This window comes from Macaca mulatta, chromosome 2 (assembly GCF_049350105.2).
Source record: "Macaca mulatta isolate MMU2019108-1 chromosome 2, T2T-MMU8v2.0, whole genome shotgun sequence".
Classification (NCBI taxonomy): domain Eukaryota; kingdom Metazoa; phylum Chordata; class Mammalia; order Primates; family Cercopithecidae; genus Macaca; species Macaca mulatta.
The window spans coordinates 7990249-8134427 of NC_133407.1; the positions used below are offsets into that span (position 1 = coordinate 7990249).

The 144179-nt window shown below is 37.9% G+C and overlaps 1 protein-coding gene across 1 annotated transcript; it reads right to left on the reverse strand.

The window, feature by feature from the left end:
- Nucleotides 1–8604: 8604 nt before the first annotated feature.
- Nucleotides 8605–94634, reverse strand: IL1RAP (interleukin 1 receptor accessory protein; the record flags this gene model as incomplete). The annotated part of the gene is given in 10 exon segments (NM_001032960.1): nucleotides 8605–9068; nucleotides 11530–11673; nucleotides 13306–13455; nucleotides 28232–28380; nucleotides 30271–30397; nucleotides 34297–34368; nucleotides 37268–37433; nucleotides 48541–48727; nucleotides 53286–53571; nucleotides 94570–94634. Coding segments are annotated over 10 exon segments (1713 nt in total). The 3' UTR covers nucleotides 8605–8700.
- Between the last annotated feature and the right edge of the window lie 49545 nt (nucleotides 94635–144179).

Here is a 144179-nt window from a genome sequence, read left to right on the forward strand (position 1 = left end):
GTTTAGAGAACACTAGTTTACAGTGAGACAGAGAACACCACGTATCCCTGGGTGGGTATGTTTGGTTCTTTGAGGAAAAATGTGCTGTAGGTTTTCTGTTGAGCTTCGTCCTACAGCTTCCACCAGAACCAGCTCCTCTCCATGCTGCTCCCTGGGAAGCATGCGCCCTGTAAGTATCATAGCCCAAGTACACCTGACTGACTTATAACGTGAGGTCGATCAACACACTGAAAAGAAACATATTTAAATTCTTAGCTCAGTTTTAAACCCTTGGACAAGATAGAGGATCAGACTTTAGGCAACTTTCACATACTGACCTTCTAGGGCCCAAGAAGAGTGTGCTCTTCTGAGGCCATTAGAGGCAATAATTCTGGATTCAGGTCCTTCAGGTCTTTTGTCTCCTAGAAATAAACAGTTTTTAAAAATCAATAAAGGGGACAGAAATCTCATAGTCCGTTAGATGATAAAAATGCCAGGTTTTCCCACAGGTTCATGACATACAGAGGGTTGGTAGACATGGTAGCCACCACCCACCACACACAGTAATTATAGGATATAAAAGTCATTGTTATTGGATAAGTCCGTGAAATGGTGAAGAGCAAGGGCTGAGATCTGGGGAGCAGGGGGTTCCAATCTGGTGCCATTTTGTATCCATTGAGTCTCTGACTCTTGGGAAACAGGCTTACAGAGGTGCGTCTCCCACTGGGGCTGGTTATGAATCTCTGCCCGGCTCTTGTTCCTAAGGTGATTCTCTCCTTCACAGTAGGTGACACAACAGCGGCAGGTGGCAGAGGACTTCCCTCGGTGCTTGGACATTGTGCCTGGGGCCGGAGGGCTACCTGCAACCCTCTCTGAGCTCTGAAGTTCTGGGGGCTCTTTCAAACGGCTTCTCCTCCTTTGAACGTGGTCCAGACTGATGTCAGACTGGGAAGAGCAGCTCTCATTCCAGCCGGAACTGGCACTCAGACTTCTCAGTGGAAGAGCCAACCGCAAAGCTTTCCAGAATTTAGAGCCAGAATGTTTGGACTTTTCTCCCTTCCAGCTCACAAAAGACACAGACTCCTTGAGCTGAAGAATGCCTGGGTGCGGGTGCTCAAGGGGACGGTACTCAACCACAATGAGCTTGGTGGCAATGGAGTTCTGGCACATGACACCCAGTTTAAACTCCAGCATGCTGATGCTCTTTTCTGTCACATAGTCAGGACTCAGGACAACAATCATCCTTCTGCTTCTCTGAATGAAATCAAAAACTGCTTCCACTGTATCTATAGAAAAACGGAAATACAGGATAATGTATAGTGAAAACTTACATATATTTCAGTTCGTTATTGTCCATCTTCTGGAGGACAGGCAGTGAACAAACACCTGAGACGACAGAATCTCAGTGCTGAATAATTTACCCAGTCAAAAAATTCTACACCACTCTTACCAATGGTTGCTAAGAATTTACTACCTTCAAGGATGGTATGGTAGTTGAGCTCAGTCTCTCTCTCCACCTGCAAAACCCTCATTGCAGTACTCTCCTTCTTGAATGTCTTTCTTAAAAGACATACACACACATACACACATGCGCGCGCATGCACACACACACACACACGGTGGGCAATTAAGTAACTACCGTCAAAATATTAACCACCCTCAAAAGCAAGTCATTTCAGCTCTGTTTACAAATTATTTCTTGTTTTGATATCTTCTTTCTTGCAAATTTTATCTGGTGGTCAGATCTTGAATCTTTAAATGTTTAAAATATTTGACAACTATTTTTATACCATTGTAGTATTTTCTTCTTATATCTAGATTAAATATTTTCAGAATATTTCTCTTATTCCATAAATGGCATGGTCTTACATTTCCTCTGCATGTTTACCATTTCCCTCTGGATAATGTTCAATTTATAGATGTGTCTCCTAAGAGTAGTATTATGAACAGGAGTGAACATAATGCTCCTGACATAGTCTGATCAGCAAAGAGCAACAGGAATTATCACCTCCTAAGATTCTCAGTTACACCCTTTGATACTTAACATTTTTGGACACAACATCAGACAGTTCATAGTGGTTCATAGTATTTATCTTGTTATCAATTAAATTCTTTGTGTGTGTGTGTGTGTGTGTGTGTGAAGAATTGGAAATAAAGGGGCAAAAACAATGACAATGGGTAAGAATTTGTCAAGCAGCTAAGACTTCTGGCAAACCATTCAATTCTAATGTTATCAAGGTGGATTTGGACAGATTCCAAGGGAAAGTTCTTCAAATAAATGTAATGCTTAACTCACTATGAGATTCAGGAGCTTAGAACATGCCATATCCTGAAAGAAAAAAATTCACAATTGAATTGTAAATCCTAGCCATTTATAACTTTGAAAACATGTGCCAGAGTCACACTGTGAAGGTGAACACCTCTGCTTTTGGTCCAGGGATGAAAGAGTAATGGAGAGACTTTCAGCCTTTGAAGACAGACTGAAAGTTTGCATTGGTCATTGTGAACTTGACAGGGAATAAGGGAGCTGTGCTTCTTACAGATTATTGGTTTTTTGTTTGTTTGTTTTTCAATCAGTGGATTTAACATGAATTTGAAGGGAAATTGGAGAGACATGTGCTCAAGTTTTGAGAACTTTTGATTGGTTTAACCAAGAGTGCAAAAATGTTTTTAGAGACATTTTGTTTCATTCATTCTTAAGAGATAAATAAAAATTCTCACTTATCATTAAAATCCTTCTGTGTGTATGAGTGTGTGCACCTGTGCATGTGTTTTAGTAACTCTTCAGACCCCTCTAGTCCTACTGAGAATCTTATGAGGCTGCCTCTCATAAATCAGAGAATACGAAAGTGGGACGTCTACTGCTTCTCCCGGCTCCTGAGAAATGTGAAATAACCTTAAGGCAACATGGTTAGCTTGTCAACAAAGAGAATTCATGCAAATGTGTGTGTGCGTGTGATGTGATGTTTCACTTCAAAATAGTCACCTTAGGAAAATGTATGTTTTTGCCAATATTGTTGTTTAAAATACAACACTGTTCCAGATCTTCTTAAAACATGTCTTTTGAGTCTGTTGCTCTTTTTTCTTTCATTGGTACTCCATCCAGAAAGTAAGAAAATTTAGATTTGAAAAAGGACAATGCTAAATGCAGATAAGAGTGGTGGAATTTTAGACAATGAGGAACAAATGTAGAAGATGCTTCTCAGAAAGGTCTTGGGCTATACTGAAGGATCTTCACTTGATACTGTAAGGGAAGTTGCATACTTTATGGCGTATTTTAAAAATACCTTCCATATTGTCAAAACTTCATATTTGAAGATAGGAGCTATTATTTTTTAATGCTAAAGTTTACTTGGAGAAGGAGTAGTAATTTAGCCCGTTTATTCTATTTGGCTCAAAAAATGAGGTATGGCCATATAATAATGAGATCAGTTTTCTTTTGTGGTACCAAATTGGCTTTGAAGTCATGTTGTATGACTGAGAACTCTTCAATACTCAAGAATGCTCTTGCCTGTAAAAGTCATAATTTCCATGGAGTTCACTTAGAAGAAAACTAGGACTGTAATTTTTTTTTCTCCTCTGGATGAGTTATTAGTAGATAAAAGAACAGCAAACTTCTGTCTTTTCATTTTCTCTCTTAAAACTTGAAGTCTAGAAAAAAGGAAATATTTAACTTGGAAACTGGATGTGGTTTCAAATATTGCTTTCTCCATTTATCTCTATTTTTATCTTAATATCTTTTGAGTCCTAGTTCATCCATCTATAAAATGCATATGATAAACTTGTAGGACTGATAAACAAATTAGATGCCTACATGTAAATTTCTAGCACACAGTACACATTGCATAAATCACAGAGAAATAACATAGACTAGTTGCTAAATGCATCTCTCATACCATTTTGTGCATTTACTTGCCTTAAAGAGCTAGTGACGTCAGTATATAATGGAAAAAATATCTTGAGAGTTTAAGGAAGGTTAATCACAGCCAGGTAGATCATATGCAAAATGCTGAAGTTGAATCTTCCAAAGAGTCACCAGTATGTTCTAATAGGTCACTTAATATGTTCAGGGTTGGAAACAATTTCAGACTCAAAACCACTTATCCAATGCAAAAAACTCATATACAAAATCTCAATGAAAATCTATCAAATCACTGCTTGTATACCTCTGGTAATGGCAGACCTGTATTTCCAAAGATAGTGAATTCCATCAGTGTCGAATTCTGCTTTATAGCTGTTTTCTAACTGAGAAGAAATCTGTTTCCTTGGAACTTTGATCTGTTGATCCTAAGCCTACACTTTCGGGACTGGTTTGCAAGAGGAAAATTAATTCTTCAGTAGAAAAATTTTTACTAAGCTAACCAATTCTGAGTATGTTATGGGGCTCAGTAAAATGAACAAATAGGATTTTTTTTTTTTTTTCCTGAAGTCTCGCTTTGTCACCAGACTGCAGTACAGTGGTGCAATCTCAGCTCACTGCAATCTCCGCCTCCCAGGTTCAAGTGATTCCCCTGCCTTAGCCTCCCGAGTAGCTGGGACTACAGGCACACACCATAATGCCTGGTTAATTTTTTGTATTTTAGTACAGACAGGGTTTCACCATGTTGACCAGGATGGTCTCGATCTCCTGACCTCTTGATCCGTCCACCTCTGCCTCCCAAAGTGCTGAGATTACAGCATGAGCCAATGCATCCAGCCAGGGATTTTTTTAAAAGCAAAAAGGCATTCCTATCACTATGGACTTGTATTATTAACTGAAAATAAAATATGTTTCCAAATATTCATCACTGATTTATTCAAAATTTGTGACAGAAATGCATCTTTGATTCAAATGATCATCAATTAATTGAAGTCATGACATTATTTTTATTTTATCTATTTCCAAAGCAACTACCATGGGATTGCATTAAAGGCTATTAGACGAAAAAGATTCCTGTAAGCTACCTAAGTTCCAAGTTGAGTAAAAAGGAAGAAGCTTGTTTTCCTTTGTTTTAAAATAATCTTTCTCTCCTTTTTCTCTGTCTCTCCATATCTCTCCGTCTTTCTGACGGTCTTTCTGTCTCTCTGCACATGCACATACACATGCACATACACATGCATATACACATACACATACACATGCACATACACATGCACATACACATGCACATACACATACATATACACATGCATATACACATACACATACACATGCACATACACATGCACATACACATGCACATACACATGCACATACACATGCACATACACATGCACATACACATGCACATACACATGCACATACACATGCACATACACATGCACATACACATGCACATACACATACACATACACATACACATGCACATACACATGCACATACACATGCACATACACATGCACATACACATGCATATACACATGCACATACAGATGCACATACACATACACATACACATGCACATGCACATGCACATACACATACACATACACATGCACATACACATGCACATACACATGCACATGCACATACACATGCACATACACATGCACATGCACATGCACATACACATGCACATGCACATGCACATGCACATGCACATACACATGCACATGCACATGCACATACACATGCACATACACATGCATATACACACATAAACACGTATACACCCACAAAATATGTCCTAGTGTTCTGGAGCAATTCTTTTTACTTAAGTAACTTTTACCTACATGTAAAGAAAATGTTCTTGATATGAAGTTCCCATTTTGCTCAGATTTATCTCAGAATGAAACTTAACTAATGTGACTCATATTTCTTTGTGAGTATAATAATCAATTCTTTCTGTTTTCATTTATGACCAAATGTGAAAATAAAGACATAAAACACATGCACAAAATAAAATTCAAAGCTGAAAATAAATGGTTTATTTTTAACATAAGTAAATTTACAAATCAAATGAAAAATGAAAAATACAAAAGTTCATGAATGAAATAAAAAAGACACTCTCAAAATATTAAAACCTATGGAAAGAAAATAAGTAATTAACGAATGATGTTTTTGTTTCCCAATACAATGGAGTGATTTTTTTATTAGAATCCTTGGGAATCATCTAAGTTACAATACAGAAGAGAATTAAACAAATGTTGTATGATTTTGTAATTAGATACTCTACATATCACAGTTCTTTGTTAACCTGGGCATGGAAGGTCCTTATAGCATCTATTGAAAACTATTAAGTTTTTTTTAAAAAATGTGAGACATGGTTTGTTCTTGTTCTCTAAATTACAAGTATGTTTCCCCATTTCCCTCAAATGTTCTCTATTGGCCATCTTCTGGAACATTAAAAAAAATCTTGAAACAAATTCTCTTGCAATGATACATATCACTTAAACTTGATATGCTTTATATTACAGCATTTGTAAAATTAAGTACCAAAGGCAGGAATATAAATAGAAAACACATCAAGGCATTTCTAGAGGTGCCCAACAGCATTTGGGATAAATATGGAAACCAAAAGTGCAAAAGGAATGCAGCATTGGCAAGAGAATCGTCCTTTGGTGACTAGACTATTCCCTGTTTGCCTAAAGCTTATGTAAGAATTGATATTCAAAGCTGATCTGGAATAAGCTCTTTTCTGGTCTAGTAAGTGAAGGGTTAATAGAGGGAGTAATTATGGTTTCTAATAAGGAAAAATATTAATAAGGCTAAAAAAAGTAGATCCAAGAATGACCTACTTTTCTACTTTTTTCATCCAAGTGAAACTTTTTTCAATTTAAAATAATCAATAACACTTATATAGGGAAATGATTTATTATGAACTTCAATAGTGATGAAGGGCACTTAAATATAGGATATAATTTTACATTCGTTCATCAACATTCATGCTACTGGGATAAGGGCTTTCTTAAATTATGAATTATTGTGTTTCACAGGATACCAAGACTCATTTACAGTTATATTTGTTTCCTTTATCACTCAACAGTTCAAATAGTTGAGCACTGAGATGAACATAGCTTAGTTTCTAAATGTGTCTGCTGGGAATAGAGTAGGAAATCAATTAATGCCCGATGGCCGGCTACTGCTTAGCAGTGACCATGGAGGCTCCGTGCACAGCAAATTCCACTGCAACCCAGAAAAACTGTAGCAATAGTTAAGTTATTCATATAAACTTAGGGAAGGCAAGAACTATGACAACTACCACTCTGTGAGCTATGAATTAACAAATAATATGTACAGAAAACACTGACACAAAAACATTGTAGTGAAAACATAATTTAAAAACTGGACAAGAGTTCCAGTGGCTTTTAATATTGTACCCATAGCTATTTAAAGTCATATACATACACATACACACACACAAATTATATATATGTGTATATATATTTCATGTGCATGTGGATTTATATACACAGATATATGTAATGTATGTGTGTGGATATGCATATATATATAATTTGTGTTTGTAGAGATATAAGATATATATCTCATATACACATGTGTGTATATATATGTATAATCTACATGTAACATAGATATTTACCACTCTGTAAACGCTGTACTTAGTTTTCCAAGTCTTAAAAACAGCAAAATATGACTGAAAACAAACAAAACAACTTTCATTGACAGTGGCTTTTCATACTGACTTATTTGGACCAAGCATATTTCCTGCACTAGTGAGTAGATGACAGGAAATACAGTTAATTCTCTTAGAATATTAATGCCAAAAGCGACTCTCAAGGTCACTAAGTCTGACCTCCACACTTCACAATGGAGCAACAAAAACAAATGAGAAAAAACTGCTTTCCCAGTATTCACATTAGCAAGATTAAGACTTAAAAGACAAATTGCCAAACATCCTTTTCTGTGTTCTTTCCATGAGTCAGAAAAATGCCCTAAAAGAGTTTTTCTGTTACCTCCCTCTCTATAGCACCATTAAGGGGTTTTCTTTCAGACTCAACCAAGTGTGAAGCCACCTGCAAACTCTAAAGGACCAATGCGATATAAGCAGATAGGGAGAAGGAATGAAAAATGTGGGTTGACCTGCAGATAATCAGGAATTGACTGGAGCAAAAACAAGAATTAAGAAATATTTTTCAAGTTTACATATATTACACAAATTACCTGAGATGAGGGCAAGGGTGGTATAGAAGACAAGTCCTTTAAATCAATTAAAAGAAACATTTTCAGTTACACTGCTTTGTATCATCCTAAGTGGATGTCAGTCTTGCTGTGGTTATGTATTACACAGCCGAATGAGGAAAAAAGTTCATTATCCTCAGCTCAAATGCAGGCCTTGATTATCTTTTCAACGGACGAGTAAAAATAAGATAAAAAGGAAACTATACTCGGAAACGCATGACCCTGTCAACAGTGACTTATTTTAAAGGCATATTTAAATTCATAGGAAAGGCTGCTCCATATGTTAAGATTTTAAAAAGAATAGAGACATAAAAACAGGGATAGACAATGTAGAAGGGGAAAGTCGCATTGAACAAGTCTTTGCCTGCAAAGAACACAGTGGCATCACAGACTGGTGACAGAACGTTGATAATATCATTCTAAACTTTAGTATTGCCTGAGGAAGTGGAATAGTCAGCCACAGTCACCCTAAATTTATCCCTAGTGGGAGGCTTAGACCATCATTTTTGCCTAAGAAACCATAAACTGCGAAGGAAGAATGGGGGGACTCTTTCTTCCTGGAGTACCCCTTGTTGCTTTTACCCTTTTCATTATTCCTTTCATACATTTTTCAGAGATGAATACGAGAGGCCCTGCTCATCACTGCTAGACCGCCTGGGACTTTTCTTCACTGGCATGGCCACCTGCAGCTGCTTCCAGAACCTGCCCTGTGGATACTTGGATTTTTCCCCTTTCCATTTAATGACCGTGAGCACCGTCTTAGCCCTCTTCAGCTCTTTCACCTTCGTTTCCTTCACAGCTTTGTACTGCACTAAAATGACGTTGATGTTGCCCTGAGAGGCCATATTTTCTAGGCCAGCCTTGAGCTCCAGCAGGGCTTGGGTTCCCTGGAGCACGTAGTTGGGGCTTAGAACAACCAGGAGGCGTCTGCTTTTCTGAATGAAGCTCAAGGTCTCATCTGTGACAACTGGGAAAGAAAACAACCATGGGGATTAGTGTTGGCCAAAAACTCCCCAAAAGCATTGGGGTGTGAGGAACAAATGTAGGGAACTTAGGGTACCAGCCTAAGAACTGAGGTGAAACTTTTTACCAGCAAAAATTTGAACAACTTAATCCTTATACCTGCAAACTCTGTCCATTAAATACCACTGTCTTCAGGGAAACCAGAAACCATATACACATATTTCTAAAAAGAATTCTAAACAGGCATGAAGCCAAAAGGTAGTGTATTGTTGTGACCTTGATCTTCAAAAGCAATACTTGAGACACAAGAAGGAGACACATTATACTGAAATCAGTTTCTTCAATGTGTGTGGCACCTTATGGTCTAGCCACATCAGCTCATGAGCCCTGTCTTCCCCAAAGAAACCCATGCATAAACTCTCTAGAACCAAATGGACATTCAAAAAGATATATGTTATATAATCAAAACAATAGAATTTTATTTTTTGCTAGGACAAGACAACAAAGGGAAGGACCTTCATCTTCTGAAAGTCCCTCTCTATTGTTGGATACCTCTCTGACTCTAATATCACTGTCTTTGGAATAGAAGCTTAAAAAAATCTAGCCAACTGAATGACATTTTGGCTGGTAACACATCTTCAGGTTGGCTTTCTACTTTTTTCTGCTCTGGAGCTTAAATTAATCGCTGGATCTTTCTCCTCAAACTCCTATGATTACTATAAAGCCTTGTGTTTCGGCAGCTGCTAGATGATGTGTCTACTTGCACTAACAGGCAAATGCTTTCTTCAAGGAAAAAATAAGAAAAAGCAGAAAAATGGAAATGCAATGTAATTTTATTCTGCTGTCAAGGGCCCTGATTAGTTCCTGTCACTAAATTCTCGGAACCAATCCATCTCCTCACAGTTGCTTATCCAGGATTGCATAGTCCTTTACCTGCGTTTCAGATGGTTGCCAACTCTAGGTAACTTACTAGTATTGTGGAAACTTATGTATATGTCTTGCTATATTCCTTCATGAAGTCATTTTGCCCCTTAATCTTCTCAGGCTCAGAAACAGTAGGGAAAGTCTTGCAATTAAAATCTAGCATGCACTGCCCGGAGGAGAATCCAGGAATGACTGTGTGTTCCAAGCAGTGGCACTGGAGGCTGAGCATGTGTAAGCATGGGAAGAGACCCAGAGTCAAAGAAGATTGGGTAAGAGCAGCAGGGAGAATAAAAAAGGGTGCAAAAGCTAATTAACAAAAGCAAGATTTAGAGTAATTATGTAGAATGTGAATTCTTTAAAGAATTATCAACCCCTATTGGACGGTCTTACCCAGTTCCATGGTAGATAAGAATTTACTGAATGGCTGTATGAACAAACAAATGGGTGAATGAATGATTGCGGAAATAAAGCATTAGGATGAGTGGAATTTATCCTTTAACTGTATAATTAAGTCATAACTTCCTAGAAAAATCATACTGAAAGAAATGTCTTATGATGCATTTTTGGATGATGACTGGGAAGATAAAATAACTGATCCAACTAAATCAAAATGAGAATAAATTTCAAGTCTATCTCAATTATCCATAAAATATTTTTAAAAAACTGTTAAATGATGAATGTGAACAGGATTTTAGAGGAATAAAATAGGTTTGTCAAGCTTACGATTAGATATATTACAAGCAATTCAACAGGACAAAGTTTAACAGTGGGGTTGGGAATGTAACATATATTTATTAAAAAGACACCAACAAAAAATTACTTTGTGTGTTACTGTGTGGATCTAAAAAGGAGTTGTACTTTTATTTTAACACATTCAAGAATTTAAGCATTTCTTTGTTTCTTTTTTTAAACCTTCTAGTTACACTGGCTCTTATAAAATTTTACAGTAACCCTCAAATGTGTAAGCTGACAGGAAGAAGAAACAGACCCAAGGAAAAGGGGAATTTGAGTAGCACTATTTTGCTTGAAAAGAAAAGTGATGGGGAAAAAAAAGAGCAAATGCCATAGGAAAATACTGTAATTATTATCAGTGAATCACATATGGAAAAATTCGACACACACTCTTCTGCTACTCAGTTTTAGTAAAACCAAGTAAACCTCTGTCTTTCCAAAAACAAAACAAATCAAAACAATTCTAGACAAACCACTGCAGATTAGCCTAAACTGAAAAATCTGAATGTGAATAAACAGGCTGTTTAGAGCTATGGCCCTTTAATAGAGCTCTAATTCACTGTGCCTCCACACTTTTCTGACATGCAGCTCTGAAAGATTACAAGGGAAAATATTTTAATACCATAAACTGAGTTGAATAGTATACATCTTCCAATGTAGTTTTATTTCTAGAGGAGTCTGTTACATCAAAGAGCATCGGACATTAAATATCCAAAGATGCTGTGCCACGACTCTCACCCATAATGCAAAACTAATGATTCTCTCTGCCTTTCAAGGTAGCATCATTTGTACTCATCTGAAATACCTACTTCCCCCAGGCAGACTGTCTCGGTCAAAGATGCATAGCTTGTATCCAAATTCATTCTCCAAAACTCCACGGAGGGTCAGTAATACAAATTCTTCTTCTTCAGCATTCCTTGCATAGGATACATAAATATCATACTCTTTCCCATCTAGCAAAAGGAACACGGATACAATGCAAATTAGGAAAGTGTCTTAATACCATTACATTTTTTTCTTAAATCTAACTTCTGCACATTAGACATTTTCATTACGAGGCAGATTTCAGTGAGATTTTCTACTTGAAACAAGTCTCCAGGCAAAACGACTATTTGAAGGTATAATTTTGAATGTTATCTGATATATCCTCAACTCTCATCTTACAGGTTGCTTTATAGTGGAAAAAGAGTGAGGTTTGTCCTATTCAACTGTAAATTAACAAAGCCAGAAGGTAAATCATAGGGACTGGCAATTAATACTGTACAGAAAATTTCAACTTCCCGTCCAAGCATATTACTCATTAATACATTAAAATTACAAATTGAGCAAAACTTTGTGAAACTGCCTGAATTATTTATATCTGAAAAGAACGAAAATTAAAAATATAATTAGATTTAATGGACCGATCGTTCACAAAGTTGCTTAATTAGAAAAATCACGTCTCATTAAAAGCTATCGATTCTGTGTTTCTTCCATAAGCCTACTGAATTCAAATCTTTATGGTGTGGACCTACGAATTTGTATGTTTAAATGCTCTATTCTTTTCACTAGGCAAATTTGCACTAGAGCCGTGCTTTTTAAATGTCAACGTACACATGAATCACTTGGGAATATGGTTTAAATGTAGATTCTGAGTCAGTAGCGGCTAGGTCTAAGATTCTTCTTCTACTCAGCTACACATGATGTTGCTGCTGGTTCACAGATCGCTGTCTGAGTACAAGGAGTGTGGATCAGCACTGTCCAATACAGCAGCCGTGAGCCACGAGTCTATTGCTCACCGAAATGTGGCTGGTTTGAATTGAGATGTGCTAGGAGGATACAGTAGAATACATTTTACATTTGGAACATTTTTAGTACCAAAAAAAGACTGTAAAATATCTCATTAACTTTTTACTATTAATTGCATGCTAAAAAATAGTATTACAAACATATTTAGTCAATTCATTATTTTTACGTGTTTCTTTTTACTTTTACACATGTGGTCACTGGGAAATTTTAAGAAGATAAGTGGCTCGCATTATATTTCTATTTGGACACTGTTAATTTAGAGTAACTCACTAATTAATCCAAGAAAACAGAATAATAATCTTTGGAAAGATTTTTAATAGCAAGGGCTGAAATTAAAGTTAGCCTGCTTAAATCTTCCAGTTATTTTAGGTTTTTCAAATCAATATGTTTTCTTTTTTTTCCCCAACATATTTTCTTTTTTTTTTTCATTGAATAATTATTTTTATTTTCAAATTAATACAGTACATACTTTCAAAAGATCAAGTGTTATGACTATGGCTATCAAGCATAGAAGCAATCTCATGTCTCTTCCACACCAATGCTTTTTCATATTTTTGTTATGAATCCCTAATATTTATAAATCAGATAATACTACCATTTTTAAATTTCAGCTTTAGATATTATTCATTTATTTTTATTTTTATTTTTTAAATTTATTTATTATTATTATACTTTAAGTTGTAGGGTACATGTGCATAACGTGCAGGTTTGTTACATATGTATACTTGTGCCATGTCCCCAACATATTTTCTAAAGATGACAGTACAAGAGGTTTATGTCAAATTTCTGTTACTTACCTAAAATGGTTTCATCTGTTCCAAAATGAGCCCGGTAAAAAAGGACCATCTCTAGCCAGTAAACATGGTAAACAACAATGAGAATTACCACTAGCAGGACTGTGGCTCCAAAACCACAAGCCAGTTCCACTGTGTATCTTGGAGCCGGCACTGGAATGAACAACAAAGAAACAGAATTGATTTCTGTGTGGTGACCACAGTGACCCATCATCCCGGCAAATGGCTGGATAAGCCCAGCAGCTTAGCTATGCGCCTGCCTATGTATGAACAATCAGAGAGAACACTGTAGAGTTTAAGCACTATTTAAAAATACCAGACTGTGTTATACCTATCTTTTTGTTTCCAGAACCTGGCATAGAAAGTGTTTTGTATTTGAATAGTCTTTGATGATCTATAAATGAAAATAGAACCGTAACATCAGGAAGGGCTTAGAAGGTCATCTAATTCAAGTCACAATTTGACACCTAAATCTCCTTAAAAAGAGTTTTGAAAATTATCACTCCATCCTCTGTCCATGTCTTGGGATGGAGCTCTCATTGCTACCTGAAGAAGTCCATGGCAGTGGTAGAATTTTAATTGCTGATGCAGCTGATTTGAGTAAAAACCTTAATGTTTTTCCATTAGTTTTCGTTTCCTTCTCTTGTCTCGTGTAGTATGAAAGGAACTTAATTATCTTTCCTTTCCACTTGGAAATAGGCCTCAAAAACATTATTTTCACTGTGCAGAAGCAGAGGATATCCACCAAATGCTGGATATGCTTGGTTCTGGAAGTGATCTCCCACGCTCACAGTTCTTCAGTACATATTCTAGAGATGAACTTGCAATATCTGGTGATACACAGACTTCCGCATTTATCTACTTATTTTTTATATTATAGGCACCTCTGCAGTTTCTTTGGAAGTATCAGAAATAGAGTGAGGTAATTCTCAATTACTTAAACACCAGATCTTAACTCATTAGCCCTATAATCAAGGTCTGTCGCAACCAAATTACTAACCACCTTCCTTCCTTTCTTATTTACCATTGCTTTTTCATCAAAAACATCAGGAAGATTTAATATGATGCCTTTTTCTCATGCTGTGACTTCTGGCTGGAAGTCCTTTCTCTTTTTAGTTTCCAAGTCCATGTTCGAACATCATTATTTTACATAAGCTTTAATAGAATAAAATTTTTATTGCAACCTGGCTCTCCCTTGTAGAAATTCTTACTCTTCCCTTTGTTTATCATTTGATTACAGCATTACTTATTATATTGTAATTTGTCTACAGGCCAGCTTCTTCACTCCCTCTCATTCCCCATAAACTATACCTTTACAGTCTTTCAGGTACAGATTATGTCTTTTTCATCCATGATATCCCTAGAATGCCTACTATCTCAATGAACATTTCCAGATATAAGATTTTACACTTCTAGGGTATTTAGAAGCCTATTACTAAATTATGTTTCACAATTTTGTTTAGTTGCTTTCTTAGCTTGTGATAATGAAGTTTAAGTATTTGAAGGAGGAACAGTGTATTTACTGGATCTGAAGCAGGAGTGACTTAAATTGTGCATTAGTCAATTTGATTATTATTTATTGACATCTACCATTTGCCAGAAACTTCTGGGGATCCAACGGTAAATAAGACGGAAAGGGTCTCTGCCCTTTTGTGGCTAATATTCTAATTCAGGGCAGTAAATATGTAAAGAAGTAAATCAGCTGGTTAATTTTAAATAGCGATTAGTGCTATAAGAGAAACAAACCATGGTAATGTGATAGAGATAATTGAAGGGTGGGACTGGAGCAAGGGAGGTGTACTGTATAACACGGTGAGGGAAGGCTTCTGTAAGCACCTAGAACACTGTAGATGTTAAATGTTTGCTGAGACACAGCTTAGAAGAATCTCATTCAAAGCTGGGATTGCTATAGAGGCTCCCTGACTCCAAAGTGCAGGGATCTTTGAACACCATCACGATGAAGCTCAATTATTGATCATACAACAGTTGTAATAAAATCACGTTTATGAACCTTGACAGCTTGTTTGGAGGTTCTAGCAGGGGAGCACAGCTACCCTTACACCCTTGACAAACACCAGTACCCCTCTATTGTGGATGGTCATCCTCTTCTACTGAGGGCACAGCTTTGGGAAGGAGTCACGTGGAGCAGTGAGGGAGGAAGGGGACACCGGCCTCGCTAGCCAGATCAGCTGAATCTACCCTGGTGATTAATGAGGTGACAGATGTTACAGCCAGACCAGCCTCACATCTATGAAATCATTTTTTAAAAAGGTACCTCTTCAAAGCAGAAAATGGTAAGCAGCCTGGAGCTGAACCTGAAGTTCTCTTATTAAAGGGCAAATCACAGAGTTTTGATTTTATTACCCTAAACTGAGGATATTAATCCTGCCACAGGTATAGCATGGGACTTAGCAGTGCAAAATTATTATCAGGTACTCTTGTACTCCTTCCATGAATAATGGCACCTTAAAATACGAAAACTCCATCATAAATTCCAGAAGCTATGATAGTGCAGTTGCTGAAAATTTACTAAGATCTATTTGGATAGCTGGCATGAAAATCACTGTGTCCTTGGTATTTCTCAGTACTTTATGTTAACAGTACAATAGGGTAATTTCCACTGTTATTTTCCTTATTTGTTCAGTTATTTTGGCTCCCTCTGGATGAACATTTTGTAATGGGGGTGGAGGTTGTTGTTGGCTGCACTTACCTGAAATAGATTTTTTTTAAATGCCAGTAAGAGAGCTTGCTTAATGACCGAGAGATCAATTACCCTCATAAATTTCCCTCTGCCCCATTCGTTTTACTACTGCCCATTTTATTTCTAATGGGGCATTTTAATTCTGTTTTGTGTCATACAGTCATGTGTCATATTTACAGATTGTATTTTGTAGAGCTATCTTGATAACAAGGAGTCACTAATGCTACTTAACATATCGAACTCTTAAATAATCTACTAGCTGGATTTTCTAAATAGCTTAAGTCACATGCAAGAAGTTCTCTACAGGGCTTTCAGGTAAAGCAGTGCTGGCTTACAGGGAAAGAGTGACCCTTAGACTATATTTGCTGACTGCCTAGCTGGACCCTCAGGTGTTTTGACAAAAAGATTTCGCTCCGATGCAATCCCAGATTAAAGAATTTCCTATCAGAAAGACGTGATGCAATATGACCAAACTGGACTCCTAAGCTCCTTCTCTCATTGATTTTACTAACAATCTGATTCAGGATGTAGCCAAATTTAGCTACTTGCTTGTTGTTACTTCTTGAATTGGAATTTTTTCCATCATTTTTGGAGTTCCATGTAAATAACTGGCTTCAAAGCCCAAATTTCCAAGTAACCACCTTGGTTAGCTCTTGGTGTTTTCCCTGTTTTGAGTTCTTGCTCTATGATCATGTTTCTTCTAGGAAATCTGAATGATTTTCGTCATCTTTATTATTGCAGTTGGAGCCTTGCTGTCCACTGCATGTTCCAACTAAATGCCAGCTGCTTGCACTTCCAAGTGTCCCCTGCCACAGAACCCATGGCTAGTCCGTGCTAAATTGTTGGGACTGATGGATAATTTTTGGAACTGTGGTAATGGCCATTCCCCTGAGTTGTAAACAAAGGGAATGCTTTATTAAAATTATGATAAACCAGAGACCTATGACTAAACTGACTAGCAGATGTTACTGATTTGGCTATTATAGTGTGTTAAAACGTGCACTTTGGACTTCAGCTTCTGTTCTTAGAGGAGTAACTAGTACTGAGTACTGGACTAGTCTTCCTTCCATATCTAAAATTTACAGTTTGTAAAAAAGTTGGACAACACAGGAATGTGATCTGTGAGAGAAAAAGACAAAAAAAGGTAAAGCCCACGATCACTCTGGCTTTTTTTTTTTTTTTTTGAGACGGAGTCTTGCTCTGTCACCCAGGCTGCAGTGCAGTGGCGCAATCTCGGCTCACTGCAAGCTCCGCCTCCCGGGTTCACGCCATTCTCCTGCCTCAGCCTCCCGAGTAGCTGGGACTACAGGCGCCCACCACCAAGCCCAGCTTTTTTTTTTTTTTTTTTTTTTTGTATTTTTATAGAGACGGGGGGAGGGGTTTCACCGTGTTAGCCAGGATGGTCTCGAACTCCTGACCTCGTGATCCGCCTGTCTTGGCCTCCCAAAGTGCTGGGATTACAGGCGTGAGCCACCGCGCCCGGCTGGCTTTTTGATTCAAGGCACCTTTTAAACTGTGGCACAGAAAGGAGAAAGCCAAAATAAGAAAGTGGTCACACTGAGCTAAGGAGATAGAAATTAGAGTTCAAGGCGCTGTTGAGTTGGATTGCATTTATAGACAAGAGAACTATTTAGAGATGGGACTCTAGAAATCGGCACAGGATTACCTCGAGTCTTTGGCCAAATACAAAGCTACACATATTTAGGGGAATACTTTAAAAGGTTAGGCAAAGAACAGCTGGGAACAGATCAACCCTAGGAGCACACGAAGGGCTGTGAGACAGTTGAGTACAGGCCACTCAGAGTGAAGAGATTTTGTTTAGCTCCCCAATACTAATTAGAGACTCCAGGTATGACATGCTTTAGAAGTAGGTCCAATCTAACTCTACACAAAAGGCTATTTTAGACCTGCTTTAACAAAGATAAGACGCTTATTAAAAAGCAAGCAGTTATGCATGTAATTTAATTACCTGCTAGAACAAAATTTAACACTGTCTTCCAAAATTCAGAACTCAAAATTGTAACACCCATAATATCCAGCATATAATTTTTAAAAAGCTAGATAAAAAAGCAAGAAAGTCCATATTAGCTAATAAAAAGATAGCTAATCAAAACAGAACAAAAATGGACAAAAATGGTGGAATTATCAGATGACCACCTAAAAATGAGTATTCTATGTGTATTTGTTCAATTTTTTTAAACCATGAACATTGTGAACAGCGAATAGAAAATATCAATAGGGACCCTTCAATGAAGATATGGAAATTCAAAAGTTGAAAAATGCAATTCTGAAATAAAGAAAATGCTATAGATTAGACATCACAAAGAAAATGGCCAGCATACACTGGAAACTACACAAACACAGACAGGGGAAAAGGATGAAAAAGGAAGAAACAAAAAAACCGACAACTTCAGCGACATGTGGGCACCACTAATTGGATAGAAGTGGTCTATCCTAATTTAAACTAGAGTCCTGAAAGAAGAGAAAGAGTGAGGGGGAAAGGTGGATATATTTGAAGAGAAAATGGCTGAAAATTGTTCACATTAAAGGAAAAATATAAACATATAGAACTGAGAAGTTTAATAAACTCTAAGTAAGACACTCACACACAAAAATGACACCACAGGCTATCATAATTTGATTTTCAAAATCAATAAAGAAAAGGTGATCTTAAAATCTGCCAAAGAAAAACATATAACAAATACATAAAGGGCACAAAAATAATCAAGAACAACAACAACAAAAAATGCCCCGCTTGCATTTTTTTTTTTTTTTTTTTTTTTTTGAGACGGAGTCTCGCTCTGCCGCCCAGGCTGGAGTGCAGTGGCCGGATCTCAGCTCACTGCAAGCTCCGCCTCCCAGGTTTACGCCATTCTCCTGCCTCAGCCTCCCGAGTAGCTGGGACTACAGGCGCCCGCCACCTCGCCCGGCTAGTTTTTTGTATTTTTTTAGTAGAGACGGGGTTTCACCGTGTTAGCCAGGATGGTCTCGATCTCCTGACCTCGTGATCCGCCCGTCTCGGCCTCCCAAAGTGCTGGGATTACAGGCTTGAGCCACCGCGCCCGGCCCCCGCTTGCATTTTAAATAAGATTAGCCAGGAGACAATGGAATACCTTAAAGGGCTGAAAGAAAAGAAATAGATACACTTTCAACATATCCTGTGAAAATATTGACAAAGGCACCAGAGGAACATAATGAGCAAGTAAAAATCTTTCCAATTAATTGTGCTGGAACAACTGGATATCACTATGAAAGGAAAATTGAACTTCCATTTCTACTACACACCATTCATAAAAAAAAAGAAAAGAGATGGACTATTGGCCTAAACACAGGTGAACCTTCATGACTATGGGTAAGCAAAGCTTTCTTAGAACACAGAAATTAATAATCATTAAAGAAAAAGTTAATAAATTACATCTCATAAAAATGAGAACCTCTGCTCATTAAAATACACCACTACAAAAACAAATTGTCATGCAACAGACTGGGAAAAAGTATTTGCAAAACATGTGTCTGACGAAGGACTGGTATCCAGGACAGATGAAGAACTGCTAAGATTCAACAATAAAATACAAACTATTTATAAAATGAACAAAATGTTTGAACAGTCACATCACAAAAGACATACAGATGGCCAATAAGCACATGAAGAATAAGTGCTCAATATTTAGAGACATCAGGGAAATGAAGAATTAAACTACAATAAGATACCACCATACACTCACCTATAATTGCTAAAATGAAGAAGGCTGACAACACCAAATCCTTAAGATGTAAATATGTTGATGGAGGAATATAGAATGATATAGCCACTTGGAGCAAAAAAAAAAAAAGGTCTAACAGTTTCTAATAAAACTAAGTCAGTAATTCCACTCATAGTTATTCATCTCAGAGAAGTAAAAGCAGCAGTCCATTAAGAAACTTGGATAAGAAAGTTCACAGAAGCTTTATTCAAAAGACCCCAAAACTGATAACAACCCAAATGCTCACCACCCAGAGAATGAATAAACAAATCATTCTGCATTCTTAAACAAAACAAAAGCAAACCAAAACCACTCCATGGCAAACAAAAGGAGCAAATGCCTGATACACACAACAGCATGCGTGAATATCAAGAACATTTGCTGAGTGAAAGTACAGTTATACAATAGTGCATTCGGTATGAGTCCACATACATAAAGTTCTAGAATATAAAAAAAAATTATTCTAAAAAGGAAATAAAAACAGTTGTACTGTTGGAGGAGGTGAGAAAGGTGGGGGTAGAAGGGATTGACTGATGGGGGAAGAATGTTACTCTCTGGTAATGGTAATATTCTTTATCTTAATAGGATATTAGATAATGCATATATATGTATTTCTCAAAAATTATCAAATGGTACACTTGAATTATGTAATTTGCTATTCTATGCAAATTTTACCTAGAAAAGAAACTTACAAATAAATATTAAAATATTGATAATGATAAGGAGCTTAAATGTTTACTGATGTCTGCATCTACTTTGAAATGTATCAGAAAATAAGAAGGATTGATGTACTGGCAGAAGAATGAATAGATATGTGATAAAGCAAAGATAACAAAATGTTAATGGTAGAATCTAGGTAGGTTGAATTACTGCTCACTGTGTAATTCCTTAAAATCTTCCATATATTTGAAAACTTTCTTAGTAGAGTTTTGAAATATAAAAATTAAAATGAAATAAGACATTTTTAGATTAAAATAAAGAGAATTTGTCACCAGCAGATGTACATCACCAGAAACATTAAATAGTTCTTTAGATTAAAATGTTACCAAGAATGGATAGTGTCAGAAATAAAAAATAAGCAAATAAATTTTAAAAACGTTATCAGTTCTTAACTTCTTAGAAGACAGTTATTTAAAGCCAAACTTTCACAATACATTGTAGTACCTGTAACTCATGCAAAACCAAAATGTATTATAGCACAACACAAAGGATGACAGGGAAGAAATGGAAATATGCCATAGCAAGTTTCTCATAAAATATGTAAAGTGATTAATTCAAGACAAACCGATAAGTTTAGGGAAAATATTATAAACTCTAGAGAAAACAAAACAAAACAAGCCCCAAACAAAGAGGAAGAGCCAAAAGTCCCCAAAAAAGTGATAAAATAAAATACAATGAAAATACCAATTAATCTAAAGGAGATAAAAATAAAGACAGGTAGACAACAAATAGCAAGATGGCAAACTTAAAGGCAGTCATATTCATAATTAAAGAAAAATGGATTAAACATTCAAGTTAAAAAGTAGAAATGATCAGATTGGATCCAATACCCAATAATATGCTGTAAATAAGAGATATACATTAAGTATAAAGTATAACAGTATAAAGATGCTGATAGGTAAAATAAAAGAATGGTAAAAACATATACTAATTATAAGAAAGCTTGCAGTGAGCTGAGATCGCGCCACTGCACTCCAGCCTGGACGACAAAGCAAGACTCCGTCCCCACAACAACAACAACAACAACAACAACAAAAAAGGCTGGAATGGCTACATTCATATTAGACACAGAATATTAACAGAAAAAAATGGACATTTCACAATGTAAGAGTCAATTCATCAAAAAGACATGTCAATCCTAAATAAGCATGTATTAAATATCACAGTTCCAAAATACATGAAACAAATACTGGCAGAACTGAAGAAAGAATTGGAAAAATCCCTATTATACATAAAGATTTCAAAACCATTCTCTCTTTTAATAACTGAATAACAAAGTATATTGGAAAAATCAGTAAGGATATTGAAGACATGAACAACATTGACACCAATCATCTTAGTTGACATTCACTGGACATCACACTTCAAACTACCAAATATGCGTCTTTTTCAAATGCATAACAAACGTTTACCAAGATAGGTAGTCTGCAAATACTTCTTTTTTAAAGTACCAATAAGCTTAAAAAGAATAAAATCATGCAAGGTATGTTCTTTGGATACATCGGAACTAAATAAGAGATTAGAAATTAGAATCAAGTGTGCAGCACTGTGACAAAGCTCTCATTCCCCATTGCCTCAGTTTTCACAGATACCCTGGAAGTTGTACCTGAAGGATAAGAAAAGGAAGGCTTGTACCAGTTGATATACACAGCCAGCACTGAGTCCAGAACTTGAACCCAGGTCTATCTAGTACAAAAACCTATGTTTCTCCACTCCATAATGTAGTTCTTTCAGGTAGTTCTAAGTCGGAGACACCTGCTCCCAGACTTTTATCTTCATTTCTAATTTTTTACATTAGCTAAACTTAAATGACAACATGAAATGTTACGAATAACTTTATCAAGAGTGAACATAAAGCCAACACTAAAATTCAAATGAATTTTCATATATAATGTAGTAAAGCAATCTAGAAAATTCCAAGTGTGTTTAAATTAACACATGTCAAAATAACCTTTAGGTCAAAAAGAAATGAAGAGAGAAATTAGAAAATATTTTGAACTTAATAATAACAAAAACTCAACATTTCAACATTTGTTGGATTTAAAGTAATCCTATGAGGAAAATTCATAGCTCAGAATACTTATATTGGAAAAGAAGAATTACTTAAAAATCAATGATACAGCTTATACTTTAGGATGAATGACAAAAAAGAAAATGAAATGCAAAGTATGCAAAAAGAGGAAAATAAGTATAAAAATAAAGTAAATAAAACAAAATATATAAACAACAGAGAAAAGTCAATAAAAATATGTTCATTGAAAAAATTAGCAAAATTGAGAAACCCTTATCTTGACTGATGAAGGACAAAAACAGGCAAAACACAAATTACTAACATCAGGAGTGACAGTGGAGCATCACTAAAAATCCTGCAGACATTAAAAGGATAATAGGAAATAATCTAAAGGAAAGTATGCCAATAATGTGACAACTTAGATGAAATAGAAAAAAAATGCCTTGAAAGCCAAAACTGCCACAAGAAGAAACAGAACATCTCAATACTAAAAAGGACACTGAATTCATAATTAAAAGCTTTCCCAAAAAGAAAACAACAGCCCAGATAGATATATGAGTAATTCTTTTGAGCAAGAAATAATACCAGTTTTACTCATAGGCTTTCACATAATCACAGAAGAGGGAATATTATCCAGCTCATGTAATGAGACCAGCTAAACCCTGACATTAGTCACAGCATTACAAGAAAAGAATGCTACAAACCAGCATCCTTCATGAACAAAGATATGAGCAAAATTTGGTGAAACCCCGTCTCTACTAAAAAAAAAAAAACAAAAAACAAAAAACAAAGAAAAATTAGCCAGTGTGGTGGCAGGTGCCTGTAATCCCAGCTACTCAGGAGGCTGAGGCAGGAGAATCATTTGAACCCGGGAGGTGGAGGTTGCAGTGAACTGAGATTGCGCCACTGTACTCCAGCCTGGGCAACAAGAGGGAAACTCCATCTCAAAAAAAAAAAAAAAAAAAGAAAAGAAAAAAGAAAAAAATTCTTAACATGAACAACAATCTGCGACAAAATATTGGCAAATCAAATCCAGTAATATATACAAAGGACAATAAATCATGACAATATGAGGGCTTATTCTGGGCATGCAAAATTGGATGAACATTTCAAAATCAGTAAGTATAAATCATCACACTGAGAGATTAAAAATAAAAACATATAATCCTCTCAAAAGATCCAGTTAAGAATCAAACAAAACTCATAAAAAAAATTCTCAGCAAACTAAAAATGAAAAAAAACGCTCATGAAAATAAAGGTCATCTACGAAAAAATCCTATATATAAAAACTGAAGCTTGCCCTCTAAATTTGGAAACAACACAAAGATGGCTGCTCTCATAACTTCTACAGAACATGGTACTGGAGGTCCAAAAGAGTGAAATGGACAGTAAAAAGTGATTAAAGTTATGAAATTTAGAAAGGAAGAAGTAAAAATCTGTTTTATTATGGAGACACAATCAAGCATATGGAAAATCCTAAGAAACTAAACAAACAAACACCACTCTAAAGTTCAAAAGGTCAAGATCAATATATAAAAATCAATTAATAGCATTTTCAATGAACAACTGGAAAATGAAAATTTAAAAAGTACTATTACAGGCCGGGTGTGGTGGCTCATGACTGTAATCCCAGCACTGTGGGAGGGAGGCTGAGGCGGTTGGATCATCTGAGGTCAGGAGTTCGAGACAAGCCTGGTCAACATGGAGAAACCCCGTCTCTATTAAAACTATAAAAATTAGCCAGGTGTGGTAGTGGGGACCTGTAATCCCAGCTATTCTGGAGGCTGAGGCAGGAGAATCACTTGAACTCGGAAGGTGGAGACTGCAGTGAGTCGAGATCACTCCACTATATTGCAGCCTGAGTGACAGAGAGACTCTGTCTCAGAAAATAAATTAAAAAATAAAAAGTACTATTACAATAGCATCAAAAACAAAACATTTAGGCATACATTTAACAATATGTATGCAAGACTTGTACAATCAAATCTAAAAGAAAAAATGCTGAAAAATGTTAAGATCTAAATAAATGGAGAGATATATTATGTCCATGGATTGGAAAACTCAGTATTGTAAAGATTTCAACTTTCCCCAGACTGATTTATAAATTAAATACAATCAAAATATCAGCAGGCTTTTATGTAGAAATGGACAAGCTGATATTACAATCTATATGAAAAAGAAATATGGCTCCTAAAATAGTTGAATCAATCTTCAAAAAGAAAAAAGGGGGAAGACATACAGTATTTGATTTCATGACTTACTTTAAACTTTAAAACTATGTTAACCAGGATAAAGTGGTACTGGACTAAAGACAGATAAACAGATGAACAGAGCAGGGAATGCAGAAATAGATCTACATTCATAGAATTAATTTTTGGGCTGCTTTCAGAACAATTCAACAAAAAAAGGAAAGATTTTTCAATATGATGTGAGAACAACTGGTTATCTATATGGAAAAACAAAACACTAAACATTAACCCAATACTTCAGAGTATGGGGGAAAAAAAAAAACTGGATCATAGGCTTAACTCTAAAAGAAAAATCTACCAATCTTCCAGAAGAAAACACAGAAGGATATCTTTCTAACCTTAATACCTTTCTAACTTTAGGCAGAGATTGCTAATACTGAATTTAGAAACCACTAAGCATAGAAGAAACTGATAAAATAAATGCCATCAAAGTTTTAAAGATTCTGTTTAAAAGAAAATGAATTCACAAACTGGGTGATAATATTAACAACTCACACATCTGACACAGGAGTTTTATTTGAGATATATAGTATCTGTGTGTATATCCTAACATATATTAAATTTAAAAACAAATGACCCAATAACAAAACTGAGCTAAAAATTTTAACAGATACTTCACAAAAAGATCTATTAGTTAATGACCAATAAGGCCATGAAAAATTGTTCACATCATTGGTATCCAAGAAATGCAAATTTAAAATACAATGTAATAACACTATGCATCCATTAGTATGGCTAAAATTGGAAAGTTTGACAGTTCCAAAAGTTGGTGAGGAAATAGAGTGCCTGGAATTTGTGTACATTGCTAGAGGACAGGTAAAATGGTACAACCTCTTTCGAAATTGGTGTGGCAGTTTCTCATAAAGTTAAACAGTCACCTTGCCTTAGTCCTTATCATGCTCTTATTATAAAACAATGGGCCAGGCGTGGTGGCTCACGCCTGTAATCTCAGCACTTTGGGAAGCCAAGGCAGGAGGATCACCTGAGGTCAGGAATTCAAGACCAGCCTGGCCAACATGGTGAAATCCTGTCTCTAGCAAAAATACAAAAATTAGCCAGGCATGGTGGCACATGCCTGTAATCCCAGCTACTTGGGAGGCTGAGGCAGAAGAATCGCTTGAACCCAGAAGGCAGTGATTGCAGTGAACCGAGATATGCCACTGCACTTCAGCCTAGGTGACAAGAGCACAACTCTGTCTCAAAAATAAAAAATAAATAAAAATAAATACATTAAAAAAAAAAAAACTGCCTCCTCTGTAATACTTAGCTTTAACTGACTATAATGAAATTTTGCTGTCAATAAGACCTATACCAGTGTCTTTCTCTCATTCCAAGTGTTAGTCTTTTCTTGACGTCCTTTTCAGGAAGTACACAGAATGCTTTGTTAATAAATTTAGAGTAGGCCCATACATGTAATGTATGAATGTGAACTCAGATATAACCTCTGAATTTCAGCATTAGTTGGCCCAGAATAGAAGCCAAGTGAACAAAACCACAGCTCCTCTGCTACCAATGGACGTGCACAGGTAGGGCTAAAAGGTGACTCTGTATCAGCTTTCAGCACAGATCATCTAGTTGACAGGGTCCACCTGTCACCTCACATTCCTGACGCTGTCCTTAATACAGCATTTAGAGCAGGGGCTTCTGTAAAAGGGGAGCTACTCCAGTAGCTCTGGGAGGCAAACTTGTGCTTCACTCCTACATTACACATTGCTTTGATTGTTTTGATCCTATTCATTTGACAGTAAGTTATTAATTTATGTCACCTTCCAAAATTATTCCCCAGGATACATCCCTCAGAAGACAATCCCCACAAAAAGCTCCATACTTAAGACATCTGGAGTCAAATACATATGAAAACATCCTGCCACTATAATCCAATTTCCTGCAGATATTCCTGTCAAATGTTCACATATTAAATACTTGAATGGGTCCTAACTAAAGTAACTTGATTTTGTTTAATCCAGCCATGAATGATACTTATTTGATGATAAAAAGCCTTTGTCAAATAATACTTATGAAAATCTTATGGAAATAATGAGTTAATATTTATTGAGCATTTCATATTAGGTATATATGCCAATAACTGTGCTGAGTACTTTAAAACCACCTTATGAGGTAGTGGTATTATTGTGTCTACTTTAAATATAAAGAAATTGAGGCTCAGAGAGATTTACTTTTCACAGAATTAGGATGCGCAGAAACCAGAATTTCAACACAGGTGGTCTGACTCTAGAGTATCATAACGCATTGCAGGACAATGCTAATTCTTAGCAGTGTTCCCGAGAACTCAATTTGGGAAACTGCCTTACATCATGTACTTCAGTCTCTCCTTTTCACACTGGCTTCTGAGGAGCAGAAGCAATGAATTACCCTGAATTGATCCACTAAGACTTCATACGAGGCATATACATTTCAGGCCTTTGCTATATAGTTTTTAAATTGTAATGAAAGTTTGAGGTGAATCCTGTTTTTCATCAGCTTTAAAAAAGCATTAAGTCTCACTGTAAAATGTAACAATTATGTGCCATTTTATTCACTTTTGAATAAATATTACACCCTCTATACACCACAAGCCAGGATGATTCTGAATGACCTGATTGCATGTGTGATAACTCATCACTGCTTTTCTCAAGACCATTGAAAACATCCTTCAAGGGATTTTCTGGAATTCTATGTTAGGTGAGAGACACAAAGAAAATTTTAGACACAGTCTGTTTTAGGAACAGCACTTCTCACAAGAAGGCTTTATAATTTGCATTTATTATAGAATAATATAGTACTACCAACATACAAATCATGTTCATATCATTTAAAATCATAATTTAAATGATTTTCATTTTAGCAATTGTGGCTACTGGTATATTATAAACCTGCTTAAATGCTGATACATAGTGTTTAAAATGATATTATAATTATGTATTTTTTTCTGAAAATAAGCATTTAATACCTTCATTCACTGCATACAATTAGATGGCGGCTATTAGTAATGTTTTACAACTACAGATAATACTTCTAATCATGTTAAAAGATATATAATTCTATTATTTGTTCAGGAAAAATTCCAAAAGTATTGGGTCAGATGATGAAAACCTTTTTATGACTCTTGAACTCTACCATGAATGATTTTTAAAAGGGTCTTAATAATTCACCAACAATATGTGGCTCTACCAGTTTTTTTCTATCTTTGATAGCTTTGAATATTTTCTTTGTTTTTAATTTTTCATAATTGTACAGACACAAAATTGTGTCTCATTGTAATCATGTCGATGTTTTTAGCTACATTTGGGCATTACGGTACTAACAATATCAGAAACAATATCTTGAGTATCTTTATATAGATGAAAACTTTCATATTTTTCATTTAAGTTTGATTCATTACTGTGGGTTAGATGCCGTCGGGCTAGGCACTGGAGCTCTCTTGTTCTCAAGCTCTCCTTTTGTCCTTATTCACCACAAAGTTACATTTGGAGTTGAGAGATTCATCACTGACTGCATCTATTACCTTTCTGCTTCACCGTGGCTGCTTTGGCAACTTCGCCTTTGGCACTTCTAGCATGACAGACATAGCGGCGCTTGAGATCCTCAGAGGTAACTTTCTTGATGCTCAAAATCTGAGTTCTTGTTTCATCTTCCGTTCTACTGTGACTTATACTAGAAATAGAGGGAAGCAAATCAAAGCATTTGAGAGTGACTCAAGCACTATGGACTGTGTATGAATCAGACAAGTAAGCAACCACAGACCCCCACTACAGGTAAGGGCAAGGAAGGTTGATAAGCTGAGCTACCTACAATGCAGCAATTACAAAGTATTAATGGTAAGATTCTAATACTATACTATACCATCTACACTACACACTCTGCCATTGTCTAGACCAAATCCCAACACTGGCTTCTTTTTATAGATCTCTCTTCAAAACGAAATGTCTCTTTTGCTTAGATCTCTGAGCCAGAATGCTGTATCAGTTTAGAGAGAAGCTTCTGGGGCCAGGTGCTTTTGGGTTTTTATCCAGGATTTGTTAATTTCTGGCTATATACTTTGGGTGAGATAACTAACTTTTTCCAGGTCTTAGGTTCCTCTTTTGGAAAAGAGGGAAGTCGTAATGCCCACACAGTGCATTACATGTATTAATTTATTCAGGAATTCTGAGGACTGAATACGCTAAGGCATGAATATAAGAATAATGCTTAATAACTATTCATGTAGGTATTATTGTTATCCCATAGGAATAGTCGTTGCATTTCAGTGATTCCCAAAGCATGGATTCTGAACACAGCTAGAATATTGTGGTCAGAAATCTGAAATCTCGTGGTTAAATCCTAATATATAAAAAGAGGAAGCTGTTATGAACAAGTAAACTTTGTAAAAATAAATATATCCAACTTTCAGTGAATCGGAGATCAAGTGCTTTGGGTCCAAGATCAAAATTTAAAATCCCTTTGAACTCCTTTGCTCATCGCAGAGAAAAATCTCTCTGCTACAGCTGACTGCCATCTAGGTTCTCTTTTTAACTAGGCTTCCTGTCAGCTATGAGAATTTGGTTAAGGGCTCTGATTGGTTTAGCTTAAGCTTAACTCCAGTGCTACCTATGAACACTGAGTACGTTTCAATAGCAGCAAGGTGGAACAACACGACTTTCCTTATTATTTATTCACTATTATTATGAGGATGGGATGCAAAGTGTTAACAATTCCTAAAAAGATCAGTGATTCTCCCTGTGAGCCTCCAGCCACATTACTTTGTCATGTAGCTGACCAGCTGCAAAGTTTTAATTGGTGCAGTGAGCCAACTGCTGTTTGGTAACGGTGCACTTCATTTACAGTGGAACCTTCTGTCTTCAAGGACTCACACTTTCCACTTTGCCAATGCCTTAAAAAATCAGGTTTATTTAGGAATAAAATGTTATTTTATTTTAAAAGTGAGTTATATTACCACCCATCTACCTTTAAAATAAAATGTAAATTACACAAATATATTTAGTTAATATTAAAAATTACTAATTGAGAATATAACTATAGGTTATATGAGTTAAGAAAGAGGAGAGAGGAAATGCATGCTCACTGCAATGCAAAAAAACAAAACCTAATTACCTAAGGCACAAATACATAGGGCCAGACACTAGGATTGAGAAAAGGAAAAACACAACTACACTGATAGGTTTCCACATACCCACAACCCTCGATCGTGGCCTTTTTATGGATATAAGATATGTATTCCCTCTACTTCCATGTGGATATCATAAATGTGTGAATCTTGCTGGGCTTAAGACAATAGGGTGCATGTCCTGTGGACAATCTGATGAAGATGCTCAGCCTCAGAACATTCTAATTCAGTTCTCTACTAGTTATCAGGCAGCATCTGTTCCTCGCATTGCTAGTCCAGTAACCCAGTTTTGGGATGCAGCCACCAAAGATTTGAAAATCTTGCCGATTTTTGTGATAGGGAAAAATGAGAATTTTCATTTTCGTTGACTAGAACACACATCAGAGATCATTAAGTTGAGAAAAAAAAGTTAGTCACTCCCTTGCTGGCCCCCATGATACCTTTCATTAATGGTGACATCAATAGGGATGTCATCAGGTTTTTTTCCATCAATGGTCCACCAAACCTCATTGCGAGAATCCATCAGAAAACTAAAATAGACTGTACAGGGGATGAGTAGCTCCTCTCCTGAAAAAAAAAAAAAAAAAGAAAGAAAGAAAAGAAAAATAAAGATGAAGGTAACCCATTAGTGTTTATCCTTCACATGGCTATATTGGTTCTACTCTCTGACTAATCAGAAGCTACGAGTTATGTGTACCTGAAACCCTGCTTATGAGTAATTCTCTAGTCGACTCCCATAAGGTAATGTACCATACTTCATTCCAAAACAAACAAGCAAAACCAAATAAAGAAGCCCATTAACTTTGTATAAAATTACCAGAGTGACCGTTTTTAATATAAATATATTCTAAAATGATGATATTTGTTTAAAAAGTCTCCGACAAGGATAGGCCTAGTGGCTCACACCCGTAATTCCAGCACTTTGGGAGGTTAAGGCAGGCGGATCACCTGAGGTCAGGAATTCAAGACCGGCCTGGCCAATATGGTGAAACCCTGTCTCTACTAAAAATATAAAAATTAGCCAGGCGTGGTGGCACACACCTGTAATCCCAGCTACTCGGGAGGCTGAGGTAGGAGAATTGCTTGAACCCAGGAGGTGGAGGTTGCAGTGAGCCAAGAATGTGCCACTGCACTCTAGCCTGGGCAACAGGGTGAGACTCCATCTCCAAAAAAAAAAAAAAAAAAAAAAAAAAGTCTCTGACAATATCCTTTTTAGCCCTAGACCTCCATAGACTGCTCTTCTCCTTTGTTCTTTTCCTCAAGAAGGGTGACTAAGGATAGGTTCTCCATCTCTTCAGTCCTTGGCCAGGAAAGATGGGGAAATACCATCACAGAGAGACCTGGCTGACAAGGCCCATCTTGAAATGCTCCAGCTATCAGGGTGCATTCAATAAATTTCAAGCTAACTTAAAAATAGAAAACTCTATGCTATCCCTCTGAGATGGAACATGAGGTTAGGGAGATCCCCAGGCAGGAAACAGTAGTAACAGCAGCAGCAGCAACGTACTTACTAAGAACTTTGTACAAGTTATTGTGCTAAATATTTATATTTATTAATGGTCTTATTTAATCTTACAAAAGCACTATGAGGTATTTTTTAAAATCGATGTTTTCCAAATGTAAAAGTTGAAGCTTAAGGATGCTAAATGATATTCGTAGGTGAAATCATTAAGTGAAGGGCCAGGATTTGACCTAGACTGACCTTACATCCCAGTTTGCCTAGAACAGTTCTGTTTTACGCCTGCTTTCCTGGTTACCTATATTAATAGGTAGTGGCTATGTTTACTCCCAGAAAGTGTCCTAGTTTAGATGATGAATTGTATTGCCACCCTAATTTGAACTTAGGCTTATCTGACTGAGTGGCCATACTCTATCTACCCTCCCAATGCAATGTCCTTAAGTTTTTTTCCTCCAGTTTTCTGTATCTATATGTCACTAAGAAAGATAAAGGGAACATGGATTCAACAATCTTTCTGTCAGCATAGTTTGATAGGTAGACAAATATATTTATGTTATTAATTAGGGTATACCCTGGCAGCAGGAAGAGTATTCACATGACTATATAAGCCATAGCTAATTCTAGGAAGTTCAGCCTCTTGCCGTGTTCTCTGTGCTTCACAAAGCAAGTCATATTTTCAAACTTCTCTTGATTTTTTTTTGGCATTGTTCTCCATCTATGTTGATCATTATTATCTTTTTTTTAGAGTAAAATCGAATTTCTATGCCAACATATACAACATACAAGATCAATTGTATCTTTATTATTGTTTGTTGCTATAAATTTATTCATACCAGGAAAAATGTCATATTTAAAATTCTCAAAATAGTTTTGGCGCAGGTCAAATCTCATTTTGTTAAGTCCTGAACTCTTTTAATTGGGTTTTTTTTTTTTTTTTTTTGCATCAGCCTCTTCCCCAGCCACCCCGGCCCCCTTGCTCCAGAATGCTTTGCTGCCTGCCTTGATGCCACAGCTACTTTTACCCCTACTCATGTTAATTCTAGATAAACATAAACATTTAATGTGACAGCGTTTCTACCCAATTGTGCTCTGCAGAAACCATGCAGCTCTTCTGCATGAAGACTTAGCATCCCTACCCCAAAGAGGACTCCATACAATTTTTCTGATGCTTATTGGCAAGAGGAACCAAATAGAAATAATCAGAAGGATGCACAAAATGTACCCTAAGATTGCTTATAATGGTCAGTGTTTTAAGGTCTATAAAGCTTTATGCCTCCGTGTTCATCCAAATACTGGATGGCAAAGAGGTCCACATCCATGTTCCACATTCGTGTTAACTTACTGGCAAACAAATGGTGCTTGTGCATCATCCAGTTCAAGTCGCCAGCTGCAAAAATGCACAGTGAGCACATGAGGACCCCACTGCCGTGTGGGTAGGGAGCACCCTCAGAAACATCACCCTCAAGTTACTGCCACTTGACCAGCCTAGCAACTGCAGGCATATCAGACAGGTTGTACTTATGGCTTAAGGAAAGTGAGCTGAAGACTTCAAAGATCCTTTAGATAGGGCCCAGAGATACTCATCGGGGCTGTATGTGTCTTGCACCCACCACTCCATAAATTTTTTGATTTTTTTCATTCTCTGATACATATCCTACATACTCCCTACCAACCACAAAATAGGCACTGCCTGAAACAAGAGGTGTTTCAAGTGGAGGATGCATTTCAACAATTCCTGTGTTTGTCAGCTTTCCATTAACAACTACATACCTCTTTTTCCACTTTTTTTTTTTTTTTATTGAATGGCATCCTCTCAGTTGTTTTCACCCATTAACAACTGACTATTATCTTTAGCACATTTTAAACAGATGCTCTTTTATACCTCTGTGAAAGTTGTCAGAGTCAAAATGGAGTCACTTGTGCCACATTCTAATGAAAAACGGTTGGGAGGTTATATAAAAGGGCCCTCACACACACATGCCTATTATAAAAACTAGTACAAGTACTCTGAACACCACTATCTTGCACAAAAGCCAGCATGATTCTTACACAAATAATATTTCTGTGAGGAGGTCTGACCACCAATTGCCGGTCAAGCTTGTACTGATGTTACCCTGTTACTGATTCTTATAACCAAGGATAATTATTTCAAAACAACTTATGTAACCTTCCTCACTTTGCCTTTCAAAACTGTTACGTTCCTATGTTTTCTGGGTATGACTATGGTCCCCACATGGGATGCCATAGCACTCATATTCCTGGATTGCTATCTGCAATTCATTCCTGAATAAATCCTTTTCTTTTTGGAGAGCTATTCTCTTTGTTGTTATTTAGGTTAAAACTTCTCATTGGGTTTGGACTGAATTTATTATAAGTGATACAACAATACAACATAGAAAATGTTAAAAATTTTCTATAGCTTCCTATTCACTTAATCGTGGGAGACTTTGAGTCAAAAGAGCAACACGTTATCCCTTATTTGGTCAGTTATCAATGATTTTTGTCTATAGCGAAAAATTATGAAAACTAAAAGAAGAACCAAAGAGCCACAGTAAGCATTCAATAGTATTCTGCATCAACGTCCACTAGTTTTATCAGTTGTTACCTATTATATCCATGGTCTTGCCTTCAAGATCCACCACTGACCTTTCATAATGGAGTGGGAGCTTGAAGGATGTCTAAATCTTCTGCTCATGTTGCAGCCTTGGTAAACCAAAGCCCGTACAAGCTAAAGTTTGCATCAAACAGAAATCACTAATCAGCAGAGGAAGATGGCTAGCAGAGGGAGAAGGGAACAGATACCGAGAGTGAAGCAAAACATTCTTGAGTTGCCCATGGCATCAGTGAAGTAACTGATATCCAGAGCTGCCTTGGTTTCTGACATTTCAGTTTCAATTCATGTGTTTCTTTACAACAGTGGTCTATTTTCTTGCATTAACTTAAATGACATTTTATTCCTTGCAATTAAGAGAATCTAAGTGAAATTCAGAGACAGAGCTGTAATTACCTGGTTCTTTCTCATACACCACATGATCATTAGGTGAATGGATCACAGGGGGCACTGCATTTTTTGGAGAGCCTGTGTTAGAGGAAGTAAAAAAGGGAGATGATGTTAAATCACCTAGCCTTATTTTAAAATCTGCTCTTCTTTGAACCTTGCCTAACTTCCTGGCATAGTTTGTCGGTTGTTTTAGAGAAGGCCTACAGTCCAAGATATACTCAATTACTGCACTTCATTCATTTAAAACAAGCAAAGCATAAAATAAAGGAAATACAGATTTGATGTCTGCTCCCAGTTCTTGACATGGGCTCCTAAATCCCTTGTGATTTCCTGTGTGATAGGGGCAATAGGAGCTTCTTTTGTTTTAACATTGCTCTAGTCCCAAATTCCTAACACAAGAGCTTCTAAGACCTTTGGAATCTCTGGAGTAATGGGTGGATTTTACATGCTAATGAAATGATTGGTGGCTAGGGTTCCTATATAGCTTCTGGATGAGTGCTAGTAGCCAGAAATACCATAGATGATTAACACAATCTCCAGCCTCTCACCCATCTCTGGAAGCTTGGGAGTGTGACTGCAATTTCCAGTCCTTTTACTCAATAATGCCTGTGTGATAGAATCTCCATAAAAACCCTAAACAATCAGGTTTGGAGAGTTTCTGGGTTGGTAAGGACATCCAGAAGCCGGGAGGGTAGACCTCTGAACTCAGGACCCTTCCAGACCTCACCCTATGTATCTCTTCATCTGGATGCTCATTTGAATCCTTTATAATATATTCTATAATAACCAAGTAAGGGAAAGTAAAAGGTTTTCCTGAGTTTTGTGAGCAGTTATACCAAATCACAGAACCTGAGGAGGAAGTAGTAGGAATCTTCAGTTTGTAGCCAACGCAGGGAGAATTGTGGGTAACCTGGAACCTACTGCTTGTGATTGGAATCTAAAGTAGGGGGTGGGGCAGTCTTTTAGGAAGGAGTCCGTCACCTGTGGGGTCTGTGCTAACTCTGGACAACTGGCGTCAAACTGAGTTAAACTGTACGACATGCAGTTAATGTCCTCAGAAAAGGTAAGAATTATTTAGTGTAGAAAAGCCACACCTTTAGTGACAAAAGTGTTTTGAGCATAGAAAAAAATAGTTTTCACTTTACAAAGAAACAAATAAAACATACTAAATACCCTCCATGCTTCAGGTCAGTTTGCTTAACAAAGCTTTCCAAAGCTTACACGAGATAGATGTCTTATGTTACATAATACCTAATTGCTTTCATGCCTTAATCAGCTGTTTATTCTCTCTGTATTTCTTCACAACATTACCCAAACTGTCTAGTATGCCACCTGGTTAAATAAGTATTACATTAATGAGTAAATACATGGAGAATTCACAATCACGATGTGAAGGCCGGCACATTAGCCTACTTGATGACGAGTTATCAGTTGAATGTTTGTTTGTTAATGAGATTGCTGCTCTTTATAATAGTCAATACTCCTAAATTTTAAAAAATAATACATTGCATAGAGTTGTTAGTGTTGTCTTCAAAAGTATGAGCTCCAAAGATTTAATCACCAAGTTCTAATCCTGATTTGGCCATATATTAACCATATAAATATGCGAAAGCAAAGTTACTTGGTTTTTCCTAATTTTTGAAAAGCTAATTTTTCATAACTCTAAAATGAGGATAATTAAATTTCGTATCACAGTTTCAATATGAGAAATAAACTAAGTAATATATATTAAGGATATGCTACTAGCGTAATAAATGCTCAATACTTTGAAGCTTTAAAACAACAAACTTGTGTTGCTTGAAATTTGAGAAAGAAACCCCCAGTGCCCAGATCCAGCTGTGAATTTTTAAATCTGTTAATCAGGGTGTCCAAGTTTGCTTATTCCCAACTCCCCCAAAATGCATACTTTTAAGTACATATATTAGAAATAACTGCCAAGATGAATATACGATTGCATTATTCATTTGACTTCTAAAATTTAGTCTGGTTTTTTCTTATGAATTAATCCCCAACTCAGCATTATTTAGAAAGTAAGCAGAAAAAGAAGAGAAGTGATTACAATATTGTTTGAATACTATTTGCACTACATGAAAGCCTTTTTGTTGCTAACTTACACTAAATCATGTCAGACCAGTAGAAAAAGCTCTGAGCAGAGACCTGGGATTCAGATTTACTTCTTCAAGTAACTCACTAAGTGTCTCTAAACAGGTTACTTCCTGTCAGTGAGCCTAATGTTTCCATCTATTAAAAGATGGGGTATGACAAAATAATACCCAAATATGCTATCTTTCTTAATATAGTGGACACAGTGGTATTTAGGGGTCATCCCCAAAAGCCATATATCCTGACACTACTTCTCTATTTCTGGGTTTGCTAGGAGTTTGTCAACTCTTAAGAATTGCCCTTTCCACTTTCCTAGTTTCTCATCCCCTATTCTCTTAGTGCAATATAATGGTTGAACATTATTGCCAGCAAATACCTTCAGCAGTAGCTACAGCAGTTTCAGTATATAGAAAAATAGAGTTTACTTAATCCAAATAAAATACTCTTTTGACAAAAGTGTTGCACTGATTCTCCATTGCTTGCCTGAAACTGCATTAATACAATATGAATATTTTTTAAAATATTCTCAATCAATTTTAGTTCCAGAGTACAGATAAAGACACAGGCCTTGTTCAAAGTCATGTTTCTAATAATTGGCAGTGACAGAATTTGAACGCAGATCTGTCTGGTGCTCCTTTCCCTCCCCAAACTACCTTTACTTCATTCATTCATTCACATATTCATTCAGTTGACCAATAATTACTGAATGCTTACGATGTGCATGGAATTGTTGAAGGTTTGAGACAGTGCTGTAAACAAAAAACATGAATCTCTTTTCTTATACAATTTACATACTAGTGTGTAATAAACTATTAAAAACCATAACAACATTATCACATGCTTGTTGTGCGTACTGGATACTAATCACGCTTACCTACTACCTTTACAGTCAGAGTCCTGGTGAGATGAAACGTACGTCCATTTTCTGGATATGTAACAACACATGTGTAATTTCCATTATTTGAAATAAAGGCAATGAGGAAACTCAAGTTCATACCTTCAGGTATTACATTATTAAAATTCTGTATTTTATAACAGCCCTAGAAAAAGTAAAAAAAAAAAAAGTTTACTCTTTAGATACATACATAGAAAATACACAAACACATGCACACTCACATCTAATTTTGCACAGAACACCTAAATATTCATGCTGCAGTTTTTATAATACTATTTTGGTCAAGTATTTGACCAGATTTCTGTGAAGAATAAATGAAACATCTCATTATCTTTTCTGATCATGAGAAATTAAAATTCTAAACTAAGATGTGACTTCAAAAACACAGGCTTCCTGTCTCAGGATCAAATTCTGGGCATCCTATGTTGATAGTAAAGCAAAGTTACAGTTTTGAAATAATGACTAAGGAAACTTGAGCAACTGCAAGACCTGCTATTTAGAAAGCAATTCTTTTTCTTTTTGTAATATTTCTTCACTGATTATATTAATTTGAGAATCTAGTCATTCTGTCTGATAATCTAGGCCCCAATTTAGATGTCTGATTTTGGCATTTTTAAACGCCCTGTTGTTTCCCTGTATCAGATATTTCCAGACTGTTTTGTATTTTTCTTTTACTGTATCCCTTTTTTTTTTTTTTTTTTGGAGATGGGGTCTCATCACTCTGTCACCCAGGATGGAGTGCAGTGGCGTGATCTCAGCTGATTGCAACCTCTGCCTCCTGGGTTCAAGCAATTCTCCTGCCTCTGTCTCCTGAGTAGTTGGGACTAGAGGTGCATGCCACCATGCGTGGCTAATTTTTGTAATTTTGGTAGAGATGGGGTTTCACCATGCTGTCCAGGCCGGTCTCAGACTCCTGACCTCATGATCCGCCCGCCTTGGCCTCCCAAAGTGCTGGGATTTCAGGCATGAGCCTCCATCTTTATCCCATTTTTATAACTGAGTATCACAGATTACAGGAACTAAAAATAAAATATCTTTATGGGCCTGATCAAGATCGAGGAATGTATTTCTGCTCCTAATTCACATTTTCATATGACTGTTGACATTTAAAATTGAGAAATTGAACTATCTCATTCAACAACTATCTAATTCAATGTATCTAGAATCCTGTTTCAAATGATCAGTCTCACTATTTGGCTAAATTGTTACTTTTTGCCATTTTTGAGAAAAAGAATCAATACACTATCTGTGACAAAAATATATGTTGAATATTTACTTTCAGAAAAGCTTTTGTTTTTCTTTTAAATATCAGTAAGTCACCTATGACAAAAAGATTAGGTTATCTCTAAGGCTTTTTCCATCTTTAAATTTCTGGGAGTCTACTACTAGCTTGTAACTTCAATTTTTTTTATTCACATATTTCATCTTGAACGTTTGTATGATTAAGGTTTCTTCAATTCCCGGAGCATGTATTTTGAAATATAACAGTTACACTGAGGCACATTTTGTAATGCTTTGTCACAGGAAATGTGTATTTTAGGAACAGCATTGAACTTCCATTTCATGGAAAAGATCATCAAGAGGAAGTTACTATAAGCTCAGGTAACGTAGTTTTTCAACGCAGCTTCTCCTGTAAGATAAGCAATACTTCTAGACACTTGTCACATCAGAGAACGATATCAATATCCTTAGGTTATCACAAAGGATAAGGTCTCAAAGGTCTGTATTCTTATAAGTTTTTGTCAGATTTGGTTTGAATTGAGTTTACAGTATCAATAGAACTATTTTATTTTTGTGGTACTTTCCATTTAAAAAGTTCAAAGGTATTTCCCCCTCATTTGTTAGCTTAGCTGTTCTCAAATCCCTGGGAACTAGACAGATCAGACTAAATATACTGTAATTTTATAGACGGAAAAAATGAGACAGAGATATTCTAGATAACACAGTAGAGAGCCGAAATTCAGTTTTCCAGAGAGCTGAATAATGGTCTTTCATTAGCTTCTTAACTAAGAATGAAAACCTCTCCTCAGCAGAGAGTTGAGGCTATAAAAATTATACTGAGACATGCACTTAACATATACTGTCTCATCTGATCCTTATTCCAAACACATAAAGTTTGTAATGCTTTTACCTCCATTTTATAGATGAATGAACAAGGCCTAGAAAAGTAAAGTAACTGTCAACGTCATACCACTAGACAGTGCTAAAGCTGGAATTTGAATTAGGATCTACTTGTTTCAAAGTCCTTGCTTTATATTTCACCTGATACTGTCTCTTCATTCTATATAGTAGCCCTGAACCTGTGCCATCCCCGGAGCCAGCCCGAGTGAAAAGCGCGATGTGCCTCTATCATTTAAAACAGGCTAATTCCTGCAATCAGTGGTAAACTGAAGATGCACACTTTTGAGGATGAGAAGTCAATTATTATTACTGAACTTGTCAACAGTATTTCTTTAAGAATGTCATGAAAGAAACTTTTCGTAGCTGTTTCAAAGCTATTAGGCCTCAAACATTTTAGAAATAAAGGGAATATTTTACATTCTAATATGTGTGTGAAGGTAATTCAGGGCATTGTCACACTACAAATGTCTATTAACATTAACCTGTTGTGTGTCTGGTTAGCTCTCTCTGATCAGCAACTCTGTGTCTAGACCCTTCAACACACGTGCCTAAGACACATAGGACAATTTTAAACATAATAAACTATTGCTGAAAATAAAACCTGAATATGTTATAATGATTTCAAAACCATTTATTTGGAATCCAGAAGAAAACAAACATAAAAATAGATTTAGATTCCTGAAGAATAGGAAACATGTTTTAAAATATAAGAAATGAGTTAACAGTAAGTGGATTTCCACAATGAAACAAACACTTGTCTGACTAGAAGACAAACAATCCTAGTTGACCCGTTAGTTCCTCATTCTGAATTCAAAAGAGAGAAGTTAAATAGAAGAGCGATTTTTCAACCATGCTATGGTTGCTGTGGCAACCAACCACAACATATAGGTAAAGAACAACACAAGAAATGACTCTGGGATCTTTCAACTGAAATGAATCATGTGGGGAGGGGAAGGGTGCGGTGGAGGAATGTCATGATGAAGTAAGAACAAGTGTTTCCATTCAAGAAACCAACAATGTGTGAAGAACTGTGTGAAGGCACAAAAATGAAAATGATACAACTCTAACTTACAGTTATTCATGGTCTAATGGAGGATTGCAACGAACACAATAAAAGACACTTAGGGGCAGGGGAGTGTGAAATAAAAACAAAACAACTTAGGAAAAAGTTAATGAAGAAGAAAGATTTGGGCTGGTTCTTAAATGATAAGTAGAATATTAACATCTATTGAGGAAGAAGGTAGACATGGGAAGTAGACACTTCAGGCACAGGAGAAAGTGTGAAGAATTCACCCGTACTGTCTTTATTTTTTCCCTCGCTGTCATTACTTAAACAACAATATTATAATATTCTGTTTTCATGCAGAGTTCCTCCTTTGGAAAATTCGCTTGTATGAGGGCCAGTGGGGGGTAATAAGTTCCGTATCTGCATGTTCAGAAACTTGCTCAATACTTGGTGCTCGGTAAATGCTCGATACATTAGTGTTGCCTGATCAAAGGTATGAATGAGAGAAGCCAAGACCCAAAAGGCATGGAGTTGAGGGCTCATAGAGTGTATAAGTGCTGATGAGTATTTGGAATATAAGACACTGGGTGGTGGGTTGTAGAATGGAAAGGGAAAGTAGACGTAATGATACAAATAATTTAACTGAGATACAAGGTTTGAAGTGTTAGTAGTATCTACTGAAGTTTTTGCATTCTAGATAAAGTTGGTATAAAACATATACTTTGCTATGAAGTCTTAGAAGAGTTGATAAACTAGTCCCTTCCAATGAACAGAACTAAGTCATGCAATGATTGCACAACAAATATTTACAAAGTCCCTCCTGTGGTCCAGGCACTGGGTTAGGAGCTGGGTATACAATTGCCAGAAAAGAACACAAATGGTGCTTATTCTATGGAATTTTACAGTGCAGGCTAATTCATTCAACTATGTAATCACTTTCTAAGTACAATATAATTGTCTCAGTTTTATGCTGTGTGCTTGCTATTCAAGGGAAAGAGAAAGAGAAAGGGAAAGGAAAAGAGTGGTCACTACTTAGAACAGAAAAAAGAGAAATACAATCACTAGAATAACAAAGACAAGATACGAATGAAGTGCTATCGAAGCAGAGTAGGTGATTTTTATGGCCTGAAGTGGCTTCAAGACTTCATAGCTATTTGAATTTGGCTTTGTCTTTAAATCATGAATCTCGAGTCCTTAGAGGCCCTAAACCTTGTGTCAAATGTTATATGTATATGCATACATGTACACATACAGAATTATATGTGTATAGCTCTGAAAGAAAATATGATACATACTCTCTCACACTAGAGGTTGAAAATCCAATCACTATATAGGAAGTATAGGGAAAGAAAAGAGATAGAGAACCAATCTAAGCTGTCAAATCAAATAGGAGCAGGCATTTAAAAAATAAGGCCTACTACACAGACCTTGAACTAACTTCTCAACAATATCTCTATGCCAACAAGAAGGCCAAGCCTGGCATGTTTTCAGAAATGTTCTTTCTTGATACCACCTAGTCTGGAAAAGCAAATATTTTTCTATTTTCCAAGAGATAGCTATAAAAAATGTTTGACCAATTCTGATTAATTTCATAATAAAAATGAAAAGTGGAGGTAATATATCAATTTTAATAATCGGTATGGGTACAAAGAAAACTAGCTTTGTGGAAAGTTACATCCAGAATGGCATCTAGTCTGACAAATAGCAGGTGAGAGTATTTCAGCAGCTGTCATAAATGTAATCTATAAACCATCCAATAAAATGGTTCCTTTGATCCTCGGTGAGAAGAGAAAATTGTCTATGCTTTTATAAGCATCTCTAAGAGATAAAGTTTTAAATATCAAACTATAATGAAGAGAATTAATACAGTAATATGAAAGTTAGGATGGCTTGCCAAAGACCCTAAATTAATCTCATTAGTAACAAAAGGATTGCATTACCTGTGTCTGTATTTCTATATGTTTGGAAGTTCCTATGTGAATAAACAGGCAGTCTCCCATTTATACACATAGTATATTTCAGAATTTGTTTTACAAGCCAGCTATTTGACATTCTGTAAATCACTCACAAACTGTGGTTTGCTTTCCAGACTAGTTACAAAACCTGGCTTATTCAACAAATTATTTGCTGAACATCAGTTTAACTCACAGAAGTTAAACTAGAATACCTAATGTTGAATTAGAGAATTGTGAATTCTGGGTCCTAAATTAACTAAACTCTGCCATGCAGGGAAAAAAAAAAAAAAAAAAAAGAGGAGAAAGAGAAAGCATGTGGAGGACAATCCAATCCTACCCCATTTATTCAGCAATTCTGAAATGTAAACATTTGGTTTTCTGTTTCCGGTAACCTCAGTTTGTCTGAGATGCCTCTGATTTCTCACGGCCCTCTATCCACAGGTCTCCCTATGTCCCACAGTGCAGTCCACACCCCAGTATGTGTTCAAAAATCACCCTGCCCTTCCAAAACGTCCTAAGCTCCAAAAGTAAAGTCTGGACCACCCTCCTTACATCAGTTCTAGAGAGCACAGTTTTTGTGATCACACAGAACTGGCCTGCAATCCCAGACTCTCTCATTAGTAGCTGTGTTATTTTGAGTAAATTATATACGAAAATGTAAAAGTGTGCTTTCCTGACACATTACAGAGGGTAGAATCTTAGCTCCTAGTTCTGTGGCCTTGGAAATATTTCTCAACTACGCTATACCTCGTTCCTCAACTATAACATGGGAAAACATGACAGCCTATTTCATAAGGATGTTGACAGAATTAAGGAAGATCAAGCATTTGGAACAATACGTGTGTTCAGTAAATGTTAGGTGTTACTGTTTATCTCTCTGAATCGCCATTTTCTAATCTGTCAAAATACGGTATCTGCCTTGCAGAGCTGGCGCTACATATGAATATAAAGCACACAGCACACTGGATTGTGACCACTGAAATGTAACAAATATGAGTTTCCTCTTTCTTTAGCAGCTTTAGATGATTAGCAGCTTTCATCTTTCAGATAACCGGAAAGCAAATTTCCTGAAACTTATTAGTATGGATCCATCTTTGAATCCTCATAGACTGATTTGCGTTACTAAAACAGACCATCTTTACCACGTCTCTTTTAGGAATGCAAATCAGTCCATGAGGATTAATAGACAGATCCATAGAAGTAGGAATCAACAGATGTAGGAACCTCTGTTGATAACAGCTAAAAAAGAATTGCTGAAGAAGGGCCAAGACATCTGGGTAGATGCTTGGGGATGACTGTAAAAGGTACAAAATAGAAGGCAAAGTTAGCACTGCTGTACAGAGACAGGAGGATGCAGTGACCAAGAACCTTTGTTTTGTTTCCAAGATGGCAGAAGTGTTAGGATGAAAGGTGTCAGGTGATTACCCAAAGGTAGAGAAACAGGAAGCAATATATTAGAAATTATTAGTAATCTTTTCTTAATCAAATAAGAGAAAACATGATCAGTGGTTGTCTTTTTTTTTTTTGAAATGGAGTCTTCCTCCATTGCACAGGCTGGAGTGCGGTGGCATGATCTCAGCTCACTGCAACCTCCGCCTCCTGGGTTCAAGCTATTCTCCTGCCTCAGACTCCCAAGCAGCTGGGACTACAGGTGTGCGCCACCACGCCCGGCTAGTTTCTGTATTTTTAGTAGCGATGGGGTTTCACCATATTGGCCATGTTGTTTGTCTATTTTAGTCACCTGCACATGGTTGGATATTGGCCATGGTAATTGTTTTACAGCTGTGACTTTTTCTGTCTCCTTCTCAGAATTCATGTCTCCATTTACCCATGAATAGTATCTCCAGAGTATGGCATTAGCTCAGTTCTCTTCTCACTTTATTTAGTCTTCTCAAGTGCTTCAACTATCACATGAATGCACCCAATTCTGTCTTTAGCTCTGATTTTTCTGCTAAGCTCCAGACTCATAATCATGTAACCACTACCTGCTAGTCACTGCCACCCGCCAGCTAGATGTCTCAGAGACATCAGCAACTAACTTAACACGGCATTACCTAACCCATTACTTACTCCCGAAACCTGCTTCTCCTCTGTTACTTCATACCTTGGTTAATAGCACCATGCCATCCTTTCATGAAAACCAGAAATCTGGAAATCACTAGAGACTCAGAGTAAGACATTACATAGCTTTGCCCTCAAGAAATAGGCTGTCTTCTAGGATACATATCTCTCTCTCCTTAAAACCAACAGTAATTTCTCCTTGTCACTCTTATGAAACTTAGAAGTTTACATTTTGATAAGAATAGAAATTCTTCGTATTTACAAACTTATTTTTATTAAATTATGAGGTTATTTGGGACTACACAGCTCTGGGCATATATTTTATTCATTATGGTGTTCCCTCCTCCCCTGCCCCGGCACGTTGCATTGATCACAGCTAATCTTCAGCTAGTATACAGGTGTTCCTCAACTTATGATGAAAGTTACATACCAGTAAACCTATCATAAGTCAAAAATGTGGTTAAGTCAAAAATACATTTAATGCTAGCAACACAGCAGACGGTCTCCAACTTATGATGGTTTTATTTATGATTTTTTGACTTTATGATAATGTGAAAGTGATAAAAATTCAGTAAAACTGTAGCCCCATCACAAATCATAAGAAGCTACTTGACATACCACGAGGTTTTATCCCAATAAACCCATGATCAAGTGGAAAAATCTTAAGTCAAACCATCGTAAATTGAGGACTATCTGTAGTCATGAATGAATGACTAAAAAAAGTAAAGAAGTGAAAAATAATATTGAAACAGGTATAAATAAACAGGAATACATGAGACAGCTGTAATTTCCAGCTGGAGGGAATAAGGAACAATTAATAAAGATGGTACAATTTAGTCTGTTCTAAAGGGAGAAGGATGTTCCGGGCAGAGGAAATGCATGAGGAAAAAGGAGAGGAGAAAATGGCAGGATGTGTATGGGAATCAAACTAATAAATAAGGTTCGAGATTAAAACCTTGACTGCAGGGTAAATAAACATATGTTTTTTAACTGGAAGGTATATTACACTTATTGATGTAAAACTGTTAATATTATTTTTAAACCATCTTTTAGGTTTTTTTACTATGAAAAATTACAATCAGAGAGAGAACAATGAGTTCCTGTATCTTTACTAGCCTCAACAAGTATTAATTGAGACTATGTCTTATTTCATGTACAGCTATTCACTGCAACCCAAGATTATTTTGAAGCAAATCACAGACATCATATAATTTTATTTCTAAACAATATTTGAGTAATTTGAGTATCTCCAAAAAATAAGACTCTTTCTGCAAGCATAACTACAGTACCATTATCATGTTTAAAAAGTAATAATTTATTAGTAATGTTAGTATTGCATGTTCAAAATTCCCTGATCTTTTCATAATTTGCTTTAGTTTTTTTCAAATGAAAAAGATCCAACTAAAATTGATTCATTGCAGTTGGTTGTTAAATCTCTTAAATCAGTCTCTATATCTCTTTCTCTTCCTCACTCCTTTTCTACCTTCCTTCCCTGCCTCCCTCCATCCCTCTTAGTCATTTTATTGTAAAATAAAGCATATACCAAAAAAAATGCAAAACACATCTAAGAGTTAATGAGTTGTTATAAAGCAAAGGCCTTTGCTTCACTCAGGTCCAGGAACTTTGCCAGTCCCTCTTGAAGGCCTTCTTCATGGCCCACGTCAATCACACCTCCTTTACTACCCTCCAAAGTAGTCACTATCTATACTTTTATAGTTAAATCACTTCTTGTTTTTATTTATATACTTTTCACCTATATGTGCATGGTTAGATGCTACAGTGCTATCTACTTTTTAAATGCCTTATATGTTTCTTTTAATCTATACAGTCCCTCTTCATGACATTTCTTTTCTTACAATTTATCTTTTGAAAAACCCAGCACATCTGGCCCATAGAGTTTCACATAGTCTGGATTTTATTGATGATATATTCATGCTGCAGGTCAATGTATTTCTATGTTATTTATATATCTCCTGCAAAATGAGAGTGGGATCCAAAGGCTTAACTGGACTCAGGTTTAATTAGTTGGTAATATGAATCAATACGTAATATTTTCTTCTTTTATCAGAAGAAACATGTCTGATGGTTTTTCGTCTTGTGATGTTAGCAGTCATTGATGCTTAGATGCCTACATTTATTAATCTATTGAGAGTTGCAAGGTGATGATAATTCTAATTGTATCATTAAAATTTCATTTATTATTAGAAACACTTTACAAAACGCACCTCTCTACAATACTTCATTACCCAATGTTACATGTCCTCTAGGAAAACCAGAATGAATACTTGATTATTTGCCTTTACCAGTTTTTAAGATAATAAACTGATTTCCTTTCATCATCCAAATGTAACTCATTAAATTTTGTGAAATGTCATTATAAACTTATAAATTTAAACTGACTTCATAGGATTTAAACCATTAAAATTAGGTTCAAATTATTTTGGTTAAAATTGTTCATCTTTGGCCAACAGAAGACTCTTCAAGTTGACTCCCAAATTGTATCATTAGCAACTTAAGCAGAGACAGAATTTAAAATTTTCAGCTTTTGAAATTTATAACAAACTGTGTTTGTAGGATTTTTTATTTCTCTCCGGAGTTCTGCCAACTTTTGCTGCGTATTTTTGAAGCATTGTTATTAAGCACATGAGTTTTTGTTATTTTTATGTTTCCCTGATAAAGTGATCCTTTTATTATTATGAAATGTCATCTTTATCTCTGGTAATCCTGTCTACTTTATCTGATATTCTTACGGCCATTCTAATTTACTTACTGTATTTGTCATTTTTTTATTTTAATTTTTTCTCCCTTTCACCTTCTATTGATCTTAAGGCATTATCCATTGTCTTTTTTTTTTTTCTGTGATCTTTCTCTTAGATTAGCTTCATTTCTAAAATGATTTATTTTCTAAGTTTGTATGGAGTTACATAATATATATAATTTTTAGATGTTTCTAATTCTTATTATTCGTTCACATCTTGTATCATTTTAAAATGTCATTTAGCTCACTTAGGAAATAGTAGTTTTTTTCTAAATTTTAAAATATAAAAGGATTTTCTAACTTCAGCAAGCTATCTTTTCAAAACGATGGTGTCTTGGTCTTAAGATGTCCTGGCTTCGTTCTCCTGCTCCATTTTTAGCCAGTCCTTCTTTTTCCTTCCTATATATTGTCCTCATCCGGTTTACTTTTGATTCTACTCTCAGTAGCTTCTCCTCAACGTGGCGGGTCATATTTCAGAGTCGTGAGGAACTACAACTTCTTCCACCCCTTCAGAGCTTCTTGTTATAGGTCTCTTGCACGGTCCTCTATTAGAGAGCAAAACCTCTCCCAATTTTAGCTCCTGTTCTCAAGTTGGTTCATCACACTTTCCAGTGAGCACCTGTTGGCTCTTTTGGTGTTCTCCTGTTGTCAAGTCTGACAGACACCACATTACTTCCATCTGCTTCCTTCCGCACAAACACTGATCCCATATGGGCTCAGGCTGTTGGTGGCTTTATCAAAAGTGGTTCCTGTGGATAATCTGTCACTGAGTTATGCTGTAAATCCTGTCCATGGGGTTTTGGCTTTAGTGTATGTGGAGACTTGAAGCAATACGAAGGCTATGTTGCTGCTACAAGCGCTACCTTCCAACACTTTTATATTTTGACAAAACATTTTCCAAATCCCTCAGATGTGGAAGAGACCATAGATGGACAGTGCTCACAAATGAGGGCAAAGAAAAAAACACACAGAAATAATAAAATGCAGTACTGATTAATCAAGGAATTGAATTTCACCACATGAATTAACAGCTTATGACTTCACTAAGCAGGAACTAGAAGTGGGCGGCATTTCTTAAAATGCATTTCACATGAAGTTAACAGAAATAAGGTAGTTTTGGTATTCTAGTTAGAGTTATTTCAGAAATAGTGAGCTGAGACAAAGTACTGTGCACCACTTCCTTTAAAATGGTACAAAATGAGGACGTGGTGAAATATTTCCATAAAGTTATTATGGAATAAATCAGATAATCTGAAGAGAAATACCTTTGCTTATACATGTAACTCAGTAAATAAGTATTATCATTTTATAAGTTATTAGAGAGAATAAAGTGTAGTCTAATTTTCCTTACCATATACCAAGTGATGGTCGGTTTGACACTGGAAGGAAAATATCCATCTACATTTGGACAAGTGATCCTCTGAATGCCATATTCTATATACAATTTATGCACTGGGAGTTTCATGGGGGAATTGAAACAGCTGTCTTTTTGAACAACTTCCAAGGGAAATGCAACTTTGCTGCAATATGTGGTGTTCCTGAAAAAAGAAACATACAATGAATGGGTAGTATTTGCATTCGATTTCATAGAGCATTCAAATGAACTAAGTGAAGCCATGCTACATACTGAGACATCATTTATATATGTAAGTTCACGTAAGAGATAAAATCATAGTGGAGGCATTTCCTATACCAATTGGCATCGCAGAATTTTAAAAAAGCACAATTAATTAATTACTATTAATGTACCAAAGTATTTATACTTTCAGATGTGGTCCTAAATGTGTTTGTCAGTGTATATAAATAGTCACGTGTCACATGATGACATTTCAGTTAACGATGGATCACACATGTGATGGTGGTTTCATAAAATTATAATGGAGCTCAAGAATTTCTATTATTTATTGATGTCATTGTCATTGTAATGTCATAGGGCAACATATTATTCATGTTTTGGGTGATGCTGGTATAAACAAACCTATGCACTGTCAGACAAATAAAAGTGTATAGTAATGTCCTAGGCTTTCACACTCACTCACTACTCACTCACTCTCCCAGAGCAACTTCCAGTCCTACAAGCTGTATTCACGATAAGTGCCCTACACAGGTGTACTATTTCTTTCATCTTTTATATTATATTTTAACTGTGTCTTTTCTATATTTAGATAGCTTAAGTACACAAATCCTTATCAGTGTGTTATAATTGCCTATAGTATTCAGTACCACAACCTGCTATACAGGTTGGTAACCTAGGAGTAACAGACTATACCATATAGCCTAGGTGTGTAGTAGGCTCTCCCAACCAGGTTCATGTAACTACACTCTATGATGGTCACACAATGACTAAAGTTACCTAACAAAACATTTCTCAGAACATATCCCCTGTTCTGCTGTTTGACATAGCAAAATATAACTGTGCATATATGTAACACTAAAAACATTCTCAATAATACTCAGTGCTGGTAAGGCAGAGGCATGAATGGCATATTTATGCAGAGTCAATAATGGTATAAGCAACTTTGGGAAAAACTATGCTTCCAGGATCATAAAAAAGCCTTTGTTTTTGCCCTAGTAATCCTATGTCTGGATATTTTGTCACATGATAGAATGATAGAAAAGGGGGAATAGAGACAGCACGTAGTTAAAAATGCCCATCCAGAGCCATATTAGCAAGAAAAACATTAAAATCAATAGAAAAAAATGTGACAAATGGAATATTATAAAGAAAACTGTGGTACAACCCTTCAAAGTTGTTGTGAGAACGTATACAAAGAATCAGGCATGAAGGAAAAAAAACAAACACATAACAATTCCTTAGGACGACTGGGGAATTGCATTTGTGCTATAATGTTCATGTACATTGTTTTGTCTGCTTGGAGGGCTTACTTCTCCCACCCCCTTCATTTCACATACAGGCCTTCTCTGTTATCTTCTCCCACCTCATATCTAAATTTGGTCTGTCGTTTATTGAGCACGTTGGACATTTCCTTGGTTAAATTTGTTATAATTCAAAATTAGATGGTTATGTTATAGATATGTGTCAATATCCTCTGTAAAATATAAGTCCCACAACACTATTTATGTTTTTTTATTACATTAATTGCATCTAGTACAGTGTCTTAACTTTCAGTAACTGCTGAACAAATATTTGTTATTAAGTAAATGGAATGGATGTAAAACTTGTGTCTAAATATAGGTAAACATGAAAAATAACATAGAATAATAAATCAACTAATTTTTTAGGGTGATGGGATAAGGAGTCTATGTCTAGCCATTTTTGTGATTTTTGTATAAATAATATTTGTGAGGCATCACATCACACATATTTGGCTTATTGGGTACCAAAATGACTTATGAATAAAGACTAAATTTAGTGGAAAGGGTGGGGTATGCATTCTCAAAGATGGAGGGAGGGGTGTTAAAGATGACTTGTGACAATACTCAGAAGGGGGTAAGAGGGAGTGGTAGGCATGATCCATACCTACAAATAACAAAACATCTGCCCCTTGGAAGACAGACTCTATAGGTAGAAGTTATAGAAGGGAAATTTAAGTTTAAGGATCTATTTTCTGATTTTAAAAAATACGAAGAACAGTGATTGGACTGACATTTTAGCTTCCAAAGTTGAACAGTATTGGGGCAAGAATATAAAGAAAATACTCAAAGATGAAACTAATTTTATTGCCCTATGGTTCTACATGCTTCAGTTTAAGGTCATTCTCAGCTTATACATTTCCTCAGTAACATAGGAAACATGGTAGTGCTCCCACCAGACAACTTCAATTCTAGATTTGCTTTAAGAACATGGAAGATAGAGAAGTAAACTGAAGAGGTGACAATCTGGAAGTTGATAAATAACACTAAAGGTATATGCAGGTCTTAACCGTCATGCAGCCCTACTCCTACAATGTAAAAGAAGATTAGACAAGTTTGTGGAAGAGCTACAGGCAAGTAGTAAGTAATTAAGGAAAAAGTAAAACTGATACTGAAACACTAAGATACACAGTGGAGACCATAGTTAAACAGAAAGCTCCCGAAGACTTCCTCCCACTGGAAAATGTTAACAGATGAACAGTTATCAAAGATAAAAAGGAGCTCAACAAGCATGTATGCCAACTCTCTTCCTATGTAGATGTAGATACCACAGCTCTCAGACATGGACAGGACTTGCCTAAGGTCACCAGCTAAGTAGTGGCAGAGTGGAAGTGATGGCCTAGTTTCTCTGTCTTCTCCTAATGCTCTTTCCACTATAATCTGCTTTAACTTCTACTACATTGTATTAGAACATAAATAATGAGAACATGAGTACTTCAGGATCCTTGGAAACCCATATACCAGTCTAAAGCCCACTCCAATAAGATTCAAGTTTCCAGTGAAAACCTCAGAAGGGCCTTCAGAGGTTACAGGGATTCTCCCTTACCTCCAACTCCCAAGAACACAGTGATCTAAAGGCTTTTCTATGATAGAAAAGAGGTATTTTTTCACATAATCATAACATAGCTTACATTTACCAAAGTATAGTCCTAGTTTTCCATCAGGGAGTAGAGACTCTCTATGAGAGAAAAAACATTTGTGATTATTTATTGTTATGGACTGAACTGTGTCACCCCACCCCAATTTACATGCTAAAGTCCTACCTCACAGTACATTAGAATGTGACTGTATTTGAAAACAGAAAATTTGAAGACATAATTGAGCTAAAATGAAGTCACAAGGATGGTCTCTAATCCCATACTATTAGCATCCTTATCAGAAGAAGAGATTAAGACACAAACACACAGAGGAAAGAGCATGCAAAGACAAGGAGAGAAGATGGCCATTTACAAGACAAGGATAGAGGCACCAAGAATGAAATCAACCCTGCCGACACCTTGATCTTGGATTTCTAGCCTCCAGAACTGTGAGAAGGTAATTTTGTTTGTTAAAGTCACCCAGTCTGAGGTATTTTGTCATTGCAGTCCTAGCAAAGCAACACATCTGTTAAATAGTAGGAAGTCGTTCAAAGGAAAAAAAAAAAATTAACCTAGATGGGAGTTTAGAAAACAAGGCCATGCCTGGCACCTAAAAAGTGACCGCTGGTAAAAAGTAACCAAATAATTAACCCTGAAAAGGGCTATTCTGTGGAGAATAACCCTGAAAAGGGCTATTCTATTCTGTCGAGAAGCCTCAGTTTTTTTTTCCCCCCAAAAAACATTAATGCGGAAAAAAAAAAAAAAAAGGAATACTGTAGAGTAAAATATAAAATTTACAAAACTTTCAAAGGAAAAAAAGTGGATTGGAAAGAAATTTTACTGTAATGATAAATTGTTTGGATTAAATCCTTAGATTGCCAGAGATAATGGTATTCTCTTGCTTCTCAGGAGAAATTTGGGAGAAGTTTAAAAAGCATTGTCATACATACATGTCATGGCTCCCAAAAGAACATTTGGGAGAATATTATGACAGAGAAAATTCTAAGGAGGCAATTGTAACTGAAAAGGCAAACCTGGGGCAAATGGGAGAGAGGACTCTCAGTTCACTCTAGGTCTTCTGATTTGGGGGTTAGATCTGCAGTGTCCAATAGAAATGATACTGTGAACCACATATGTAATTGTAGACATTTCAATTGCCACACTAAAAAAGTAAAATAATATTTGGGAGGCATCGCATCACACATATTTGGGAGGCATTGTGCATCACACAATGCACCCTGAGTTTCTTTTCTGTGCCGGGTACTTTGAAAGATGCCAAGAATAACCGATACAAATGGGCTCTATTCCCTTCCCTGTTCAATGTCTGGATAAATGGATGTCTCCAGGTGAGGCATAAAGGCACGCAGGTCATGAGAAGGGATTAATAACAAGGCTCCACTTTTACACAACTTTGATATGTCTCAGGGTCTGGGAAGAAACTACCTCTGGAGAACATTCTAAGGGCCACAACCAATTTCTCTGCATACCTCCTTCAGCCCCCTTCAGCTAAGCTGCAGAGAATTACCTCACTAACCTCTATCTAAATGCTTCCGACTTCTCCCCAGCTTCCTAGCACATGGATCATCTGGACAAAAGCCCAGAAACTAAAGGGAGAAGAGAAAGTCACTGCCAAGAATCAAGCTACCTTAACATGCAGGTATAGTTGCCAGTGTCATTGAGGAGAGTGGGCCGGAACCACAGCACATCTTTCTCCTTACTAATGCGGTTCTCAGGGAGGCGGAAGTTAATCGGCTCCTCAAGGTCCCGGTCCTGCCTAGTCCAATACCAGATCAGAGTAAGGCCAGCTGAATGGGCTGTGCTGTAGTTAAATTTCAAGAAGTGTTCAAAGAGCGGACACTTGATGCGAGCTGGCTCATCTTCAAACACTTGGATTTGCCTCATGGTATCTAGTCCCCAGTCATCGCAGCGTTCTGGAATAATCAAAAAGAAAGAAAGGGCAGATGAGTCATTTTACAATAAAGGCCTCGAAAGAACACACCTTCTCCGCAGGGCACCCCGTCTTTTCCAGAACCTCTTTCTCTGGTCATCTTCCAGCCTCCCTCTAATAACTGCATACAGTAGGCACCTTTGGTGTGAAGAAATTGCTGTTCCCCATTGCTTTTTATTTTCTGAGTATCTCTTGGATAATGATTTGATCTGATAGCTTGACCCTGGTAAGCCCTGCAAGGTACGGGAGAAGGTTTCACCTAAAAAAGACATCCTGTGTTTTTTCACTTTGTGGAACAGAGAATGGTTTAAGGAGGAAATTGGAACTGAAAAGATAACCCTTGGGCAAATGGGAGAAAGGACTCCCAGTTTGTTCTAGGTCTTCTGATTTTTGGGCTAGGTCTGTACTGTCCAGTAGAAATCAGAATGCAACACACATATGTAATTTTAGACATTTCAGTTGCCACACTAGAAAAGTAAAACAAAACAGATGAAATTAATTTTACTATTTTGTTAAACCCAATATATCCAAAATATCAAAAAACGAGCTATTTTACATGTACATTCTTTTTCTGTGGTACGTCTTCAAAATTCAACGTATTTTACACTGACATCTCAATCTGGGCCAGCCACATATGTCTTACTCTACTTTACTGGACAGCAGGGCAGCAGACCTCAAGAAATCAAGAGATCTCGGTAACACCCATTGGTGGAATACTCATTCAGGACTAAAGGTGCTACAGTTCCAATGACAGAGTCAAATAAAAAAGCAGCTTAGTTCTGCAAGGTCACTCAGTTCTTTAAATTCCTTCTGAGCTGTATACCCATTTTATATTTTTACCATCAAACATTATTTTTAACGATCACTTGAAAACTCTGGAATACAGAGTCTACAAAAACAGCCCTAGTTTTCTCTTTCCCCTGTATCCACATCCTCTGCAATTTGAAACTGTGAATTTTCCAATCAAGAGTCTATCTTACCACCCCTCGAATCTGCGCTGTCCTTGTGAGTAATGGCTTGTATAATTTATCCTTTATAATGAAAAATAATCACTCATCTACTCAGGAAAAAAAAAAAAAAAAAACGATTTAAAGAATTTTTTTCTTTATTTTAAGAAAATAAGAAAATATTTATTTTCTTAAGAGTGATATCTGAATGGAGGGCTCTAGAAGTCACCAGATGAAAGGTGAATAGAGGTCAGGGTGATGGAGTCCTGTGGGCCACAAAACCATCACCTTAAAGTAGTTTTTTCCTTATGTCCCTAATATATGCACATACACACATTTATGTATATATTTTTTAACTCTGTAATCTTCCTGACATTTCCATTGACATCTAAAACTTTTCATGCTAAGTATAATTGGAAAGGATGTATGTAGTGTCATAAGTAATGCCATTTTGAAAGAAAAGAGTTACATCATTCTTTTAATTACATCCAATGGAATAGTGATTTGTCATACACCAATATCCAACCTAAAAACATGTTAAAAAGCTTTCTTTTAATCATTATAAATTCCATAGTTTCTTTTTGCTTGACCTTAACATTAATTCCACTATCTCCACGTGTAAATTTACTTTAATGGAATATATTCTTATGTTTGATAGTTTATTTTTTATTTGTCATCATTTTATTCTTTTGTGTAATATGTAAAGTGCTAAATATTAAAAGATTTTTTGAAATGTCTTATACATTTAAATAATATGTTTCATTTTATAAGTAAGTATTGATTATTAAATGTAAAGGTTGTATTGGAAATCATTTCTCAGTAATATAGAAGGGCTATTTTTGAATGGGCGTTTTTGGGTACTAGTTAAAAACTGCTTGCTTACATGTAAGAACTGGGAAAATTTGTTTATAGTAATGGACTAAAGGAGCTTAGTTCTACAAGGTCACTCAATTCTTGAAATTCTTTCTGAGCTGTATACCCATTTTATATTTTTATCATCGAACATTATTTTTAATGATCACTTGAAAACTCTGGAATACAGAGTCTGCAAAAACAGTGCTAGTTTTCCCTTCCCCCTGTATCCACATCCTCTGCAATTTGAAACTGTGAGTTTTCCAATCAAGATTCTATCTTACCACCCCTCAAATCTGCGCTGTCCTTGTGAGTTATACTGGCAAACAAAATGCAGCAAAAGTGATTGTGTGGTGTGTGACAATCTAAGTCTAAGACTTAAAAGGTTTTGCTTTTTCTCTTGGAACTTTGTTGTCACCATGAGAACAAGTCCAGGAAAGCATATTAATAAATAAGAGACCACACAGAGGACAGCTGAGACACCCTCGCTGGCAGCTGGCCCACCTCCAGAAGTATGGCTATCTGGCTTTCCACAGCTGACCAAAGGGACAAGAGCAAGCCCGGCCTAGATGAGCTGAGCCACACCAGATACAGACTCAGAAGCAAAAACACAAGTGAAATAAATAAAATGAAGTTTGGTCATTGAAATGTGTGCTCCTTTTTTGTAGCAGTGGATAACTGGCAAAACAACTCACTTGCCATTATTCTAATACTGATAAAAGCAAAGAATCCGAAGCTTTCTGACTTGCAAAAGGATTTGTCATGTAAGCAATAAAGCTCTGGGAAATTTAACAAACTAGTTTTTTCAAGACTCAACAAATGACTATTTGTTGCTATGTTTTTACTTAGAAGCCACTTTTAAAATTCAACATACAGAGAAATAATTGGAAAAATCACAGTGTTGTTCACATCAGTGCACAATTGTAATACAATGTATTTTATAAAGTATCACATTCTTTTAACATATTTGCAAAGTTGCAGAGTTTGCTTATTCAGCTTGTATAAAAGTAAAACCAAAGTTTTGGCTGGGCGTGGTGGCTCATGCCTGTAATCCCAACACTTTAGGAGGCCAAGGCGGGTGGATCACCTGAGGACAGGAGTTCGAGACCAGCCTGGCCAACATGGCGAAACTCCATCTCTACTAAAAATACAAAAATTAGCCAGGCATGGTGGCAGGTGCCTGTAATCCCAGCTACTCGGAAATATGAGGCAGGAGACTTGCTTGAACCTGGCAGGCAGAGGTTGCAGTCAGCCGAGATCATGTCACTGCACTCCAGCCTGGGCAAGAGAACAAGACTCAAAAAAAAAAGAAAAGAAAAGAAAATTAAAATAATGTTTAATACATAATCCCAAGTAACTGCAAGAGCAGGAGAAAAGACAATGGTAATGCCAACATGGACAAGTGGTAACAGGCTTAGCACACCTAAAAAGACAAATCCTAAACCAGCAGCAGAGAACTGGAGAACAAACCAATCTGTAGTTCAGGATGCTGAAAAGACCCAGGAATTATCAGCACCAAGATAAAGAGTCATTAGTGCTGTTTACCCACCATTTATGGGTTCTCCTCTCGGCATATTATAAGATTGTACATTTCTACACCTCTGAAGTAAGGAGCGGCCATATGATTTACTTTGACCAAGAAGATGTAGTCAGTGCTACTTGTGGTGGATGTTTTAAGAGGTGGGGTATATTTTACAAACTTCCCTTTTCTTCTGCCTTGGCAAACATGAAAGCCCAGAGACAGAGGCTCCCTTAGCTTGGGTCCCTTGATGGATGGCATATCACACAACTTTGTTCTTTTAAGGCAGAGATAATTTGGATTTGCTTATTACCAATATCACTAATCTATCCTGGCACATGCAGTCAGGTATCTCAAAACCGAGGATATGGGAAGAACGGTAAAATAAACAAGACAGAATGACAGCTATATAAAAAAGTTACATGCTTTGTTCCAAGCCCACTCTTCCAGTACTGAACAATCTCTTCACTCAGCTCCAAGGATGAGGGCAGTCAGACATTTACTCTCCACAGAAGAGAATGAAAGAATCTTCTGTGGAAAATCTGGCCAGTTTAAGAAGAAAGATATGACAATCTTACTATCAGAAGCTCTTTAGAAAATTGTGCAGCCACATCATCCAACAGAAAAGCACAAGTTGAATGAGCATCATGGCTTCACACTCACATTTAGAATTTCCAATCAGCTTCTTAATCACTTCTTCTTAAATCTGAGCAGATAATCTGAGAAAAACCTGTACCACAAAATGTAATGTCAGAAAAAAAAAAAAGTAAAAAGAACTTGGAGAAAATCAAATTATTCAAGGAAAAGTAAACATTTAAAAAATACTGTCAACATTCTCAGAGCAGTAAGGAATCTGTTTCATCCATGAAGCAGGAACAAATGCTATAACAAAGCAATATTCGGAGGAAAAAAGCCCACTAAAACAAACAAAAAAAAACTTTAATAGATTTTTTTAGATGTTAAATTTAAAGATTTCCTAAAAAGCAGAGTAGAAAGAAAAAGAAATAGAAAATAGATAAGAAAGTCAGAAGCACAGTCCAGGAATCTCAATCTCTCAGTAAGAGGAGCCTCTGCACCCCACCTATCAAAAAACAAAACAAACAAACAAAAAAAACCAAAATACAAAGAAAATTCTCAATTAAAGAATTCACAGGAAAAAAACACAAAATCTGAGAACTGAACTATACAACCTTCTAAGGACCTATTAATTGCCCCAGTACAATGGATAGAAATAAACTTACACCACATAAATATTTCACAATAATTGCAGAGAAAGAGAGGATTCTGCAAACTGCCAGGGAGTAAGAAAGGAAAGGAAAAAAAAAAAAAGTCACTACAAAATATTAGGAATGAGAATGGTTTGGGAACTCCCAAACACAAGACTGGAAACTAGAAGATAATGAAGCAATGCATCTGAAGGAAAATTATTTCCAATCTAGAACCTAAACATAACAAAAAAATCAAGTGTGAAGGTGACAAATGTAGACACACAACGACTCTACAATTTATTTACCATGTCCTCCTTATCAGGGAGCTACGGAGAATTTGTGCTACAAAAATGAGAGAATAAAACATTAATAGAGAAAACCTAGGATTGGGAATAGGATTCTAATTCAAGAGAGAAAAGGGATCCTCAGAATGACAGTGAACGAGACCCAAGGATAAAAGCTATGCACCAGGGCTTGGTAATGAACCAGTATAGGTAGTAGGGATTGGAAACCTCCAATAAGGGAAAAAATAATCACAACTGACAGATTATCTGAGGACATTAACAGTGTGAAAAATGTGAAAAATTATGCTGACAGGCAATTGAAAGCTATAGAAATGGTTACAAAAACATACAAATTAAAATAAGCATATGAAAAGCAATGCAGTTAATAACTTCAAAAACTAAGAAAGGTAATAGAATTATAGTCCATAAATATGTGAAAACATATTAATGAAATGATTATTGATTCGACCAAATATGAAATATAGAGATGAATGGGTAGAAGGGATAGCAGTTTCAGTGAGATTATCCTCATTTACTATAATGAAAAAAGTGAAAAGATAATGCCTAGGGTTGACTACACAAAAGATAACAATGTATACAAATAGGTTAGCAAAATATAGTTGAGAAATATTATAAGAGATAAGTTAAGATATCCAAGTTGTTGCCTCTGAGAAGCGTAATTAGTAAAAGTGAGGATAGTTAAGGCAGAAAGAATATAATTATTTTGATATGTTTTTTAATATATGGACCTTAAAAATCTATGCATAATTTGCTTTCAAATGAATTAAAATAATAATTAGAATAAAAGGAAGAAAGGAAAGAAGGAAGAAAATATACACCATGTAATACAGTTGGCAAACCCATTCTATGTCAAACCATCCTTATCATAACTACTTTCTGTTACAGATATTTTTGATTTTATATTTTGTTTCAAAAAATTGTGTTGTTATGTATTGGCTTGACAGTCGTTTCACTTTGAATGATAAAGAATATAGAAAAAAAAAAAGATGACAACGGTTGGATAGCAAATGGAGTCTGAAATTTCATTATACTGTTTGTTGTCTAGATAAAATAAGATGTCACTGCCTTTGGTATTTCCTACAGATATTCTTTATGTGTTTTGCAAAAGCATCTCCCTCAAGACTGCACTTTTTTGACTGAAATTAGATGATGGTAGAGGAACGACTATTAAATGGGAATTAGTATCGCTCCTACAACCCCACTCTACAATGTGTATCAATTCAGATCACTCCAACTTGGGCCACAGATCACATTCTGATGTCATTATTCACTCTTAATAGAAACACTGGTAAACTGGAGAGAAAAAGGAAGGCCTGCTGGGGTGTAATAGTGCCCTTATTAAGGAGACATTCTGACACCAATAAAATAAGTGTCATGTTGGACCCTGAAAGTCTTCATAGCCCTGGGCAATAATTAATAGTAAGACAGGTGATGAGTAACATGTAGATTTTTCTTTCGTAAAGTAGGAGAATGCCGACTGGAAAAGAGGAGAAAAAAAAAAAGGAGAGCTAACATAACATTTTAACTGCAAGCATATACTCAGACCAATTTAGGAGGAATTATAAAATGGAATTTTAGTGATCACAAGAACAGACTGTGGTAGAGACTGTCTATATGCTCATTAATTCTGTTTTCCTTGACTCATGTGTAAACTACTTATTTTTGGTAATTGGGTTGGGGCCATGTGATTTTCCTCCGGCCAATGAAAGGTGGGCAGAAATGCTGTGGCCTGAAATCCCCTGCACAATCTTTGGTGCTCTCTTTCGCTGAAATGGAGGCCCTGAAATCCAGAAACTGATGAAAAGGTAGCTTCACAGGATGGGAGGGATCTGGATCCCTGCCTCTGCTCAGAGCAGAGTTGTTCAGGTATGCCACTTGAATTTCAAGGGGCTGTGACATGAGTGGAAAATAAATACTGTGTTAAGCCACTGAGATTTGTGATAGCAACTACTATTGCCTATCCTGATTAATAAAGAAAGGAAAGTAGAATCTTCCTTTCACAACATAAGTTAATAAATCAAGACCAGACATTTTTTTAAAAAGCATTTGTTCCTCACATACTAAAATTTGAATAAAAGTCAATCACCATGGCCCAATTCATAGGCTTAATACGTATTCAATTAAATTCAACACATTTTTAAAGGGAAATGAAATAATTATAACTGCCATGTATCTCCCTTATATGATGTTTTATAGATCAAATGAATATGTTTACAAAATGAGTCAGCCTCCTGTACCAAAGAGACTGAAAATATATGTGTTAGTATTCATAAACATTATTATTATTATTGAGCTTTTTCTTTGGGATATTTACCCATTTGAAATTAGTTCTGTGAGTTTTGAAGTTCTCTAGACAGCCACCTGAGCATATTTTGTCAGAGCTTTTTATATTATTCAGTGAACAAATAAAAATAAAATCTATGGCAACGGGCTGGAGTGTCATGTAATACCAAATTAATTATATGATTCACTGCAGGCACCAGCCTCAGAAAAGACAGGAAAAGGCTGTTATGCAAATACATTTGTCTCTAATAACAGCAAAGGGAATTTAGCAAATTACTGGCACAAGAATTCCTTTTTTGTTTAGAATGTCCCTTCCTATTCAGTTTACTCCACAGTGGAAGTCCTCTCTAAATTGGCCTCTCAACATGAGAGAACCACAAAGTCATCATTCCTCTCAGCCAAAAGGGTTTCTTAAGGCTGAGACTTGGTGGCACAGAGGACTAATGGAAACGTGCAAAGCTTTGCAAAACCAAGTCAGTGGAAAATCCAACCCACGCTCCTGACAGCAATTAGCATTTATATAGCAGGGTATACATTTTAACTAATTAATCTCACAACACCCTCTAGGGCTTTCATGCCCATTCCCACATTACATGCCAGGAAACGGAGACAGAGAGATTAATTGACTTACTTTTGCCTGAGTGGTAGCACAAAAAAAAAAGCTGCCTGACTATAGAGCTAGGATGTTTGTCCCAAATGTATCCTCACACATTCAAAGCAGAATATTTTCCACAGAAAAGCTCCTCATATATTTGTATTCATTAAATATTTATTGAGAACCTGTTTTGCACAAGGCACTATGCTAGGTGCTGGGGTAGACAGATGTATAAGTATAAAACATCAGGAAACTCAGGTATAGAAAAGAAAGAGCAAAGATTTGAATTTTGGAAGACCTAAGGTAGAATTACTTTCCATAGTTAATTATTTATCATGTGCCACTTGGTTTCCATATGGCCTTGGACAAAATGCTTCTCTTAAACTAGTCTTTGCATGTCCACCCTGCCTATCGTACAGTGCTGTGCGAGAGTTAAAAGTCCTAGCATGCAAAAGGAGCTCAGTACATATTAGCTGAATCTGCATCGGAAAATTCCCATCAGGAAATTAACAATGTTCACAAAGAAAGACATACAAACAGACTTAACTGAATGAAATAAACCAATTGTCATAATAGGTTTCTAAACAGAAGCATAATCATATTAAATCCTATTATATTATATTGTACTACGTTTTATATTAATTATATTATTGTAAACAGGGTGGAGGGTGGAGGTGATAGTCTTGAGATTTGGCTGAGACCAGAACCAGTCCCCCCGCTTTTTTTTTTTTTTTTTTGAGACGGAGTCTTGCTCTGTCCCCCAGGCTGGAGTGCAGTGGCCGGATCTCTGCTCACTGCAAGCTCCACCTCCCGGGTTCCCGCCATTCTCCTGCCTCAGCCTCCCGAGTAGCTGGGACTACAGGCGCCCGCCCCCATGCCCGGCTAATGTTTTGTATTTGTAGTAGAGACGGGGTTTCACCATGTTAGCCAGGATGGTCTCTATCTCCTGACCTCGTGATCCGCCCGTCTCGGCCTCCCGAAGTGCTGGGATTACAGGCGTGAGCCACCAGGCCTGGCCCATTTTATATTAATTATATTACTGTAAACAGGGTGGAGGGTGGAGGTGATAGTCTTGAGACTTGGCTGAGACCAGAAACCAGTCCCCTTTTACATTCCAAAATAGAAAGCAGCACAGATCAGGCCGCTTAGAAACTGTCCCATCAGCGTGTTCTAGTAGTCCTATCTAAGCCTGAGGCTAGAGACTAAGTGAAACAGAAAAGCTGGTTTGACATTAATTTTGGTAGTTTTGCTGAAGTTTGTTTTTCTAGTGGTATGCGTGGCTCCTCGGGAAATATTAACCTGGGACTGAGATAACGAGAGAACTGAAGGTGTGAGCAAACTGATTAGGTTGACTAGCAACATTAAATGAACGTCACGAAGGCAAGGAGTAAATCAATAAGTTTAAGTGTGAGCACATTTCTGAGGCAAACACAGGAGTTCCAGAGTCTAAAACATTAGCAGATGCCCTGATAGAGAACGCATATAGCATTAGGGTTGAAGATAACAGACATAATTCCAAGGCAGACTTTGATACCTAGTGGCATTATTCCTTCACTTAAAAAACTATGTACTGGGCATTCCATAATGTGCCAGATACTAAAGTGGGTGCTTGGGATGCACTGGCAAACAAAACAAAGGTCTCATGGAGCTCACCTTCTAACACTGGGAGACTGACAATAAGCAATTGACATGCTAAATAAGAAAAATATATAGAAAGCTGAACGGTGATGAGTCAAGGGAACAAAGAACAATACAGAACCTGGTAAGAGGAATCAGGAATGAGGGAGGGAGAGAGAAGAGAGAGACAGGAATATGCAATTTTAAAGAGAGTAGTAAGGGGAGGCTTTGTGATCAATGAAGTCCCTCAACCATTCTGAACCTCACTTTTCACAACCATAAAAGAAGCTCATAATAGTGTAAAATAATTATGACAATGAAATAAGCCTATGACATAAAACAGCACCACACATAAACTGAGAAGGTCTATACATGTATTGGTTATAATTTATGAACTGTAATTTTTCCATGTGATCTTTGGCAAGGCACTTTTTGCGTCAGACATCCGCATCTGTGGCAGAGACTAGTAGACGTGCCCCATTTCCATGCCTCACACGCCCCTTCCCAACAGGGTGTGGGATTTTCACTTGGGTACATAGCCACTCAGTTTAAAAGTAACATTTCCCAGATTGCTTCTCACCTGGATGTGGTCAGGTGAATAGGTTCTGGCTAATAGAAAAGGTTTGAAATTGTCATGTGGTAGATCCCAGAAATCTTCCTTGAGAGACACTGGCATGTTCCTATGGTTCCCATGCTCCTCCTACCATCCCATTTCTTCTGTCCTGCTGCATGGGATATAGATATGATAGCTGGAGCTACATAATGAACCGAAAGAATGAAGACTACACACTAAAGATGGTGAAATCTGAAAGTGAAAGGAGGTAGGACCTTGAATAACTTGGGGAGCTGCCTTACCAGCCCTGAGCTTTCTACCTCTACATTTTATGTGATAAATAAGCTTTTTTACATCCTTGATACTTAGAGTGTGGTCCTCAACCCACGAGCATCATCAATATTCCATGCCATCTTGTCAGAACTGCAGATTTTCAGGCCCCATCCTGACGTAGTGAATCACAATCTTCATTTTAACAATCCCCAGGTAATCCCAATGCCCACTAAACTTGGAAAGGAATTAGTTTAAACAGCTGTTATTTTATATGTCTACTTATGGCTGATCATTGTCTTCACTGATAACAATGGTTTTATTTCCTCTGTTCAAATAAGTGGATAGTTGAACAATTCCTGAGATTTTAACCACCTTATGAGTCTATGTCTCTTTGACTTATATTCTTTTTGCTCCTCAATGAAAAATTATTTTAAATATCTGGACATTTTTCTAGCACTATCCTATAATATACCACTGGTTTCCAAAAAAAATCTGCAAGCACCATTCACCTAGAGTATACTTTATAGTGGAAGATAAATTTGACTGTGTCTCTACCCAAATCTCATCTTGAATTGTAGCTCCCATAATTCCCAAATGTCATGGGAAGGACATGGTGGGAGGTAATTGAATCCTGGGGGTGGGTCTTTCCTGTGCTGTTCTCGTAATATGAATATGTCTCACGAGATCTGATGGTTTTATAAAGGGGAGTTCCCCTGCACACATTCTCTCTTGCCTGCTGACATGTAAGACGTGATTTTGCTCCTCATTTGCCTTCTGTCATGATTGTGAGGGCTCCCCGCAATGTGGAACTGTGAGTCAATTAAACCTCTTTCCTTTGTAAATTACCCAGTCTCAGGTATGTCTTTATTAGCAGTGTGAGAGCAGACTAATACAATATGAAAACTTAGATATGTTTATTCAGGGTAGAGCTACCCAAACAAAGTCTAGAGAATGTTTCTGAAAATTCACATTCACTGACTAAGTCATCAAGAGGACAGCAAGAAGTCAGAAGTGGAGGAGGGAGAGCCGGAGTGTCTGTGAGCATCTATCACACATCCTCATGTTGCTGGTACTGCGTGCAAACCCGTGTTCATCACTGGACAGACGGCTACTTTCCAGGACCAGATAATTAGACATACCTTACTCCCACCAACAAAAGGAAGTTTTCTTGATTGAATAATTTGAAAAAAATAGAAAACAGCTCTGACAGATACAAGGGATGATAACATTTGTCAGATTATGAAAGAATGCCAAATTCAAAAAAAGGGTTCAGTGGGGGAGAAACCCACAAGCCACGGTTTCAGTTTCATTAGAATTTGTTCCTAGAATAATTTTTATTCCCAAGAGTGTACTACTCCTGTTTATGGCACCAGGTATTTACAGTGCCCAAAAGACTGTCATTTCGTATCAGTTTGAAGTGGTAATCCCAGCTAGTAAAAAAATAAGAAGTATGGAGAAATTATTACAAAGTAAACCTGAAAACAAAGGAAAAAAGAAGAAAAGAAAGAGGTAAAAAAGGAAAGTGAACCCCCACAGATGAAAACGACCAAACCTACGAAGTTTAAATTCAGAATTATAATAGGCAATACTTAAAGTTATAAGATCAAATCTAAAGGAGCTGGGGTCTTTCAGAGTCACGCATTATTAAAGGACGGATATTTTAGCATCTCTGAGCAGTTTCCAGTCAGTATCTGCCATGCTGGAGTTTCACTCTTAGTTTGTAAATACAAGTGTCACTTTCCACAAAGTTTTCCTTGTGGGAGAGCACCTGAATAAAAACTCTGGGTTTTCTAGATAATTTTAAAGCTTCCTGGTCTAACGAAGCTGCTGAAGGTCTCCAGGCTCTTTCAGGTCTCAAATCATTTCATAATTGGGTTTTGGATTACCAGCAAAAAGACCGTGAATTATCGTGTATTTATGCCCCAGAAGGTTCCAGCAGCCACCCTTCCTGCTGCTGTGCAGAATAAGGGAGGTAATCCAGTAGCATGATGCAATAGCCACCTATAACAAGCTCTGCTTCTCTCATCAAAGTGGCACCAGGGGATAGAAGGCTAAATAATGAATTCTGGGCCGAGGCAGGGCAGATCATCCAAGGTCGAGTTCGAGACCAGTCTGGCCAACATGACGAAACCCCGTCTCTACTAAAAATACAAAAATTAGCTAGGTGTGGTGGTGCATGCCTGTAATTCCAGTTACTTGGGAAGCTGAGGTAGGAGAATCACTTGAACCCTGGAGGCAGAAGTTTCAGTGAGCCGAGATCACACCACTGCAGTCCAGCCTGGGCGACAGAGCGAGATTCCATCTCAAAACAAACAAAAAGAATGAATTCTGAGTATGCTTCTTCTGTACCGTGGTTCATGATTTTCTTTAAAAAAAAATTACTGTAATGAGCAATCTCATGCTGCTGAAGGGAATGATTTTCTTTGCAGGGCTGTTGTGACAATAAATAAACAGGTTTGTGTCAAGTGTGACACAGTACACTGGGGAAACACCAAGCAGTCATTAGCTAGTTTTTGGGTTTTGCTTTTTTTTTCCCTCCAAGCAATCTTTTCTAATCCATGATTAAGATGTAAAAATCCAATGATTATTTTAATATAATAATCAAACAGCCTTTGCTCTCTTTATTCGTATTATTAGATAATACTTATTCAGGATCCTGTGAGTGCTAGGGGCTCTGAACAAAATCTAGAAAAAATATCGTCTCCGTGTTGAAATTTCCATTCAAGACTGACAGCACATGAAATACAAATTATTTCACACGTTATCAATACAGTCCTAGAAAATACGGGCCTCAGGTCTAGTTGCGGCCCCGAATTCCAGTAAGATAGCTGAAAATACCCCCATTCCATACATGAAGTGAATGCAGTAGAGAAAAAGACATGTTTGAGAGATGGGTAAACAATATATGATAGTGGTGGGGAGGGGCCAACCCAGGACTCTAATGTCCCAAAACAACCACTTTCCCTGGGGAGTATGCAATGGTAAGTGTCTAACAACCCAGTTCTAAACCTCATTCTGCCACTTCCCAGCCATGTGACTATGAGCAAATAAATTAAATATTCCCATATGTAAATGAAAACTGGTTTGAAGATTAAATGAGTCAACACTGGTAAAGTGTTTAGCAGAGAGCCGGTCACGTGATCTTTGCTATTGTTATGATTATATTTCTCTCTTTTTCACTTCCAAACTGAGTATAGCCCATTTCAAACTGAATTGTGCTCAACAAATATTGTTGATGTTTAACCTCTGGAGATTCACCTGTGACAAAGTGTTTGAGATTGTCGTACTACAAGGGAGATTTTAAAACATTTTTAAAAATTCTTCTCATTCTGCAAATAAGAGGATTTTACAAACTATGCCCAGAAAGATAACTTGATGAGTAACACAAGAGTTTACTTGTGGCAAGTATAAAATCATTCCTTTCCAATCCACATTTTGTGTTCTACTACATTGTCCCAGTAAAATATATATTCCAAATAAACATCTGCACAGACATTCCCACTTGGCCCCTCGAATGTAAATAGTACAACAGTACACTCCCCTTCAAAACAGAGGATGAAACAGGCTAAGAATCAAATGCAGGAAGACTGGAACAGACAATGTTAATACTGAGCCATAAAATACAACTTTGCATGTGTTCTACGTGATCGTCATAAAATTACTATTTTCACCCTTCTCATTTTACAAGTGAAAAAGCTGATATGTGGGTTTGTCCTAGAGGCTGAAAACAAGCTAAGTGGCATCACTGCCTATAAGTGTGGCACCTGAAAAGAAGAATCCTGGCCAGGCGCGGTGGCTCACGCCTGTAATCTCAGCACTTTGGGAGGCCAAGGCGGGCGGATTGCCTGAGCTTAGCAGTTTGCGACTGGCCTGGGCAACACAGTGAAACCCCATCTCTACGAAAATACAAAAAATTAGCCGGGCATGGTGGTGGGTGCCTGTCGTCCCAGCTACTTGGGAGAGTGAGGCAGGAGAATTGCTTGAACCCGGGAGATGGAGGTTGCAGTGAGCCAAGATTGTGCCACTGTGCTCCAGCCTGGGCGACAGAGCAAGACTCTGTCTCACACACACACACAAAAAAAATAAAAAATAAAAAAAAGAAGGAGAAGGAGAAGGAGATGATGATGAGGAAGGAGAAGAAGAAGAAGAAGAAGAAGAAGAAGAAGAAGAAGAAGAAGAAGAAGAAGAAGGAGAAGGAGAAGGAGAAGGAGAAGGAGAAGGAGAAGGAGAAGGAGAAGGAGAAGGAGAAGGAGAAGGAGAAGGAGAAGGAGAAGAAGAACAAGAGGAAAAGGAAGAAGAATTCTGTCTTCAGTTCCCATACAGGTAACAATACATGTCACAAAATATGAAGTTAATCAGTGCCAAGCCCATAGAGCTGTTGTTAGGGGTAAATAAGATGATACATGAAAATGCCACATGGACTCTGACACAGTAAGAACTTAATACGTTTTAGCTACCATGATGTGGATTATTACAGATGAGAAAATTGAGATCTGGAAAGAGAATCAGCAGAGAAATGAATTATTATGTGTGTTTGATTTTGAGTTTTTATTACCTTTTACTAGCGCCAAGGGCAAGAAACTCAAAGCTGGGATTTGAGTTATAAAATGTAGAAAGCAGTCTGAGCATGAGCTCTCTTCTTGATTAGCAAAGATACATCAGTGAACACCTTTCCACTCAACAGCATGATTGGAATTTAAAGCCCACATGTATGTAATGGGTCTCTGTACCTTTCAATACCATGTCTTACACTTCCCAGTCGGGGGGTCACGGAGACTCATTCAATAAAAGTACATCGGGGCCTTCAACTTTCAATTAGGAGCTTTCTAACATCCCTGCCTCAAGATTTGCAACCAATATTCCACGCAAAATTACAAAGTCAAAGGAAAGTGCATCTAGCGAACCTTGTCAGCAACCTCCCCAGCAATTCTCAGAAACTGCCTGGAGTAAAAGAACGCTTATGATCTTCATCACCTGCCAGAGGAAGAGACGCAGGCGACAATCCTGCCACTGTGTTTAACAGAGGCATCACCTGCGAAATGCCAGTGCAGTGTCATTCTATCTTAATAATGTGTCAAGCATGTAGATTTTTTCTTGAAGGCTGGTAGTGACAAGCAGAAAACAAAAGATTCTGAGAGAAAATTGGGTGAAGCAAGCAACAAAAGCTGAGAGCATGAGAAATGGGGTTTGGAGAAATGTCTGGCAGTGAATATGATGGGGTGACAGGAAGAATTCAGGAGGTGCGGGTGCTGAGTGGCTAGATTTTTAGTGGTCACTGACCTAGAGAACAGTATTTTCCCAAGAAAAGAACCAGGGTCTTGGGAAGAGAAAATGCTAAGATAAAATCCTGGTCTAAGTTTCTGAACACTGAAGTCCCCTATAACCCACCGTGTATCTTAGAAAATCACTGCATGTTAGAGCTGGGGGCGGACTCAGAAATCATCCAGCCCCATGACACATTATACACATCAGGCTCTGACACCGGAGGGGCTAGGGAATGCCTCATGTAAAAGACTGCGTTAGTGGCAGAGTCAGGATAAAAATCTCTCTGATAACTATCACGAGCATTACTTCTGCATATAAAACCAACTGCAAAAATAGAGTGTATACTGGACTTACATCAATCTTTATTTCTCTAGTCTCCTGGTATGTCAGGGGTTAAATTTTTATACCTACTTTTATGTTGAGCTTATTGACCTACTATAATGCTAAGGTTGAGAACATTTGCCTCATATATTTATTGGCAAAGAGAAAACTACAAACCAGGTTCTCTGAAATCTAGAACAAAGGAAGCAAAACAAGAGAATGTTCTTTTCATATGTGACAAAAACAAACATTCTAGAAAAATCAAATTTAGAAAAATAGATGAAAGATCAGGAAAATAACTTGCAGTTATTTGAAGAGGGCTTTTAGGAACTGCATGGTACAACTACAACTACACATACACACACGGTGTGTGTGTGTGCACGCATGTGTGCATGCGTGTCCAGGTATATATTCCAGGACAACACTGTCAAGTCCTAGACACTCATCCCTGAGGACTTTTGGACTCCCAGTGCTGCATGTGATTCCCTGCCTAGTGGAAAAATGAATAATGAAGATGGCTGCTTAGAAAGATGTAGGCCGGGTGTGGTGGCTCACGCCTGTAATCCCAGCACTTTGGGAGGCCAAGGCCGGTGGATCACGAGGTCAAGAGATCAAGACCAACCTGGCCAACATGGTGAAACCATGTCTCTACTAAAAATACAAAAATTATCTGGGCGTGGTGGTGCATGCCTGTAGTGTCAGCTACTTAGGAGGCTAAGGGAGGAGAATTACTTGAACCCGGCAGGAAGAGGTTGTAGTGAGCTGAGATCGCACCATGCACTCCAGCCTGGCAACAGAGTGAGACTCCATCAAGAAAAGAAAGAAGGAAGGAAGGAAGGAAGGAAGGAAGGAAGGAAGGAAGGAAAGAAGGAAGGAAGGAAGGAAGGAAAGAAAAGAAAGAAAGGAAGAAAGGAAGAAAGGAAGAAAGGGAAGGAAGGAAGGAAGGAAAGAAAGAAGGAAAGAAAGAAGGAAAGAAAGAAGGAAGGAAGGAAGGAAAGGAAGGAAGGAAGGAAGGAAGGAAGGAAGAAAGGAAGGAAGGAGGGAAGGAGGGAAGGAGGGAAGGAGGGAAGGAAGAGGTGAGGAAGGGAGGAAAGGAGGAAAGGAAGAAAGAGACCTTTTTATTTCCGTATGCTTTGAGGTAGGAAAATGTTTCAAATACATCACTTAGAAATCATTGCCTTCTTTCTTCCACCACATCCCACCAAAGACTACAAATCCAACATTGTTGACATAATCCACAGTAATGTATAGTTTAGATGGATGTTTTAGACACATTATGTCCTTTGATCCCAGATGTAGAGGCTATTGCCCCATTCGGGGGTTTGAAAGACAGGTCCAGAGAGTGAGTTTGGAAGCTCACAGAGCTATTGGGCAGCAGGTTTTCTGATTCTAGGGTCAGTCCTCTGTCCACTGACCTCAGGTTCTCAGGTCTTACTCAGCCCCTTGGTTTTTATTTTGGAGATTTTATATATAATTTCTTCCCTTAAATGCTCCACCCAATTTGATTCTTCATGTTGACAAACATCTCAAACCATGTTTTCTTTTCCTTCTGTGCTATATCAAACTCGCTACTGATCCTTTCTTTGAATATAGGAATTCATCTTCGGACAGATCACTTTAAACTTCCTCACAGCTAAATATAGTTCCTGAGATACTTCTTGTAGTATACCCTACGGAGAACAAAGACATAGGGTCAGAAGACCTGATTTCTTGTCCTAATTCTGCCAGTGTGACCACCATTGTAACTGCCACCACCATAGGAACCACCACTACCATTCACTTAATAGTGAATGTTTTCTATACCCCAGGTATTAAGTGCTTTACATTTATTATCATTTTCACTCTTCATAATGACTCTTTCAGATAGCCTTATTATTGCCCTCATTTAACAAATGAGGAGCATGAAGCATAGATAAGTTAAAAGATACCCACACAATTACATAGCCAGTAAGTAGGAGACAGGGATTCTAACGCAGATCTATCACTCTAGAGTCTAAAATTGAACGCTGACTTTGACCAAGTAACTTTCCTTCTTTGGGATGCAGTTTTATCATGTATAAGAAGATAAAACTAGATGATCTGTAACCCTGTCCATCTCTATAATATGATGGGTTTATAATCAGCGTTAACATCAAGAGTAGTTTCTAGCCTGACTCTGAAAAATATAAATCAAGCCAGTTTTTCAGAGAAAAGAATGGAAGTGGGTGGGCACTCATTAATAGAAAGTGGAGCAAAGTGAGTAAGCAAGTGAGACTCTTTCATGAAGAACATGACATCCTTGATCAGCACCTCCCAGCATCGGAAGGCACATATCGCAGCCAGAAGGCAGCGGGGCAGATCACATCTGTCAAAATTAGGGAGTGTCATTATATAGTCCTGTTTCCAGTGGAGACTCCGAAGCTACCTTCCTGCTTAACTTTCCCTCACAACACCCACTTTTAAAAAGCAGAGGAGTCAGAAATGTCAGGCTGTCCTCGAAGGCAGCTCCCTGGGGCATTAGCTGCCTCTGTCTTATTAAGTATAGTCAGGCATGACTCAGCTCCTCCACCAGCTGTCTGGGAAGGAGAACATTTCATGCTGGTAGAAAATCACCTTAAGCAGAACAATGGAAGATATTTAAGGTAGACAATTAGAGTCAGGTTGCTTATTACTCAAAATCGAATCACCCTTTTCCTATTCTACCCAGGAGGGCATAATCACGGCCAATAGGGAAACAGGGCTGCCTTTGCTTAGAACACATCAGAGCCCTCCGTCACCTCCAGTTACAACTATCAGCCACGGAGACACCTCTTCTGTCTGGGACACAAAGCAAGGTGAACTGTGGGTTATGGCATGTCCTTCAATCAATAAACCCTCAGTGAAAACTCACCACATGCAACAGTTTATGTTAGGCTCCAATGAGGGATAAAGGTACAAGGAAGATATACACTGTGCTCTCAAAGATCTCACTGTCAAGATTGGGTGGAGAGTCAGGCAAACAACCACAACACCAAGCAAAATGAAGCAAATGCTAAAAGGGAAAAACAAAGATGCAACGTGTCATAGGAGGGCAGAAGGCACTTTTTCTTTTTTTTTTTTTTTTTTGAGGCGGAGTCTCGCTCTGTTGCCCAGGCTGGAGTGCAGTGGCCGGATCTCAGCTCACTGTAACCTCCGCCTCCCGGGTTCACGCCATTCTCCTGGCTCAGCCTCCCGAGTAGCTGGGACTACAGGTGCCCGCCACCATGCCCGGCTAATTTTTTGTATTTTTAGTAGAGACGGGGTTTCACCGTGTTAGCCAGGATGGTCTCGATCTCCTGACCTCGTGATCCGCCCGTCTCGGCCTCCCGAAGTGCTGGGATTACAGGCGTGAGCCACCGCGCCCGGCCCAGAAGTCACTTTTAATTCGGACTTCAAGATGGGTGGTGCTCATCAGCGCCCTCACAGAAGAGACGGCATCTGATTTAAGTCTGGAAAAAATGCACAGAATGTGCACTGACAGATCCAAGGAGAGGAGTCCAGGCTGATGCGAGCTGTGATGAGTTAGTACATCAGTCAGCTGCGGTTGGATCACAGGGTGTGGGATGATTTTGCAAAGCATGAGAATGGTAAAGGGTCAAAGAGACTAGGGTCAATCAGGGTAAGAACAAACTTTATCCTTGTAGCAACTGAGAGTCACTAATGGTACTTAATGAATAAAGTGACACTTTTTTTTTTTTTGAGATGGAGTCTCGCTCTATCACCCAGGCTACAGTGTAGTGGTGCAAACGTGGCCCACGGCGACCTCAGCCTCCCAGGTTCAAGCAATTCTCCTACCTCACCCTCCCAAGTAGCTGGGACTACAGGCACACACTACCATGTCCGGCGAATTTTTTGTATTTTAGTAGAGACGGGGTTTCACCCTGTTGCCCTGGTCTCAAACTCCTGAGCTCAGGCAATCCACCTGCCTCGGCATCCCAAAGTGTTAGGATTACAGGTGTGAGCCACCATGCCCAGCCTACAGTGACATATATTAATGATAAGTATGAGCAGAAATAAAAGAGAGGCAGGGCATTATACTTGTACCCTGAAGCCATCTGATGGGTCACGCACATGTGCAACTCCACATGTGTCAAGAATGGAATTTCTTTACCCATTTGTTATTAAATGAAGTCAAATGAGACAATTACAGCAAACTGGCTGAGGGGGTGGGGAGACGCAGTGAGACGAATGGCTTCTGATGTGGTCCTTCTGCTTTACAATTGTTAGAGCGGGGCACTGTGACTTACCAAGTTGAGAAAGACTACATTGCCTGGCAGGGCTCCTTCTTCATCCCCTAATGACCATCATCATCAAAGATAATACATGTGGCTGTAGAGAGGGAAGCCACTTTGTTACGGTTTGTAGGATGTAATCATCCACAGTCTTTATTGTTACTCTCTTCGGGGCCTCAAAGTATTTTAATAACCAGAAACCTCAATGAGTGACAACCCTCTGTAGTATAGCACACTATCTATACATCCCTATGACACTCAGGACATTATTTCATGGGTTATAAATATTTGGATACTGGATTCTCTTTCCAGCTACTCAAAGGCTCCTTGTTAACAGGGCAATGGTCATTTTCATCTTCATAGACCGCCACTGTGTCTGAAAAAACCTAGAAGTTCTATAAACATATTGAGTAGACCTAAGAGACTATAGGAGATCCAGTGATGGACCTGGGAGCAAGATTTTTAAAATAACAAGAAAATTAAAGGTTAGCAAAGACAAGCCACAAATCAGCTATTCAATACAGAACTCATTTTTTGAATATATAGAGAACTCTTAAAAGTCAAAGAAAAATGTCAGCAACTTAATTAAAAAGGGCCAAAATATGTTAACAGACACTTCACCAAAGGAGATATACATATGACAAAATGGCCCAAATCATTAGTCATTATATAAATGTAAATTAAAAATCACACAAGATACTACTGCAAAACTATTAGAATGGTTAGCAGTTTAAAAAATGGAAAGTCCAGGCGTGGTGGCTCACGCCTGTAATCCCAGCACTTTGGGAGGCCAAGGCGGGTGGATCACGAGGTCAGAGGATCGAGAACATCCTGGCTAACACGGTGAAACCCCGTCTCTACTAAAAATACAAAAAAATTATCCAGACGTGGTGGTGGGCGCCTGTAGTCCCAGCTACTCGGGAGGCTGAGGCAGGAGAATGGCGTGAACCCAGGAGGTGGAGGTTGCAGTGAGCCAAGATCACACCACTGCACTCCAGCCTGGGCCACAGAGCGAGACTCCGTCTCAAAAAAAAAAAAAAGAAAATAGCGAGTGTTCATGAAATGTGCGGCAGCTGGACTCATTCATTGAGGACGGGAATACAGAATTGAGTATAGCTACTTTGGAAAACAGTTTGGCAGCCTCTTATTAGGTTAAACAGATACTTACCATATGACCTAGCAATATCGGTCCTAGGTAACAAAAACTTGTGTTGACAAAGCCTGTGTATAGATGTTTATAGCAGCCTTCATCATAATAGCCAAAAAACTTGAAGCAATCAAATATCCTACAACTAATGAATGAATAAACAACTGTGGTATGTCCATACAATAGAATGTTACTCAGTAACAAGGAATGGACTTCTCATACGTACAACAATATGGATGTACCTCAGATGTGTTATGCCAAGTGAAAGAAGTCAGACCAGTACAATTCTATCCATCTGATAATCTGGAAAAGGCAGAATTATAGGAGCAGAAAATGATCAGTGGTTGCTAGTGACTGGGGGTGGGTGGGTTGCACAGTGGCAGCATGAGAGAAATTTGGGGGGATAATGGGACTTTCTGTACCTCAATTGTGATGGTTGTTACATGGTTGTATGTATTTGTCAAAATTCATAGACTTCTGACACCAAAAAATTCAATTTGACTATATGCAAATAAGAGTGAATAAAAAGAAAAATAAATTTTAAAAGGTTCAGTTCCTGCCTCTTGTTTAAAGACTTGGCCTTACTTGTAACAACTGGGCAGAGGCAATTATTTAGTCATAGCCCCATTCTTCATTGCCATTTCTCACCCATCTCCAAGTAGTCAAATCACACAAATTTTTCAATGCCGAAACTGGACATGACACCTCTGGATACAGATTGCTGCTCTCAGTTTGAAACCATTTGTCTCACTTTGAAACCCCCACAGCTGTTTCTCTGAACCTCTCTTATGATACTAACCACTTTGTACCTTGCATAACTGTTATCTGAGGCTAATTCGCTGCTAGACTGTGAGCTCAAAGAGACAGTTTTAGTCCTGCTCATCCAGCACAGTGCCCAGCACACAGTTTGGTGGATATTTGTTTCTAATGGGGTGGCATGAGTATTGTTTGCACTCACAGTAAAAACAGAGATCAGTAACTACATAGAGAGAAAAATCTATGCTTCTTCAGAACTCTCTGACATAAATACCTTATTATCGCATACAAAATAATCTCATAGCTGATTTAAAGAATTAAGTGTTACCTATTTATTATATTCTTTCATTCATTCGCTGAGTATTTACTGAGCACCTAGTAAGTGCAAAGGCTTTGCTACACATTAAAGATACACAGGTAAATAAATCTGCCTGTTCTCATGAACTTCCATTCTAGAGAAGGTCACAGACATTAATTAATTAAGCAGTTAAATAAATAATTACACAATTAACAACCATTGCTATTGGAGTGATTACCGTGAAAAAGACGTACAGGGTATAAAGTGGATATATTAACAGGGATCTTACTTAGCCTGAGAGGTCAGTGATTAGGGCAGGAGATGGGATGTTCCCTGAGAAATCGATTTTCGAGCTGAGTGCAACAGAATGAAGATGTGAGGGGCAAAGTTGAGAGGAGAGTGTGTGACGGAAGAACTTAGGTGAGAGAGGGAACAGTACATGTGAAGTTCCTGAAGAATCTCAGAAAACTTCATTACCAGGGGCAAGAAAGACAGTGGAATATGAAGAAGTGAAACAATAGGTAGGAACTTGAACATAAAAGGGCGTATAGGCTGCTGTAAGGAACTTAAATTTAATTCTAAGAATAATGGGACATATTCCAGGGTCTCCCACAGAGGAGATACCTGATTTAATTTACCATTTGAAATAGGTAACACTGGTTACTGTGTGAAGAATGGACTGTAGAGAGTAAAAGTAAAGGAGAAACAGCTAATTATGAAGCAACTGCAGAAAAATTTAAGAATATGCTGGGCCGGGTGGCTCAGCCTGTAATTCCAGCACTTTGGGAGGCCGAGGCGGGTGGATCACCTGAGGTCAGGAGTTTGAGACCAGCCTGACCAACATGGTGAAACCCCATCTTTACTAAAAATGCAAAATTAGCCTGGGTGGTGGCATGCACGCGTAATCCCAGCTACTCAGGAGGCTGAGGCAGGAGAATTGCTTGAACCGGGGAGGTGGGGGTTGCAGTGAGCCAAGATCGCGCCACTGCACTTCAGCCTGGGCAAAAAGAGCGAAACTCTGTCTCAAACAAAAAAAAAAAAAGAAAAGTTCAAGAATGGGATGATGTGCCTTGGGCTAGGATGATACTTAAGATGGAGAGGGGCAGATAAGAGCCACATGGAAAATGAGCAAAGATAGATTGATCAAAAATGTAAAGAAATAGAAAGGCGACTTGGTTCAGAGGCTCTTGAATCTCAAACTATGGAATGCTAGCTTGTTAGAGTCAAGAACTAAGCAAATTAACAGACGTGGAAACAGATTCTGAGAGGTTAAGTAGCTTGCCCAAATCACCCAGTAAATTAGCAACAGAACTGAACTGCAGCCTCAACATCTTTCATCCTCTTTATGTTATTCCTCGTTTTTATTTTTTTTAGAACTTTGACCTCCACTTTGTGTTTCATTTTTAAAACACAGTATTGGTGCCATCCACGAGTCATGGTGAATAGCAGAGACCCTGAAACAGACATAGAACACATGAGACACAAAGGAGCGTGAAGAAAGGAACAGGGACTATTTGTTCTTTATCATATCCTAATGCCAATCAAATACCTGGCTCTTGGAAATACTTCAAACAATGGCTGTGGAATGAATAAAGTTTCTTTTCCCATATTCTTTGGGAAATATGTTGAAAAATACAATAGAAAAATAATACAAGTTTCAACGGATTTGGAGTCATCAAAACCAGGGAAGGTGGCAGAGAATCATAGGACCATGAACTCGTTGTCAAGCAACTGGTTTTGAAAAATATGCTATCTGCTTTTGAATTCTTAAACAATGGACATATAACTAAACGTCTGGATTTTGTGAAAACTCTGCTGGGCAAGGGTTTGCTCACATTTGGAAATATGGATTCTTGTAGGCAAGCACCCAGCTTCGAATGTAAAAAGTCTCAATCCTAATTTCATAATACAGAGCACCAACTGGTGCCTACCTATCTGCCAAGTGTGTGGTTTCTAGGCTCATTTGACTGAGCTTCTGCTTCCTTATTTGCTTTTACTGTTTACAGAAAACTTCAGATTTGTTCTCTCACTGGATCTCCAAAACAGCTCTGTGGGGCACACAGGCCTGATATTATCAGCTTCATTTTACAGATAAGGACACAGAGTCATACGGAAGCCAGGATTTGACTTGAGTCCAGGTTTTTCTTCTCTGCATTATACATTGTGAATTACCCAGGGCATGTTCTGATCCAGAACATTTTCTGAGCTCCCATAGCACTGAGATTTATATCTGTTACACTAACAAAAAAGGAAACACTCAGATGCCCCTTTACTGAATCAGAGATTAAAGGGCTGAGTCCTCTGAAGACCTCTGAATTCACAATGACCTCTTCTGCTGCTGCTTTTTAAAAAATCACTTTATTGAGGTATGACTGACATACAAGAAACTGTATATATTTGATGTGCACAAAGTGATGAGTTTGGAGATACATACACGGCCAAGAAACCATCATCACAATCTATGCCATAAACATACACATAACCTCTAAAAGTTTCCTCCTGCCCTGTTTATGTATTCATTTATTTATTATTTTAGTGATAGGAACACTCTATATAAGATTTAATTTCTTAGCAAATTTTTAAGTGTACAATACAGAATCATTAACCATAGGCACTAAGCCGTAGAGCAGATTTCCAGGACTTACCTTGCATAACTGATACTTTGCACCCTTTGATTAATACCTCTCCATTTTTCCCCCTTCTCAGCCTCTGGCAACCACCATTCTACTCCCTGCTTCTATAAGTTTGACTATTTTAGACTCCTCATATAGCATCATGTAGTGTTTGTCCTTCTGTGCCTGGCTTATTTAACTTAGCATAATGTCCTCCAGGTCCATGCATATGGCAGGATTTCCTCCTTTCTTAGGGCTGACTGATATTCATTGTATGATATAATGCATTCTCTTTATCCATTCTGGAAAAACACTATGGAAGTTTTGCCAAATAATTAAATATGAGAGTAGCATTTCATCCAGCAGTCCCACTTCTAGATAGATATTCATTGGGGTTGAAATCAGTTGAGCATGAGAGCTGAAAATGAGATCCACAAGAGCTGAAATCAGCTGAACATGAGATATTCACAGGAGAGGTTCTCAGTTGAATACGAGAGTGCAAATACCTCAAATAGGTATGTACTTCAAAATACTTCAAAAAGACATTTACAATGGCACAGTTACTTTGGAACATAATTGGCAGTTCTTCAAAATGTTAAGCGTAGAGTTACCGTGACCCAGTAATTCAACTTACAGCTATATACCCAAGAAAAATGGAAACATACATACACACAAAAACTTGTACACATATGTCCATAGCAGCATTATTCATGAGAGTCAAAATTTGGAAACCACACACAGGTGCATCACGGATGAATAATATTCATCAATTATGATTCAATGATGAATATTATTCATCACTAAAAAATGATATAGTGATACATGCTATATCATAGCTATACCTTGAAAACATTGCATTAAGTGAAAACTAAATCAACCACAAAATGCCACATGCAATATCATCCACTTATATGAAATAGCCAGAATAGGCAAACCTATAGAGACAGGAAGTAGACTACTGGTTGCCTAGGGCCTGGGGTGGGGAGAACGGGTTGTGGATTGGCTGCTAATCCTCAGGGCTTCCTTTTGGGGTGATGAAATGTTCTAAAATTACATTGTCGTGATGGCTGCGTGACTAATGTGTCTGGTTTCATTGCTTGCAATACAAGGAATCTTTAGAAAAAATATAAAATATAAAAATGTCCTTGGTAATAAAAAGGTAGGGATCCCTTGGATCTGCCAGGAAAAAGAATAATGGGCTTGGGAACAGAGGACAAAACCTTGAGTCCTGGTTCTTCTGCTTCCTATATGCAAAACTACATCTAAACCACCTAATCTCTCCGGGCCTCTATTTCCTTATTTGTGAAGTGAGAATAATAATATATTTTACAATGCTATTCTAAGATCAAATAATATAAGCATTTTAATACTGTAAATACTGTATGATATCATTCATATCATACAACCCTGTAATGGTTACTGAATGTAATGGTAATGTGAACTGTATCTGACACACAGTGTAAGCCCAATACAACATATGTTTATTGCATAGAGAAATGAAGAAACACTGATGGTGGAAGGAAGAAGTACTCATTTGTTTAACACATGCATAACCATGCCTACAGATACTGAAATGTTGACAACTAGCTTAGTATACTCTGTAGTACTGAGCTCTTAAAAACAAAACCAAAAACAAACAAAACAGAAAGCTGTCTATAAAGAGAAATGTTTAATGAGTAGATAAAGTTGGTAAGAATCAGGGTGTATAGATAGGTTTTGGGCTAAGTATCTGATACGCTTTGGCTGTGTCCCCACCCAAATATCATCTTGAATTGTAGCTCCCATACTCCCCACATATCATGGGAGGGACCTAGTGGGAGTTAATTGAATCACAGGAGCGGGTTTTTCCTGTGCCGTTGTCGTGATACTGAGTAAGTCTCACGAGATCTGATGGTTTTACAAAGGGCAGTTCCCCCCTGCACACCCTCTCTGGCCTGCTGCCATGTAGGGCATGCCTGTGCTCCTCCTCTTCTACCTTCCTCCATGATTTTGAGGCCTCCTCAGCCACATGGAACTGTCAGTCTATTAAACTTCTTTTTCTTTATAAATCACCCAGTCTCTGGTATGTCTTTATTAGCAACTTGGGAACAGACTAATACAATACCCAATATTAGTAGACTGATAGAGGAAAGTGGGGAGTCGCTAATTTCAAATTCCAAGTATTTGGGTAGCTAATGCTTAATTTCTTGACATGACATACTAACAAATACACAAAACGAGCCATGGTTATAATGCAGGAAAATCTATGGCAATATCTATTTTCCCTCACAAAGCTTCTAATTTAGTAGTCTACCGAGGTCATTTCATTAATATTAAAATTATCTCCGTGCTAGAGAAGTTACTAACATACCAATTTACAGAGAGGAACAAAGAACCAAGGCTTCCCGTCACAATTGCCTCTTGCTTGCCATCCCGAGGAATACAACAGTTCAGATCTATATACTTTCTTCTAAAAATTCAGTTACCCTTTACTTCCAATTATAAATTTAATGAGATTGAAATACAATCAGACAATAAGTAATTTTATTTTTGAATTATTTTTCATTTCAACTTCCATTTTAGATACGGGGGTACATACACAGGTTAGTAACATGGGAATTTTGCATAATGCTGAAGTTTGGGGTATAGACACCCGATAGGTAGTTTTTCAACCTGTGTCTTCCTCCCACCTCCCTCTGGTAGTTCTCTGCAGAGTCTACTGTTCCCATGTTTATGCCCATGTGTGCCCAATGTTTAGCTCCCTTTGTAGCAACATTGATGCAGTTGGAGGCCATAATCCTAAATGAATTAATGTAGTAACAGAAAATAAAGTTATTTTAAAAGAGGCAGAAATAAACCCAAACATAAACCCATCCGCTTTTCAAAGATAATCACTGTTAAAAGTTGAGTGGAGGCTGGACATGGTGGCTCACACCTGTAATCCCAGTACTCTGGTAGACCAAAGCAAGAGGATCACTCAGGAGGATCTCCTGAGGCCAGGAGTTCAAGACCAACCAGGGCAACATAGCGAGATCCCATCTGCACCAAAAAAAAAATTAAAAAATTAGCTGAGCCTGGTGACATGCCCCTGTAGTTACTGCTACTTGGAAGGCTGAGGCAAGAGAATCTCTTGAGCACAGGAATTTGAGGCTGCAGTGAGCACTCTAGCTTAGGTGACAGTGCAAGAGCCTGTCAACAAACAAACAAACAAACAAAACAAAACAAAAAAAACCAAGGCGTGCCAAAAAGATTTTCCATCTGCTTCCACATGCATGACCAGATTGGCGTGCTGGTAAACAGCCAGGGAGTGATGATGAGGAAGCTAATTTCTAGCATCAGTTTACCAATTTCCATGGGGTAAATACTCTTATCAAAGCCAATTTCAAACGACTAATTTGACAAATGGCTCAAAAGTTTCCCAAAAATTTAATAATTGGTTCTTACAAGCCCATACCGCCTAGTTCCAGCAAACAACTGCCACAGTTGGTAAAGGTTTCACACTAGTTCTGTTATATGATACGTGTTTTTAAACAGAAACTGCTATCATAAATGAGTCCATCATATTCCATTGTATTGATACATATATATTGATTCACGCTCCTTGATCATGAATATTTATATTGTTTCCAAAGTTATTTATTTTAACAATCCTATGAAAAATACAGTTTTTGAGTATGTCTTGATGCATTTCTCTGATTATTTTCTTAGAATATAGGGTGTGTGGTTCATTACAAGATTAAAGGGAGGTATTTTGGTGGTATCTTTGAAACAAATAGCCAATGTCCCTTCCACAAAGCCTATTCCAGGTGAGCTCTCAGCCACCGTGTGTGAGACCAGCATACTTGGTCATTAGATCACCATACCCTGACCAATGCTAGGCTGGATTGTTCTTTAATCTCTGCCAGGCTGATGAGTGAAAAAAAAAATGGCATCTCATGTTGGTTTAGTTTGAATCTATTTTCTCACTCATGAACTTGAGCTCCTTTTTAGACTGATCAATTTGTATTGATCTGTTTTTGACTGCTTGAACTGCTAGTTTCAAATCTTTGCTAATTTTCCATTAAAATGTGTGTGTGTGTGTATATCATAGCTCCTTGTATTCTGATGACATGAACCCTTTGCCATATACTTATGTTTTCCCAATTTTTCATTTGTCCTTTAACTTACAATATTTTGTGCTATACTAATGTTTAAAATCTTTATGTAGTCAATTATGTCAAACTTTCTTTGCTGACGCCTACCTTTGACGACATATCTACAAATGTCTCCATCCCAACATTATAATAAATGTTTGCATGTTTTTTTTTCTAGGGTTTAATTTATTTTTTACAGGAAGGGGAACATCACACACTGGGTCCTGTTGTGAGGAGGGGGTAGGGGAGAGGGATAGCATTAGGAGATATGCCTAATATAAATGATGAGTTAATAGGTGCAGCACACCAACCTGGCACATGTATACATATGTAACAAACCTGCACGTTGTGCACATGTACCCTAGAACTTAAAGTATAATAAAAAAATTTAAATATTTAATTCAACTGCAATTTGTTCTGAGGTGAAGTACAAGGTAGGAATTTAACTATTTTTTTTCTAAAAATTATCCAAATGTCCTAGCATTTAAATATATCTTCTTCCTCTGACTCTGGATGTTACCCTGGGCAGCCGCCAGCTGCAGAGCTGGCTTCTTTTCTTTTCTGGATTCCTGTTTTCACTTCAATTTTGGCCTCTAAGGATTTCTTACCAACTCAGCAATTCATTTTAAATGACATTTATTTTTAAATGCAGCATTTCTAGCTGCTTTACAGCAAAAGGGGTGTTTAGAGGACCTTGCCCGCCATACTGGGAAAAACAGAAATCTTTTCCAATCTTATTCCTACATAGCAGCTCGCATGATCATTTAATACCTTAGCTGGATAAGGTAAAGGCCCTGCCCAAATCCTTTCAATGGCTTTTTATTGCAGTTAATGTATCAACACCCTTAGTATGTGCTGCACCCCTGCCTACGTCTTCCTCTTCACCCCATGTTCCTTTCCCCATAGTTCTCAAAGCTCCTGCAACCCAGGGCCTACATCTCATGCCACTGCCTTTCAAGGTGGCTCTTTCTCATCCCTCAGTTCTCAATTAAATAGCATATTCTTTAACAGATCTTCCTTCACTATGGGGTAAGGAAAGGAATATCCCATTACTTTCTGTCAATATAATGCCTTGTTTATAACTATAGAGAACTTCTTATAAAAATGTGTTTACTTACTTATGTTCTTCAAGTAAGAAAATACTTGAAGCCATCCCCAAGACTGTGAATTCCATGAGGGCAAAGATAATTTTTATTTTGGTTACCAGTATAGGCAAGCACAGTGTCTAGCACATACTCACACACTATAGACGAATGAATGAATACATGTACAATGTCTTCATCTTTACCTACCCTATACACAAGGGGCTGCACATAACAGGTGTCCAGGAGACAAAAGCTGAACTGGGTTTCACATCTAATCATGAAGGACCAACCTCCCTAAATGTGGAGGTCATACAGAACTTTGACCTGTTTTTATTAAATCACAAAGGTACATATTTAAAATAGGAGGGCAATACTTATCATCCTTTTATGACAAAAATATTCCATGTTTTGAAATGAATAATCAGCCTGTTTTAAAAAAACTAAAACCTCATTTCCCTAGGACTGAAGAGGATTTGTGTATTAAATCTGCTGGGATTTCAATTCTGGAGAGTTTGCAGTAAATGAAATAGCTTACCTGTGTATGAATATGGATTGGTTAAAATGCCCCCAGCCCATACTTTTGTGTAGTTGCTGAGCCCAAGTGACAGTTATTCTAGCTGTTTTGTTGCCATACACACAAAAAAGTGATCGTTTCCGAGAAAGATAAAACATTCCAGCTCCACCAGAAATAAAATAGAACTTGGAGTGAAACCACAATCAAATTTCACAGTTCACATCCAATCACTGCCAAAGACTAGCAGAAAAGAACTGGCATTTGTAAACTGAAAAGAATTTTCTAGAACTCTACACTGCTGGGTACCCCCAAAAAAAAATCTCTGAGCCACATGTAAACATCCTTGACTGAGTCCCTTAACACCTAAGAGGAGGAATAGAGCCTGCAGTGAGTCATTGGAAAAGGAGCAAAAGCTAGGGAGTTAGAGTTAGTATCTCTGAGTTAGCCACAGGGGAAGCCACATGCATAATGCCAAAGCAACCTTGCAGAATACTAAAGTTAACAGCTTCCCACTGCACTGAAACCCACTGCATCTGTACCAAGCCACCTTTCCTTCATCCATCTGCAATCTTATTCCTGTATAGAACTGCTTTCCTTTGAGAAAATTTTTATAAACTTGGAAAGATGTGTATTATCTAAATATACACAATTAAAATGTAATGTATATGTTTCAGGAAGACTGGAGCAAATCGTCTCGAAATTCTATTTGCAACATGAAAAAATCACATATTAGATTCTGTTTTGGTAACTGGTTAAACGTTTCTTTTCAAATATGTGTGTTCCATATCATCAATTAAAGCATGTTATATTTTAAATGACACTGCATCTTAAAGTCAAACAGCAATATAAATTTTACCACTCACTTCTATAGTGATATGAGGTAAGTTAATTCAATTTTTTGAATTTGGAGTCCCTAACTTATAATGATAGAAGAAAACACACATTTCTGAATTATGAGGCTTTTCAGAAATGAATATAATATTATATGAATATAATCCTTGATTCAAAGAATGTTACTTTCCTCACCTACCTTCCTTTCTATTACATACCTACCTACCACTATATAGTAATTACCATTTTACAGAGAATTAAAATAAAATAGATTTAAAGCCATGTTTAGCCTTATATGGTCTTCTTTTAGTGATTAAAAACCCAATACTGTAAAATGCTTCATGGCTATTATTGTAGTCATCAATTATTACTGCATTATAAATGAGAGGAGAAACCCCTTTTAAGAACAGGATATTTAGAGTAATAAAGGTGAGAGAGCTAAAAGTTTGCCTTAATAAAGCGACCAGGAAAAAAGACACCGTCCTCACTTTCTTTTTTTTGGGGGGGGGGGGAGTGGATTTTTTTTTATTATACTTTATGTATACATATGTCCTCACTTTCTTCCTGAAATTCCTCTTAGCATTTCACTAAGAATACCGCACGCAGCGGGAGGGAGGAAGTCCTCCAACACTTCCGATTCCTAATTACTCCATTCACAATTTCCATGATTTCAATCAACCTCCAAGTAAAGCGACACCCTCCTCTTAGACCTGAATATAGATTCGTTGGGTTTCTACTGTGCCTCAAGAAACACACTGCTACTAGCAAAAACATTTCACAGCTCAGTGTCAATTGCAAACAGCAGCAGATTGTTTCTGCCTTAGAACTAACAAACTTGCAAAAGGGGGTCCAGAGTCTCACACTTTGGCCCGCCATCTCTTCTTCCTTCATTATCCTGAAGAGCGTGCAAAGCTTTAAGTCTCCACCATCTCTGCTGTACACTTTTTTTCAGAACAAAAGTATCCTGATTAACAAAGCATTATCCCTGGAGATGCTGACCACTCTCATGGCTGTAGGGGCACTAGACGTAAGGAAACTTCTGGAATAGTTTTCTATTTTCTCTCACCATTTTAATACACTAGAGAGGAGGGAAAGAGTAAGACTGTAAAACAAACAAAAAACCTAGAAAAAAATTAACTGTTCAAAAAGGAAACCATTCAATGCAAAGCTCAGAAAAAAAGGGGGTAGTATTTAAATGTGGTATTAAAAATGGTTTAGTTTCTTTGGTAATCTGAAAAAGTATATAACTGAGTTTGTATCAAATCCAGGAAATCCGCCTAGAAATACTTTCTCTATCTCTATTTTTCTCTTTGCATTTTATGCCTCTCTCTCTCTTTTTCCTATTATACCTCTCTTTTAAAAAAGGGTCTTCTCTGTCTTCCTCTCTGCCTCATTATTCCTCTTTTCTACCCTTCTTCTCTTTTTTCTTATTTTCCTTTACCTTGAGTGGACACCAGAAAATGATGAAAAGACATGCAGACTCAAGCCGTGAATGTCAAAATATCTATCATACAAGAAATTCAGTTTCCTCTAGATGACCAGTTAAATTTAAAAATTCAAAAAACATTGAAAATATAACAGTAAAATTAATGTTTTCTCTCTAAAAATCAAATATCAGTCCATTAAGCAATTTTGGGACACTCTGAAGCCCCAAAGGATCTAGAGAAGAATAGGGCATTCAGGTTAACTCAGGTGCATCAATTTAATGCTAGTAGGTTTTTGCATCTGGTCATCAGATAAGTCTGTGGGAAACAATGAACGGCTTCTCCCCCTTGAAAAAAAAGGGCAAACAAAACTACAGTAAATAATAATTAATAATGGTTGGCATCCACTTGGGAACAATAATTTGTATATCTGTTTGCCTTAAAGCAGGTGTGTCCAATCTTTTGGCTCTCCTGTGCCACTTTGGAAGAAGAATTGTCTTGGGCCACACATAAAATAAGCTAACACTAACAATAACTGATGATCTAAAAAAGAAAATCACAAAATGTCTACAATGTTTTAAGAAAGTTTCAAAATTTGTGTTGGGCCATATTCAAAGCTGTTTTGGGCTTCGTGGGGCCCGTGGGCCATGGGTTGGACAAGCTTGTTTTAAAGTGATAACAGAGTGAATCTAAAGTGTTCTCGCTCCAAAAATGGTAACTATGTTAGGTAATACCTATGTTAATTAGCTAGATTTAGTCATTCCACAATGTATAGATACTTGAAAATATCATTTTACATATGATAAATACAGTTTAACCTCTCATCTAGTAATAATAATAAAGATCTATACTTCAACTATAGTTGTACTTTTTTTTAAGGAAGAGACAGGGTCTTGTTCTGTCGCCCAGGCTGGAGTGCAGTGGTGTGATCACAGCTCATTTTAGCCTTTACCGGCCAGTCTCAAGTGACCCTCCCACCTCAGCCTCCTGAGTAGCTGGGACTACAGGTGTGCATCACCATACTCAACTATTTTTCTTAATTTTTTTTGTGTGTGGAGTTAGGGTCTTATTATTTTGTGCAAGCTGGTCTCAAACTCCTGGCCTCAAGCAATCTCCCCACCTCAGTCTCCTAAAGTACTGGGATTATACGCATGAGCCAAAGTGCCTGGCCCATGGTTATACTTCTTATGTAAGTGTAAGTGATTACGAAAAAATAAAACCCAGCATAATAAATTAATAAAAAGCAATATTTAATAGAAAAAAAATCACACATATAAAAAATCATGATAGATGTGCTTGTTTTCTTTTTCTTTCCTCTTGAGTATCGACACTTATACAGTAAGTCCTGGAGAAGGTTCCACTGAGGAAACATAATTGGCAAATAGACTCAATTGGTCAGTCTTGCTAGCACTGGCTGGCAAGTTCAAATCTCAAAGGGACCGTAACACTTTCTTATATAAGTGAAGGGGGAAATGTAAACATCAGTATCTTGATGTACATATCAAAATGAACACTACTATAAACCTTAAAGAGCACTTTAAAAAATACAAAAGTAGCCTGTAATCCCAGCACTTTGGGAGGCTGAGGAGGGCAGATCACCTGATGTCAGAAGTTCGAGACCAGCCTGACCAACATGGAGAAACCCCATCTCTACAAAAAAATACAAAATTAGTCAGGCATCATGGCACATGCCTGTAATCCCAGCTACTCAGGAGGCTGAGGCAGGAGAATCGCTTGAATCCGGGAGGTGGAGGTTGAGGTGAGCCAAGATCGCACCACTGCACTCCTGCCTGGCAACAAGAGCAAAACTCTGTCTCAAAAAATAAATAAATAAATAAATATGAAAGTATCTCAGAAGCAAAAAAAATAAAAAAAAAAAGGGCTGATGGATAAGAGCCTTAAACTACTATTTCAGACCCTACAAACACTGTAGAAAAGTGATATTTATTTCCCAGTACTGTACAGCTATCCCAAGCATTTTGGTTCCTGTGGTAGAAGGAGAAATGAATGTCGTAAAAAAACAACAGAATATGGTCTAGGTTGTTGAGGAAGTGATGATTTTAGTTATTTTCTCTCATTGTCTTAGTTGTCTTGCATTTTCATTGTTCCTACTGTCTCTAAAACACAGAAAGGCAAAGCCAGGCAATTTTGTACATCAGCTTTTATATGTTTGGATAGCAGGTACTTGAAGGTGACTGAAGTTCCCAAATTATTTGTTAAATGTATCCATTTTCTCACTTTTCCTCAAAAATAAATGAGAGATGGCAGCACTCAGTGGATTTAAAACTAGAGCAATCATTGTGTTGTTATCCTAGGTGGGTATATATTTTATTTTCTAAAAAGTTAATCAGTTAAACAGAAAAGAAACTTTTTAAATGGTGAAAGAAAAATGGGTAGAAACTGGTCTTGGCAGTGAGTCACTACTAAGGTGGCAACCTGGTCCCTAAAAATATGGTCGAAATGAATATTCAGGGTTGGGGAAGCGAGGGAAAGGATAGCAAAAACAAAGGTAACTCAAAAAGGTAGAATAAATTCCTGTAAAACAAACATTTTTACCTACAATGATATGCAGGAGCGCCTGCAAAAACACTGGTATCCCTTAACTAACACAGCCATGCAAAGAAGAACCAGGTCATTTTTCTAAACTTAGAATTATCACTGTGATACAAGAAGCTGTGTATTTGCAAAGTCAGTATCAGGCCAATTATATGGTGCTTAAATCTCTTTTCAATCAGGCTACAGTAAATCCACACTTGGGAAATAGAAGTAACTAAAACATAAGTGTGTTCCAAACTACAAACACAGCTTAAAAAAAAAAAAAAAGTGAAGAGATCTGCTTCCAAGAGGCATCATTTAAACGACAACAGGGTGAAATTCTGTAATTCCAATGACCTTTAGGACTAAGAATAAAATGAAACAGTATTCTTCATACATTTTCCAAATGTTTGGACTAAATTACATAGAAATGAAGAGTGTTCAGGGTGACTAGCCATGGGCAACTGGGACAGGAAGCAATGTCACAAGTATATCTGAGTATGGAGTTTTTAAAGCAAGGATATTCAAATAAAATGAGGCCAGTGGGGCTGACAGCAAACTGAATTCTTACCACAAGTTGAAAGAACCATCACATAGAATTAATAATATTGTATGTCTCTGCAAAAATAAGACAATTTAAAAAATAAAGGAAAAGAAACCTAGCCAACTATAACCAAAATACATTAAATGTGGACATTTTCTTTACCTAAAGTAATTCCCCTCCTGCATAATTTGTTCCCAACCTGCCTTTCGCTTGACTTCTAAATGCCTTCACACTGTCTTCTGAGTTGCCATGAACTATTTCATTCCCAAATAAGAGATGCATTTCTTCCTAGCAAGGAGCAATGATTAAGTCTTCCCCAATATCTCCTGACAGGATTGGTAACTTTCTCTGCTCTCACGGAATTCTGTTTGGTAATTATTTTCTCTTCCTTCTCTCAAACTTTACTGTATTACTTTTAAAATAAGAAACTCCTCTTTCTAACCCTGGATTCGATGATATAAAATGTCAAACACATGATCTTTAGAATGAAGAGAAATCATTGTTAACACTGTTATTAGAAAGAATTCAAGTAGCTAATAGGAGGAGTATACCCTGTGTGTGTCCATGATGCATAATGTTCCTTCATTAAAAAAAAAAAAAAAAAAAAAAAAAGTTAATCAGTTAAACAGAAAAGAAACTTATTTTTTTATGAAGGAACTTTTTTATTATTATTATTATTATTATTATTATTATTATTATTATACTTCAAGTTCTAGGGTACATGTGCATAACGTGCAGGTTTGTTACATATGTATTCCAGTTTCCAAGAAACTGGAATTGATTGGGATCAGCTGCTATTGTTTGTTAATTGCTTGGTTGGTTGGCTTGGTTTATAAATAAGGATGCAGTGATAAAAAGTGATGAAATGACCTCTTTACTGTCATCCAACAAGTCACAGAGTAAAACAGAACTTAAATCTTAAATCTCTCAATTAGTCCTTTTTACTATTTATATATTTTGCATTGTGTAATTCACTCCCAATAATTGGAAAGATGATTTCCATTCTCTACAAATTTTGTAAAAATATAATGGAAAAGGAATCAGAGGACCTTACTTCTAGTAGCAGAGCACAGTCCTAAAGAAAGGCAATGTAGTATGGGAAGAAAAAAAAAGAGCACTGTGTTTGGAGTCAAGGCAGCCTAGCTCTATCAGGCATGCCATCATGAACACTTGAGCTACCTCCCTGGATCTTCATTTCTCAAACCATCAAACATGTAGAAGAGTCTCTAGCTCCTACCCCTACACCACGGTTCCTGTGAAGTTAATGATAACATATGTGAAATCTAGCCCTGCACCTGGCACACAGTCAACTGTTGACTTTGAAATAAAATCTTTTTCAAAGATCTGCGTGTGTGCCTGCATTTTGGGGTGGCAGTGCACTCTCTTTTTCATGTGATTTATGCAGCAAATAATTTTGATATGGTAATATTTTTAAAATTCACTATATTCTATACGGTGCTATTTTTATTATCTCCTCAACTTGGGATCACAGGTTCCAAAATTTATTTCTACTCCAAAGGCAGCTTTTAACAATTCAGCTTCCTGACACACTGCCAGTGAGGCACAGCAAGAGACATGTATTGAGCTGAAGTTTCCATTTCGAAGTCTTACAAACAGAACTTCTTCGAGTTTATTAGTGAAAATATTTAATACTATAATAAGCAAAAAAAAAAGGAATATTGAGTTTGAATTTTCGATTACAATCATTTTCCTCCTGAAGAAAATGTGTCGGTGGTGTGAGGGGGCAGGATAAGGGTGTAAGTATGTGCCTTACCTACAAAGCGTGGAAACCTACCACAGAGTAGTTCTTCAACAGTTTACAAAATGATTACCTGTGATCCCTTAGATCTTAATCTTTTTTCTAAGTCATTTATATTCTAACAGACCCCAACTGGAGCATATTTAGTAAAAATAATATGGATGTCAGGAATCCAGAAACTCGTTGCAGTCACAAGCATGCTAAGTATAGCTGTGTGACTTCCAAGTAATTTGATCCTAACTTGTCTTATCCAACAAAGGTAGTTACAACAGCTCTGACTACCCCATGGTTTGGGTGTGAGAATGACATTGAATATGTACAATGCAAACTGCTTTTTTAAGCAAAGGGAGCTTTATTATTATTAACATAACTAGCACATTATAATTATAGAATCGCTATTATAATTATCTAAGCTTTAATTCCTTAAAGGGAAATAAAGCTTTCTTAAAAAATCATTTGCTTTTATCATCACCTAAGATGAAAATGTTGCTTCCCCATTCCTGAGGGGGTAAGGAGATCACAGTACTGCTGCCAGAAAAATCATGATTGGAAGTCAGAATCATCTGACTTTAAGGTCAGTTCACTGCACGTGAAAACACATTGCATGGCGCTAAGTTCTTATGCTGTTAAGGTTTCTTTTTTATATTTGAGGATTCTCTTAAAAGGCCCACATGGAAGGACTTAGAACAAAATAAATGTCTTACTAATACGATATGCACGTAGATTGCTTTAGGGTTTTCAGAACATTTCTGCTTTGTTCCTCACATCAACCTGTGTTTCCACTGAGATGGGAACCTCAGCACAGGGAGAGCCTCATGAAAGACCAACGGATCTGTCAGCATCCACAGATGCCTTGTAAAAGGCAATACTTTCATGTGCAGAGAGGTTGGTTGATCCCTCAAGATGCGTAATGATTTCTTTCTTCCCCCACTAGCCCAGAGCCAGTTGCTCTTTTCGTTTTTGTCAACAACATGTCCTTTTTGTTCCTCTCCCTCCAACTAGGAAGTGGCATCACTGTCAGACACAATACACCTCTTCATAAGGAAGGCAAATGAGTATGTGCCAGATGGGCTGAGGGGATTACAACATGTTTCCTGCTCCCATGGTGACGTAATGTGGCTGGTATGAGAACTTATCTTATTCAAGAAGTTAGCTTCCCCTAGCAGAATTATGAGTCACAGTTCCTGGGTAGAAAGCTCTCTTACCAACAGCACTTGAGGTGGGGGCTGGGGACTCCGTGGATGGATTACAGTAAAGGTCGTTCAGAAAAGTAACATGGCCAGGACTGCTGGGAAGGCACCAGCACTCACCAGCTTCCGGAACCCCCTTCAGCAACGGTAACAAAGCCACCTCTCCCTCTTCCTTCAAGGTGAGGGAGGACATAAAACTACATGGTGAATTACTGGCATGGACCCAAACAGGCTCCATTATAAAACTGGATAGTTTGGGGCCAGGGGAAGGGATGTATAGGGACATGTATTCAACCATTTGACACCTATGTATTGAGCATCTGCTATGTGTCTACGTGTCAATGATTATTCTGAGTGTTTGGATAACAAACAAAAGTTCCTGAACAAGTTCCTGCCCTCAGGCAGCTTAAAATCCAAGACAGAGGGAGGGAAGGGGGAAGGAAAAGAGATGAGGAGAAAGGAAAGAAGGGAGGTAGAAAAGGAGGAAGGACAGGGAGTTGAGGGAGAAAAAGAAGAAGGAAAAGGAGGAGGGAATGAGAGGAAGAGGAAGAGGGAGGAGGAGGAGAGAAAAGAAAGAAGGTTAATATAATATCAGGGAATGTGAGTGTTATGAAGAAAACTAAAACAGGATAGAGGGAGAGAGAGTGACTGGTGGGGATTTTTAGTTAAGATAGGCAAGGAAGCTTCTGTGAGCAGATAGCATTCAAACATAGACTAAATCAAATAAGAACAAACTAAAATCAAGAATTATATTTAACATATTTGAAAATCAGGACATCAAGAAACTCACCTATCAAATGGGACACCTAACCAAGAAGGACGGATGCTGGACTAAACAGCCAGGGAGCTGTCTCCTAGTATATCCCCGCTGAATAACAGCCCTGGTTATCTACAGCCATTCCTCTGTGAAGCCCCAAAGGGCCAACAAGGTTAGAAGTTACCTCTGGTTTCAGCACTGAGCTGTACTCTGTCCTACTTATACCACTCCTTTAGTGCTATTTTTGGTTTCTAATACAATGTTTTATGTGGCATGGAAAAGCTGAAACGCATCCAGAAAAGATGATCAGGATGGTAGGAGGGCTTAAATCCATGTCATATGAAAAACAGTTGAAGGCATATATTGCAGAACACTGAGGTCTGGTTATGTGGTAGCTAACTTAACATTCCGGAAGCCCTCTCACAAAGAAAAGGAATTAAAGCAATGATATGGAAAGTATGGTTTATGGTGTTCAGGGGAATTTTACATCAAAAGCTTTATAAAATGAGGACCTCTAGGTTCCCTTCATTGCAATTAGAGAACCATTGCAGTAGGTTTTGAATTGTTTTGTTTCTTTCTTTCTTTCTTTCTTTCATTTTTTTGTTTCAGTCCTGCAGTTGAACCAAGTAAATATTTGGAAAGAGACAAATTTCAGTTTTAGATACTAAAATCAAATAGGCAAATTTCAGTTTTATGTACTAAAATCTTTCTAAGAATTTGATTAGTCCCAAAACATAGGCTGAAATTTAATGATTAATAATCAGAGGTAGAGAGTGATTTGGGCATAATTCTGGGAAGAAGAGGAGATCTGAAAAGATGGATTTCAAATAGCAAGTCTCTTCCATCTCTAATTGCATGTGATCCAGGCCCATGATGACTGAGTTTGGTTTTCAAACTCTACAAAGGTCTTAGCTGGTTCCTCTTATGAAGCAACATTCCGGGAAAGAATGAGTCTAAAGACAGATCCTTTTTTTTTTTTTTCCTATATAGAAACCATATGACCAAAACTCATTATTTTATTTAACATCTCAATGGATTATTACCACTGCTACCTTCTCCACCTCTGGCTCAAATTTGAAAAACAGATTGTGCTATTATCACTTCAATTTTTCCCCAATAGGACCTGAGGTAAGGTAAAAAAAAAAAAAAAAAAAAAAAAAAAAAAAACAATATTCTAGTTGGCTGAGTGTGAAGGTAATGAAAAATTCCTGTGTTTAAACACAGAGGCCCACTGCCTCCTATGTACTCTATCCCATGAAGACTGGAGACAGCAACGGTTCTTTCCATCACCGAAATTCTATTATTCTTCTGCTCTATGATTATTTGCTACTGTAGAAGACAATGGACATGAATACCATTATGTTTATTTAAATTCATTCTCAGGAAGAGTGGACTCATTACCCTATGCATGACTTGCATTTTAATACATTGTCAAAAGCCATTCACTTACCTGAGGCATCACTTTGCAGGATTCCGTAAAAGTAGAGACTCACTACACACCACAGAAGTGTCATCCTGTAAACATAAATACAAAGATAAGGGAAATCACTTATTACTTCCAAGTGCTTAAATAATAATAACTAGCACGCATGCATGCTGATTATAGACTAGGGACTATTCTAAGAATTTACAATATTAACAAATTTCATTGTCAGAACCAACCAATAAGACAGGTTTTATTTTGTTTTTGTTTTTTTGTTGTTTGTTTTTCAATTCCCATATTGTAGGCAGATAAAGAAATTTAATAGACAAGTTTAAATAACATAACCAAGATCCTTTGGCTAGAGACAAGTTTAAATAACATAAACATGATCCTTTTGCTGGAAAGTGGTAGAGTTATGATCAAACTCCAGCTGTCTGCTTCAACAACTCTCTCTTTTTCACTGAACTATAACTGCCTACTTAAAAAATATTCATCTGGATTTTTTGACCAGGACTCACATTTCTAGCAGATAAATTCAACCGTCTTACCCCTCTTTGTATTCCCTTTCTAGTTGGAATACTTTACAATCCAGGCACTTTTCCCTTTTAGTGACATGTAGACACATAGAAAGTCTAGAAATCCTAGATTCAGACTTTGTCTGCAATCTACCACACTCTGAATTTATATTAAGGAAAATATATAAATCTAATTCCCTGCTGTTCATGCTCCCCTCTTCTCACTGGAAGACAGAAATGATGGGGAAGGAGTCTACTTTCTATGACCTTTAGCCTTCCTATTGATAAGCAGCTGAAACAGCCAACTAGCATGAACCACACCCTTACATTTGGTTGTGTGATATTTAATGCCAAAGACCTGAAGATTTGACAGCTCTGTGAAGTATTTCTTTTCCTACTACCCAAGACATATCTGATCACTGGTAAAACCTCTGTGAGTTATAAATACTGAAACCTGAAGATGATGCAGAAATTCCATGCTCAAGAACTCTGCTTTCTGTGTCGAAGGTAACAGCCATATAAGAATGCTTACAGAGGTCTTGGTAACTTGTCCAGATCATACTTCTAGTAAGTGACAAAGATGGGATTTATATCCACATCAGACTAACTACAAAGATTATTATCTCAAATAGCCTATGCCACAAGTTTCACAACCACAAGTACGCAGCAGCTTGAACAGATCAAAAAGGTATTTGATAAATAAGATGACCACACAACATCATTTAAAATGGGCCAATTTTAAGAGCATTAAACTATAACAAAAGGTATAAACTACACAAGGAATCTAAGAGGTGTGGCCACCCTAAAGGACGATGCAAGCTTCCAACTCCCATCACCTCTATTGACCACACCTCTCCAAAAATCTCTGGTTCATGCTTCCTTTTTTAGCCTGGTTGTACACAAATCACAGGAGAGCTCGTCATATCACAAGCTATTGTTTCATCTGATAAATTAAATGATATTTTCTTCCCAGTACCTCCTCCTTCCAACTCTTATGTTATGACCTTGGGGAAATCTTTTTCTCTCCATCAGTCTTTCATTTATTCAATAAAACATGTATTGAGCATTTTCTCCTTCTTTTCCGAATTGTTTAGTTTTTTGTGTGTGTGGTTACATAGTAGGTATATATATGTGTGTGTGTGCCTGTGCACGTGTATGTGTATATATATACATATATATACACATACATATACACACACACACACACACATATATATGGACCAGATATGTTTTGATACAGGTAAGCAAGGTGAAATAAGCACATCATGGAAAATGGAATATCCATCCCCTCAAGGATTTATCCTTTGAGTTTCCAAGTTGCTATGATATAGCTACGAAGCCTCTGGTGAGAAAAATATAGGATCTTCTCTAAAGGCACTTTTCCAAAATAAAGATGAACCCCAAGTAAGCCACTTTAGTATCATCAACTATGTATAGAACACACATCCTGAGACCCTCACGAGATAAAAAGACTTGCCAGACAGAAATTCTCTCATAGGCAGGGTCTAACAGAAACTTAAAATGTGCAAAAGAAAAAAAAACCCTGCAATATGAAGTAAAAAGTGATAAAAATAGAGAGGAACAGATAAGTGTTATTGAAGATTAGCAAAGGAAAGAGGTCACTCCAGCCAAGACAATAAAAGAAGACGAAACACAAGAGGTGACATTTGAACTGGTTTGGATACTTAGACTTGAGGCAGAAGGAACATGTGAGAAAAAGAAACTTTTAGTGGAGAATAATGCTCAAAGGTAGTGAAGGCATAGAACACATATAGAAAATAGTATAAAAAGAACTGAGTTTCGCTCAAGCACAAGGTATTAGAAAAAGAACTACAGAAGATTTTGTTGGAAAGCAGACAGTGGTAGGATCACAATATGGCAAAGCCTTAAATAACAGGCTAAGGGCTTGGGATTTAACTTAAACAGCACATAGGGAGTCACTGAAGTTTTCTGAGTAGAGGAGCAATATGACCATCAAATTGTACTTTATAGAACACTGCCAGGCACGTACTGGATAGATTGCTGCTAAATTCTGTCTTGAAATCATTTTGGCTCCCGAATCTGTTATCACAATAATTGCTATCTTCCTAGCTTTGTGACATCTACAAACTTGATCAGCATGCAACCTATATCCTCATCCAAGTCATTAATAAATGTAATTAATAATTCTGCATTAAACTTGCCAGCAAAGAGCAACGAGAGATTTCATTGCATTCAGGGAACCATAATTTCAGGCCCACTTCTCAGCCATGCTAAAGCAATACGCCCTCCCAAATTGCTGTTGGCTATTTAAAAACCCCCACGTACCTCTACATTTTCCCAGTTTGCCTGTTTATAAGCTGCTGAATTCCTAAGGCAACATTTAGAAGACATTCTAATTAGTGTGATTGAGGGCCTTAATTGATATTCCCAAGAGTAACTGGATTATGCTGAAGGCAGCAAAGAGTCAGGTCACCAAGGCGAAGCTAATCTACAGATCACCTGTCTGCAAACACACATCCAGGGCCAGTCCTGCCCTGTGATGAATTAGAATAAAGCAGACTGAAAAGGAGATGTGATTGAGAAGGCTGGTTTTGACAGATTGAAGGTATCAATATTATTGGGAGGCGCTTGGCTGATCTGAAACCTCTCAGAGAATGCTGGGCCATTTAGCACTGTCTAGTATTCAGCCTTAGAATTGTATTGTAAAGAGTACACTTTTGGTTCTTGCGTCTTAGAGTGAGAGGGTGCTGGGTCAGAGATGGAGAAACTGTCAGAAAGCAAAGGGACATGGGTAATAAACATAGTTTCTCGGTGTCTAAATTAGAGCTTAGCTTTAGATTATTGCGATGGGGCCTAACAGACCCTGCTGTTGCTTCAGATGATTCTAACCCACAATGGAAATGCCTTTCCTGCATTATCCATTTTATTTGCTGCATGATAATCTTCATACTCCCTCCCTTACGTGTTGATACATCTCTCACATTTAATCCCATTTTTCCCAGTATATCAACTTTAATGCCTATATCATTTAGCAAGAAGATTTAAAATGTACTTAGTTCTCTGTAATCGACAACAATATTGAAGATGTGTCTTAACATGTACTCAGCACCTTAACATCTATTTCTGCATGTGAAACTTTGTATTGTCTGCATTCTCTAGACTTGGTCATCATTAGCATCTCCTTATCGCCTCAATGTGACCACTAGATTCTCTTATCTAGCCAGCAGGTGACAGGCTGAAACCAGGTTTGCTGCCCCAAGGGTGGGATTTGCCCTGAATCACCATTTGTTCTGCCTGCCTTCCGCACAGCAGCATTTCACCAGGTCACAGGACTGGATTTGTCCCTCAGTTTCCTGATCCCATATATAGCTCTATACTCAGAAAACACCCACTCAGGCCTTCAACCTGGTGCTCGTCAGCACCTTCTTCCAGGAGCCTACCTTGCGTCCCTGTAAAGGCTTGCAGTCAGCTAGATAAACCTCCTATAACCATGAAACTCCTAAACCTGCTTCATTCCTGCCATGGTTGACTGACACCCTTTCCTATGACCTGCCCACTGGAAACTATGAACATTCACAGTTTTGAAAACGTGGACATTCACGCCAAGGAAAACACCCCAGAAGGCCATCCCCATGAAAGGTCAACCCTGTAGTCAAATCACTTCCTTGAGTCCCGATCCTGCCCTACTCCCATTCAGATCTTTCCTTCTGTTTTCTCTAAGTTACTGCAAAAAGTCTGAGTAGGTCTTGCATTCTGTGCTTACCTAAGACACAATAAACAAGCCTTTAAAGAAAACAGGAAAAGCTATTAATTATTCCATTCTACAGAAAAGGGATAGCATTTATTAAGACATAAGAGTTATTTTCATAATCTTTTGTGGAGTTTATAGGGATTTTTTTGAAAATAGGATCCTTGTGCAGAACATTTCAAATACAATATTTATCAGTAAATGAAAATTTTAGCAAAGTGACATGAAAGGCTCTGAGTTGGGGTAAAATGAAGTAAATATTCTTCCTCCTGTCTTTCCCAATGAATGCAGTTATAAAACATGAGCATATTACATGGAACCACTGTTTGAGGATTCTAAAAGTAAAAAATAATGCATTCTTTTCAATAGGACATTCACCAAGATACACTATATCATGTATCATAAATCAAATTTTAACAAATTTAAAAGAATTCAAAGTATGTTCTCTCCCCATAGAATTAAACTAGAAATCAATAACAGAAAGATAATAGGAAAATCTCCAGACATTTCACAATTAAAATATATGTGTTAAAATAAAGTATATATGGGTCAAAAAGAAAGTTGTAAGGGAAATTAGAAAATACTTCTAACTTGACAAAAATAAAAATAAAACATACTAAGTGTGTGGGATGTAGCTAAGGTAGTGATTAGAGGGTAATTTGTAGCATTAAAGGCTTATCTTAGAAAAGAAGAAAGATGGTAAGCTCATAATCTAATCTTCCACTTTAAGAAACTAGAGAAAGAAGAATAAATGAAACAAGCATAATAAAGGCAATTTTATAGAGTAGAAATCAAATAATTTTAAAACAGGAAATATATACATATACAAAAATAAAGAAACCAAAAGTTAGTTCTTTGAAAAGAACAATAAAACATAAACCTCAAGCCAGGTGATACATTAAGTAAGGAAAAAAGGTACTATCACTAAAAGTAGAAATCAATGATGGGACATGACTAGTGATCACGGGGACATTAAAACAGTCATACAGCTATATTACAAACTCTAGGTTCATACATTCCACAACTTAGATAAAATGGACTAATATCTCAAAAACCACAAACTACTATAGCTCAGCTAAGATAAAACAGATGACCTGAATAGTCCAGTAATATATTCATCTCCAGAGTCACCAGAAAGGAACACAATATTGCTGACACCATCATTTTAGCCTTATGAAACCCTAAGCAGAGAACCAGCGAAGCCACATTGTTCTTGGCCTTCTGACCCACAAAAACTGTGCAACAATAAATGGGTGTTTTTTAAGCAACTAAGTTGTTGGTAATTTGTTAAAATGGTACTAGAAAATAATAGAAGAGACATACCATATTCATGAACTGAGAAACTCAACATAGAGAAGTCAATTTTCTCCAAGATGGCCTACAGATTTAGTAATTCCAATCAAAATCCCAGAAAGATTTTTTTCTAGTTATAGAGAAACTGATTCTGATATTTATATGAAAATAGAAAGCCCTAAGACATTGAGAAAAGTTTTGAAAAAGAAGACTAAAGTTGGAGGAATCATACAAGAAACAACTCAATTTTAAAACGTTGAAGGCATAAAGAAACACTTTACCAAAACGGGTATGTAAAAGTCAAATAAACACATGAAGAGTCATTCAAAGTCATTAGCCATCAGGGAAATGCAAATTAAAACCACAGGGAGATACTACAATACACCTTTCGGAATGACTAAAATGAAAAAATAAATCCTGACAATACCAAGTGATGAAGGGGATGCAAAGCAATTGGAACTCTCATACTGGTGGAATATGAAATGTCCATACACCCTCTCTGGAAAACAGCTTAACAGTTTCTTAACAAAGTTAAACATAAACTTGCCATATCACCCAGTGATCTCACTCTTAGATACTTGTCCAAGGGAAATGAAAACTTACTTTCATACAAAAAGCTATACCTGCATGTTTTAGAAGCCCTATTATTAATTGCCTAAAGCTGGAAACAATTCAATTGTCATTCCACAGTGAATGGATCAACAAATTCTGTGGCATCCAAAGAAATAGAATAATACTCAGCAATACTAAGCAGTGAGCATTATATATGTTGATATAATAACTTGGATGAATCTCAAAGGCATTGTGCTGAATAAAATAAACCAACCTTTATTTATTAATAGGATGCCTATTGTATGATTTCATTTAAATAACACTCTCAAAAAGACAGAACTGGAGTGACTGAGAACAGATCAAGGGGTTAGGGATAATGGGAGAGAGTATGACTGCAAAAGCAGGGCACATGGGAGTTGTTTGGGGAAACAGAACAGTTTTGTATCCTGTTTGTCACAGTGGTTACTTGATTGGATACACGAGTTAATATTCACAGAGCTGTACTCCCAAAAAAGTTAATGTTACAGTGCATTAATTAGAAATACATTTTAAGTGGTATGATTCTTCTTTTTAAAAACTCAACAACTGATTTATGAAGCCTTTTCGACAGTTTAAAGAAAGGTGTTTTAACCTAAATATGGTTTCTATTTTCAACATTTACTTTGAAAATAACGCAGTCTTGTCATTAAGCACTGAATATTCCAGAAATGCCTAGCAGTGGAGGCACATGGAGAGATCAATGAAATGCCCCAACTTTCAGCTTACCAAGCCAGTACTGCTAACCTTTACTGATATAACAGCAGAGTCAAAGTTCATCAGAAACCATTAGCACACTCCTCTGAGATATTGCCTTCTCCCTTTTTAGGAAACAGCTTCAAAGTGCTCAGCACTCTGAGAGGACATATATACATAATATGCCACCTGCCATCTTTAGAACCTTGGAATAGAATGTGAGCAGATTGATTCTCTTTGGTGCTTTAATATTTCGAATAGCAACATGCTCCGTGGAGTGAGGGAAGAAATATCATCATGAAGTCCTGTCCCTCACAAGAGAGAACTAGAACTGGGTTTTCAGTGAGAGGAAGGTGAAAGAGCAATTTAAAAAGAGCACTGAACTTGAAGTTCCTAGTTTGCTCGACTGTGTGATATTGGAGAGCCTGAGAGAAGAGGTGAGGAATATTCACACTGACCTCTTAGGAAGATTTGTAACCAGCTCACTGTCTTGACGGTTAATTCAAGACTGATGTGCTAGGGGTTCATGGATCCTTCTAAACAAGGTAAGGAATTGTTCCATTATACCCTCTTTCCAGAGGACAATTGATGATTAAGTAATTCTCTACTTAGGGACACTAAGGCTGGGGAATGATAGAAACTAATACAACTACCTCACCATTGGTTGAGAGGAAAGTCTTAATGCTGTAAAGTGCTTAGCACTGTCCAGGAACATAAACTGCTCTCAGCAAATGCTGTTTATCATCAACTATTATTAAGGGAGATAACAGATGTGAAATAATTGAGGAACTATGGAATAGTAGACAATGTGAGCTACCATTAATATTATTTACAAAAAAAAGAGCCCAAATTACGTGGTTCAAGTTGACCATGGAGTATTGAACAAAACTTGCCATGTCCTACACTTTGTGTGCACTAGATCCAAGTTTAGTGCTCTATTTTCAAAATATTTCAAAGAAGGTAGTTTTAGTTGTCAAGTCTGGCCTTGACAAATTACAGAAAAGCCAAGATTATTGTGATAGGCTCTATGATGAAATTGGAAATTGGAAATTGGAAAAATCGTGGTTCAGGAGGTTTCCCTTCTCTAGGCCCCATATCCTCATTTTTAAAATGGCAGTAAAAATCCCTGTCCTGACTATCTCATAGGGCAGAGGGAGAGGATCAAAGGATGTGACAGGTAAAAACATATATATAAAATGCTACATATTATAACAGTTGGTGTTTATTATGAAATAAGCTAAAGTTTTTGCTTGGTTTTGTTTAAATTTGGAAGAAACTGAAGGGGTAGAGAACTTAGAAGTTGATAAGGAAATATTTTATAAATTGCTTAATTTAAATCAGAAAATGAATTACCTTTGAGATACTAAAGGGAGGGGCAAGAGTGAGGCTTCTAGGGCCAGCTAATGTTCTAGTTCTTAGGTGATGACTACATGACGATGCCTATGTAAACAAAATGAAAAAGTTGAATACAATATTTATTTACTGTCAATATGCTGTGCTTCTGTAAAAAATGTGGAAAAACTTTTTTGTTGGTTAAAGCATATTTAAGAAAACAGGAAGAGGTTACAGAAAGATACAGAACTAACAGAAGATAGATAGGCAGACAGACAGACAGACAGATAGATAGATAGATAGATAGATAGATAGATAGATAGATAGATAGGGCTCTATCTATATATAATTTTAAACCAAGAAAGCAGACTAAATCCAACACAGATGTGACAGGGAACTTCAAGGCTGAAAGGAGGAGTAATTTACGATGAGACCATCGGACATTACTTTTAATTCACTCAGCAAATATGTATCAAGCTCTGGACAGTCTGGAGGAGGAAGGAGAGAAACTGTACCCTTCCTCAGGAAGCTTGCAATTTGGAGGTATTCAAACCACATACTTTTAATTATAACAATGAAAAAACATTAGACAAATCCAAAAGAGGAATATTCTACAAAACAACTGGTGTGTAAATTTCAAAAGTATCAAGGTAGGAAGTTAATGAAAATGGAAAGACTATTGCAGGCTGAAGGAAGCAAAGCAAAAGAGCTAAATGCAATGCCTGATCGTGAAACGAATCTTTTGGCTATAAAAACATGTTTGGGGTTACGGATCAGGAAAAAAAAAAATGCTCTTTCTACTGTACTGTAACTTCTTCTGTAAAATTGAGATTATGTAAGTTTCTCTTATCATCCAACCCTCCCCTGACACAGCACAGAGAACACTGCCACAGCAGAGGCATTTCAAAGCATGTGAGAGTAGGGAGTAGAGAAGGAAGCAGAGAGGAGGGAGGAAGGAGCACATCACTTGGGCAATGTGACGCCATTTGAAGTTCAAATAGGGAATTAGGTGAAATTATCACCACCACAGGCACAAAACAGACATATCACCTGTGGACTAAGATCCAGTCACCTCCAGGTTAGGAAATTAATTACTTTTCCCAGCACAGAAAAGTTTCCTAGCCATCTGAGGTTTTCTCCCCTTAAATTTCACTTAACGACATTGCCACTAATAACCTCTCTAATTCAAAAGGATGGTCTGAAGATCACTATCCTGTCTGTGAGACTCTCGAGAGACAGGCATTTTCTACAAGCTGTTAGAAAGGCCAGAAGTAACAAAACTGTGGCTGAGTTTTCATGGATTTCTCTATAAAACCTGTAATTCCCTAGCTTCTGAATCTACAGCCTCAAATTTCATTCAAATCAATGTATTTATTGAGCCCCTATTTTATACACTTTAATAGAAGTTGTGCAATATACAGAAATAAAAACACTGTTCATTTGTTCATTTAATCAAGGATCTCACAGGTAGGGAGCAAAGGTAGACACACACACACACACACACACACACATACACACACACACAAAACAACAAGAAGGCAAATGGCCAAGTAGGATACAATTCCTCCAAAATCTGAAATGAAAATTATCATGTCCTGTGCTGAGCAATCTGCAAAAGGACCACGTGGCCAAAAAATAAGTTTGAAAAGTCACATATCACATATCTCTTGGAGATTCACAATACACACTGGCATTTTAAATGCTTGGGGTAATCTGCCAAGTAAATACTGTGGTCAGCTTGGCTTAACACAACATTAACCATTTTGAGATAGCCAGATATAAAGGGCCCCCAGGAGAACCTTCGACTGGTCTACACACTGGTTGAACGGGGTAGAGTCACGAAAGTTTGCACCATTCGCAGGCAGGAGGAGTCTGGTCTCTCCTGTTCCTGGGTGGTAACCAGGGATTCAGTCTGTGAGGTGGGAAGCCTGCTAGCAGGACTCGCACTTTGCTGAGAGTCTGTTTCTTTTTTTTTTTCCTTTTCGCCCAATAAATTCCATTTTTCTTACCCTTCTGTATGTCTGTGAGCCTAATCTTTCCTGGTTGTGTGACAAGAACCTGAAGGAGAAAGTCCTATAACATCTTTGGTGCCCAGAACGTGGGTTTGAGAAAGGGTTAGTGAGATGCAAACCAAGAAATCTCTTTCCCTCTCATTTCTAAACCTTTTCATCCTCAGACTCCTGAGGGCAGGGGAAACTGTGCCCCCACAACTGTCACTACCAGGGGTTAGGAAAGATGGCCTCAGTACAACCTAGCCTTTCCATGGCCTTTTCCTTCTTTCTTCCGGATGGACAGGCAAACAATAGCTCCCCCTTTCCCCCTCCCTTCTCACCTGGGGCTGGGGAATGCCAGGCATCCAAGGTATCTTCCCCTCCCTGGCCAAGGGGTTCAATCCCATTGGACAGCAATTAAGTTTCTCTCCCCGGTGGAGGGACACATTTGCATAAGAATAAGAGGTTCTTCCGCAGGCATTTAATTTTTTTTTCTTTCCTTTTCTCCATCAGGTCAGGAGTTGACTTTTAAGCATGGTTGTTGTTTATTTATTAATTTTTTGTTGGATTTTTCCCTTTAAGAAGACATTTAACTAGGCTAGGAATGATAAGGATCAATGTTTATATTCTCTGTAAAGTTTTAATTATGAGAAAGGATTTGTGAGGTTGGTCTTAAGCTGTAGCCAACATGGTGTGCTTTACAGTCTTTCTGTACGGTCTGTAAAATATTTTGTTGCAGGCCTCTATCTTATTTTATGTCCCTGGGGCCGTGGCATGTAACCCCATGGCAAGGCTTTGTTTAGATTAGCCATGGCCCAGATTCAATCCTGGCTTAGGAAATGAGTCCTTTCGGGTTTGATATCTGTATGAGCTTTTGTTATTTGTTGATTCCCTTCCCCTCCACAAACTGCACTCGATTTTCCTTTCTCTGAGCCTTTAGTAAAATCTGAAAGCCAGAAATATTGGCCACTTGTCGAGTAATAAGGGAGTTAAAAGGATTTTCTTAAGGAGTGGTCAGCTTAATTAAAAGTGGATATCCAAGTTATAGTTATATTTAAAAGATCTTTATGTTTTCCTTTTCTTGGACCTTGTTTTTCTGGAAAAAGTGTTTTGTTTTTTTCTAAGTCAACTAAATTATTTTTCTCCATTTTGCCTCACCACTTTTAACACCTGCATGAGAGGGGAGAGACCTCTGTTTTTCTCATGGAATCCCCAAAATTAAAAGCACCCAGAGGCTAATAATCCAAATATGAGATTGCCAAATGAAGGAGCTTGTGGGGAATGGGTTTTCTTCTGCATGTCTGTGTAGTCATATACATGTTTTGTTTGTGATGTCTATAAAAAGAGCTCTAATTAATTGTCCTAAAGGAAGATAAGTACTTGGAGCAAATGTTTTTAAAAGGGAAGACAAAAGCTGTGGTACCGTTCAGTTCACATGACTTTAATCTTTAGAGAAATGTCAATTCTTGCCTGGGATTAAAGAATTATTTTAAATTAGGTAAGATAAAGCTAAAAGTTCAAACAAGAAGTAGAAGGAGTGTAAAAATTAATCTTGCAAAAATTCCCTGTGTGAACATGTTGACTAAATTCAAACAATTATTATATGGTTTTTCTGTAAATTGAGGATTGAAATAAAAGCACAACAAGGTACTCTTAAGGCACTAATTTGTTCTTTAGCAAAATTTGTAAAGGGCTATACAAGGTTTTTTTTCTTGTTAAATTTCTGAGTCATCATTTTTATAAAATAATTTATCATAATCTGGAATTCTATTTCAGAACATCAAATGTTTTAAACCTCTAACATATTTATCAGGCTTCCTAAAGTCAAACTTTAGTTACAAAATTGTCTTTCCTGACACCTGGCTTTTTGGATACTTCAAAGGGTCACTGGAGTGTCCAGAAAAGAAAGGTAAAAGGATTATTTAACATGTTTAGGTACTTTGGCTTGCCAAAATGATGTTCAATCTTCTTTAGGAATTATTTTGGTGAATAATGCTAATATATGTTCCAAAATTGTATGGGATTTCTAAAATTCTAATGTCTGAGTATATGCTATCAATCATAACAAGCTTGTTATGTTAAGTTATTGTAAACCACAGAGATAACCAAACTTTGTCAATTGTGTTTCTAACTGTAACTACCCTGGACATTTTGTTATTCACAGTCAATTGTTGAATTGTTTTAATCCTTTTCCAAAGATTGTTTACAATGAGCTATAAAACTTTGACAGGGGCTCTCAAATACAGGTTTATGATAACTTTGCAGATTGTAACAATGGAATAAAAGAAAAATGTACAGGACTCATAAAGAGCTGAAGTGTTCACAAATATCAAGCAAAACAAGAACTAAACAGATTGAACTGAGAAAACTGAAACAATATTTTAAATTTTTACTTGGAATATTGCTGATCCTTGTTTGTTTTTCAGAGTCAAGGAAACTTACTTTGAACTATTTACAGCCTTTAATAATTGAATAAGGTATCTTCCTGTGAAGAAAATTTGGAGCCTATTTGTTTCTCTCTCTGGTTCCTCTAGAATTTGGAAGTTATCTGTGAGTATTTTTAATTTACGGCAATATACTTGTTTGCATCAGTAAAATAAGCATCCATTTTTATTTTGCAACAGGACACAATTGCAGAAACTGTTTGTTTTACCAAGGGTTTGACTGAAGGGTATGCTCCACTTTAAGGAGTCAAGCTCGACTTGCAGAGCCAATGAAAGCCCCTGGAGAAAAAACTGGCTTCATACCCTTGTCTATGCAGTCCTTGTATAGGGTTCCTGACCTGTGGTCAGAAGCAAATGTCGCTTTCTAACAAGCCCAGGAGCTCCATGTTCATCTTGGGACCTTAACAGGAGAGGATCACCCAACTCACAGGTATTTGAAGATACAAACCCATGGCTAGGCTCAGCTTTAAAAAGTCTGATCCGAGATTCCTTGTGGAACAGAGTTCCACCAAAGCCAATCAAAAAGGTGTATGTAGAAATAGTTATTCTTGCTGTACTTTATGCAAATAATCAGGCCAAGCATAAGACTAAAGTCTATTTTGTAAACAAATCAGTCCTACCACGTTGTTGTTTTTTTTTTAAGCAAAAATAAGGACTGAAGAGAAATTATGTTTCAAAACTTACCATACCTTTGTCATTAAATGCTAAACTCATTAGTTGTTTTTAAGTTTTTGCCTACATTTTAGACTAATCCTACTTGTTCCTGTGAACCAACCAGCAATCTCCGGCTGCAGCTCAGAAAGAGCAAACAGGATGGGTAATGTAGAAATCTGGATCGATATTCTAGTTCTGAGCAATAATACTGCAAATCCTGCCAGGTGATGGGAATAAATAGTATATCCATCACACGGAGGTTTCCTTTTTGGGAAAGTAAGACCAAGGGAGCTAACCAAAGCCAAGCACCAGGCACCCAAATCTTAGCAAGCATAACTATAACCACCAGTTATCTGGAAATGTCACAAGATATCATCTTCTCTGCCTTCTTGGAGGAGGACTCAATGCCACAGCTTTACCTCAGCATTTGGCTTATGTGAAGGAATCCATGCAATTCCCCATGAGACACATTATTGTTCCAAACTCAATTTCAACCTTCAGGTCAAAGCCCTAGGAAAGACAACTGGATCTAAGGGATCCAGAGGCCAATGATAACAGAGGTTAAAAGGTGCAGTTGAGGTGAGAATGTCTAATTCCTGCCGATTAAGCCAAGACTCAAGTAACCCTCATTTCAACAAGTATGCCTTACCTTTCATGGATAAAGGTCATGCAAGTATCTATGGCACAAATGAGGTCTAGGGAACTCCAAGGCTACCGACAGTAGGGGGAATAGAGGCATAGGTGAGAGAAGATCATTCCTACTCTCTAAGGCCTCCCTGTTTCATGGGTGCCTGCTTTGGCACCCTTGGGTAGCACGTGCCAAGGCTGCCGGGACTCAGAGATGCAAGGATGGAAGAGGGAAAGAGGACACTCTTTCTTCTCTCCCTCACGTACCCCAGGTATTTGCTAGGAAGAGAAGGGAACCAGGGATGCCTGCTCCCCCCTTTCTAGATGAGTAGCCATCCATCTTCACTCTGTACCCCTTTCAAATGCATCCTGAACCCCTGGAACTCCTTTGAAGAAAACATCTTCTTTTTTCCTTTCTCCTCCTCTGTCCTCTCTTCGCTGATAGGTAATTGTGTCTACAAAACACTCCCCTTGGATGCAGCCTCCAAACTGGGAAAAGTTAATTTCCCAAACCTTAAACCGGTTGGCTTAGTGTTGGGCTCAGGAGAAGGCAACCCAGAAGCCTGACAGGCCGGTAAAAGGGTAAAAGTTGTTTTACCAATCAGGCTTTTGGCCTCTCTCTGCCTGTGCAAACTGGTAAAAGGCCTTGGGATTTTTGAGCTGTCCTCACCCCCCACTTGTTTCATTTTAATACATGTTTTCTAATAACCAGTCTGTCTCGTCTCACATTCAGGCCATGAAACTCCAAACACTCTTGCAACCGGAGCCTTGGATGATGAGCCCTTCTGCCAGGGACGCTTACATAGGCCTCTGAGGGAGCTCTGGCTGTCATTTTCCCAAAACAGCACCCCCTGTCAGCAGGAAGCAGTTAAGATTGGTCTTCATCCTTATCCTTATTCTAATGGCAGCTAGATGTACTTCTTTCAGGGAGAATGAGACAGTCAAGTATAAAGGGATCCCTGGAGAACCTCCGACCAGCCTGTGCACAGTGGAGCTACAGAGGTTCACACTGTTTGCAAGAGGGAGGAGCCTGGTTCCTCCTGTTCCTGGGTGGTAACCAGGGATTCAATCTGTGAGGCAAGAAGCCTCCCAACAGGACTCTTGCTTTGTTGAGAGTCCCTGTTTCCCTTTTATTCCTTTTTGCCAAATAAATCCCATTTTTCTCACCCTTCTACGTGTCTGTGAGCCTAATCTTTCCTGGTCGTGTGACAAGAACCCTAAGGAGATGTCAGGCCTCTGAGCCCAAGCCAAGCCATCGCATCCCCTGTGACTTGCACGTATACGCCCAGATGGCCTGAAGTAACTGAAGAATCACAAAAGAAGTGCAGATGCCCTGCCTCTCCTGCCTTAACCGATGACATTCCACCACAAAAGAAGTGAAAATGGCTGGTCCTTGCCTTAAGCGATGATATTATCTTGTGAAATTCCTTTTCCTGGCTCATCCTGGCTCAAAAAGCTCCCCCAATGAGCACCTTGTGACCCCCACTCCTGCCCGCCAGAGACCCCCCTTTGACAGTAATTTTCCTTTACCTACCCAAATCCTATAAAACGGCCCCACCCTTATCTCCCTTCGCTGACTCTCTTTTTGGACTCAGCCTGTCTGCACCCAGGTGGAATAAACAGCCATGCTGCTCACACAAAGCCTGTTTGGTGGTCTCTTCACACGGACGCGCATGACAGGAGAATGTTCCACAACAATTTGACCATGAACCTCTTTTTATGCAATACACCTATGAAAGTCCCAGTGAAAATACTGCCATAGTGAAAACTCTAATTGCAGAAGGGGGAGCCCAAGTCATAATTCCCAAATCAATCCTCAATCCACAAGATATACATGTTTTTTAAAACTCCACTTGAGACCAAATTGTCTATCACTGAAAGGAAATAAGTCTTAACTTTCCCACAGCCTAATTCAAGACTCGGGTCCCTTCTGCAGCTTCTCCAGAGTCTCTCTTATCTTGCCTTTACCTAAAAATAAACTATTCTTTTTCTAAAAACTCTCAGTAGCTATCTACACCTGTCTTAGGGACCTGAGAAATTTCTGCCCTGATCTGTTTTGTTTAGATTTTTTTCTTACCACTCTTTTTTTAACTGGGAATCTAAGTTTGTGTCCACAGTGTATAGTCCAATTTTGTTATGCAATAAACACATATAAATACAAGGCAACTTCTGGGTAGTAGGAAGAACACTTCTCTAGGACACAGCCAATCTGTGTTCTAGTTAGCTGTTGATTACTTTTTAACTGCATGGCCTTGGATAATGTACTTAACCCCTCTGAACCCTGGAATCCTTATCAATAAAATAAGGATTACCTCATAGGATGACATAAGGATCACAATAGATCATGTTTATGATAAAGCTTAATAAATTGTGAAGTATGATACAAATATGAGATGTTGATACTTTTATTTTACATATGGATTCACAGGCACACTGCATTCTCTAGTCAGGCCATACGTCATCCTAAGGACGGAATATTCTCAAAAGGTTGGTTGAAACAGATGTCACTGTAAGTTCTGTGACAGCCATCAAGATCCACTGCCTATGAAATGAACCTATCTTCAGAAATTAGACTTGAATGGATCCAAGCCATCTTTGGCCTCACAATACAGTCAATTGTCCCTTCACAGAGTACTTCCTAGTATCATTCCCCCAATTCTTTCAGAAAAATGATTGGCTCAATGGAAAGCATCCAGCAGATGAGGGTCTCGGTTCCCCTCCTGTTCAGGTACCCAGAAACCTCGGACAGGCCCCCTTACTCCGTCAGACCCTGCAGCACCCAGGGGCTCCTCATTCTCCATTACACAGAGAAATGGGCAGGACGAGTCCTCTTTCCTAGTTCTGACTCTGGCATTAACAAGTGCTATAACATTGGCCATGTACTTTATTGTCCCTATGCCTCAGTTTCCACAACTAGTGTTATTAGGAAGAGTTAAAGTCAAGAGTTAAATCAGAACATTCACAGCAGACTTACAGTGCACCAGGCCAACACTTCACCACCTGGGAGAAAGCACAGAGGCTTCAGTACAGCCTTTACCTTCAGGTATTCTCAGTCTATAGGAGAAAACGGCCTATTAGGCATCCTCACTGCTCTAATCCCCAGTCTTGTCCCTGAAACACAAAGATAATATTCCAAGTCTTCCTGGGAACTCATATAAGCCAAAAAAGTAAGCCCTAAAGAAATATCATGTTTCTGTATCTAAAGTGTTAAAGAAAATCCCCTTATGAACTAACACTGAGGAGGTCTGTGTGAGTCTGTGTCCCTGTTGAGAAAATTCTATGGCTTCTTTCACTAATTTTTGGGCACCAGGATCATCCTGACAGATGGCAATGCGCACCCACCAGTCCCGTAGTCTGGGCTGTGACCTCAGTCCACCAGATCACACTGGATGGGGGGAAGGGGTGGAGGACTATGGCCAGAGTTCTTTTCATATGCATTGACATTTGGTGACTTTATTGAAAATAAAGTAACACCATGCAATTTCCCTTTCATCAGAATGAGAATGAGCTGGAATTTTATAGTGCTATTATCTACTGATCCATAAACCACTAAAGACTCAAGTAACCCTAATTTCAACAAGTATGCCTTATCTTTACCATACAGCTACTTACAAAAAACAGAACACTGGCCTCGCTCACAGAGAGGTGCTCAAGCAGTGCTTAATGTGAGGTTTTAAAATGCTTTGACAAGCATATTGAGCAGGAATGCAGAACATACACTAAAAAAGTATTGACAGAGGACAAGGGGGGCATTTTGTGGCTGCATCACAAGCTTTCAAGGGGCAATTTTCCCAATGCAAAGCTATTTCATGTAACTGGATACCTATTATGTGGGGCACTTATGCTAAATGTTAACAGATGACACAGATTTTCATTGCCCCAGACATCCAGGAACTCACAACCTATAGAAATCTCCAATTTGCCTATGGCTCATTGTAACCTCATAGTTTAAAAGCCTATTATTTTAATTACCAATTCCTGGCTCTGCCCCCGTGGTACCTGTGAAATCTTGGGCCAGTTACTTAATCTCTTTGTGACTTACTTCTCCTGCCTGCAAAGTGGGGAGAATAATAATATCTACTTCCTAGGATTGCTGAGGGGATTATATGCGTTAACATATATAAAATACCTAAAAGTGTATTTGCTCTTATTATTTCTCTAACTCTACAAAGCTATTTAGCTGTGTTTGCTCATGCTATTATTAAGTATACAAATCAGTCCAAGCAACATGCCAGCATGCTGTGGGGAAGGAATTACTTGCATGTCAATGTGGTAGAGAGTACTTGTGGGGAGAGAAAAGGGGTTTAGACTGAGGAGTGAGGGTGGAAAGATTCCTTGGAGCTGCCACTGCAGCTGGTCTCTGAAGACAGGTAGCATATTCTGTGATGCAGCCATGCATAAGGAAGACAGGCTCTTCGGGGAAAATTAAAACAAAACAAGCCATACCTTTTCCCACTGATCTATAGAACAGAAAGGAAAACTTAACTGAAGAAAATTCAAATCAGATGAATATTCTCTTGCAGGTTTGAAGTCCCTTAAAATCTTGGGCTAAGAACAGCAACAGGAAATAGGAATTTTATTCTGCACATCATTTCAAGGATGTACCCTGCATGGAGTTGCTCATCATACTAATGGATAGTTACTACATTCTGTGTTAGGTGATTGCAGGCATTAATAGGTCATCATCCAAGCAATGGGGCCAGGAAAAGTATGTTCCATTATGACTACACAGGGAATGAAAGCCATTTCCATCAGCACAAAAATATTTTTAAAACACTCTGTCATTCACAAAGTTTTTTTTTTTTTTCACACATTTATACATTAAAACTTCACAACCTCGTAGGGATTCACACATACATGCATACCCTAGCAGGGATTTCACACATATATACATTTCATCTCACAACCTAAAGAGATCTCTGGATCCTTAAGCTGCCAGGAGTTTGTCATTTAATTTCAATCCCATTTTACAGAAGAACTATAGCTTCATGGATACTAAATAGTGAAGCCAGTGTTCAAACTCAAATGCCTTGACACAAAATCTCATAATATTTCCATTGTATGTTCTTGTCATTGCCTTAAAAGTTTGTGTTAGAGATAAGGAGCCACTGCAACACAATTTTCTACTGGAATCTGAATGTCTATCTTCTGCTTAGCAACAATCTCAGCATTTGTCATGTCCTACAGAAAATCCCATGTTGCTTCATGTCATTGATCTGTAGCTGTCTCCAATAAAAGGACCTGAATGCCTGCTGTGGCCCTGGGAATTTTAAATAAGAAGTCAATGAGAGATGCTGGGAAGTGGTTCTGTAATTGACAAGGGGCAGATAAAAACCTTGGTGGAATAATAATCATATCAATATGCTGGCTACATGAATGATCCTGCAGTGAATTACAACAGGGTACTTCAACTCCAAAGCCTAGGGTGGCAGATCTGCATAATTAATCTCCCTCTGCAATAACCCTGCAGGGTCAGCAACGTCGGCATTCTACAGCTGAAATTAATGTCTTATTATTTCAGTCTGCTTTGGTGTTTCTTCAGATTCAGGAAAATAATATCAGATGTAGCAGCTCTGTTAACACAGACAGGGTTTTAAAGGATCTCCAGGCTATGAAAATATATTCACGTAAATCCTGGTGGGTATATAGAGGATGGATACAATGTATAGTCCTAATAAATGTACCTACTTAATTTGAGTCTCCTGATATTTTCAAATTTCCTTCTTAAATTAACTTAGACCCTCTGAAGGCCAAATATTGATCCACATCGTTCAGCTTAGGGTTTTACAGAATGATCTTGAAAAGCTATATTTCAGTAATTCACCCTCAGTTTAGAGAAACATTAGATTATTAATACTAGGTGAAATAGGTTCAAAAGTTATCTTTTTCCACAGGACTTCTTTCAGGGCCTTTCAGGATGCTAATGCATGTTGTGAAACGAAATTGCTTAGTAATAATATACAGTGTTTCTCAAACCTAGTTGACTTTAGTAACTCCTGTTTAGTAACATCTCCAAGCATCAGGATCCTTGCCACAGTTTAGAAATGCTGAGTGAAGTTCTTTCAGAAAAAAAGGGTGGAGATGGAGTTTGACTGTGTAAGTCCCCACAAACAGTGATCAAGCTTTGAGGAATTCCTATAAATTCTCTCACTGGGTGTATTACTCCTACTGGAGGTAGTTTTAGAGTAAGGGTCATGAATTTTTATTGGGAAAAAAGTAGGAAATTCAAATCACTTTTCCAATTTGCTAAACCATTCCTGTGGCAAGCTGATGGAGGAACAATGGCATAATGATGAGCTAAAATGAGATGTAAGACATGCTGGTGGATTTAAGTATGATAATGCTATGCTCCACCAGTGTGGCTAATTGGAGTTGATTATAATTTCACTACTTCCAGAATTTTGGATTCTTAAAGACTGTTGCCAAATCAGAACATAAGACACCACACAGAAAAAGTCAGAAAACAGAGGGGAGCCTTTATTTTTCCAATGATAAAAGGAGTAAGCACCTGTGAGACCCAGCAAATAACCCTTTCACCCGTGTGACCTTAATGTTAGAAAAATTAAAAGTACTATTATTTTTAATTGTTCTGCTGTTTCTGAAAAAGGGAAGAAAATGTATGTATTTATTAAGGTGACCCAAATACTAAGAGTTTTTGCATGTAAATATTCTTTCCATTCTCTAATATATAAAAAACAGACTGAAATCTCCTCTAAATCCAAAGGAAGAGATATTTACCACACTGCAAACAAGAAGGCTGTAAAAGCCTCAGGTAAGGGTTGGGTGCCATGGGAACACCTGTAAAGGCTGACTGATGACAAAGACCAAAGCAATTTTCTCACACATCATATCCTAGTGCTACTTCCCTGATGTCCTTCACTGACATTCTGGATCCTCCACCATCTGGCAGCGCAGCAAACTCTCTTTCTAACCCTTTGCTGTACCACTACTTCTCATATAGCAAGCACTCCCACCACAGGTACAAATACAGATATTGCTACAGATAACCCCATGCCTTCCCCTTTACTCATTTCTTCTGCCTGGCATGCCCTTCATTACCCTCTCCACGTGTACAAATACCACCTGTCCTTCAGGACATATTTCCGAAACCAGTTCTTTCATGAAACCTCCCTGCTTCCCTCTGTCAGACGTAATTTCTCCCTTCTCCCTAAAATGTTAGCTATGCTTCCCATATAGTCTCAGTAATGTACTTTGCTATCTGGTACTATTAATTAAGTGTGTATGTCTTCTCTCTTAAGACCTTTGCCGACAGCGTCCACTTCTGATTCATTTTTGGCTCCCAGGGTCTAGCATGAAGCCCGGCATATAGAAAACGCTTTGGATTTTTGATTGAATGATTACGTTCTTCTAAACAGAGTGATTCTACAGGCTATTTCTCAATCCAGGAAAATACTATAATTCCTTTATGCATTTTCTGCCCCTTCAGTCTCTCAACACTCATTTCTTTCTCAGACCATCATAGGTGGGGGTGACTTTTCCACTAAAACATGTCAGGCAAGGAGCATTTCAGAGAATACCTTTGCATTGCCATCTGCCTTTGTCAGTGTAAGCCTTGGTCATGCTGCTTTATAATACATACATTTGCATTTATCATGTGTATGGTGACACTGAACAACAGAGTTGCTCAGTGAGCCCCCACCCAATGACCATCGAGGGAACAGCCTGGAATTACACCAAGAATTCTGTTTAATTTGGATTCACATGTCTGATTTAACATTATTGCAGCTCATCTTTTTTTTTTTTTTTTTTTTGGCTAGGGTGAACTCCCCTCAGCCTGTTGATGCTAGCAAAAAAAACAATTTCCTTAATCTTTGTGTATGTTACAGTGGATAACTCTAATTGCCATTTCTAACCCCCAAAAGCTTTCAGGAAGTAGTTCCATTTAGAAAGGAAGAGTTTTCTATGAAAGAATATAACAGAAATTCCTTGAGCCCTTTCAGATCACTACCCAAACTCTGAGATCTGGAGTTTTTAAACTGGAAGCGTAATTTGGGTAAGGAAAAGAGGATATGATCAGGAATCAGAGGAAAACCAAGAGAGGAGAGGTTATAAGCAGAGACAGGAGTACATGTATAGAAGAGAGAACCCTAGAAAAATTAACTTTGAGAATAACATCTGTTCATTCACTCAACAAGCATTTTCCAAATTTCTGCTACATGTTAAGTACATTATTCAATCGAAATAATTCATGCTTTAACACTATGCACAGTGCTTCTTTTCTTATTTTACTTCATATTCACACAACTTACTCAAAAAGGAATATAATTGTCCTGTTTTACAGATGGTGAAATTAGGTGCAAAAAGGTGAAGTGTCTAACTCAAGATATCACGACAATCAAATAGCAAAGCTTGATTTTAAATAAGGTTCTCTGACTGCAGCAGATTGTCTGCCCTGATTCGTTCACATCATTCTCCTCAATGCCCATGACAGTTTATAAAACAAAATATATGAAGTGTTCAATATTTCATTTGCTGTGTCCAAAAGATCAATTAAGAAAGATAAAAATTCACTAGAGCAAGGGTTGTGAAATATGCCAAATCTACATTAGTCAAATCCCTGAGCTACATGCAAAAAAAAATCTTTCACCAGAAAGGTTTTTTATTATCAGTTTGAAAGTAATGGAGTGGCACAAATGAGCCATTTCTGGGGAACTGCACAGACTTCAGCTATTTATAATTAGTGTGGCATCACTTGGATAAATGGGTGCACCACATTCAAGGTTTTGAAGTTGTTTTTCTCAGTCAGTTTCCCAAGAAAACACCTTGTCTTTAAAATCCTGGACAAACACAATTCTCCACTTCTCATCCAGAGACAGGATACTGAAATTTCGTGGGCATTTTGAATAGGTTGGTTAAAGTGATAATGACGGTGGTTGCCAGGGCTGAGGGGAGGACAGAATGTGAACTTAGTGTTTAAAGGCTACATTTTCAGTACGAAATGTGAAAAATTCTGGGGATGAATGGTGGCGATAGATGCACAATGAAAATGTACTTAACGCCACAAAACAGTAGACTTAAAAATGGTGAAAATGGTCAATTTTACCACACAAAAAAATACAAATTAAAGAAATGCTAATGAATTTTCAAATCAGATTCCAACATGGAGGTGTATAATTTGTTACCACAAGGCCAAAGACAAACCTCGGCTGAATCTCAAACTCAGAAAAAGTAAAACTTTAATTCTGAACTGCTTAGTTAAACATAATGAAATAGGACCTATCTTCTGTCAGAGTAAGTACACATTGAAACCAAGAAGCCTAATTGTTGTGGAAAATAAGGGAAAAGATTCCTCCCTCTTTCTTTTTCTCAGAGCATTTACTTTGGCCAATTTGCAATTATTGAGTACTTTTTGTACTCTTTGAAACGTATATAAATCCTTTTGAAGACTAGACAAGGCCTTTTGTCAGCTTTGTGACCTAGGAATGCCTTTTACTAGGAAGACCTAGAGGCCATCTCTTTGAAAAGTGAACATCATGGGAGATAGCACCCCTATCTCCCAGTTTCTATGGGAGTGTTGGACCCCAACTTTGGTAGGCAACTTGCACCGAGTTAAAAAACTACCTCTTGTCATAAAGATATGAGAAGTTTGTTTTTCCTCTGACCAAAACCAGTCAGCTAACATGGATGGTCACCTCAATTACCAGGTAAAGTTAGGATGAGCTATGTGTGACAAATGGTGCTGTCAAGCTTACTTGAGGACAAGTTATTGTTTATCTTGAAAAAATGTATGTAATGGGCTGTTTGGCTTCATAAATGAGTGAGAGTTCTTTCTGTTTTTGCAATCTCTTAGTGGATTACCTATGATGTACATCACATTCTGACTTAATGCTTGCTCAAGAATAAAAAATAAATGTGTTCGCTTTCTCCCCTACTTTTACAGAGAGAATTTCTCAGGTGGGAGATTTTTATTTTAAATTTTATTTCCCCAACAGCTCCTAAACTTATAAACCCTATAATTTTCACTAAAGTAAATTTTGTTATTAAAAAACTCAACATAGACACATGGAAAGACTAATTCCTGTTATTACAAACAGGTAGGAAAATCAGAAGAAAGAGCAAAATGGACTTCTCAGGAGGAAAAAAAAGAAAAGACAAAGTTTAAAATAATGAATAAGTATTGGTACTCATAAGAACAAATAAATGGTTCATTGCACAGCCAGGACAGGAAGAAATTTCCCTATAGACAGGTTCATGAAAAGGGTTTTGTAAAATGACTTCCAAAAAGAGAATTATCTGCCTTTGAGCCTTTGAGGCTTGCAGCTTCAGAATGGACATCATACAAACATTCATCCAGCAAAGACAAAAACAGAAGGACAAAGGGAGATGAAGGTAGTAAGAGACCTTGGGAAGAAGGGAGGAAGGCAGAGAGGACAGAAGAGAGAAGAGAGAGAGGATATGTGAATCGGAATAACAAGTGACGAGAACTCATCCAAACTGTCCCTCAATGTTTCACCAACCTTATCATTTTTGCATATCCAAGACGTCCTAGATCTCTCTAAACAAAAACTCGATGACAGTGTTTTCTTGTTATGTGGGAACATCTTATCTCCTTCATTTCACTGTAAGCAACTTAAGGTTTGAAGATGAAACAAGTAGTGTTATATTTTGGTTCCTATAATTCATTTTTGTATCATTGAAATGCCACAGGGAAAGCACAGACCCATAAAATAAATTTTTAAAAAAATAGCCTATAAAAGTAGAAAGAAGTATTTAAACAATGTCTTAATCTTAATAATCTAAAAGCAATGGATGTAACGGGCATGACATATTCAAGATCTGCTTTAATTACAGAAATAAAAATGGCAAGTCCCTACTAGGTTTGTTCTTGTACATGTCAAAAAAAATCACCCGTTAGGTTATTTTTAAAATTTTATCCTTATTTTATTTTATTTATAATTACTTATATATTTCATTTTATTTTTATTTTAAATTTATCTTTATTTATTGTATTTTATGTATTTACACACATTGTAATTTTATTAATTATACACAACATTTTGTGAAGGATCAGGAATATCACCAGAGTTATATGATACAGATGTTTTAAATATTGGAATGCGAGTAGAATAACTATGAAAACTGCAAAAGAAAAATGTAGAGATGAGAGGAGAAGGCAAAAGTGACACTAAGAAAAATAGGAATACCAGAGGAAGTGGAGAAGATGGAGATACTTGGAGAACAAATCTAAATGTAAGTCTGTTACAATCTGTATCACAAGATAGAAAAGCTTTTTTGAAATTATGCAGCTTTTCCTTGGCAAATTTTACAAAAGGAAATATAATAAACTAAAACAATGTTATTTTCCTAAGTTCAGATGCACCAAATTCTGATGCTGGACCTTACTCTGACCTTGTGATCAGGCTTCCAATTCTTGAACAAATATACAATTGTCACAGATAGACAGATATAGTCCTATTCATAAAATTAATACAAAGTATTTCCCTATGCTTTAAATATAATCCCCTGAATAATGAACTCACCTGAGCTTCTGAAAGCTCTAATCCTCCACATCACTGTAACTTTTTCTCAAAGAGGTGAGAGGAGGAGACAGACTTGATAAGATGGTAAGTCTCTGTATTAGTCTATTCTCACTCTGCTAACAAAGACATATCCAAAACTGGTTAATTTTTAAAGGAAAGCGGTTTAATTGACTCACAGATCAGCATGGCTGGGGAGGCTTCAGGAGATTTACAATCACGGAGGAAGGGGAAGCAAACACGTCATTCTCCACATGGTGGTAGGAAGAAGTACTGAGCAAAACGGGGCAAAGCCCTTATAAAGCCATCAGATCTCGTGAGAACTCACTCGCTATCAAAAGAACAGCATCATGGGGGTAACCATCCCCATGATTCAATTACCTCCCACTGGGTCCTTCCCACGACACATGGGGATGATGGGAACTACAATTCAAGATGAGATTTAGGTGGGGATACAGCCAAACCATATCAGTCCCTTTGTACTAGGGTCTGTAAAACCCAACCACAGCAACGATGGAAACCAGACAATCTGAAAGACATCTTGCTGACAAGAATCATGGAAATACCCTGTATTTCTTTATTTCCCTCAAACACCCCTCTTCATTGAAAATGCAAGTTTTTATTCAACAACACACAGTTAAGAGCTCCTGTGGTGTGCAAAGCACTCCACTCTGCCTTGCAGATGAAAGCTGAAGACACACTCTGTGATCACGAGACAGGTTCTATCAGAACCCACTAACACAAAAGCAACCAAGTGAAGGCAAAGTTGGGTATCTGCTCTAAGACAGTGCTTCTCAAACGGTAGTATGCATAAGGAGAACCTGGAAAACTGGGTAAAATGGAGATTCACACATTAAGTCTAGGACAAGACTCAAGATGCTGCATTTCTAGTCCACCCGCAGAGGCTGCTATTGCTGCTGCTCCTTAGACCACACATTGAGAAGCAACCGTGTAAGGCACAAAGTGTAAACAAAGGGCGGTGGATGATAAGTGAGCAGTGATTCATGCTAGCTGATAGTGGTAGGGAGGGTTCATGGGAAAGATCTTGCATCTCAACAGGAAGAGGAACAGAGGTGTGTATTTCTGTGTGGGTAGGTGGGGGCCAGAAAGAATCACAGAGACAGTGGGGAGCAAAGAGAAGGGAAGAAAAGAGAAGGTATTCCAAAAAGCAAAAATAATTTGAGTAAAGTTCTCAAAGCAGAAAAGTACATGAGATATTTACAGGAAAACAAGAAATCTAGTAAGACTAGAGTATAACCTGCAGGTGAGTAGGCAAGGAATTACAGAAAACAGGCCTAGAACGATATGCCATGGAGAAATCATGTACATCTTATGTAGATTTAACCCTACATTTTGGAGGGCAGGGGGTATCTGATCACCAACAAGTTAGGCAAATTTCAGCTGTAAAAATTAACTCTGTAGAATAAAAGATCTTGAAATTCTAAAGTTATTCATATTCTACATTTTGATATGTATTACTTAATGCTCATTATTAGTCTTCAATATAATTGCCTTTCTGTAAATCATAGCCATCTTCAAATGAATAACCTTCCTTCAAATGAGACTGTGTAAGATCAAAACAAAATATGGCCTGTTCCCACACTCCTTAGAGTGTTCACCATTCAGCAGCCTAAAATTAAGCAATGGCTTAGTGGAATCACAAATCATTTGTATTTACTGTCAAAAGCTGCTAAATTCCCGAAATATTTCATAATGTAATATCCTGAAAAAGGAAACCACATGAGGCTATAAGAGTGCATAGGTTTTCGTATAGCTGCCTGCATGTAAAGGAACAGATCTGAGTCAATGCTGTGTGGCAAGAAACAGAGAGGACTCACGGGATGCCCAGGAAACTCAAGCAGGTTGCCAAACCCTAATGGGCAAGTTCACTGCCTCCCTGCCAACATTATTAACAATTAAAAAAAAAAAGAAGAGAAAAGGTATCTAAAGCATCTAATAAATTATCTATCACTTCTTGTTTCTGTGTCTGTCCAAATCAGTAAAATATTTAAATATCACATTATCGCTCTTTGAGATCGGCTACGAGTCTCAGTAAGAGGTTCCAAGTTAATTTTTTAAATAAGTAAATGTCTAAAAGTTAAAAAAAATCTATAGTAGGTAGGAAGGGAAAACACTGTGCCCCCTTCTCCTCTCCCTTTGGCATTTATCCAGTCTCTCTCTTACTATAACCATATATAACTACTACATTCAGATGCTTTCATTTTTTCACATATAACTGGTTTTCTTTTTACAAAAATTGAATGTGTGTATATAAAAGATGCTTATTTTATTTAGTAATGTATCTTTCACATGTTTTCCAGATTAGTTTATGTAATCACATTTCCTTTAGTTTGTTTGTTTTTTAAATTATACTTTATTAGGAAAAGCATAGACCATGGTTGTCACCCTAATTCACACTTATATAGCATTGTGATCTATCATACATCATTTTTAATGGCTAAATGATTACATTGTCTAGCTTATAATAGTGTATTTAACCATGTCCCTATGGATGGCATTTTGATTATTTTCAAAAAACTGCCATTTTCAACCACATTTAGGCTTATGGTAATTTTCTTCAGGATTACTTAAAAATCATTAGGGTTCCTAGCATCTACCTAAAAGATCACAGTAAAAATACGAAATGAGTCTACTGGCCAGTGAAAACATCCAAAGAGGAGAAAAGTGAGACCTACAAAATCAGAGGCATATGGTCATACCTCAACAGCTGGTAACTCAATTACTAGACAGTGTCAATTATCAAGTAAATACCAGTAGCCAACAACTAGACAAACCAGAGCTGCAAACGGTAACTAAGATGTATCAACTTAAAAAAAAAATTTAAAAAGAATCAATTTTATTCATTGTACAGATCTTCAGATAACAACTTGGTTATCTGAGTCCTTATGGCTAAGCAGAGAAAAAGTCACAAACTTGCATGAAGGACAAATGGCTTTTACAAGTGGGCATGTTGATGGCAGGTACAAAAGTTGAGCTACTAACACCTAAAAAGAAAAGAAACCCAAAAAGCAAAAACTAGCCATGTGGAGGTCTGGGGCCATTTCATGTTAGAGTCTTATGTATTTCAGCACATTGTGGGAACATCATTTACATACAGTGAAAAATAATTCATGTTCAAAATCACAGCCCCAAATTAATGAAAGTATAATTTCTCAGGATATTTGCTATATGAGAGCAGTGTAGTATGGAATACACCTGAGAAAGACAATCTATCAAAACAGTTAAAACAAGATCCTTGATCATAGGAGACCTAAGGAAGACTTTGGGCCAACCACAGCACTAAACAGACAGAAAAACAAAAGCACAAAGGTAGCATGATTGATCCAACGTCAGTGGGTTTTTGGAAATAATCTGAGCTATTAAACCAGGATACATGAATCTTATGCCACTGTGTGTGTGGCTACTCCACAATTACAAAATTGGTCATTACAAACTGAAACTTGAACTAGAAGACACTCATTGTTTAGCATTTTCAGAGAACTGAAGAATTTACCTTAAAAAATATTGTGATCAGAAATGTGAATGTAAGTGGCCCTGCTGGGGAACTGAGAGTGAGTTATAAGTCATAGTTAATTGTTGTTGTTGTTTTGAGGAGGTAGATCTTCTAAAACCCAAGAGAAAAAAATAGCATTAATTGTTGGCCAGGAATAGAGCTGTACAAACAAGAACTTACGTTTAACACGTGGATAATGGGGAAACTAAGTCACACACATATGCAAAACTAGCAAATCTTCTTGCTTCTGTTTGGCTGACCACTAAATTTTATTGTTTTGAATCAACTAGCTTTCAAAACGTAGCTTGATTGTTTCTCTCAGTGTTCATCATTGCGAAATAAACAGAGTAGGCAGTGTACTTGAAAGCACATTGCACAAGCAGGCAGGGGACTTGAGTTCAAGTTGCAGTGTACCTCCAGAACAAGGGCCTCAGGGTTGATATGTAAAGCGAGTAAACTGAATTCGATAATCTTAAACTTCCTCATGACTATTATTCATGTTTCTAGTCAGCTCTTAGCAAATAGAAAGTAGGCAAATATGGGAAATCCATATACTCTGCAATACACAGTACAGACTAAAATTCCTATATTTGGGACCTTTTTTGCAAAGGCTTTCTGAGACATATTTTAAATAGAGGACTCTGATTTTCCTAAGTCCCACACTTCCCTTTGCTGGAATTTTTTTTTTTTTTAAATTCTCTTACACTTTATCTTCCTATCCAGATGACATCTAGAAAATCAGAAAGGACCTCAGAAGTCAATAATGTTATTTGGGACACTATTTGGGAAGTAGAAGCCCAGGAAGGAGAGGTGACTTTCATGAGGTCAATAACTCACTAGTGGAAATATGAGAAGATAGCTTTTGATTGCCAGTTCAGGCCTGTCTACCAACTCTGAAAAGTACTAAGAAATATAACTGCCCCCTAAAAATAACATACCATTTGTATCCAGGAAAGAGTCATGTCTGAACAGGCAGCGGTCCTATATCAAAAGAAGACAGCTATCTGGGCCCAGAAGCAATGCTCAGGCTGCAAAAGGAGCTGAAGTTGCCGTTCTTTTCCCATGACTTTGTGAAGATTTATGGTGTACATGGGAAATCTTGGCCCAACGTCCTATAGGCAGCACTGGATCGGATCTCTGAGGACTCCTTACAGCTATGAAGTTCTTAACATCTTTATTTCCTGAGAACAGCTGGACTGACCTGACTTAAAATATCTGGTGAATTTCTGAAGTTTTTCTATAAGGCATGAAACTTCATAGTTTGAAATATCCAAACAAGATAGATTTGAGCAAAGCATACTGAGCTGTAACATTACATTAACCAAAAAAAAAAAAAAAAATGAAGTGGGTAGGAGATTATGGAAGTCTCTGTAAATCCTGAGGGGAAAGATCACCTTATTTAATTGAAAAACACTGTCCATTCTTAGTTGCAGCACTGATCGGTAGAACCCACTGCCAGTTTTTGTATCTTTCTTTTTATTTTTTCAAATCAAAGCTGTTCATCAGCGGCTGGAGACTTCCTATCATTGCAACACTCTTTCCTTCAAGAACCAGGGAACTGTCTCAATCCTGACATTAAATCAAAGGATTATCATATTTGACTAGCAGAGCTTTCAGAGGAGTCGTAAGCCAATTAAAAGAAAAGAAAAAAATAGAAAAAAAAAAAAAAAAAAAGAAGGAGTGTTTCACTCCTGACATCCTGGCCTGCAAGCGGCTTTCCTTTGAAACGGCAAGAAGAAACGACTCTCAAAGACGCTTTCTCATATGCTGCCAACTGCAAAGGGAGTATTTTTCAGGGGCTGCTTGTCTGGTCTGACTCGGACTTGTTTCAGGGTGTGTCATCATTCCTCTAAGAGGTTTGGCCTGGGCAAGACTGCATTCATTAGGAATTATTTCAAAAATCCAGAGCTGGCAGCTAGTGGGAGGTTTTTCTACACGGATGTGCACCTCCCACGTGCTCTGGTCACAGACACGACTGGGCTGGTAAGAGGGCCTGACGGAACCGTGCCAGGCCCAGACACAAGTCTTCCATTCTGACACGGAGTGCTGCCAAGCGGGAAGGAACCACATCCTTCCTCATCCTAAGTCCCCTTCTTAAATCGAGTAGTTGTTCGGACAGGGGAAGCACAGGGGGGAGGGAGGAGGAGGATCACTAGTTGGTGTTAATTATAACAAGGGGAAACCTTTATTCCCAATATAAAGTTTCTAAGTGAATTCAAGACAGAATCTCAAGGCCGGAAAGGCCTTTAAATGTCATTTTGATTCAAACTCCTTTTTCCAATATTCAAATCTCCCTGGGACATCCTTGCCAAGTAGATGTCTAGGCCCCCTTTTAATATCTCTAGTGATGGGGAACTCATTACTAATTTAGTTTTCATACGGCCCTAATTGTAATAAATGTCTCTTTATGTTGAGCTGGACCCAAATCCCTTGTCACGTCAACCTGCTTATCCTGGTTGAGGTCTTTCGAGCCATGTTGGGCCTGTGCTTCCCTCTTTCTCAGACACCTATGGACATTCAGTACAGCGGTCCCAGTATTTCAAAGCAGCATTTCCACAACTTCGTGGAACTCACTTTCAAAACTAGGAGACCAGGGCGTTTCGAAAGTATTAGTTCCCCTAAGCCCCTACGCCCCTCTCCAACCCTCAAAGTGAGGAAAACATACTCAGGAAATGAGAATGTCATTAACACAGAAGGAACTATCATGGATTGATTAAGGCATCTCCCACGTGCCCCAGCCGAAAAAGGAGAAAAGGAAGCAACAAGAGGCCAGAAACGCAAATGGGCTGGCTCAGTCCAAGCTGAGCTTCTAGGGAATTGTCAGACACATGAGAGTAGTAACTAAACACCTGTTACCAGATGTTCAGCTGTAAGTGTAAGCAAGCTGGATAGGAGCCATGGGATACACAGCACGCCTCAGCGCATGGAGGCAAAGCACACAATTTCATCGTGAGCTTTAGAGTCATACAGACCTGGGCTCAGGTCCTTCCCCACAGCTGTACAAGCTACTTAACCACATCGAGTCTCAATTTCCTTATTGGTGGACAGGGTCAGTAAAGCACCTCACATGGAATTAGATAAGATTATTATCCCAGTATTTTGGGAGGCCCAGGCGGGCGGATCACAAAGTCAGGAAATCGAGACCACCCTGCCTAACACGGTGAAACCCCGTCTCTACTAAAAATTCAAAAAACTAGCCGGGCGCGGTGGCGGGCGCCTGTAGTCCCAGCTACTCGGGAGGCTGAGCCACGAGAACGGCGTGAACCCGGGAGGCGGAGCTTGCAGTGAGCTGAGATCGGCCACTGCACTCCAGCCTGGGCCACAGAGCGAGACTCCATCTCAAGAAAAAAAAAAAAAAAGAAAGAAAGATGATATGAGGTAATTTTGTAAAGCACCTGGCACACAGTAAGCACTTCAATTTGTTAGCTATTATCCTTTTTCCCCTTATTACTAGAAGACTTGGCTTTGACTCTCCCAAACTTTCCCTACATACTGTACCAAATACTAGGAAGCAGAAAACCCACATATCTGGTCGAGAGCAATGAGGCCAAAACTCATGCCTGAGAACCAAGGCAAGAGAAGCAGTATGATACCAGAAAGTGCACTATGCCAGAACTAGAAAGCCAGCTACAGATCGGTTTGGCTAATTTATAAACACAGCATATTCCTCTAAGACCTTTCCGCAAAGCCAGAGGTTTAGCCTTTTTGGCCCCAGCAATCTAGTATTCTTTGAGAACGATTACACGTACTCCATTTAATAGCAGTTGCGAAAGCTTGATTTCTATATGCCTCCTCCTGTTCCCCTAAGTCCATGTCTCAATATCACTAACTACAAAATTCCCCACAGCAAGAAGCTGGGGTAGTCACCCGATTTGATGTGCCCTAGGGATCTCTTTAGGGGGGGGAAAAGCCTGCAAAACCCTGCAAGGGTGCATTGAATGGAGGATATATTATGGTTTCCTAATTCACTTGCTGCTGGCTGTTGAAATCTTAGGTGATACAGCACTGACTGTAAGTGTGCGTTTTAAATAAGTCAAGACAAGTGAGTAAGTTCAGCTGTGTCTTGATAAGTAGGAAGCCAAGAGATATGGTTGGTTTTTAAACATTCAGGAGTATGTGCCGGGAAGTGCTGACGGGGAAGACTTATGGAATGACCTAATTCAAAGATGTGCAGATTTCCTGAGGGTGTTAAGGTATCCACTCAGGGATGCTTTTGTAAAGAACCCTTTCCTCTTTACCCTATGTTTGGTGTTCTGTGCTTTGATAAAAGGCAGTAAAAATACTTCAGGAAAGTGAGGAAAAAGAACAGCTGAAATTGGAACACCTGGGTTACAAAAAGCCTGTTCTTTGAGTGGAAAGAGATCTTTAAGGTGAGAATGTCCAAAAACGATGGATGGATTTTTTAAAAGTATTATTATTATTATTATTAGAGGCAGGTCCTTGCTCTGTTACTCAGGCTAGAGTACAGTGGCACAGTCCAGACTCATTGTAACCTCAAACTCCCAGGCTCAAGGGACCCTCCCACCTCAGTTCCCCGAAGTGCTAAGATCGCAGGTGTGAGCCACAGCGCCCAGCCATGAATGGATTTAGAACATGGACACAGCGTGAACAAAGATACGTCCCAAGATTACCAGGCAGCGGTGCACAGAGTGAAATGGGAAGGTGAGCAATAGCATGGTGCCCTTTGAATACACAGAACACCAAAGAGCTCTTGAATCATCAGGGGCTAAGTGGCCACTTGATGGTCATCACCACCTCCGAGCTTCAGTTTTTTCACTTGTAATAATTCAGATAAAACTGACCTTGCAGAGCGGTTATCAAATCAAATGAGATAATGAACATGTAAGTGGTTTGTAAATTGTTGGGCATTTGGATACCCATAAGGGAATACTGTTGCTACCACTTTCAGTAAAGCCCCAAAGTCTTCATTTACTACGTAATAAGTATTTGTTTTTATAGGATCTCTCCTCTCAAAATGATACTGACATGATTGCATAAGCCAATTTCATTGAAGCCGATGTTCTAATTGCATGTACGCTTCTCCTTGTTCTTCACCTACTAGAAGCAAACTTACCACGGAGTTTTTAAGAAGAGTCATCTAGGCATTCCATAAGAGCATTAGAGTTGACAATAGCAGCCATAGGTGAATACACTTTGGCTTGCAACGCACACTAGCATTTTTAATTCCCAGAATGGTCCAGAACCTGTTATGATGACTCTGGGTCACCTCCTTAAGTGAGAACAGAAGAAAGTCCTGGGAATGCAAATTTTCCACCTTCATGATTATAATAGAATCCGCATTCATTGCCCCACTTATTCCCTCTCTAAGCGTTGACACCCAATGCGAGATCTAAAATACAGATCTGATAATGCCCCTCCCTTACTCAAGAATATTCAGTGTGTCTCCGTGTCTTATAGGATTAAGTATGAATTTCTTAACAGAGCATTCAATGTCCTCAAGAAACAGTGCCTCCTTGCATTCAATGATGATGTATTCACACATCATCTCCCGGTCAAACTGCGCTCTCTCCAGGGAAGGTTCCTGTTTCCCTCCTTCACTTTATGTTTTCATTATCTTCCCTTTTCTCTAAGACAAAAGTCACTTCTGTTTCTTAACTGTGCCAAAATAGTTAAACTGGAATGATGTTTCCTAGAATTCCTTACTCTCTATGGTTCCAAGTTAGGGCTGCCCATAGAGAACTTTATTCAGAGGGTCTGTCTAGGCCTCTAGGTAGTACTGCAGCTCACACATGTTGCTGATCACTGACTCACCTCCTAGATGGGGCAGCAGCCATGCCCACTGCTCTTTCTTTTTCTTTTTTTTTTTTTTTTTTTTTTGAGTCAGAGTCTCACTCTGTCGCCCAGGCTGGAGTGCAATGGCGCTGCGATCTTCGGCTCACTGCAGCCTCCGCCTCCCAGGTTCAAGTGATTCTCCTGCCTCAGCCTCCCAAGGAGCTGGGATACAGGCCCCCGCCACCACGCCCAGCTAATTGTTGTATTTTTAGTAGAGATGGGGTTTCACCATGTTGACCAGGTGGTCTTAATCTCTTGACCTTGTGATCTGCCCGCCTCGGCCTCCCAAAGTGCTGGGATTACAGGCATGAGCCACCACGCCCAGCCATTTTTGTATTTTTAGTAGAGAAGAGGTTTCACCATGTTGGCCAAGCTGGTCTCTTGACCAGGCTGGTCTCGAACTACTGACCTCATGATCTGCCCGCCTCAGCCCTCCCAAAGTGCCGGGATTACAGGCATGAGCCACTGCGCCTGGCTGCCCACTGCTCTTTCAATTCCTGCTAGATCTTCCCTATAAACTCCTCCAAGTCTGAAGCCAGGCAGATGTGAAATTCCATGGCTAATGGCACCAGTCTCTTCTGCAGAACACCTATATCATCAAACTAGAGACTCAGGGGCTCCAATCCATCCTCTTCCATGTCACATTCAGATTTCACTTCTGACTGTCTGCCTACCACAGGCAGAGGCAACAGACTTCAACAGGCTTCCTAACCAGTGCCTTCTGAGGATTTAACTGTTCTCTGATCTCCCAAATATCCTACCCTAGGCTTTCAGTTGCCCAGTTTCTCCCACAATTGTAACTCTCTCTGATAAATCGCACAATCCATATCATTCACTTACCCCGATCAGACCATAACTGACTTACCGCTTCTCCTCACCAATCTCTCTATGTCCGACTTGCCCATCACTTCAATACCCACTTTAAATACAACTTCCTTCTAAAGCCCTTCCTGAGTGACACAATTGTCTTTCCTTTGAAATACCAAAATGTTTTATTACCTTATATATCTTTTCAAAAGACATTATGTATTCTCATACTATTTGAAATACTGTATAAATTGTATTATAAACCCCTGTGTATGTTTTATCTTTCAGTTGTGTTTGTGTATTTGCTTTTTTAATTCTCTGTATCTCACCAGTGTCTTGCCTACAGAAGTTTCTCAGAAAATGCTTATTGTCCTAAAGAGTAAATGAATTATCCCTACCAAGACTCCCGTTTTATTAACACAGGCAGCTGAAACCCAGTGTTACTATGTGTGGTATCACCTCACTTATATGAAGACTGTTTCTATAGCGGCCATAACTTTTAACTTCCTTACCTTGGAAAAGAGTTTCTCTAGTCCACATTCAAAGCTATGTATTCTTATTATATACCCAGTCCAACAGATTCATTACCCAGCTTCCTAGTCTACAGTAAAGCAGAAACGGCCAATTGTATGGGGAATGGAGAGCCAGATGTGCCGAAAGCAACGAGAACTAGCAGAAAACCAGAGCGAGAAAGGCCAGCAAATGTACGAAAATCGGACTACACAAATTTAACAGTATATCAGTCTGGGACCATTTAGTATACGAGTAAATGATCTCACCTCAATAAATTCCACAGGAATTGCAGTCCACTCCAATTAGCTGTCCTGCATAACTAAGATTAAGTAACGCTCCATATTTTAGAATAATCTCCTTCTGAAATGATTCTTAAAGCAAAAATTTAAGAAGAAAGGTATATATCGAAACTTGCCATTTAAAAAAATCCTGCAGCAATTCCCATTCTCAGAGAGAGAAAGATGAAAAGGGAGACGCATTTATTTTCTCATGTATTCATTCAGCAAATATACAGTGAGTGTCAATTATGAATCAGGCACCATTCTCGTGTATGTGTGTGTATGGGTGTGTAGACCTTTCCTTAAAATACTTTATCAAATAGTGTCAGGAACATCGAAACATCGGAACTTTACTTGGAAAATGCAGAAGGATAAAAGTTACACCTTTTAAACATGCCATAAGAAGAACAAAAGCAAAAAAAAAAAGGAAATAAGCACCATATTGGGTCCCTACAAAGAAGCAAACAAATGTAATCCACAAAATAGAACTCAGCTCATTGTCACGAGCTTCTTCCAGGTCAAAGTAAACTGTCAACTGGAATGAAGCTTCCTGCCTTCCACAGGCAACCTTTGCCTCATTTCTCTGCCAAACGTGTCTTCACGGCAGGCGAGGTCCCTGGAGACTCCAAAGGTGTGCAACCCTGCACAATTTGCTTTCAAAGAAAAATGTGGCAAAACACAAGACATATTTGATTTTATCACCACAGCCTCGCGAAACACACACAGAGGCAAGCATGTCAAGCATGTGACTTTTTATTTTTATGTTTCAGTTGTAAATTTGGTTTACGACTCAAATTTAAAATTTGTATATGACTGCAGTAAAGATTGAATGAGATAGTGAAACTAAAACACTCAGCACAGCTCCTGGCACACAAGAGGCGCAGGATCAATATTAGGTCCTAAACCTCCAGCAAGTTCTGTAAATTAACCTTATTAAGTGTTATCTGGGGCAAAACTTTGTCTTCTGCTGTTTTTCCCTGGTCACCCAAAATGCTCTGGGATCATCACTGGAATACAAAGTAGCTTTCCAGCAAGGTAGATCCAGGCTGGGGAGATAGACAGGCAAGGTTGGAAGTGCTGCCTGTAGCTATGTCAGATGTATGAAGGAAAAAGGGTGGTCACACAGCACCTTTTGCTCTCATATTGTTCTCCAGAACTGGCCTTCCTTCCTATAAGAGGGCCCTTCAAAATCCACACTGCATACCCTGCTGAGGGCAGGGTGCCAGAATGAGCCCTGGAACAAAATTAACATCACTGATTATATGATTGAATCTTTGGCTTTGATTTTTAAAAGAAAGTTAATAAAACAAGCACAACTAAAAACCTGCCTGGTACCTAATTATAATCATGTTTAGGGAGGTTATTTTAGTTCAAAAAATAATAAAAACAGTTCAGATAGACTTAGCTCTAATTATGTCCCAGGCACTGGGCTAAGTGCTTTACATGCATACTTCATGTAATCCTCACAACAGCCCTACGTTTGTGACAACAACATAGATGAAGAAACAGGTTTAGAGATGTTAGTAATTTTACGGTATCACAGAGGTAGTGAGTACCTTCTGCCTGCCTAAGTTGTCTGGGTCTAAAACCCATGTTTTTATCACTATCTGCTAATGAAATGATACTTGAAAGAAGAGGTCCTGGATTAATTCACTGATTCAATACACTTACGAACTATTCCTTCATATAAGATACCACAAAGTGAGTGGGACAAATAGAGGTGAATGAATTTGCAGGTTTACTGTTTACAATCAAAGGGCAGAATAGTATAATGATTAAGCTTGCTCAATTTCCAATATTGACTCTACCACTGGTCAACTCTGTGACTCCAGGTCTCAGTTTTGTCTGGTGTAAAATGGTGATTATAACTTCACCTGCCACGTACAGTTATCCCAAGACTTCAAAAAGAAATTATTTATAGAAAATTTAAAATACAGTCTGGCATGTTACCAAGCTATTTTAAACTCATATTATGAAAAGGCATGTATGAGATTATATGTGCATGTGCCCAGTAAACACATCACGGAAGAGATGACCTGTAAGCTACTTCTTGAAGAGTTAAACTTGTAGAGTCAGAAAGAAGAAATTGATCTTGTATGGAATTAAATTTGCCTTTCACATGCTTACTCTTCACTACAACAGATTCAAGAAACTGGTAGCTGAAGTTTCATAAGGAAATAGCTCTAGGTTCAATGTTTTTGGGAATTGATTACATAAAACACCTACACAAGAACTGTAAAATTTCTAGCTGAATTGAATTGAGCAATAGTGCATACATTTCCATCCATTACTTAATGCATTTGGAAATAAGAATGGTGTCATTTGAGAAAAAGCAAAGCCACATATACATATATAGGTTTTCCCTATTTTAGCTGGGTTTTTGTTTTCCCCTTTGAAACATTCTAATGGGAACGAGAGGCTACGAATGAAACATCAATGAAACCAAATTGTCTTTCTCATCTGTTCATAGCAGCCTACAGGATGAAATCAGAGCAGTTGGTCTTCTCATCTTATAAATAAGGCCTTCCATTTTCCCTCACTCTCTTTTCAAGGCTCTAAATATCTTTGACCTGGTCATCATCCTGCTTCTGTCTTTTCAGTGACTTCCTGCTACACTTTGTGTAAAATCCTGACTCCTCACCATAGCCTGCAGGACCAGTCTGACCTAGCCCCTGCCCACCTTAGAACCTTATTTCCAGCTCTTCACTGCCTCTTACTTGGCCCCCCACCTCAGTGATGACCTCAGGCCTATCCTAGGTCCTTCTCAGGCTTCTGTCTTAGTTCAAATGTCAGTTTCTTGGAGATCGCTTCTCTGACTACTGTACTCAAAAACTGTCCCCCTTCTACGTCCCTCCAATGTTGGCTGCTGTTGTAATCTTAGCCTTTCATTTCTTGTCCTGAAATCACTTGTATTTCTTATTTGTCTGTTGTCTCTTTACTCATATGTACATATTTTTGTCTTTCTCCCTATCGCTGTAGCAACCTAACAAGTAAACACTTCAACACCTCTGTTTCCTCAGGTAGCTTTGAAAAACTCCTAAATATACAGATAAATATATACTTATACTCATTTTTACATACACATATATACACATACACATGCATATATATGTACATAGACATAAAGTATTACTTCAATATTTAAATATATACTCAACACTTCAAATATACATACTTACGTACATATACATATGTATATGTATGTGTGTGTGTATATATGTGTGTGTATCTGAGCGTATATATATGTCAAATTTTATTTCAATATTACATGTATAATTCACTGTCTTATCCAGTTCTATCTCTTTCTAGTTCTTGAGGACAAACAATCACACTAACATCTATCCATACACTTCTTTATTTATCATTGCCTCCTTATGGGCCATTTGCTTTTTGCTAGAAACTATTCTAGGCACTTGGGATACAGCAATGAGCAAATCAAGTGTCCCTGTCCTTGTGGACTTTATAATCTATTGGAGGTGAAATAAAAAATAAGAAATGAGGAAAGGATTGCCTATGCAATAAATAATGCTGGGGTAACTGGCTAGCCATATGAAGAAGATTGAAATCGAACCCCTTCCTTACACCATATATAAAAATTAACTCAAGATGGATTAAAGATTTAAAACCCTGGAAGACAACCTAGGCAATGCCATTCTGGACAGAGGAATGGGCAAAGATTTTTCATAATAAAGACACCAAAAGCAGTTGCAACAAAAGCAAATACTGACAAATGAGATCTAATTAAAGAGCTTGTGCACAACAAAAGAAATGATTAACAGAGCAAACAGAAAACCTACAGAATGGGAGAAAAATTTTGCAAACTATGCATGTGACAAAGGTCTAATATCCAGCATCTAGAAGGAACTTAAAACAAATTTACAAGAAAAAACAACCCATTTAAAAAAAAATGGGCAAAGGACATGAACAGATGCTTTTCAAAACACATACATGAAACCAGCAAGCATATGAATAAAAGCCCAACATCACTAATCATTAGAGAAATGCAAATCAAAACTACAGTGAGATACCATCACACACCAGTCCGAATGGCTATTATTAAAAAGCAAAAAATAACAGATGCTGGCCAGGTTGCAGAGAAAAAGGATCACTATTGGTGGGAGTGCAAATTAGTTCAACCATTGTGGAAGACAATGTGACAATTCCTCAAAGAACTAAAAAGAGAAATACCACTCAACCCAGCAATCTCATTACTGGGTATACACCCAAAGGAATATAAATTATTGTATTATAAAGACACATGCATGTGTATGTTCACTGAGCACTATTCACAATAGCAAAGACATGGAATCAACCTAAATGCCCGTCAGTGGTAGACTGGATAAAGAAAATATGGTACATATACACCATGGAATACTATGTAGCCATAAAAGGGAATGAGATTATGTCCTTTATAGAAACCTGGAGAGAGCCGGAGACCATTATCCTTAGCAAACTAACACGAGAACAGAAAACCTAACCCTGCATGTTCTCACTTAGAATTGGGCGCTACATGAGAACACATGAACACATAAAGGAAAACAACACCCACTGGGGCCCATTGGAGGGTGGTAGGTGGGAGGAGGGAGAGAATCAGGAAAAATTACTAATAGGTACTGGGCTTAATACCTGGGCGATGAAATAATCTGTACAACAAATCCCCACGGTACACGGTTACCTATGTAACAAACCTGCACATGTACCCCTGAACTTAAAATAAAAGTTAAATTTTAAAAATAGACTAAATAATAAAATAGTATGTGTAAGCTTATAAGGTAACAAATGCCACAGAATAAAGGAAAAACAAAAGTATGGTAAGAGAGATCAGGATTTCAGAGAGCAAGCAGCCCTATTCTTGCTTCCCCTACCCCAAACCACGCAAATTCAAACAATCCAAGTAGCCTTCCCTGAGAAGATAGTGAACAGACTTTAAGCAAATGAAAGAGTTAGCCATGTCGCTATCTAGGACATTCAGTCAGAGAAGAAATAAAATATAAGTTAAACAAAGTCATGAAAGGTATTTCAAAGACTGGCTTCTACAGTAAAACTGTATTTTAGGCACTTCATATATTATATATATTAAATTACTTTTCCCCACGACTCAATGAATAACATAGAAACGTTAAATAACTTCATTAGGTTTACACCGAGGGAGCAGAATTTGAACCCAAATTCAAACCCCCACAATATCCTGCCTCTCAGTATTGAAAATTCTAATCCAGTGATTCTTAGATTTCAGTGCAGAAATCCTAGATATCCGCTGATTTCAGAAGCTATCCACATGATTCTGATGTAAAGGATCCATGCACTGCAATTTATCACTGGTCTAATTCCTCCTACACATGAAAGATCCTGAGATATTTTAAGGTAAATATTACATTCATTTCCTATCCTTTGCCATCCCAATTGTTTGCCAAATTGTGGCACATTCTCTCAGACCAGCTGGGGCATCTACTTGATATACTCCCCCTCTCCATCTGAGATTCATCAAATGAGAGAGGCTTTGGGTAAACAGCAGTGCCGAATGAAGAGGAAGGAACGAATATTTACTGAGTGCCTTCTAGGTGCCAGCTATTAAGAGCTAGGGACTTAATATATTTTATCTTACTTGAACCTTACTAATAAACAGAGAGAGAGAGAGAGAGAGATAGAGAGAGAGAGAGAGAGAGAGAGAGAGGGAGAGATAATAGGAAGGAAGGAAGAGAAAAGAAGGAAGAAGAATGAAGGGAGGAAGGGAGGGAGGGAGGGAGGGAGGAAGGAAGGAAGGAAGGAAGGAAGGAAGGAAGGAAGGAAGGAAGGAAGGAAGGAAGGAAGGACGGAAGGAAGGACGGATGGACGGACGGACATGTTTGTTACCATTTTACAGTGAGAAAACTAAGTCTGGACAGGCTAAGCATGCAGTACCTAGAATTCAAACCCAGCCCTGATTCTGAAGCCAGCCTACTTCTTACTATCTACTTTCTCCATTCAATCTGCTGCCCCCACCACTGTCTCACTCTGTAATTGGGAAACTGAAGTATAATCTTCCAGAAAAGTGCTATTTAGTGTGTATTACCATTCTCAAGTCTCCATCATTTCTATAAACAGAAAGAACTCACATTTTAATGAGAGTGAAGCTTCTTCTGTGGGCACTAAAAGCTCAAAAGAAGAAAGCAGAAAATGTGTACTCATAATGCTAGAATCCAAATTAAAGCGAAACATTTTATCCTTTATTTTGTTGTAGAAAACTATGGAGATTAATGGTGATACAAAACTTGCTTTTTTTTTTAAAGAAAGGTTCTATTTTCATTTCCCAAATATTAAATGCCCATGTGCCTAACCGAGTCATCTACTTTTTCTTCCCATCCCCAAACCTGGGTCCTGAAGGGGATGGGGCAGATGGGGAATGGTCTGCAGGTCAGAGTAAGGTGGTAGAATCACATCCTTAAGGACATAAAGGGGTCTTCATGGAACTGACTCTCAGTGCAGTACTCAGTTGTAATTCTCACTGAGGCCAATGAGATACCTCCTAAGACACTGTTCCACAGTCAGAGATTTATAAAACACTCTATCTTAGACATAATATTTTCCAAATTCCTCATTTTCAGGGTGAAAGCAAGGAGTCTAGAGAAGGAAAAGCAACTAACCAGGAACACGGTTGATTGAGGAAAAAAAAAACATAATCCTGGAATTAGAAAACTAGGGTCCAAGTCCCAGTTCTACTATTTATTAGCTGCTTGGCCATAGTAAATACATAGCCCCTTTGAACGTAAAACGTTAGCAACACCTGCCCTGATTACCTCAGAATTATTGTAAAAAGCCAAATGTTACATGTGTATACATTTGTATATACAATAACAAGCATGTTGAAGACTTAAAGTTCTATATAAACAAAAACTGTATTATTTAAACCTGGACCTTTCTTTTTCTAACTTAGTATCCATCTGGGCATGCAATGGAACCATTCTCATTGCTGTTGTTAATTGTAATAGAGGTTAAAATCCCTATGCACAAGGCTGTTAACAAATGTCATGGCATATGATTGACACTTAGCAAAAGCCTCACAAGATGGGTTTTATTATCCCCATTTTTACAGATCATAAAAATAAGGCAAAGAGAGACCAAATATTTCGGCCAAAGTCAAACCCAGGCAGGTAAGTCTGACGTCAATGTCCACTATATTAAGCAAACACAATTTTAAGTTGCCAGAGCATCTAACCATACTGGCTTTAATAAACTGCTATCAACGAAAGGAACATTTCCAGACATAATGCTTATAAAACGACTGCTTCTCATTTCTGTTGCCATTAGCATTGATTGGCAGAGGAGGAAGCCAGTGTAATCATGAGGACTTTTATGCCAGAAAGGTAGAAATCACAAGCATCTGCTGGATATAAACTAGACATAAAAGGTTACCTGTTCTTATGTTCAACTGATGCCAATTATATCAAATAATAGTTGAACTGATATAAATTCTTCAATGCTTTTAGAAATCTTGAGATCGAAGCTCGTTGCAGCTGCCCACTTCAATGGAAACTTCCTACTTTCTCTCTGGCAATTTATGTATGACACTTGACACTGGTCTTGCTGTCAATATATGCAAAAATGCACTTCAGCATCATCCTTCACTGTGTTTTCTGCAAAACGCCCTTTATGATTAGGACAGAAACGGGTTTTCCCATCATTAAGCTAGTAATGTCTGACCTTCTTGGAGCCGACGACTCCTTATCATTGTCTGATTTTGTGACCACAAAATTAAATGAAACTAAAACTACTAGTCTGTAGAGGCAAACTTTGACATAACTAATATTATTGATAAAGCATGAGAAATCCAGAAAGTCAATTTTGGACCTACTGACATAATATGAACCCATCATCATATCATTCAATTTTGCCCTTTTTACATATGAGTTACTGTGCTAGGCACAGGGCAGAATAAACCATATTCTCAGCTGATATTTTAAGGTAAATATCACATTCATTTCCTATCCTTTACCATCCCAATTGTTTGCCAAACTGTGGCACATTCTCTTCGACCAGCTGGGGCATCTACTCAACATACTCCCCCTCTCCATCTGAGATTCATTAAATGAGTAATGATTTGGGTAAACAGCAGTGCTGAATGATGAGGAAGGAATGAATATTTACCGAGTCCCTTCTAGGTGCCAGTTAGTAAGAGCTAAGGGCTTAAAATGCTTTATCTTTCTTTAATTTCACTAATAAATAGAGCTAGATAGAAAGACGACTGACACACAGATTAGATAGATAGAGACATTTGTAAGTCTCTCAGCTGATGGCATGGCTTATTCTGCCCTGTGCCCAATGGAGATGAACAAAAACAAAGGCACAAATTACAAATTCCTGGACCACAGTAAAAAAAAAAAAAAAAAAAATCACAATAGAGATAGAAGATGTAATATGCATTTAAAGGGGTTTTGTGAGCTGGAGAAAATCAAGAAAGGATTGGAGCAGTATGTTTGGAAAGGAAAGAGTAAAAGAAGAGGAGAAGACAGAAGCTGAGGTAGTATGGTGTGAGAATACAGAGAGGGGGCATTCACAAATCTGGTTATATAAGTTTCCAGATTTCATGGTGTGGTATCTAGTAAATATGCTGTAGTGGAACAAAAGGATTTGCACTCAGGCACACACAGGTTCCAATCTTTACTAATTGGGAAAACTTGGGCAAGTCTGTAAGTCTCTCTGAGCCTCAGTTCTTTCATTTGTAAAAGGCAAATAATAATATATATCTGAGAGTTATTTTTGTGTTTAAATGAAATCACAAAAATGCACGTGCTGATGAAATGCTGACTTCTCTTGACCATCTTTGTTTGTTCAGAAAAATACATCTCCAGGGAGTAAAACAATAAGAGCATTTTCTTTTTACTCCCCCTTCTCCGTTTTAGCTTTAACTTTTGCAAATAGATGTGATTACAGAATCTCAAAGTTGAAAGGAATCTTAAAGATACACAATGCATTATAGCAAAAGAAATTTAGAGATCATCGAGTTGAGCTCTCCCACATGTTAGGTCCAAAGGTAAAGATATTTCTCAGTCACAGGCAAGGTAGTACCAGGATGAGGATGTAGGATGGTGGTTGGATAGGTCATTCGTTTTAGTCTAAGTCCTCAGTTCTAGTCCAGAGGTGGGACAACTGGAAGTTTTTCCTAACTGTAGAATAAAATGCATAGATGAGTCTCAGCATCATGTCTTGCTTTGTGCTGTTACATAGGCTGATATGGTTTGGGTCTGTGTCCCCACCCAAACCTCATCTTGTAGCTCCCTTAAGTCCCACATGGTATGGGAGGGACCCAGTGGGAGATGATTGAATCATGTGGGGTAGGTCTGTCCTGTGCTATTCTCGTGATAGTGAATGGTTCTCACAAGATCAGATGGTTTTAAAAACGAGAGTTCCTCTGCACAAGTTCTCTTTTTTGGCCTGCTACCATCCACGTAAGATGTGACTTGCTCCTCCTTGCCTTCCGCCATGATTGTCAGGCCTCCCCAGCCATGTGGAACTATAAGGCCAGTGAACCTCTTTCTTTTACAAATTGCCCAGTCTTGGGTATGTCTTTATCAGCAGCATGAACGCAGACTAATACATAGGCCATGCTACGTAACTCTATGAGCCTCAGTTTCCTAAAAAAAAAACCACGCAGGATTATTGTGAGGATTGAATGAGATGATATATTTAAGACACTCAGCACAAATAATCATGGAGACAAGTAAAGAGTGGCTGTTAAATTTTGATGATCATAATTTAACAGACTAATACATTGAAGGAGTTGTTGGCAGAAGACAGAATCAGTGTTTATTAAATGTTTTCTATGAATAAGATGCTGAAACAAATAGGGAGTTAAGCTTCTAAGCAGGCATCAGTGTCCCTATTTCCTAGCTGCGGAGCCAAAAGATCATCATAGAATAACTTCCCTCAGATTTCAGCCAGACTCTCAAAATCCACACTACCACAGCTGCTAGAGAGAGTTAGAATAAAGTCAGACCAAAGGGATGTCTCCTAACAACCCTATCAGTGTAAACCATCCATTCTAGTTTAAAAAAAAAAAAAAAAGCAGCAAATGAATGGCTAACCTGAATTTATCTACCAAAATATCACTTACCAAATGTTCTGTAACCTTCCTGTTCTTTGGTGTTTCTTCTTTTTTCTTTTCTTCTTCTTCTTCTTTTTTTTTTTTTTTCCTACACAGAACAATTTCCAAAATGGGCAAAGAGCACAGTAGGTGGCTCTCTTTAATATTTCATGGGTAAGGCAATGGTGACTCACCAGATCCTACATCTGTGTCACCAGCAAAAGCCTGATGAAGTTGATCAACAAATGAAGCTGTGTATAGGCTGGAGATAATCTTTGTTTTTTGCTACGTCCTCTGATTTCCTCAAGCCACATTCTGCTTTCCTAACTGTGCCAGGTAAGATGATGTTAACTGCTTACCTATGGGAGCAAACATATGCTCCAAAATGCCAAAAGCAAAGAGCACAAAGTTTCTTCTACAACTGCGTTTGCAAGGCTGTGTGCTTGCTACAAAGAAGAGGGATCTAACAGCCTACAAGAAGTCTCAGTAGATGAACAGCCCCACTGCTTGGGCCAGAAACAGATCCCTTCATCTTCCTACACGAGCCTGCAGCCATCACTTTCCACAAGGAGGACTGAAACTCCAGACAAGTCATCAGCACCACCAGGAAGCAGTGGTCTCTTTCTGCAAATGCCACCTTTGCACACTGTTCTGTGTACTCTACTCAGTACCCACAAAATTGTCAAAAAAAAAAAAAAAGTTGAATAATGCTATGGACACTCATGACATTCATTGTTCAATCCTCTTCCCAGCCTTTGAACTAGCATGAGGATGGCAGAGGGAAGAAACCACTTACAACAGGAAGAAAAGAGCGACATAATTCTGTACTTTGTCTTCTTAGTTAGCACCCTTTCTCTTAGGAATCAAAGGTGTATTACATCAAACACAGAAGAGCAGGAAGGTTGTCTCAGAGACCATTGCTTTAAATACCCTTTTATGATAGTCGGCCCCACTAAACTCTACAGAACTGTGCTTAAGGATTGTTCTCTTAGCAAGGAAATACCCACTTTTCAACAAAAATGATATCCTCAAATAACCAGACAAATAAGGTCAACTTTATAACTGAAGTAAACTGTTAATATCTCATTGGCGAGGAAACAGAGTGTGATGGGAAATGCCCTAAACTAGACATGAAAAGGTGTGAACTGTATTCCCAGAGTTAAAACATACTAACACATGACGTCTAGCAACTTTTCATTTCTCTGAGTCTCATTCCAGATATGTTCTCAATAAATTGAGACTAGCTAAGAGGAGATATCATTTAATGAGCACCTATTCACTACATCACTTGACACTATTCTATTGCATTTATTCTTTATACAGATTTTTAAGCTAAGCATTTTCTTCCCATTTTAGAACTGGATAAAACAGAAACTTTAAATGATTAAATAAACTGCTCAATATCACCCAACTACTCAGGCATGAGGGCTGGAATTTGAAATCAAGTAGATCTGACCACAAAACCTGGGCTCCTTCCTCTATTAATATTCTTTCCATGTCCTCCCAGGGCTATTGAGAGTCACAAGGAGTATCACATACGCAGAATGCACTTTAGAAATTTTAAAGTTCTACACATATATATGGTTTTGATAACAAGTAATAATCTATATAAAGATATGGGTATAACTGATCAACCTTTCTTTGAAGAATCAGAACCAAGGGGATTAGCTTTTAATTTCCCTTCCATCCTCATGATCTGACCTTATTTTGAACATTTTCCTTTTCCCCCACAAGGCCCCTGTCTCTCAGGCACACATTCAGACGTATCCCAGCCAGCTCACCCCAATGCATGTACAGGCAACGAGCTGATGGAAGCAGGTGATTCCCATCCTTTACTAATGCTTGGTGTGGGAGGTACCTAAGTGGGTACCACTGGGCTCTTATCTTCCATCAAGATGTATCACATCCTGTTCTCAAGCACTTATCAACACTGCATACAAATGCTATGGACTGTGAAGGAGGCAGCCAACTACAAATGCTGGACACTCAATTTAAGGAGTCATGGCAAAGCCAGTAGACAGTAGTAAATCATTGCATGAAGTCCATCAGAATAAAATCAATTGTCATGACTAGGGTAAGGGTGTAGGAGGGAATCCATTTAATTTTAAAATACCAATAATACAGGAAGACTAGTGTGGGCATGCGAATGTCTGTGTGTTCCTGTTTAAGTAAGGCAAGTTTGTGTCCAGAAGGGTCTGCATTTAGCAGCATCTCTGTACAATCCAAAAGAAATATATGAGAATTCAGTTGTTTTCTGATACTAGATGAAAAATGTAAGGTTGTTCGGCTGACCTAAGAGAGCAAGGATAGAAGGCTTAGAACAATCTGTAACATAGCTGCAACTTCCAACTTTCTCTTCTCGTCTTTCTGCCTCTCATCCATTTCAAGACCCTCTCTGTCAATAAAGGATGTTTCAGATCAGGGCTGAAGTTTGACCTAAAAACTACTAGGAAATTCACATCACCGAGAAACATCAATTTTACATTTCGAGCTAAGCACCCATGACCCACATCACACATGGACAACATTCAGAAAATTCTTCTCATAAAAGAGCTGCTCAAATTCAAAAGAAGAAAGTCACCACATTTACAGATTTTTTTTTAAACTCCTCTCTAAGGTAGTATGAAATCACCTTTCTGAAAACCCACTGTCTGCAAGGTTACTATGTAATAATATTTAAAATAGTTGCCATCAGTTTTGAACCAACCAGATGCCAGGCCAGGCACTGTGCTAAACATGCTACTTGAATCATCCCATTTCATCCTCCCAACTACCCAAAGGGTTCATTGTGACCATTATAAATCTCCATTTTGCGGCTGAAAGAAAGAAAAGAAAGGAAGAAAAAAAGAAAAGAAAAACCCAGTATCAGAAAGGTGGGATAATTTGCCCAAGTTCACACAGCTAATACATGGCAGAGCTGGAGTCAAAGCCAAGTCCTCTTTCTCATCCAGTAGCTAAACCAGGGATCTGTACAGCAGAGCAGCAAAATGCTTCGCGCGGCGCCCTGGTTCACAATCTCACAACCAGAAGGTGGAAGGAAGACAGGCTGAGGGCTAGCTCTTCAAGGAAACGGCAGAAGTTTGCTTCTTTTGTTTGTGATTTTCTGTTTAACCCAGCTTCCTTGCTCCCTCCCAATATTTAGAAGAGGGAAGGGACTCTACGGTTCCATGAAGTCAGCTCTTCCCAAGTGAGGAGCACCCTGTACCCCACAGGGCCACTAGCTCCGCTTCCTCCGGGGCTGGGAAGAAACAGTACCATAGGAGGTCACTGGCGCCCGGGCCTCCCTCCTCCCTCCCAGTGCTCC